The sequence below is a fragment of the Astyanax mexicanus genome, chromosome 22, assembly GCF_023375975.1.
Source record: "Astyanax mexicanus isolate ESR-SI-001 chromosome 22, AstMex3_surface, whole genome shotgun sequence".
Taxonomy (NCBI): domain Eukaryota; kingdom Metazoa; phylum Chordata; class Actinopteri; order Characiformes; family Acestrorhamphidae; genus Astyanax; species Astyanax mexicanus.
In genome coordinates, this window is record NC_064429.1 from 20,205,191 (window position 1) to 20,349,369 (window position 144,179).

Below are 144,179 nucleotides of genomic sequence, written 5' to 3' on the forward strand. Positions count from 1 at the left end.
TATTATTAAAATCTTGATTAAATAAAAGTTACAAAACCTTTTTTCTTAACTTCTAAATATTTTTTTGAGTAAAACAACTAACATAGATAATGCAGCTTATGGAATGCATTTGACTTTTTATTACCACCATACTGTAATGGGTGTCAGAGAAATACAGTACCAGTTAAATGTTTGGACACACTTTAAATTCTGTGTTTTTTCTTAATTTGTGGATTAAGACTGGAGTCATCCAAACTATTAAGAAAAAACACATATGAAGGTAGAGTTGGTATACATGGAATAGGCATATTTGATTTATGTTCTAATCCATATTATGCCAAAAACTACGCAACTAAGTAACTGCTCAACATTTAAGAAATAAATGTCAGTCAATCAGAAAAAAAATTGAGAACTTTAAAAGTATTCTGAAGTGCAGTAGCAAAAAGACTGTTAAAAAACAGAATTATGAAACTGGCATTAATCAGGACCACCCCAGGAAAGAAGACCTAGAGATTCCTCTGTTGAACCGGATAAGTTTATCAGAGTTACCAGCCTCAGAAACCACAAGTTTACAGCTCCCCAGATAAGAGCACCTAAATGCTTCACAAAGTATTTTGGTTTGTTTAACACTTTTAAGTTACTACATAATTCAGTATGTGTTCCTTTGTAGTCAAGATGACTTTAATATTCATTTACAATGTTGGAAAAAAAATTAATTAAATGAAAACGTAAGAAAAAAGAAAGTGACATTTGACTGGAAACAAAAAACCAAACAAAATTCTAGCTATATCCTCTAGGGTCATGGACTGTGTGTGTGTGTGTGTGTGTGTGTGTCAGACTCAGTAAAAGAAAATAAGAAACAGAGAAGGTCAACTTTCTGTCCACCACAGCATATTCCAGTGCAAGGCTAGTTTGTGTTACAGGTGCATTACGCTGCAGCCTGAGTGACAAGGCAACTGGAAAATGTTTTTGCACACGTTCATATGTACACACACACACAAACACACCCCCCCACACACCCACACACATGGTGCACACAGTAAGCAAGGCTGAGAATTACCCAGAGTACACCAGCTGTGCTCATTTAAACACACGTTACGTAATTCCCATGGCCTGTTTTGACTGTCAATAAGTTAACTGGTGCATGTAGAAAACCTGTACATGCCTGAGCCCGTTCCGGTACAGAGTCACATGAGCCAAATTGTCTGCTTTTGCCTATTTTTAGAGAGTTAGGCAGAGTGAGTGAGAAAATAGGCCAGTAAGCTTAAATTTTCGTGCACCTGTAATAATAGGTTCTCAAGTGTTCATAGTTTTCATAGCTCTGCTGATTTAAATAGCTAGAAAATGCAGATAAAAACTTTTGAAAACATTGAAATACTTTTTAAATTATTGCAGACAGAATGAACCGAGAACATTTCAAGTTTTGTCTGGCCAACTTTTCTTTAATTTATTAATAGTCATTCATCAGATTAGTACAACAGACTGGAAGGCCAGTGCAGTACCTGAACCTTTTTCTTCAACAGCCATGTCTTTTAATGTGTGCAGCATGTTGTTTAGCATTGTCTCTTTGAAACATGGGGCACAGCAGTTTGGTGTTATCGCCATCGTATTTGTTGTTACAATATTCTCCACACATTTTCTACTGGGGACAGATCGATACTGCAGGCTGGAAGGCCAGGCCAGTACCTGTACCTACTTCTTCAACAGCCATGTCTTTAATGTTTGCAGCATGTGGTTTAACATGGTCTTGTTAAAACATACCACTAGGCGCACTATCAAAAACGTGTACATTCTGGTCTATTTTTTTTTTTACAAATAAGGCACATTGGATTATGCAACACTAGTAAGGAACAAGGAGACTGTAAAAAAAGATGGACGCTGTGTCGCCGTTCCCATTCATTCAATGAAAATGAAGCCAAAATCTTCCGCCATGTTGCCGATCCTGATATCCGATTCTGCGCAATAGAGACCAGAGGAGGGAGAAAGACTGTGGAGGGACAGCCTACTCATTTAAGTAAACCCGCCCCTGAGAGCTGCCTTGCGGTCACAGGCTGCAGGGCGGAGCGGAGCTGACGGTCTGTTATTGGTCCTGCCCATAACCAGCCCTTTTACAATAACCACACCTTTTTTGAATAGAGCTGAATAACGTTTTTAAAAACTAATTATGTGGGGATATAAAAATATGACAATATAAGCAGAGGTTACACTAGCAGTTGCATTTAAATAAAGGAGGTAGAATTACAGTATATTAGAAACAAACGTGATTTACATTTGTCTGTTTTGCCATTGAAACCTATGGGGATGGGTGGGGTTACACAGCTTTCTGAAACCGAACAGCAGGCAGCGCCCGACCTGTGGTGGCTTCACTTTTGAGAGACGATGCTCTGTCCAGCTATACACAGTCTATGGGTGAGATCTGTAAAGCTAAGCTAAGTTAATTAAACAAAACTGTAATTCTTAAAAAAAAATAAACGAGCGCTGTATGTTATTCTACACACATTTTTCTCCTGAAAACTGTGTATTTGGGTGAGTACAGCTCTTCTGTTTATTTACAATAAACTCAGAATTTCAGATTTCCACTAACCATTTGCTAGTCGGGGTTAGCAGCACGCTACAGGCTGATAATACTCACCTCTGAACAGGTGAAAGAGCTAGCACTTAGTGCAGTTACTGGCTAAAGCTAATGCTGCTCCAGCACATACATAAGATGCACTGATAATTTTTGGAAAAATTAAAGGATTTGAAGTGCGCCTTATTGTGCCAAAAATACGAAACATGGACAAATTTGAAGGCAGGATCTCAATGCTTCTAAATGCACAATTCTACCATAATCCTGTCATCTCAAAAGTGTATGGACACAACTCCACACCATGATAGACCACATCTTTTTAACTTATTGCTGATAACAATCAGAATGGTCCCTTTTTTATATTTGGTCTAAGGAACATGTAATATTTTTCTTCCAAAAAACATTTTTTTTCTCCTGGTGCCTCTGATCCCAGATAAGTTAAAACCACTTCTGGGCACAGATAACATAAAGCTTCTGTTTTGCACAGCATAGATGTAAAAGGCATTTGTGAATATATTGTGAATAAATATATGTTAGACCCAATGGATGGAGAAAAGAAGAATAGCACCTAATTTGAGCACCTAAGTATATTCTGGGCATACTTAAAAGTTCCACTGCAGTTTTCCAAAGTTTTCAGTTTTGTTCTTTTGTATACATCACATAGTTTTCTCGCTTGATTTCATTATGGCTTTAGGCTACTCTTCCCTCATCTATTCCAGTAATTCAAAAGGGCCGTTACAGGATCTGAGAACAGTTTTAGGATGGTTATGGTTAAGCTTTGGCTAACGAAGTCTGTTCCAGGACCAGCATTAATCTGCACAAGCTCAGATATTAATCTCCAGCATGTTTGAAATAAAGACATGAGGCCTCTCATGTGATATGCACCAAAATATATTGACACAAAACTTTGAGATGTTAAACCAGGCCTGAACTTGGCCTACGTAACTCAGCAGGCCCATCTGGTTAGACCTTTGCGATTCATAAACATTCAGCAGGTCAGGGATCCAGGCAAGTGGCCGTTTAGGTTACAAATATTATGAGGCAGTTGATGAAGGAGGAGCAGGTTGATTCCTGGCCTCCAGATCTAAGGAATAGACAGCTGTGTTTGACAGGATTAAGTCAGAAATTGAAACGATTCTTCTGTGTAACTTGAATTGGATGACATTTAAATTTGGATGCTGGTGATCTTCAGGTCCTCAGGCAGCATTGCATTAAAAGCAGGCATCAATGGACTGTAGGACTGTACTAGGAATGGAAATCACTGTATGGGCTCAGGAACACTTACAGAACTCACTTTCGGTGATCACTGTGAACACTTTGCATTGCTGTGCAAACCATGCATGTTAAAAAATGCAAGTTAAAATTGTATCGTGCAAAGAAGAAGCCATAGGTAAACACGATCCAAAAAGCCTCTGAGCCCACAGAAGTTCTGGACATGGTTAGCATAAAGCTTCTGTTCTGCACAGTTAGGTGTTATTCTGTACTGGAAATGACTGCGTGCGCTCAGGATCCTCCAGCAACGCAGTTTTCTGTGCAATTCATAAATGTTCTACAAGTTAACCTCTGTAGACTTTGTATCTTTAGATAAGTACATTACATTTCTGATTCTCTGTTTCATGATACTTAATTTTTTGAACGTTGACCCTTTGGCCTCATATGGAGACGCTGCCTGTACCATCTAGTGGTCACCTGACAACAATACAATGAAAACAATATGGCGAAAATTCCAGTCAAACGTTTCTACAGCCAGTCCAGACAGAAAAAATTGTCCAGGTAAAAATTCTCATTAAATGTTGTTTTTGGACTAATTGGGACCTTCTGATATCAAATGGCAATTACCGTCTGTCATATGACGAAAAATATGACTTCCTCTACAAAGACTAGGTTTAGTTTTTATACTTGTCATACACTTGTCCATCTTATCCCAATTTTTTGAGAGAATTTAAAAATGCACACCAAGCTGTATTTTGTCTGGTGGTCTCAGGAGGTTAAATCCATAGTGTGGAAAGAAAAACCCATATGTCAACATAATGCAGAAACACTGCTGTATTCTCCAGGCCCAAAAATATAGACAGTATTTTTGCTTAATGTACAATCAATACCGAAATAAATCTCAACAAATTTTACAAACAATACTTTGTAGCTGATATTAAATATTTATTCTAATATTCTTACAGCTTTTAGCAATGAGGCATAAAATATATATATGTATACAGGACACCAAAATATTTTGACACAAAACTTTGACACGTTAAACCAGGTCTGAACTTGGCCTACTTAACTCAGCAGGTCTGTCTGATTAAACATTTGCTCTTTATAAACATTCAGCAGGTCACGTAACCAGGCAAGTGGACGTTTAGGTTTCAAATATTATGAGGCAGCTGATATGCGGGTGGAGTCCTGGCCTCCAAATCCGAGGACCAGACAGCTGTGTTTGACAGGATTAAGGCAGAGTGAAATTAGCCTCTTGTGTAACTGGAATTGGCGAATGGTGTGTGCACATGCAGGCGTGAGCAGACTTTTTCATCAGTCTCACCTTGATTCTTTCTCTCCCCCGTCTCTTTCTGACATATACCATGCTTAAGTCTTCCATTTTTAGTAAAGAGGGAAAGCTGGGTCAGGTCACAGCAGTCTCTACCTCACATTCCATCTCCGTCTCTCTCTCTCCCCCGTCAGCAGCGGACCACCACCGCTAACACGCTAATCTTTTATTTCGTGTTGTGAGGTTGCCCTCGCCAGCCTCAGGACCATTTATTCACCTCTTCAGTCTCTCCATGCCAAAGCTTTCAACCTAGTTCATAACCTTCATTCTTCGTGATTTGCTCCATCATGTCTTATAACATCAAGAGGGGTTTTATTCAGAAGAATATTTTAAAACTATTTGAAAATGACTATCACATTTATAATATATTTTTTAGCATATTTCTATCACTTTTTATTTCCAGTCATGCATTTGTCACGACAGGCTGACAGCCTTTGCGAAAATTGGCGTTTGATCAAACATGACTTAGAGTTGCAAACATTTTTTATCATTTTTATTTCTAGCAAGGTCAATTGTCCCACCCACTCAGCTGCTACTCTGTACACTGTATATCCCCCCATCATTGGTGACAACACAAGGAGGGTAGAGACTAGCGCATGCTACCTCTGACACATGTGAACTCAGCCCCTGCCTCTTTTTAAACATTGGCGAGTAGCTTGGAGGAAAGTGCAGCGACTCGGTTCCAATACATCAGCTCACAGACGCCTTGTGCTGATCGACATCACTCTAGGAGTGATGTGGGAAAGAGCACCATCTATTCACCCAGAGAGAGCAGGGCCAATTGTGCAACCTGGATTGTGCAATTGAGCAAGCTGCATGACCGGGTTTCGAACCAACGATTTCCTGATCGTAGTGGCAGCTCTTTAGACTGCTCTGAACTCAGAATTGAACTCTCTTCTGTGGTTGAGTTAATGAGAATTAGCATGCATCAAGTGGTCTGGATGAAAGACCCGGGCTAGAATTTTGTTATCTGTAGAGAGTCTGGTGCTGATCTGTTTCACAATATGGATATGGTTCACATTATGTGGTAAGCATCTTTTTCAGTTAGGCCAGTTCTGTGTCTCACTTTTGACTAACAATTGGCTCTGATCTGGTCTGCTGTCAATACATGCAGCAAGTGGGCCAAATAAAATGGAAAATAAAGTAAATAGAGTGCATTTAAGTGATGTAAACAGTCATGCCTCCTATTGTTGTACACATGATTTCACTAGAACATTATTATGTTATTCAATCTCGCACTCAGATTAAAAATTCAGATTAATTTCAGGCTAATTTCCTGTCTTCATTCTGACATCAGCACGGTGAATGGATGAGCTTCATGTGACGCAAAACCTTTGAATGGGTAAACAGGACAATAGACCGCATTAATAAGGCTACTCCAGTCACTGAGTAGAGAAATATTAGTGCAAATTAAAATTATAATGACACACACAGCTTTCCAAAACGTGTAGAGGCTGGGAAAATCAGTAAGCAGTGCAGTGGAAGGGTGAGTGGGTTGTCGACTTCAAGCTGGGACCACATTGTTCTAAAAGAATGGATAAAGCATCTGAACCAAGGTTCTCCTCAGAATAACATGATGTATACAAAAACAGCTTCCCTGGAAAGTCTGTCTTTGTAGTTCTTGGTCTTGAAGTGGATAAAAGGGCTATTGATCTCTGAGGCCTTTGAGGTTGACTGAGAACTTCTTTTGCGATGTTAATCAAGACTGAAAACATCTATAACCATAGACTGTTGACTGAAAGTGGTCAAGGTATTCATGTAGGTCAAGTTTTTGTACAGGTGCATTTTTCTGTCTATAAGTAAATTAAAAAGACAATAAAATCCACTTTTTTATCATCAGCCCACACAATATATTTTCAAAATCCTGGGATCATCAAGATGTTTTTCGGCAATTGTGAAATGGGCTTTTGTGTTCTTTTTGGTCAGCAGTGGTTTTTGCCCTGGATCTTTTTAATTATTGAGTAATTAACACTGACTTTAACTGAGGCAGGTGTGACTTGCAGTTTTTAGATGTTATTTTGGGTTCTTTTGGGACCTCCTGGATGAGTTGTTCATGCCCTTTTGGAGTAATTTCAGTCGGCCTGTCACTCCTGGTAAGTTTCACCAGTGTTCCATTGTTTCTATATTTGTAAATAATATCTCTCTGTGGTTCTCTGGAGTCCCAAAGCCTTAGAAATGACTTTGTAATCATTACCAGACTGATATATGTCAATGACTTTTCTCAACCCTTTTTGAATTTCTTAAGATCATGGCACAATGTGTTGCTTTTTTAGATATTTTATCCTGCTTCATGTTGTCAGACCGATTCTAGTTAAGTGATTTGTTGATGTAAGTATGACAAAAAAAAGCAATAACAAAAGAAATATGTAAGGAGTTTTTTTTCACAGCACTGTATATGTTAAATATCATAAATGAAAAAAACAGTAAACATATTTAAGATTTACACAGAACTGTTGCTGTTCAAAAAGTCTTTTTATTTTATTTCATTTTAAGGAAAAAAAATATTTTCCTGTTGTGTGACTTTCTTAGGTATGATTCAATAAATTTGACCTTTTATAAAGTAAAAATAAATCCACTTGACTTGAATTCCACAAAAGTCTGCACTCTCTGAAGCTCATGAAATGTCACAAAGTAATTTTTAAATCTACTGCTTCTGTCATTCAGTGTAACATAATAAAACAAATATTTTAGTTCCACTTTCAAGCTTTCCAGGCTGCCCTGTCCTTTATGTTAAATTCCTGCTAATTTACAGGGACTATGATCAGCATAATACCACTTGGAGAGAGGCTGCAGAGATTGGTGTGGTCTCTAGTGGGGTTTTTAATATTAATTTAATTTAATTGGAAAGTTTGCTTTTGTTAGCCTATATGCTGCTCACTAGACAGTGTAATGAAGCTAAATCGAACATTTCTACATATAAATATTCATGTATATTTATTAGGTTATAGGAAATAATAATAACTTGTAAAAAAAAACGTTTAATTGGAAGACGCAGGAAAAGCCTTTATAATGCCCACATGCGACCTGTTGGAGGGGGGCAGTGCAATCATGTGCGTTGACGCGACATTGCATGTTTTGTAAATGCAGCGTAACATTTCCACCTAATCCTCCAGCCTAACTATGGGTTAAATGGGATTGAGACTAAGTTAAAATGTTTGCAGGTGTTGCAGCTGGATTTCAACTTAGCTTTAACAACTGAGATTCATACCAATTTCAAGCAACCACAGTTTTTTGATAGTTTCTCATTTAAATCAAACCTTAAGTTGACTACTAATTTTCCATTACCTCGACTATAAGAACCCACCCATGGGGCCAAATTCTCATTTACAACCACTATGAAGACTGAAGCTAATATGACGGAGATCCTGACTAATTAAAGAAGAACAAACAAATCCGTCAACAACATGCTGTTCACCTCCATTTCGAAGCCCATTATCTCCGTCCCATCAACGACAGACTGCTCAAACAAGGACATACTGCCTGGCAACCCAGTCATTTCACCAGACGACAGAAAGTCAGAGCATGTTTATTTAACGCAAAAAAAAAGCACTTATGGCAAGATGCTTCTTAGCCGCTAATTGACCATACTTAACTAGAAGGTGAGGGTGTGCTTACGCAGGGCTTCAGGGTCTTGCTAAAGGTCTAATTTGTGTGAGAGGAGAACCACGGCATGGACGGGTGTACGTGTGTGTCTGCATGACTGGGTCAGGGTGTTAGCCTTGAAATAAGATAAAGATAAAAACCTCTTATTCAACTAGGCTACAAGATGTCTCATGGTTTAGAAATGTGAAACGAGGAGTGGCCACAAGCCATACTAGTCTGGCCTGCAGAGCATGCTTCCTGATGTTGGCTACCTATACTTTCCAAGTCGTTAATCATTGTAGTTATGGGTATAAGTCATCTGAGTCATCACTCAAGCTATTTTAAGTCTCTTTCAAGTACCGGCGCTTTGATAAACGGGAGATTTTTAATTTACTGCATGAGAAAACACCATTGCTACATCAGGCATTCCCAGTGCAAGACATTGTTCAGGCCTTTTCCTGTTACAAATTTAGATAGACTACTTGAATTAAAGGAAATCAAATGAATGAACATATCAGAAAATATTATGGAAATACTGTAACTGTGTACTGCCAGTTGTTTTCTAATTAATCTGTCCACTCCCTCATATCGTTTCTTTTCTGTAACCTAACACTGCCAATGAATCTTTTCCCTCTCTGCCGGAGGGATTTTGTCCCTTTTTGTCTCTTCTTGGCAGAATTGTTTTATTTCAGCCACATTAGAGGGTTTTCCAGCATGAACTGCCTGTTTAAGATCATGCCACAGAATCTCAATCAGACTTTGACTTGGCCTCTTCAAAACCTTCATTTTGCTTTTTTTTAATCCATTCAGAAGTGGACTTGCTGGTGTGCTTTGGATCATTGTCCTGCTGCAGAACCCAAGTACACTTGAGCTTAAGGTCAAAAAACTAATGGGGTAAAAGCAATATTTATGGTTCCATCAATTACTGCATGTTTTTCAGGTCCCAAAGCAGTAAAGTATCCCCAGATCATCACATTACCACCACCATGTCTGACTTTCGGATGTTTTGTTTTCCTGAAAGATGTATCATCAAGAAATATGAGACGAGCCTTTGTGTCCTTTTTACCTTGGAACTTTCCAATGGATAACATTTTTGCCTTTTTTTCTTTCTTATTATTGAATCATTAACACTGACTTGAACTGAGGGTTCTGAGACCTGCAGTTCTTTAGATGTTGTTCTGGGTTCTTTTGTGACCTCCTGGATGAGTTGTGCATGCCCTTTTGAAGTAATTTCGGTAGGCCGGTCACTTCTGGAAAGGTTCACCAGTGTTCCATGTTTCCTCCATTTGTGAATATTAAATCACAAGATTGTCCTGTGGTATCTGGCACCATGCTTTTAGGAGCATCTCTGAACCTCACCCACATTTAGTAAAGTGGCACCTGTCAAACTGATGTTCATATCAATGCTTAGACTTGTGCCAAAGTCGTAAAGGTCTTCATGCCTGTCTGTTTTTCTCACATCAAACACAAGACTGTTTGCTTATCATCAAATAAACAGTCAGGAACAATTACTCAAACACTTATGGCGTAGACTGAAGATCTTAGTTGATGACTTTGTTCAGTCCTCATCAATTTGACAGTTGTATATGGTGCTACAAACCACGGTGTGGACCAAAGAACCTAAATTTGAAACAAAAATAAGGTGGTTTCAATCTAGATCGATTGTGAAAAAACACTATTTTTGGATGGTTTGGACTTTTGGACCAGTTATAGAACGTTTGAGCAAGCTATCACTACTCATTAAATAATAGAAGAAGAAAATAATGTGCTTAAAATTCAACTTATTGCATGCACTCATGTCACACTGCAGTATTGGCTCAACAGGTGTGTCTGCTAATGATATCTGTAGATACTGTAACTGTAGATTAACCCAACACATGGAAAGGCAACACTCCAAACTGACAACATCCTACAAACCAATTAGTATAAGCAAACATCCATACTTTCAGGTGTGGATCACTCATAGATGTTTTTTTTTTATGTCATTTCACTTATCTTTAAGTGGTTGTAATGTTTTTGTATATCTTGTAATATTCTGCTTGAGTTTAAGGTCAGAAAAAACAATATGCATTGAGGAAACCTGGGTGGCTGTGGGCAAATACAAGTGTTGTGAATTGTGTTCTTTGCTAAGCCACTAACTTATAAGCTCCTGAAATGTATTTTGATGAAGATTTTGACATTTAGCAATGATTTCCTGGGATTTTGGGATTTGTTGAATTTACAAAGACAAAATGTGATCCATTATTATAATAACATATTTGTGAACATTTCTGCAGTTTATAAGCACATATTAAATCTGACATTGACTCTTTGTTTAGACTTTTCCGGACAACATTTAAGACAATCCTTAAGAAGATTTTGCTGAATGAGGTTCATTGTTTTCAAGAGAACACTGAATACAATGCACAGAGTGTGTGAAGAGCACACACACAGGGTGAATCCGCCGAGAGTGTCTCTTGTATGCGCCACGCCAAAACCAGTAATGACCAGTATGTAATCCTCGGGCTAGGTTGGGCTAAGGCTTGGAATAAAAGGAAAAATGAAAACAACCCCTAAACTGTACATCTTGGCCACTGTGTGTCTCATAGGTAAAGAGTGTGAAACTAGGTGCGTCCAAGAGAGAAAGAGTGTGTTTAAGGGAACAACAATAATGCAATAAAATATCTGTACATTCTGTACTGTCTTTCTGTAACATAACAGCAATTGTTTGCAGCTCTATGCATTTATTTATAATTGTCATATGTATTTCGTCGCTGTCCAATGAAAAACACTTATCTCCATTTTTGTCGATTTTTAGTTTACTACATAATCTGTCTCTTACACTGTGCCAAAATTTCTTGATGAACGGACCAATAGAAACTCTTCATAATGACCTGAAATAAACTTATTTTACATTGAATTCCATTAAAAGTTAACAAAGTTTTATCTCTCTCCTGTAAAGTTGCTGTTTCGGAGATAAGTGTTTTCATTGGACAGCGATGATCTGTATACATTGTTGCTATCCAATTAAAACAATCAATTTTTGTTAATTTGAACACAAAAACTTAAACTCTTTTGACAACCCTCTTTCAATTAGGTCATAACTAGCACAATGATTGGCTCTTTTTGTTAAAGGGTGGGAGGATAAACTGACAAGCAGGTCAGTTTTCTCTGCTGAGAAGCATTTAGCAGTCCAGGTAGCTGCGCCCTTAAAATAACAATCCTCAAAAAGTCAAAGCATACCTGGCTCTTAGCGGGAATGTAAAGAGTGTCATGCGGATTGGTGTGTTGCATGTTACGCCCAAAACACAATCATGGTTAATTAAGATAATTAGTAAATGCCTTTTGATAGTTTCGAGCTACGCAAGGCATACTTTTCCCACCTTTACAACAACAAAGACATGCTGACACACCCTAAATCAAGCTGCGTAGTGCATGCTTGAATAAAATGTAGCCCTCAATCTTCCTCATTATTAATGTCATTGGGAAAGCTCCCACTTGCTGTAGAGCTCCAAAGTCTAAACAAACAGGTGTTATCAGTGATTTTACAATGTTTGTAAAACAGTAATTTGACAGTTTTGAGTATTTTAGATATTTCCAATTCATAGAGATCAGAGCCTGGGGCCGCATGTACTAACACTTGCATTGACTTCCTACTAAATTGTTCCGACTTATCAAACTGTGCGTAGGCAGAATCCCACGTATTTTCTCTTAGTACATCGCAATCAACTTGAAATTAAGCGCAAGTACACGAAAACATCACACCTGCCATGGCTCCTCCCTCATTTATAATGAATAATTGATAGTACTCCCTCAAGTATAATGTTATAATAATAATAATATGCTAGAGTATAATATGCTCGTCAAGAAAGTGTTGCAAGGCGCCTAGCGTAGCCGCTGTCTTCTAAATAATTTAATAATCACCCATGTTTTAAATTAATTATTCTAAGATGAATAATAAATGCTTTCATTTAAATTCTTTAAATTAGTTGCTTACCAAGAAGCCACCCATCACGCACTCAGCTTGTACTCTTATCCAAACCATGCTCTTGGAAATCTGAAACGATTTATAAGCCAGTCATTATCATGGGCAAAAAACCATAATGGTCACGGAAAAATGCGCTCTCGACGAATTCAGCTATTAGCAATATTTTTTTTACAATAATGCCAACGATGCCATCTCCAACAACTCCAGCGCAAACTTTTATGCATGTTTATATAATCTAGGCTAAGTGGAAACACGTTGAAGGATGACTTCAGTAAGTCAATGAAATTGTCTGATTAATTTACGGTTTCATTGTCTGATTAATTTACTTTATTTTATCCAATAATGGCTTATTACTACAATGTGTGCGTAAAGGATATCTTAAAAGTTGTAATTTCAATGCATTGCCTCTAAGTATCGCCAAATGACAAAAACGCAATACATACGTACAAAAAACATATGTACGCCTGAAATGAAAGTGCCATGGGGAAACGCACTTTCTCTCGTTTAAGTCACATTTAGTACATCTGACCGTGAGTGTGAAATATGGCGTACGCAATGTTTTTGTGCATATGCACCTTTAATACATGAGGCCCCTGGTGTTGTGTGATTGGAAATAGCTGCACAGTAGCATTGCAAAGGTGGCCACCAAGTTATCACACATTCTTGTAAGAAATTTGTTACCTCCCATCAGAGTCTTTTCAAGGCTTTTGGGATCCCAAACAAAATGGACCACCAACCCAAACCCTTGTTCACACAGTTTGTCATTGCATTCAATTCATAACCAGTGGTTCTCTAGGGGCCCCAGGCCAGCTCGGGGCCCTTAGCAAAGTTATTGATTTGCTTGTCTTGTTGCAATGGGAAAGCCTGCCTCTTTCTTCAAGCACTGTAATACACTATACTCAAATGTGCAAATGTGGGTCAATGAAATGCAGTGACTGATTGTGTGAATATGACATATTGGATCATTCAATAGTCCCTTCAGTGGAGCAGATGGAGCCCTGCTCTCCTTTCTTCTCGCCCACCCCATCTAAGCTTATGATACGGGATATGCACAGCACTCAGAACAGAAGGGGGTGAGTAAGTAACTCTGGGCACTCTAGAGAGGCCCAAAATCTCAAATAAACTGCAAAATAAAATGGACCATGACTCTTTCTCCATCCTCACAGACCCCGATCATTCCCTTCTTCCTGACGCTTTCAGCTTTGGATCTCTTGTTAATGCTGGCCCCTCACGTGCTCTCTCTCTTTATCAATTTCCTTCTGAACTCCCCCAAGTGCCAGACTGCTGAGGCATTAGGCTGCAGATCCACCAGTTTCCAACTCTTCCCAGCAGGCTTAGCTGTAAGGAAGTCTTGAGACAGAAGAATGTAGACAGAACAAGCATCCAGGCTGCTCTGGGTAGTTTGTAGTAAAATTGGACTCGCTGGCTGAGCCACATGTCAAACAGACAATGTATAAATAAAATATCATTAAAGACACATTAGTACTGCAAATATTATTTTATTTATTATTTTATTTTATACAATTCAATTGTATTGTGGTTCATTATAATCATCGTGCATATATTACTGTGGAATTCTACCAACCACAGCTGCCACACTGTAAAATATATGGTACAATACTGGCAGCTGTGGTTTTCTCCAGAATTTCTTTATAAAATAAAATACCAGTTTGGACACGCCTTCTTATTCAATGTTTTCATTGTTTTCAAGTCATCCAGACTATAAAGGAACACATAAGGAATCATTTAGTAACCTAAAAGTGTTAAACAAACCAAAATAATCTGTGAAGCATTTACAGTGGCTTGCAAAAGTATTCATACCCCTTGAACCTTTACACATTTTGTCACCTTACAACCACAAATTTAAATGTATTTTACTGAGATTTTAAGTGACAGACCAACATAAAATAGCACATAATTGTGAAATGGAATGAAAATGAAATGTAAAAAATGTAATCAAATAAAAATCTGAAAAGTGTGACATGCAAAAGTATTAATCCCCTTTATATCAATATTTGTAGAGCCACCTTTTACTGCAATTACAGCTGCACAAGTCTTTTGCACATCTGGAGACTGAGATTGTTGCTCATTATTCTGTATAAAACAGCTCAAGTTCAGCCAGATTGGATGGAGAGTGTCTGTGAACAGCAATTTTCATGTCTTGCCACAGAAGCTCAGTGGTATTTAGTTCAGGACTTCGACTGGGACATTCTAACACATGAATATTCTTTGATTTACAGCTTTTTATTGTAGCTCTGACTGTATGTTTAGGATCATTGTCTTGAAACTCCTTCCCAGTCTCAAATCTTTTGTAGCCTCTATCATTGCACTGCACTCTGCACTGTTTTTACACCCATCCATCTTTTCATCATGTCTGACCAACTTCCCTGTCCCTGCTGAAAACAAACCTTCCCACTGCATGATGCTGCCACCACCATGTTTCACGTTGGGGATGGTGTGTTCAGGATGATGAGCAGTTTTACTTTTCTGCCACATAAACCTCATGAAATATACCTTGTGTAAACATGTATAATGCTCAAAACAGTTATTTTTCTTATTCACATGTTTTTTTCTCTTAACCCAGCAAGGAAAAATGTATGCATTCAAATTAGACACCAAACAAAGCATTACGAAAGCATTACTAAAACTGTAAGTAGCTTTTGTCTTTTAAGGACCAAATCTGAATGTGGATCTGTGCTGGGTCACCAGCTGTGACCAGGGCCAGCATGAGGGAAAAAATCATCAAAAAGCAGGAGGACTCTAATGGTCAGACTTATGAAAAGATCTTGAGATTAATTAATGATTTTTTTATTCACAGGCTTTCAGAGAGAGGGAAAGGCGGCTTCATTTGTGTCTCATTAATAAAAGATGGGAGTGTGTCTGCTGGGTTTTATGAATGGGGTCACTGATGCCCCTCCCATCTGCAAAACACCAAATACACACACTTACTCTCTCTTTCTCACACACGCACATACACACACTCATTCATGCAACTGCACCACAACACACTTTCCAATCATCATAATGAGCCACTTGGGCTTTCTGAGGAGGTAAGGTAACCAATTTAGACAAGGACAAAAGGAAGGGCAAAAAGTGACGCACAATCCTGCTGCATATTAAAATCACAAACAACATGGATAGGCCTAAAGTTCTGACGGCCTAAACTCGGTCTAATAATGCTAAAAACAGTTCTTCAAAACACACCTCAAAACACTCTGAGCCCACTCATGGTACTGGATTTACAATACAATAATTATTATTACATTGCATTGTTTGATAGTTTGTTTGATGCTAAAATTGGAAGGTGGGAAAACAGACGTGTGCTGGAGTGGCATATTTAGGTGTGGGTGACACGAGCAGTCGCCCAGGGCGGTGTCTTGTCAGGGCCGACAATAATTTATTTATTTATTTTTTTTACTAACACTTTAACACACTTTTGGCTGCCGACAATATATATATATATATATATAATTTTTTTTTTTTTTTTTTTTTTTTTTACTAACACTTTAACACACTTTTGGCTAAGTGGCAGGTGCCATTTATTTAAGGCAGTGGTTATTGGCAACCCCCTTTCAGCCAGTTCTAGGGTGTTTTCAGAAGTTTTTAGAATTTTTGTGTTCTCACCATAAAGACGCAAATAAGACGAGGTACGTGCCTTATATAGTCCCCGTTTCCCTACAGCTATTGTGTTATTGTGTCTCCTACTGTCAAACAAGTAGTCTAAAAAATGGATTACCTTCAAGGGAAATATAGGTTTTAAGGTCGTGCAGCCTGTTCAAAGAACATTTACACATTTTTTTTATTTCATTTTACACTTTTACATGCACTTTTGGCAAAGTGGCAGGTGCCATTTATTAGTTGCAGCGGTTATTGGCAACTCCCATTCAGCCATTGGAAGATGACAGTCAGTTAATTGCTATTGTTATTGGCAGCAGCTCATCAGCAAGTGGCGTACGTTAGTGATTAATTTGGAGAGCAAGGCTAGTTTTAAACTTGACCCCTAAGCTTACGACTGTGTGAACTACGATTGAAGACTAAACCTTTCAGCTTGGTGCTGTAGCCTGTGTCGACTGTGTTTAATGGGTGTACACAAAGCACAATCCCTGACCAACACAGTGACATGCTAATACTCTGACATAGGACTGCTCCTATGATGCCTTGCGGTGCCATTTATTTTTATTTGTTTAAAAATTAGGGTTTTAGCTCCACTTTTTGTTTTGCAGATTATAGTTGTGTTAGTTTATGTTCTGAGTGATGTATTTGTGTAGTTCTGTAGAGAAGCAAATTAGAAAGTCTTACATCACCTGTTTCCCAGTTGCAACCATGTTGTTAGTGAAATCTCGTTTAGCTTCTGGTTTTTCAGTTTTGTGCTATTAAAAAAAATTGTCAAATTGTATCGGTCAATTTCAAGAGACATTTGGATTCTAAGGTTGTTTCATTTGTTTTACTTTCTTTTGTTAACGCTTTAACACACCTTTGGAGCACTGACTAGCACAGTGACATGCCTTGCGGTGATTGATTTTCATTTGTTTAAAAATTAGGGATTTAGCTCAATTTTCTGAGACACTCAATGTTCTGAGTGTCGTATTTGTCTAGTTCTGGGATGTTTTCAGGAGTTTTTAGACTTTTTGAGTTCTCACCATAAAGAAACAAATTAGACAGCCTTATACAGCCCCGTGTCCCAATAGGAAGTGTTATTAGTTAATAGTAGTTGGTTTTTGATAATAATTATGTTGTAAGAGTTTGTCAAATGATTTTTTTTTAGGTTTTATTTTACTAGCGCTTTAAACAGTCAGAATGTACATGGCATTAGTGTTATCATGTCACAGTGTGGGTCCATGAATCTTGTTTAAATTGTTGCCTCAATTAGGTCTCTTAGTGAGATGTACAAGATGGAAAGGGTGTGTCTTTAATTTCCTCCACCTTACCATTCTTTATGTAGTGTTCCCGCTACATTCAGGAAAAGGACATGCTTTACACATGCACTAGATGAGAAGCTGAAGTGAAAGTATTGTGTAGAATAACAAGAGCAGCAATGTTCTTTATCCCACTACAGGTCAGAGAACATCAGTATAATTTTGTTCATTAAAAGATGTTAATTGTGGTATAAGTGCTACATATTGCTGCTTTAAACAGAAGCAGTGCTTCTTATAACATTCCATACACTAATCTGCAAAGACACATAAATGGCAATACAGTACAATGTTCTTAATGTCCTGTGAGTAAGTTTCAGAAGAACACTGGGATGGGTTCCTTCTTCCATCAAAGCACCCAATTTATTGCATATGTTTGCTATTATACACAATTACAGCCCTGCACTGAGCTTCCTGAAAAAAGATGATTCCTAAGTAGAAAGCAAGCACCACACTCAACACTTTCTCTACTGGTTAAGATGACTCTAACACTATAAATAAGAGCTATACGTTTCAATATAGCTTTAAATGTGTCATTTTCTGTGGAGACCAAGACTTTTGCACAGTTCTGTAGGTCTAACTAAACTAGAGTGACCAGCTGTGGAACACATTGGCTCAGTATTGAGCGCTATTATATCAGGCTGTGCTTTCTGACAGTCCCCAGCTGCAGTCCCTGAGGCTACAGTCCGCATGGGGGGAAGGACAATATTGAATTTGCTGGATATGTCCGAAACTATGCCCCGTTCACTATGTGGTGCACTATTTTTAGTCTGTTGTTTGTAGTAGTGTTGAAAAACATAGTGGAAAATATCGTACAATTCCCTTAAAGCACAGCTTTGACAGTGTGCAAACTGTGTTAACAAACACGGATCAGCCACAATGTTAAAACCATCTGCCCAATATAATAAACACCCCAAAGTATTCACTTACCATCCCAATTGTTAAATTCAGGTGTTCCAATCACTTACATGGAAACACATGTATAAAATCAAAGAACCTAGGCATGCAGACTGCTTGTACAACAATAGTGAACGAATAGTGAAAGGAGTTCAGTAAATTCTGATGCCACATGTAACAAAAACAAGTCCAGCCATGAAATATTCCACAGTCAACTATCAGTCGTATTATGACAAAGTGGAAGTGCTTGGAAATTACTCCAAACTTCATGTCAACCTTCATATTAGTTCAAGATCACAGTGTAGAGCTTCATGGAATGGCTGAGCAGCTGCATTCAAGCCTTACATAACCAAGCACAATGCAAAGAATTGGATGCAGTGGTGTACAGAATGCCACCACTAGACTCTGGAGTGCAGACTCTGGAGTGAAAAATCATGGTTCTCTGTCTGGCAATCAGATTGATAAGTCTGATTTTGGCGGTCGACAGGAGAAAGGTACTTGTCTAACTGCATTGTGCCAAGGTTTGTAAAGTTTGGTGGAAGGGGAATTATGCTCTGGGGTTATTTTTCAGGAGTTGGACTTAGACCCTCAGTCCCAGTGAAATGATCTACCAATGCTTCAGCATACCAAGAGATTTTGGTGTCCTATTGATTAAGATTTATATGCGTGCAAAGGCAGACAAGCGAATACTTTTGTAAGTATAAGGTATTGTTATTTTTACCTTGTGGCTTGAAAACGGCTTTGACCCACTGACTCCAAAGACTCCACTAGGTCTTTGAAGGTGTCCGGTTGTATATGGTAACAGCAACTTATACTCACTCACTCACTCACTCATCGTCAACCGCTTTATCTGTTAAGGGTCACGGGGAGGCTGGAGCCTATCCCAGCCGGCATCGGGCGGAAGGCAGGTTACACCCTGGGCAGGCTGCCAAGCAGAAAAAAAATATTTTAGAAAATCAAAATCGTACTGTATTTCTAACGCAGATCAAGATCACCATAGCAAACTTTAAGTGTTTGCAACTGTAGGTCAATGTTTTTCGCTAAAATTGTTCACCACATATATGGCAGGAAATTGCGGAAGAGGGAGAGAACGGCGCTCCTCTCTTGTGCATATTCATGAAGCGCATAAAAAACAGGAAGTGTTTTGATTGAGTCAGCCAATCAACTTTTAGTGTGGGCGGGCAGTGTTTTTTTCCCCTCCTGGATGGAATGCGTTTAGGAGCATCATGGGTCCCATCAAAACTCATTTCACCTCTGACTACTCTAAAGTATATCCATGTCTGGTAAAAGTAAAAAAAAACAATGAAAGTGTTGCCCACTGTACAGTTTGTAAAAGTGATTTCAGCATTGCCCACAGGGGACTAAATGACTGAAAAAGGCATGTTGAGGTGTGTTAAAGTGACAATCTACCTGTCCCTATTATATATATATTTTTTTGGACATGGGATTAGGGGGGGTACATCTCTGAAATATTTTTTGTAACTTGGGATGTCTAGAAAACTATGTTATAAAAAACATTAGAAACTGATATTGGATTCTGATAAAGTTTAGCTTGTTTGTTAGTGGTCTTTTATAAGCAACAGCTTTCGATTTTAAAAGCATTCAAAATAAATATTTGTTGAGGATGTTCATGCTTCACTTTCTGGCTTAGGTTCACCACTAGAAACCAACCTACACCCTATTATAATGCACTATGTAGTGAATATAGCTGCTGTCCACAGCCCAGCTATAGAGTTGATTACCTTAACGCACAATAAGCAGTATGATGTTAAAAGCATCCCGCTCGCTCTCCCCCTCTCTCTCACCTCTCTGCTGCTACCAGGCAGCATTACATAACTCCATTAAAGCAGAAGCCATTGGAAGCCATTGAATTTCTCACTCTCTGTACTACTACCACCATCAGTTCCAATAGGCCCCCCTACCCTTCAGATAAGCCGTTCAGTGTTCCTGATGTCCAGTCCCATTCACTCTGTCTCACACACACAAACACACACTTCCAGTGTCAGATAGCACTGGTTGAAGTAAACCAGTCTTACGTAAGTACCGCGGTGTGTTTTTAACATCGGTGCTCAACATCTCCAATCCTGAGGGGCCAATGGACAAAAATATTTGTGGCAAAACAAGGCTAAAGATGGAACAAGTTCAGAACAAAAAAAAAATCCTGTTTTGAATGTACACATGATATTAAAATAGGTTATTTAAGGTTATAGCACTGTCCTCTGAGTCACAACACAGAGATGCAATGTAGCAAAGCCAGTCCAGTCTTAAGTAGTGACATACAGTGCCATGAAAAAGTATTTGGCCCCTTACAGATCACACCCTTAAAAGTGATTGTGTTTTAGTCAGGAGAACTGATATTATCAAGTTGAGTGAACTTAATAGCCAGTACAACTCAATAAAAAATAAAAAAATGCTTATTGAGCCAATGAAAAAAAATTGTTTTAAACCAGCTTTTAGTAAACTACATGTGTCAATGCCCTTTGTACAATGTTTGGCCACACAGCTTTCCCATAGGCTCCTGGCACCATATATTTGCATATTGGGTGTGGCCCTTCCTTTACTTACCATCTTTGTGTTGTCTGTTGCCCAAAGCTACCTTGTCCTAGATATGCGTTAGTGTAATATATACCTTCTGGGCTGCTAGTCTGTAGCACTCCACATGGGCATGGTAGTGGGAGGAAAAGTGGGTCCCGATTATGGAGAGGGCCAATGGAAAATCCTGATTTTTTTTTTCGCTCACATTCCTTGTGTACTGGCATGAATAGAGGTCCACTGACATTGAGCGTGTACAGGGCCTAAAATTTGCTGATATGCCCCTGTATCATAATACCGCATGCCTAGGATAAGGTAGCTTTGGGCAACAGAAAACACAAAGATGGTAAGTAAGGGAGTGGCCACACACAATATGCAAATATATGGTGCCAGGAGCCTTATGGGAAAGCTGTATGAACCAACACTGTAGAAAGAGCATTGACACGTGTAGTATACTAAAATTTTATTCAAATCACTTTTTTTTTTCATTGGCTCAAAACACGTTTTTAAGTTTTCAGGTTAAGGTTCTCTGAACTCATTTTATTGAGTGGTACTGGCCGATAAGTTCAATCAACTTGATAATATTTGTTCTCCTGACTAAAACACAGTGTCTTAACTTAAGTCCAAAGTCAGTGCAGTGTTTTCCTGGAATATCTTACAGTACTTTTTGCTTTCCTCTGCTGACAACTTTTACAGAGATGCAGATTTCATTTTTCAGCAGCTGCCCACACTGCAGAAAGTACCAAAGGCTCTTATATAATATTCTGCTTTTATAAGACACTGATTTTTGGGTTTTCATTGGCTGTAAGCCATAATCATCAACAATAAAAGAAATAAACGCCTAAAATCAATCACTCCATGTGTAATACATTAATGAGTGTCACATTTTGATCTAAATTACTGAAATAAAGTAACTTTTCAATGATATTCAATTTTTTTTAGATGCAGCTGTATACACTCTGCTGCAAAACAGTTCAGTGTCAAGCCAAAGCCTTATTGTAGTAGTTGAGAATGTATGTGGAATCTATTAACCCAACAGCAATCCATACAAAGTCACAATCATTCATGTTACAAAAATAACCCTTCAATGGCATTTGGCAAATTCATATGTAAGTGCTTCTCGTTGTACAGAGGACTGGGACTCCAAATTTCAGTTGTAGTAGCTCCATCTACTGGTGATCCTACAAAAAAGCAACACACACTGTGAAAAAAAATCAGGATGAATGTTTATTGACTTTTATTTATTGACTTATTCTACAATACATTGGCTTCTGAAAATATATAACACTATATAGTGTTGTAACTAATATAACTAATATCATACAGCACCAGAAGTGCTGCATAACGTAAGACAATGAAACTGATTAAGGAAAAATAGACTGTTGCACTCCGACACAGTTACATTCATATTAAATAAATACATTCACGCTGATACAAAGTCAACTTTAGCCTCATAATATTGTATGAAAATATGTATAACTGTCTATTATAACAAAGTAAATCAAAAAAGTACCTAATACTGTATGCTTTAGACATAAAAAAGAACACATACACACACAAACCAAAATCTTATGACCAGCTCAAGCTAATAATATTGATTATTATTTTATAAAAGCAACACATACACTGGCATGCCATGTGTCATGTAACTTCAGGGGATGGCTTGGGAATGCCCACACCTGTATAAGTGAAGTGTTACCATGTGAGCAGACCCTGATGTTGGGTGGCAGATACAGTGCTGTGAAAAAGCATATGCCCCTTGCTGACTGCTTTTGTTTTGTTTTTGGTATACTTACATTTTAGGATTATCAAACAAACTTTAATATGAGACAAAGATAAACTGTACAATCAAGAGCTCTTATTCACAAATGGAGATAACATGGAACACTGGTAATCCAGGTAACCAGGAGTGGCCGGCTTAACTAAATTACTCCAAAAGGGCATGAACAACTCATCCAAGAGGTAGTAAAAGAACCCAGAACAACATGTAAAGAACTACAGAGCTCACTTGCCTCAGTTAAGGTCTGTGTTAATGATTCAATGATAAAAAAAGAGCCTGGGCAAAAATAGCATCCATAGGAAAAAATACTGCTGACCAAAAAACACAAACAGCCCATCTTACATTTGCCAGAAATCATCTCGATGATCACCAGAACTTTGGGGAAAATATTCTGTGGACTGATGAGACAATAGTTTAATTATTTGTCTGATTTTAAATGTTTATTAATCTGAAAAATGTAATATGTTCAAAAGCATAAACAAAAGAAAGGGGCAAATACTTTTTCACAGCACCGTTTATAGGACATTGCATTTCTCAACTTGTAAGAGCATTTAACATACTACTGGGTACTGGGTACTGGGTATACATTATTACAGGAATTACCAAAATTTATATCAGAAAAGAATCCTTAAAACTCTTTTAAGCAAACAAATTTGGCCAACTTATTTGAATGGTAGTAGAAACATGATAATGATGATAATTCACAATCCTCCTTGTACACACAACACATTACAGTACTGCTGATAGACGTGCTCTCTGCACATTTACTGCAATCCAAACACACACCCCAAACTAAAAGCCCTATCATCACATACACACACACACATTGACCTTAAAGTAATGTTGTTCTTAAGTAAAACTCCATCCTAAGCCTGCGTGTAGCGGATGATCTCACTCAAGTCGTAGCCTGTGACCGCAAAAGCATAGCCATCACCATCACAGAACTTAGCTCCGCAGATCTGAGAGTCCGTCACACACTCGTTATACAGGTGCTCGATCTGAACAAAGCAAAAAGAGAAGTTAGATATTAATAATCTGCTTTATTAAAAGAATAAATAGTAAGAATAGGTTTGATTACCTACATACAGACAACATGTAGACTACAAACAATAGTATTTTTCCACATTTTGCCACCTTACAACCACAAACTTAAATGTATTTTATTGAGATTTTAATCATAGACAAACACAAAGTATTGCATAAGTGTGTAGTGAAACAAAAGTGATACATGGTTTGGGTAAAACATTTTAAATATTTTTTCTGTTTTTGGATGATGGATTGATTGTACATTGTGCTCCTTGGGATGCTCAAAGCTTGGGATATGTTTTTATAACCTAACCCTGCTTTAATCTTCTCCACAATTTTATCTCTGACCTGTCTGGTGAGCTCCTTGGTTTTCATGATGTTGTTTGTTCACTAGTGTTTTTTTAACAAACCACTAAGGCCTTCACAAAACTAAGTGACTGCAGACAGTTGATTGCACTAGATTTTATTTAGAGGTGTTAGAGTTTTTTATTTGATAAAAACTTTCAAAACATGTATCATTTTCGTTCCACTTCACAGTTATGAAATACTTTGTGTTGGTCTATGATTTAAAATCCCAATAAATACATTTAAATTTGTGGTGGTAAGGTGACAAAATATGGAAAAGTTCAAAGGGTATGAATACTTTTGCAAGCCACTGTATCCAGACCTATTGACCTCTTACCTCAACATTGTTGGTTTCTGGACTGATAGTTAAATGCCAAACTCGAACCAGGGAGTCCTCAGCAGCAGACAATAGCTTTGAAAAGATAAACACATACTATCACTTTCACATTTTAACAAATTAACAGCATCGCACATGACGAGCGGAATACTGTATGCTTTTCTTACCAGTCCAGTGAAGGGAGCGATGTCCAGTGAGTAGATCCAGCGGGCATGGGCATTGACCTCAGCATGCAGTATCCCAGTGACCCCTTCGTAAAGACGGATCTGTCCTGTGCCGTAGCCAGCGATCACTGTGCCTTTCCACAGCTTCACCGATGAGCAGCTCGTGCTGGGGAAAAGATAATAACGCTGTTTAATATATAAAAACTTTTTTTTGGTTTTCTACCAAGCTGACTCTTCATGTTGAGGCTTTTTTTGTCTAATTCTACTCTTAAATAGGCGCAGCTGTGTTTCCACTTACTCAAATCCTGGGATCTTGTTGAGGAGCTGGAAGTCACCTCCAGACTTCCATACACACAGAGTACCGGAGTCATCAGCGCTCACCAAATCAGCTATACACTCCTGATATAAAGGGAGAAAAAAGGTAAAGGCATAAACACGCTTTATTATATTGAATATATTTTGAATATACAGATACAGTGCTGTGATAAAGTATTTGCCCCATACATATTTCTTTTGTAGTTGCTTTTTTATCATACTTAATTTTTTTAGATGAATAAACAATTTTTAATATCAGACAAAGACAACATAAAATGATAATTTCATTCATTAAGGGAAAAACCGACCTGACCTAATAACTTGCTTTTTCCATCCTGCAATTAAGCGTTTGCAATAACTGGCAATGAGTCTTTCACATCTCTGTGGAGGACTTTTAGCCCCTGCTTCTTTGCAGAATTGTCTTAATTCAGCCAATTGGAGGGTTTTTAAGCCTGAATGACCTTTGACTTGGTCACTCCAAAACCTTCATTTTCTTTTTTTTTTTTAACCATTCAGAAGTCGACCTTCGGATCATTCAGAAGTCTGCTTCGGATCATTGTCTTGCTGCAGAACCCAAGTACGCCTGAGCTTAAGGTCACAAAATGATGGTCTGTTCTGGGTTTTATAGGACCTTCTGGATAAGTTGTCCATACCCTTTTGAAGTAATTTCAGCAGGCTGGTCACTCCTGCGAAGGTTCAGAAGTGTTACATATTATCTCCATTTGTGAATAATAGCTGGAGTCTCAAAGGCCTAGAAATGACTTGCTAAGTTTTTTCAGACTGATAGATGTCAGTGACTTTGTTTTCTCATCTGTTCTTTGATTTCTTCAGATCAGGGCATAATGTGTTGCTGTTTGAGATCTTTTATTCTGCTTCATGTTGTCAGACATGTTCTTTTTAAATGATTCATTTATTCTACAGGTCTGTCAGTAATCAGGCCTGGTTGTGGTTAGTAAAATTGGACTCAGCTTTCCAAATAAATGTGGTTAATCACATTCTTTTTCTATTTACTCAGCAGTTCTGCTGATGCCTATAAGTATGTGAGTACTGATACTTACCATACTCCCAGAGCACTCTGAAGCCATGTCTGTGATTGGCTCTGTATGTTCCTCCAGCACCTCAGACAGTGTGATGTTGCTTCCCTTACTAGGAACATCAAATACCAGCACTGAACCAGAAGATACCCCTAAATGGAACAGAATGGGAACACAGAATGCACTGTTATGAGCTGATAGCACAAACAATGGACATAAACATTTTATTTAGTACTTTAAATAAGAAATATGGGGTGTTGCTTCAGCCACACTTACCTACACATATGTATTTATCCCTCACTGCAGCAATCCCTCGTGCAAAGACTGCTTGAGCTGAGATAGAACAGATGGTTTTAGTATAACATACACATACAGAAGCCCTCAACAAGCACTGAGTATGATCTCACCTGTCGGAGTCTCTGGAGTGTCGAGTGCATGCCAGTACACCATAATAGATCCATCGGACTCGTACATCTATTGCATAAATACAGAACTCAGGTATAAATAAAGTATGGCATGATACTTTTTTTGATGTTAATGTGACTGTATATATGTAGACCCACCTGAATTCCTTTCTGAGACGTGAGAACAAGAAGGTCTCTGGATGGTAGGACACACCATGCAGCCTGCATACAACAGACAATTGGACAGAGACATTTATCTCTTTATTGATGGTACTAGACTGGCCTGGTCAATATAATATAATAAAGGTGGACAATATGACAATGTTTCATTGTTAAATGAAATATAAATTTGCTTAATTTTTTTAGCTTTACAAGGAAAACACCAGGATAGCAATGCTAACAAATACTGGAGTATTAGGCTGTTACAAATCTCATATAATCTGTCTGACTGTGGATTGAGTCTAAACCCTTAAGAAAGTATTTTGTAACATTTTTCAGTCTGATGAGCATCAGTAATTATTTTTCGGAGATCCTCACAAATATGTACCTGCATGATGAGTGAGGAGCTGGTGGCCACGTTGCCCTCTTTGGACTGCAGCTGTCGATGTGAGTAGTTCAGTCCATCCCAGGAGGCGCTGACCATGTTGACCACGTTGGCATGGACCACTGTGAAATAGGTGAGGCAGCGGGGGGCAATTCGCAGGACGCTGAGGTTGTTGTAGAGGGCAGACGCGCTGCTCTTGATCTGAATGCTCTTCTCTTTATGATACATTTTTGCCATTTCTGTGCATACAATTATTATGCTCCTCCACAGTGATGTCTGCAACACACAATTTTGTTATTATGTGTGAAATTCCAGTGTCTCATATACAGTATGCACAGGTTATATTAGAAGTCAGATTCTATGGTCAAATAGTTAACATGTTGGCACACAGAGAGGGCAGCCTTGACATAAAGTTCCATCCCATAGGATCGGCATCCCTGGCTAATGCGCCCTTGAACAAGGCACCCAACCCCAATACTTATAATTTTAATATGTATCTTTTAGAGTTATCTGTGTGTATGTGTCTTTTTTCTAGTTATTATGATGAAAGTGTACATGTGCCGTGTGAAAGTGTGTAAATGCTGCAGTAGAGAATGCAGTAACACCATCTGTTCCAGTACTGCTTTACTACAAATAATATATGACATTTATATGATACTTCCAGTGTTTTTTTACAATATACTTTTTTTGGTTTGTAGTTTTTGGTTCATTTTTTTTGGTTCATTAAAAGAATGCTGTATTCTGTCTGTAATGCACAAAAAAACACTATCTTAATATAAAGTCTATATAAAAATAAATCCAATTTACTAATTTATTTCTTCCTAAACATGATAAAAAGTGTTCTTAATCACAGCATTAGTAAAAAATAGTTTGTATTACTTTGCCTGATTTGTTCTGAAGGGCTGGCATGCCCTAATGTCTAAGTTTCTGATTTTTTTTGGTCCAGTGCAGTGGGAGGGCTAAATTACTGTTTCACTTGGTGCTTTATGATCTTTTCTGATGGACATCAGGTCTCAGATAGTGTTCTGTGCAACAAAACATCTGAAAAAAGAATCAGCATGATGTCCATTGTAATTGACGCAGGGTCTGAAAGGGTTCATTTTGACCAGTGTTGTATATCCTCTTGAGACCCAGTGTGACCCTTTGGCCTCATATGGAGACACTGCCCATACCATTTAGTGGTCACAACATGAAAACATTACACTAAATTGGTTGAAAACCAATTGTTGGGAAGCCCAGTCAAAGGGGTTTACAGCCATTCCAGACAAAAACATGGGCCAGGTAAAAAATGATCCTCCACTTTTATGTTTGAAATTAGTTTATTCTATTTTTGTAGAAAGCTAACATTTAGTTGTTGCACTAATTTTGTCCTCCTGATCGAAAATGGAAAGGGTCTTTTTTTAAATGTTAAAATAAACCACCGTCCCCACATCAGGACACTGTTTTTTTTTTTTGTTCTTTTTTTTTTTTTGCAAAAATGACTTCCTGTACAAGGACAAAGTTTAGTTTTTATACTTCTTAGGTCCTAGTAATCCCAAATACCTAGGAGAAAGTAAAAAATGTCAGGCATATGTCCAAATCTCAGGAGGATATCAAATTATTAAGACATCTTCTCATTAAATGTTTTTCCCCCCAAAACTACAGGTATTAAAACAGTGTATCCTGGTTTTGATAGAGTAGCTGGCTTCAACTAGATTTTGGAGCAAAGCAATGTGAGGGGTTTTGATTGTTGGATGATCACAAACCCTCCTCATCCCCAATTTAAAAATATTCCAGAGACCACTGCTCCATAGCTCAATGCAAGGGGGCTTTATACCCCTTTAAATGACTGGCTTGGGATATAATACCAATGGGTATGTTTATCTGCACAGAGTCCTATTCTATTGGCAGTAGCTCTCTAAAGGAACTATCGGCAGCTTAAAGTGCCTGAATTCATTCATTACAAGCTCACTGATTAACAGCCAACGGTATTAGGTAAGTTAGCTAGTCAGGTTAACTATTTAGCTAGCTTCCTAAAGCTGCTGCTTAAAAAATAATTAGGTTGAAAAACACACTTTAACATTGGCCAGCTAGATAGCTAACTAGCAACAAAGCTAAGCTAACTAGCTAAATATACAGGAGAAAAACGAGCACACAAGCATTTCACAGCTAAACGGCCAGTTTTCCAATAAATGAAATAGCGTTTAATGGCACTAACATATTAGTAATTGCTGTCAGCCGAAAGGTAGCGATAACTGAGGGCCAGAACGACCGATTTACACTCGCTAACAATCGCTAAAGCTCTTACCACCTCGCGTCCTCTGCAGCCATGGTGACGGCAACGGCAACGCAGCGAAGAAGTATCTGCGCTCCAATCTGTAGACTTGTGTACTTACTAGGACCCCTAGCTAGTGCTTAACCAATAAGAGACTAAATATTGATACAAAATCTAAAATTAAATCTGCTAATTCATGTTTTTGTGATAAGAAGAGCACATGACTAAATCAATTAATGAAAAAACATTTTATCAAATTTATTGTTAATGATTATGGCTTACAGACAATGAAAACCCAAAAGTCAGTGCAGGGGCGTAGCATCAAATTCTGGGCCCTGTACACGCTCAATGTCAGTGCGCCCCTGTCCATGCCAGTACACAAGGAACGGGAGCAAAAAAAAATCTGGATTTTTTTTATGGGCCCCTCTTCCTACTCGGTCCCTGGATGCTCAGGTCCACTTTTCCCCCCACTACCACGCCCATGTGGAGTGCTACAGACAAGCAGCTCTCCAGCCCAGAAGGTTGATGAACAAACTTGCAGAACAGTAGATCTCAAAGCAAGATGAAAGAAGAAAAAATAAATACACAGCCCAAGTGGGTTCGAAAACAGGTGGAAAATGAAAACGGCTGGGAAACGGAAACTGGCGGAGAATGAAAACGGGCGGAGAATGAAAACGGGTGGGATATGAAAACGGGCGGAAAAGGAAAACGGTTGGAAAACAAAAACGGGTGGAAAACGAAAACGGGTGGAAAACGAAAACGGGTTGTTTCCCACTAATATATTCAATTACAATTCACTAGTATGTTTGAATGAGCTAGTTTTATACTAGCACTAACCCAGCACTTCTACATACTGTAAATAAGATCAGACGAATAAACACACATGCACACTGTCCTGTGTTCCCCTAATGTAAAAATAATAATAATAAAACCAACGTAACATCTACGAAACTAATTAATAGTATTAGCAAAATGAAAATGTGTCTATTATGAACTTACTTTCACGTTCGTGATTGTTTACTTGACTCCGAAAGGCGAGTGAGTAAAACCGGATGGGGAAGAGTCCGATCTGCTTCAGACCAATGAAAACACGACGTAGGAAGAGTTGGATCAGATCCAGCACCACCCCCTGGACTTGTGGTTCTGCAGCGAGGGGTACTTGGGAAAAAACTCGACTCAAGAGTAAGGGAGGGACAATTAATGTGAGAGAGAAAAGTCAGGTAATTACCCACTCTGGCCTGTAGATGGAACCAATTCACTATTCATTATTTTCTTAAATCCACTGGCTGTTTACGGGTGCTGGAAGTTGATTCCGTGATTTGCACTACCCTACTGGAAATTCACAGCTACTGTATATATCACGTTATATCGTGATATGCATCGTTTCAGTGCTTGCTAATCGATATAATTATATTAACCTAAATCAGAGCGTCATCTGAAGCCTATTTTAAAGCGAATAGGGAAATGGTGTATTGGTCGGGTATTGCGACTGGCAAAAACACCTGAGATTTTTAGTTTCTAGTTAATTATTATGATAATAATTCAGAGATAATTATTTTGAGAAAAAAATCCATGTATCCCTCCCTGTTTAACTGAGTTTACAAGCATATGTAATTAAAATTGTTTAATTATAAAATATTACTAAACATATCTCCCTTCCCTGCTGAACAAAAACAGGTAGTTGCTGTCAACATAAGGTATGGTTTTGTTAAGAGAGTGGACAGGCAGCTTCTCCAAGTGCCCTGTAGGACACACTCTCCAAAATCATCAACGTTTTCAGAATTTAAGTAACTTATTTTACTGCAGAGAAAAAGGCTTTTATATCATCTTACAGCTCAAGGCCTGATAAGAAGATACAATTTAATACATTTAAAATTATTTTTTGCCATTTTAAACTTTACAACTGGGATATAACATTTAATTTAGTAACTAGTAAAGTAAAACTCACCAGAATCGGTGGAAAACAGTCATTAAATAAATATATATTTAGTTACTGTACGGCTCACCGGCTCTGAGCTGGTAGTTTAACCAACAGTTCAACCCCTCTGGCCCTGATTCTACCTCATGGAGGTATAAAATTATTATAATTTTACTAGATATTTAGTTTACTAGATAGTTAGTGCACAGGTAAAGACGGATAATACGCCGATTGGAGCACAACCAGGATTCTCTGAGGCGGGCGAGCGGCCGGGGGGCGTGGCCTGAGAGAAAGAGGCTTGAGTTACCAGGCAACTAACATTTCCTCAAATGTAGTGTAGGCTTCATACAGTTAGACTGACTCAGTTTTACTCAGTTTAATATTTAATTTCAGTAAACTGCACACTTACACCGGATTACAGACACAGAAGAGCACACTCGAGGTAAGTAACTAAGTGAGTAAGTGAGTGAGTTCAGCTAAGTGCTGCTGAATCTGCCGCAGAGCTAACCTGAGCTAACGTTAAAGATCCGCTCATAATATCAGACTCTCTATCCCGGTAAACAAAAATCATAAACATCTGAATTCAACTAAACACACAGAAATCTTACATAATACGCTGTCTGTATTCCGTAAAAAGTGGTTTATCCATTTAACCTACAGAATACTTCAATTTAGGGCTGGGAGGGTACTTGAATTAATGTGATTTGAGTCTGTTTAATGTTTTAATGCGAGATTGTACATCTTTTCATATATAACCTGTGAGAAGGAATCTCAGTAGATAGATATTTGCTTCTGTCAGAAACCTGTAAAGAACTCTTTTATGTACCTGTCATTTTCATATTTTACACTTTTCCGTAAAATATGCCGAAATGCAAGGAGTTTATATTTGCACCATGTAATATTAACGCTGCGCATGTATGGTGGAAGGGGGATGCTTTTTATTGGTAAAAAAAAAAAAAAAGTAGAAGAAGTACAGATAAAAAATGAAGTTGTAATGTAACTAAAATCTAAATTGTAATCAAGCAACGCTCATATATTTAAAGAATATTGAGATTCATTTTAACAATATCAATTTAAAAGCAGTTTTTAATATTCTTGGTAATATGACAAAACATTAAATTATTATTTACTTTTCAAGAGTATAGCACTGCAACAAAATTAATGTAAATGTTATATTTACAAAAACTATAACAGCTTAATAGTCAAAGTCAAAGTGGTTTTTATTGTCATTTCAGCTATATACAGAGTACACAGTGAAACGAAACAACGTTCCTCCAGGGACCATGGTGCACATAAACACAGTGTAGACAGAACAATAGTGCAACAGTACAAAAGTGCAGACAGACAATACAACACAATACAGACAAAGAATAATAAATAACAAGACAGTGTGCAAATTATGCAGTGTGCAAAAAGTGTGCAAAAAAGACCAGTGAGGTAGTAATTACCTCTATTACACAGTGTGCAATAGAGTCCAGTGAGGTAGTAGGGTTTTTAGTGCTTTCCATTTTCTGGGGTAAGTGGGGTAAGAGTGTGTGTGCATGTACAGAAAAACCATCAGTTCAGTCTCTGCAGTTGAGGAGTCTGATGGCTTGGGGGTAGAAGCTGTTGCAGAATCTGGTCGTGCTGGACCGGATGCTGCGGTACCTTCTTCCCGAAGGCAGGAGGGAGAACAGTTTGTGTGAGGGATGGGTGGGGTCATTCACAATGCTGGTTGCTTTGCGGATGCTGCGGGTGGTGTAAATGTCCGTGATGGAGGGGAGAGAGACACCGATGATCCTCTCAGCTGTCCTCACAATACGCTGGAGGGTCTTGCGGTCAGAGACGTTGCAGGTCCCAAACCAGGCAGTGATGCAGCTGCTCAGGATGCTCTAAATGGTCCCTCTATAGAAGAGTGTGAGGATGGGTGGAGGGAGACAGGCCTTTCTCAGCTTCCGGAGGAAGTAGAGACGCTGCTGGGCTTTCTTGGCTGTAGAGCTGGTGTTCAGGGTCCAGGTGAGGTTATCTGCTAAGTGGACACCAAGGAACTTGGTGCTCTTAACAATCTCCACAGAGGACCCGTCGATGTTGAGTGGAGAGTGGGTGTGTTGTGCTCTCCTGAAGTCAACAACCATTTCCTTTTTCCTTTGTAATACATTCAGCAGAAACAAAAACGTAAACCTAAACAGTAGTTTAACTTACCAAGAAAAAGATTTTGTATAAACTTTTGTATAAGTGCAGCAAATTTAGTGCCTACATGTAAACTGAAAACAAACAATTAAAAATCAATACAGTAAATGGCAAAAAAATACAAACTAGACTGCTTTCACAATAATGATATCACAATATTGTGGCAAAAAGTCTGGTGATATAATCGTGTATAATACGATATAGCACACCCTTACCCCTGTCCTGCACATTTAAATATTTTCCATGCTCCCCAAACACCTGATCCATTTAATCATCTAAAAGTTGAAGGTAAACTAGCTAGCTATATGTCCAAATGTTACATGCTACACAACATCCAGATGTGCAAAAGTGTTATCACAAGTCGTGCAGTGTCAAATTAAAATAAATAAAACTTTTTTGCCACTTGAAACAAAAAGAAAATATACACTCTTCTAATTTATTTTACATATAATTTCTACCAAATGCAGGTTTTAACTAATATCATTACAGGGGATATTGTATCAATGATTAAATATGTTGAAGATCTTTGTACTTTTTAATATTGCAATATTCATATCACAATTTTCCAAAATTGTTCAGCTTTAATATAGTGTACACCCCTTTACGGAATGCATTATACTACTTCAAGTTGCATCTACTGCTAATACACATGTAAAAATGCACCTTTTTTATATTTATGCAATATTACATCACATTCTGTGCCACTGTCCTGTGACATCAGTTCAGTGTGCAGTAGCATTAGCTTAATTGTAGCATTATTCTTATAACGACTCTCGATCCCGTGAATCAAAGGATATAGCGATGTTCAGGAAAATAATCTACACAGAATAAAACCTACAGGTTCTAAACCTTTATTTGCCACACAATGTGATAGAGGTGATTTGTTTTGTGCTCTTTGCTATGGTATGTGCGTGTGTATGTGTTTGTGTGTGTCTGTGCGTGCACAAAACCTTCATAACCTGTGTCCTACTTTTTAGAAAAAAGATGTCACGTGCCACATCCAAGAGCCGGAGTGAAAAGGGACGGGTCACATCTGCTCAGCCCCCGCCTCCCCCTCAAACACCAGAAGATGTGGACGTAGTCCCTGGTAAACTCACCCAGACTGAGTGGATGTCCATGATATCTCAGCAAGAAGGAGAGGACATTGTGGCAGAAATTGTGGAAGAGCTTATGAACAGAGTGATGGAGAGGTGTCGTAAGGTGGACATTGATAATCAGGTAATCTCTCAATGGGAGAAGGTTTTTGTTCTGAAGACATCTGTAACAATAATACCTTAATACTAGGGATACAAGAAGAATTTGGCAACCAAAAATCTCAATCTAAACGTGTCATTTAAGCAAAAGTGGCGGCAGGCCCAAATGACACAGACAGTCTTTTGGTAAACAAAGTTGCCTAGCTTGAAAAATTTCAACTTAGCTAGCCACAGTGGCTAGCTACATGTGACTTTAGTAGCACTGCTGTGGTAAATATATGACTAAAATAGCACTGAGATTTAAACAGCATGGCTTGAGTGAATTTATTATTGGAAAGGCACCACTGAGGTAAATTTGTGGTTAGAATAGCCCCATTCTAAATTTGCACTACTTAAGTAAATTTATACCAATATAGCACTGCTGAAGTTAAAAGTGTAACTAAACAGCACTGCTAAATATTTTTTTGATTAGAATAACCCTGTTCAGTTCAGTGGTGAAACAAATGACCATTTAATTCAAACTATAGAAAAAATGCATATTCAGTATTTGGCTTTGTTCAGTTTCAGATTTTCATTGTGGTGCATCCCTACTCAATAGCTTGCACATGTAGTGTGTAGTATATTCCATAAAGACATTGGTGTAAACATTCATTCCAAACTTTCTGCTCTGCCAGCTGGTGCCTTTCACTGTGGCTTGGGCGAAGGATGCCATGCTCCAGGTGGTAAAGTTGCAGTACCTGATGCGCGATGAAGGTGACGGAGAGAACACAGTCGTGGAGGATGAAGAACCTACACCTTCTACAATAGATTCTTGGGCTGAAGGCTGTGTGCCGATTATCAGAAAACCAGCTCAATCACAGGTAAACACTGACTTACACTGTATGTTTAAATGTTTGTGGACACCTTATGTAATGAATGCATTCAGCTTCTTGGTGCTAATTTAAAATGTAATATCCTATTGTGTCCTGATGACAGGGGTCGAGGTTCACTTAAACGGCTTATTCCTTCGTTTGTTCATTCATTTTAAAATGTCTAGTTATGCTGTTTTTTTTTTTGTGAAAAAAGGTGATCCAGTGTTTCTGTATAAGCCTTGCAAATTTCCCCATTATGGGAATAATAAAGTATTATCTTATCTTTATTTCACTGAATTAGTGGTCTCTGAAGAAAGACAGAATTTCGGCTCTGCTCATGAATATTCATTCATGCAAACATATCGCCTCTGATTGGTTAACAGCACTGCAGCAGAGAATGTGACCTGCCTCCCCACACAGTCAATTTTGCAGCTCTAAAACTCAAAGGACAAAATGTTTTCAGAAATACAGTCTTAGTTGTAAAGATATAGCACTGAGTGCTAGGTAAAGTTAAGCATTAAACTTCGCTTAATGTCAGAGAGTGGTGTAGCTCGCATTCCTGGACGAGCGATTCCTGGGTTTAGCTCTGTCTGTGGGCAGTCCCGAACTAAGCTGGCTGAGGCGATGAACTCACGAGTTGACGTAGACACAGTGCTTTTTTTGATTGTCTTGTTTTTCTGATAATTTTATTTTACTAGCTTTTGCAGACAATAGAGGTTGAGGAAGAGTTTCATATGCAGCATAACTCTGACAGAACTGTTGTATTTTACAAAGAACAAGAAAATGGATTTTAGCGGAAGGAGACCTTTGAACCATAGTACGTGTAGGAAAGTCTTTATTTTGGATATGTTTTACTTCATCAGTCGTTCATAGATGGCACTAAAGCCCCATAGTTGAATGTTATTTTCTATGTGTTAGCTTGTGTTTGTCCCTGATGGTCTTTTGAAGTTCCCTCTTGCATTCAGCAGAGCTGAAAGCAGCTGCACTGTTTGTTTTTGTGGCAAATGCTCTATAATCCACAGTTTGCAACTATAACTCTCTAATAAGTCATATTGTGGTAATTTAGAGGGTTTCATATGTTTCTGCTTGGTTAGATGTTTTATCCTTTTTCTCTATGATAAATCCTAGTACTGAACACAAGTAATTAGCAGAGTGAACTGCAGGAGTTAAATTGAATGATATTGTGTGTATGTTAATCCTATGTTGATATTTGGCACTGTTTGACTACCTACGTTTATTGTTAGAGCTTTATGTGAGTAATTTGCACTAACTTTAGTCAATGTAAGAAATGTTTCAGGTGCTGTTTATATGTTTTAGACAGACACAGTATACACATTTTCATATATTTAACTTGTGTTCACAGCCATGACATGACCATACCTGCTACATAAGCAAGCTAATGTAAAGTGCCTTGTACTCAACACCCAATCCAATTTCACCCTACCCATACCCCTCTTTTGCATGTGCACGCCAAGTGGTAGGGCTGTTCCAATTCTTGTTAGGCTGGAGGGGTAGGGGGAAGGGATAGAGCTTGTTAGCCCTTCAAACGTAGTTTTTTCAGATGCACACTTCAAACGAAGGGGTATGATAATCACTGGTAAGATGGCAACACAAAGTGATGCTCAGCACTATTTTACCAGAGTTTAATGTGTAGTTTCAATGTTTTATGGCCACATTCTTCATAACAAGCTTAAAAAAAGATTCCTAGTAGTTTGTCTCAGTAGTTAGCTAGCTAGCTAACTTTCCCATTCCACCTTAAATGATGCAACAGACGGCAGAAGCTTTTAAGGGCGGAAAGGAAAAAATAAATAAAAGCTAATTCCAGCTCCCCATCACAGAGGGATTAAGGACTGGATAATAATGATTAATTTCTACACTTATTATAATTAATTTCCCCCTTTCTGAAGACATACAATGCCCTAAAATTAACTAATTAACCAGCAGCTCGGTTACTGAACTTCTGATGTCGTATTGTGTGCTTGAAGGGTTGTCCCAATTCTTAGAGTGAGGATTTCCCCCCTTCCCCCTGGAACAGACTAAGGTTTACACTCAAAAAGAAGTAATAGGGCCAAGGGGTGAAATGGGATTGGGCCCAAATTGACTATTAAAGATCTGTTGGATGAGCATCTCTCTGAGCCCTGCTTTCTTACAGGAGCCTCCTGTTTCTAAGACCTACCAAGCTAGCACCCCCAGAGTACCCACTCTACTTTAGTACTGCTCTGTTCCATCTGTAAGCTTTTAGAAAACATACAAAATAAATGCAGAGCATGGACAGAGGGGTGCATTCATATCTGTAGCTACATTTAACATTGAAAATAAAAAAGACTTGACTTAATTAAGTTCAGAAAGCTCTTTTTTTAATGCCCTGAAAACAGTAAAGCAGGTGTCCCAAAACTTTTTGGCTATATTGTGTCGAATATGATATGTTGTTCAATGTCACAAAGCATACTTATGTTTCTGCTGTACTAACTTGTGTGTTTCTCAGTCATACCAATGTTATGTTTTGTGTAACACAAGTTTAATTTCTTATTCTTTTAGCTGGGATGTAAGCTGGATGGACAGGATGCTGACATTGTAGATTCCCAACAAAACCAGAGTAGTCTGTCAATGAAGGAAACAAAAACTCGTCAAAAAGAACCCAGAAGAGATAAAAAACAAAGCAGCAGGGCTGTGAAGCTCATCCCTGCAGCTCATGCTAAACTGGAACTGCAAAGAAAACCACATCCACCTGACACATCTTAATAAAACAAGCCTTCAGAACCTTTTAAAGAACCGTGCATATTGAAGGTTAGAGTGTCCTAACTAGAGAACCACACCAAAGTGAGGTTCTTCAAGCCCATGGCCTCAGCACATCCAATCAGCATGGAGAATGATTATTGAGAAAATTGTTTTCGGAGGAATAAGAGCCATACTCTTTTGGAGATGCTGCCTGTTACACAAACTGCATTGTTTATTAGGAAGCTCATAAGAACCATTTTGTTCTTTGTGTGTTTTAACAACATGGATTGTTACTGTAAAAGCATTACTATTAAAACATAAAATGCCAAATGTACAATCTGCTTCTATTATTTATTAAAATGTTCTACAAAGAACCATACACAATTATTTTTAGTGGAAAGATGATTGAAGCAAACATACCAGGCAGAACACTTAACACATAAAAAACTACATAAGCTTCCAAATCATTATCTGAGTCGGAAAGGATCTATATTTTTATATTTTGCTAGAAATGCGTTAAAAATGTATAGAAGTTACAGTGGTGTTTGGAAGCAGATATCAAACGTGTGAAATGCTTCAAGTTCAGAAACAGAAACATACGGTTATAATACCAAAATAATGCCAAAAGTCCTAACTAGGACTGGACAATAATTGAGTACAAATTTATATTGAAAAATGAAATGTTTTAATAATGCTGATATGATTTTTCTGATGTCAATTAATAAATAATTATTAACAGCCTTTGTCACTGACTGAAGTTCATTACAAGGCACGTTACATAAAATGGCAAATTAATAAAATAAGTTCACACAATTGTTCTGGGCATCCTCTGCACTTTTTTTTGTAGCTTTTATTTTATTCATATTAATATCAGAATTATATTGTAGCAACAGAAATTAATAAATATATTGTGATCCACTTTACCAGTCAAACGTTTGGAAACATCTTAAAGCCAGTGTTTTTTTTTTTTTCATTATTTTATTGTATTGCATTGTAGATTAATACTAAAGTCATCCAAACTGAAGAAAAACATGGAACTATTCAGTAAACAAATTCTTTAAGACATGAAGGTCTGTCAATCTAAAAAATTCAAGAACTTTGAACTTGAAGAAGACAATCAAAAGCGTTATGATGGAACTTCATAAGGAAAGGAAGACCAAGAGTTACCAGCCTCAGAAACTGCAAGTTAACAGAACCCCCTAAATACTAGTAATTTGGTTTGTTTAACACTTTTAAATTACTACATGATTCCTTAGTAGTCTAGATGACTTCAGTATTCATTTATAATGTAGGAAAAAAGAAAAATAACATTGAATTCGTTGGGTTGGCCACATTGTGTATATAAGGGAGGAACTTTTGAATGTTGACTGATGCTGTTGTAGTTGTTGTTGAGCATGCTGGCCTGAAGCTGGCGCTGTGTTGCCCCTGTGTTTAGTTTAGTGGCGCAGAACGCACTTCACACATGAGCTAACTGTATTATCTTCGGTTATTCATCATATTAATTCGCTTTTTATGGATCTACACTCCGTCCATTCGAGTTAAACCTTTCTAAACCTTTTAAAGCTCGTGTGTTTGTGTAGACTGCAGTAGCTGAACTACTCTAGCGTGCTGTTCATTTGTATTTACAACCACTTAGTTTTGTTGTGGTAAAAACTGGCATTCCCAAACCAGCCCCTCTCTGTCCTTCACCCCCTCACACACACTGAGGCTACTTTACTGCCCTCCATTATCTCTTCTTAATTAGTATTCTCCACTTACTCGTTCTGCATTTTTGCTTGCCACCAGCTATAAATCGCATAATCTTCCTTTGAGAGGAGTGTTTTGTTGAAGTTAGCTAACTAGCTTGGTTTAGCTGTTGAGGAAATTATTTTTTTCTGGCTACGGGCTGAGGTGAACACTAGCTCTGGTTTTACTACAGCGTTTACTGCAGAAACAGGAGAGGTTATCAGGCGTGGTGGTGATTATTTTGCAGCGAAAACATATCTAACTAGCAGGCTGGGGTTTTGGTCGAGGCTTTGCTTGAAACTTCACGGTGGGTTAAGGGAGAGTTCCCCCAGAGACTCTCCTCAGAGTCGGGCTCAGGCTGACCGCCACCCCGCTGCTGCTGCTGCTGCTGTTATGGAGGGAAGAGGGACGAGCTTCTGCGCTCTAACACTCGCCGCACTTCTGCTTCAAGGTAAACAAAACAGTCTTTACGCGTTAATAAATACATATCTGATACAATACATTAATAAAAAGCTAAATTGAGACAAATAATACAGTGAACTCGCAGTGAATTACCTGTCTTGCTGAGCTCTGCGCGTATTAGTTGTTTAGGCAGTGAAGACTATTGTTACACAGGTGCATCTAAACCAAAAAAATGGAATATCATTGAAAAAAGTTACTTTATTTCAGTAATTCAGTTCGAAATGAGAAACTCATATAGATGTATTACACACAGAATTATCTATTTTAAGCGTTTATTTCTTTGATTTTTGATGATGGCTTACAGCCAATAAAAAAGAAAGAAATCAATGTGTCTCAGAAAAATAGATTATTATAGACGACCAATTGGTACTTTTGGCAGCGTGGGCAGTCCTGCCAGTGTGCCAAGTCCTGCTGGAAAATGAAAACCGCATCTTCATAAAAGTTGGAGACACTGGATAATCATTGTAGCGCATGACTATTATTTTATTTTATTATTTTTTTTTCACATTTATACATTTTAAAATAACATTAAATAAACCAATAGATTTGTTGAAACTAACGAATATTTTTTTTTAAATATTTAATATAAAAGTTGCATGTAAGGTTGAAGGGGGCTGCTTGTGGATGTTGTCATGTTTATGATAAATCCAACCAAAATATGTACCATTTTTTATTGTGCAGGTTATCATTGATGAAATTGTCCCAGCTTAGCGTTGTTAATGATTACTGTTGATAACAATGCATTATTTCGAAGTTTACACAGCCAAACATCATATAAACATGTCCACAGATAGGTGACAAAGTTGGAAAGTACTGTGTGTACAGTTGTTTTAATGATCCACGAATAGATAGAAGTGATAATAAATTGGATAAAGCTGCTGCTTTTACTGTTAATGTGCTATGCTGTCATCTTGGATCCTGGACTTGCATTTGCGAGGCTCTCACAACTTTTTAAGTAAGAAATCTTATTTGTAAATGAGACATTGTGTCAAACATAAGGTATCTCTCTATGCAGATGATCTGTTACTATTTATTTCTAAGCTAACAAACTATATAATGTGTATTTATTGATGTGTCACGCTTGGCTTGATTCAGGTGGGTTTTTTTCGGGGGGGATTTTGATCTAGATTTTTTTCCTTGTAGAAAATCAATAAACAAATGATTGAAAGGAAATCTGACTTGTTGGTAAGTTCTATTTGAAATTTCTGAGTTTAAAGTGAAGGCATTAGTATTACTGTGACCAACAGAGAACCTGAATTAGTGTTAGAATTAAACAAGGCTGCCCTAATTAGCTCAGAGGGTCTGTGATTTTTTCCTTTTTTAGAGGTGGCAGGGTTGAGCTTGAGAAACGAGCAGTCGGGAAAGTGTGTGCAGATACAGGACAGCCAAGATCACGGAACCATCAGCCTGGAGGAGTGCAAACCAGGCTCAGCTCTGCAGGAGTGGCGCTGGAGCTCAGAGAGACAAACCCTCAGAAACCCAAAGACAGGCAAATGCTTGACTGCCGTGCAGATCCAGGAGCAAGAGCTCATCAGGCTGCGGGCCTGCAGACCCGAGGAGGAGGAAGGCCAGGCCTGGAGCTGTTCAAAGAAGGGCCACCTGACCCTCCATGGTAAAGGCTTCCACCTGAGTGCACATCTGGACTCTTCCAGTGTGTTTCTGTCAGCGGAGCGAGGGAGAAGCAGCAAGTGGAGGACGCTAAATAAGCAGATTGTTTGTGAGGAAGAGGAGGCAGAAGCAGAGGGCACACCTGAACCTGAGAAACCAGTCCCCCGAATCATTGCCAAAATTCGCTTTTGGCAGCGTAAGATCATGTTTGGGAGTCTTTTATGCCGTACTAAACCGGACAGTACCTCATGCTTTCTTCTCTTCTAGAAAATAACCTATAATCATTTTGTTCTTGTTCTAGAGTCTTGACAGATCTTAGAATTGTTAATATGGAATAGTAATAATTCACTTGTCACTAACATCATGAACTCATCATCTGTTCACCCATAAATCTGAGCTTCTTAACCTAGTAATAAATGATTTTAAATGATCGTGTTTTCTTCACAAAATGTGCAGAGAATAAAAAAATGTCTTTTCATTGCATTTAAACCACAAAAGCGGTAAAGTGTAGGCGAAAACATGAGGCTTGGTAGATCAGCAAAGCTGCTGTTTTCTGTGTTGAGCAACACATAATTACATTCTGGGGAGGTGCATGTAAGGCTACGGTATAGGCATAGGGCATAGGCGTAGGGTACCCACATAGATTACTCACCTTTGTTTCAGACATGACTGGGTGCCTTCCTGCCACAGAATCCTGCCTCAGTAGGCTGCATGTCTTACATTTCAGACACTGCAACCTTTGCATCAACACTTCTCTGCAAATCAACATTTTTTTGTACTTACACATCTGAAAAACAAAGACAGAGCCTCTCTCACTGTAAAAGATTATTTGCAAGCTATGTATAAAATCTTGAAGTCCTCAGTGCAGGCCCAAGAATCATTATTAATTAACACAAGGTAAAATAGGTTATTGAAGTTTGGAAAACAATTCTCTTGCAAAAAAAGATTTCACCAGATAAAGCGCTGCCACTATGAGCGGGAGGTTGCAGGTTCGAACCCCCGCTCATGCAGTTTGCCATCAAGCTGCCGGCGCTCAGAGGGAGCACAGTTGGCTCTGCTCCCTTCGGGTGGGTAGATGGCGCTCTTTCCCCACATCACTAAAGGGTGATGTCCACAGCACAGGGTGTCTGTGAGCTGATGTACCGGAACCGAGGTGTTGCGCTTTACTCCAAGCGCGCTGTGATGCTACTCAGCAATGCTGCATCAGCAGCAGCTTGAACATGTATCGGAGGAAGCATGTGTTAGTATTCACCCTCCTGATGTGTTGGGGCATTACTAGTGATAGGCTGAGTGGGTTGGGTAAAAAAAAATTAAAAGAAAAAGCAATTTCACCAGCTCTATTCTTGCCAGTTGCACAGTGAAAAAGGTTAAGAACCCCAGTCCTAGAGTGTCTTCATTGGGAATGTTACTGATCACCGTTTGCTGTATTGCTGTCTAGCGTACTATCAATAATATCAGTAAAATACACTTCTTTCACAGCTTTCTGATAACTAACCCTATTATTTGAAAGGTCCCTTTAAATAGAAGTTATTGTTTGTGTTAATCTTACCATATGCTAGCGATGCAGCTAATGAAGATGGGTTGAATTGGTTGAACAACACTGCTGTGCTGTCTGTTTCCTTTTGTTTAGCTCCAGTAAATCACGACCCTCCTCCATTCAAGCCCACCCAGCCAGCTCAAATCTCTTCTGCACCCCCAGAGACAAATAGCAGCATGGACGCCTCCCTGAATCAGTTCAGCTTGGAGTATGGTGGGTGTGCATAACATTCACATACATACATTCTGCATAACAAGGGGCTGTCTGCTTATTTTATTAATCTGTTTACGTGTTTAGCTGTAGGCCCTGCAGGAGTTTACTATTAACTGTAAAATGAAAACAGTGATAACATTGTTGTTCTGTATTTAATTAGAGGGAGGAAAGGAAAGTTGTCAGGTGAGTTGCCAGGTTATGTTCACACGGGGGCAGCAGAGGATAGAAAAGAAGCCTTTGAGGAGACAGCTGCGTCTAAAACACAAGAAATGCTTACTTGATGACTTGATGCCTTGCTTCCCACACTTTTTTACAAAAAGGGTAGTGTAGTGATAAATGCCTCTGTATCTGAACCAAAAGTACGTCTTGAATTTGTCAAGTGTTTTTATTAGCTGTTGTTTTTTTTGCCCAGTAAAATATAAGGGTAGATTACCATTCTTGGATGACTGGGTGACATGACTGGGTGTCTTCCTGCCTCAGAATCCTGAGTACACAACATGTTTAAGATTTAGGCACAAATTACATCAGTGTGTCCACAGATATTTAAAAAGTCTAGATATTAAATTAATTTAGCTGAAAAAAAAATGCTTTAATTGGTCTTAAAATGTCTTAAATCTATCTCCTAACAGTCCTAAAAGTGTGACAGAAAGTAAAAACAAATTCAAGTGTACAGTTACATTTTTGTTGTGCATAACTGTTCATTTATGTTTGTTTAAAATATTGCTTTGTTGGATATTACAGAAATGGCTGTCTGTAAACCTAATATTGGTGGTGTGTGCTTTTGCCATTTTGTTGTTGTGAAAGTGGTCTAATTTTGTTTCTGAGTGATATTAAAAAGTCTTAAGGTAAATATTCCTATACCTGCCTGTATACCTACATGTTTTCCCAGACAGTCAAGACAAGATAATACATTGTAAATTCAGTTGTTCAGCTTTTAAAACATTTTAAGATTACATTTCTATCCATTAGACCAGGATATGGGCAAGTCCAGACGTGTTTAATGGACCTGGTATCTACTTTTAAAGCCAAAATCATTCTAATCTTTTTTGTTCTGTTTTGTTGTAGCAGAGGCACTATTAACAGACATGATTCTCAGCTGCTGTAGTGACAAAGTTTTAGAAGGTAAAATAGAGGTGTAGAGTAGTGTGCACTTTCTTCTGCAGCGTAGCATGACACAGGGCTTTTAAATCTCATACATTGGGCGTGAGACACGCATTTCAGCCAGTTCACACACTCACATGCCATCCCCTTCCACACCCTTGTGCTTTCACTGTTTTATAGCATTGTTACAGACAGCATTATGCAACCCTCCTGTTCTTTGTGCCTGTCTTTAAAAAAACACTGTCGTAGTCAGTATTCATTTGTGACCTTTCGTGGTAAACAAAACAAAAAGGAGCTTATTTTAAACCAGTTATCAAGTGTCAACAAATGCATGTTTAGAGTTATCCAGAAGGGGGTGCTCAAAGCACAATGTTAATTTACAGCAATGACTGCAATTAAGAAATCCAGAGTAATAAATTGGAGTAACTGTTCATGGAAGGATTCTTCTTGAATTTAGAGCACTGTTGTGAGGATTTGATTGGATTCAGTGATAAGAGTGTTAGTTAGTTGTTCAGCTTAATAAAAAAAATATCTCCTGCGTGAAATTCATGTTTGTTCCTACCATAACCTTCATCAGAAACATTCTAGCTTTCTCAGGACCAGTCATGTCATTTAAACATGTACTGTAAATGTAAAGTAATGAGGTTCAGTCCTAACATATTTATGTGTTTTACCAGGGTTAGGATGGAAGGTAACCATGCTGGTTCTAAGCTCACTTGCTCTCCTTCTTGGAACGGTCATCCTCATCCTCAACGTCTACCAAAACAGGTAATCTAAAAAAATTAAGTATTCTCCACATGGCTGTTTGTTTTGAGATGTGCAGATGTGTGTTTTGTTGGCAGTGTGCCTGTTATGATGTAGACCACACAAAGCCTTGAAGCCACACTGGAACCCCAGATGTGAACAGGCTTGTGGTTCCATGCTGGTCTGGGATTTATTCTCATGGAATGGGTTGGGCACACTGGTCCAGCTTAAAAAGTCACTGACCAGAGTCTGCTACGTTTCACCGCTTGCAGCTGCCATTCCTGTACCCACACAATGAAACCCAGGAGCATTATGCACCATGTTATCAGGCCCAAGTTATCCAGAATTGGCTCAAAAAGCTTTCAGCAGAGTACAGAGGAATATTGTGGCCTAAATGTTTGCCTGATTTGAGCCCAATTGAGCATTTATGAGATGTGGTGAAGATAGGTCCATTCCCACCCAAATGTCTGCACCATTCTTCAGTCCACTTGTGTAATTGATGACAGCCTAGACGATCTTACTAAAATAATATCATAATATTTCAGAGTATTTTTACAATAATAACATTTTTGGCGATATGAAGAAAAAAAAAAACAACAGAATAACAGTCATGCATATCCAGTAACAGTAACTTACCAAGACATAATTATCTAAAACTAATATCACATAAGTATTACAATAATATAACAAAATAAATAGTAATAAAATTAATGTAATGTAAAAAAACAATCTGAATTGCAGGATATTTAGTGCATGCATGTAAACAGCCAATATAAATAATTATTGAAAAAAATATCCTTATCACTATTATCATGATATGTATTTTTAAAATCATAATAATACTGTGTTACAATATTTTTTGTATGACGCCATATGGCACACACTTAGGTCTTACACAATAAAAGTTACTGTCCCATGACTTTTGGAATGTCAGTATTCAGCAGTATTAGGCATGTACATCATTAACTTCCTGAGACCCGGACTTTTGCTTGGTGTGCATTTTAAAATTTCTCCCTGCTGTTTAGAAATAGTAGGAACTAACAAAAAGACACAACTTTGTCTTTGTACAGGAAGTCGTTTTTGCAACAACAAAAAAAATATGGGGGCAGTAGTTTAATTTAATAATTGAAAAGGATCCTTGCCATTTGCAATCAGAAGGACACAATTAGTTCAAAAACTGTTGCTTCTAAAGTAGTAGACTGAGCTACAGAACAAGTACACTGTATACTTTTCAGTAAAACCTCAGCTTAGCTTAGCTTAGCTTTCTACACCAAATTAATAAACTAGTTTTAAACATAAATAATTGAATTTTTATCTGGTCCAAGTTTCTGTCTGGGCTGGCTATAGAAACCTTTGACTGGAATTTCAGCCATTAATAATGCTATTTCTGCCTTATTTTCATTTAATGGATTGTAACGTTGTCATGTGACCACTAGATGGTACGGACAGTGTCTGTATATAAGGCAAAGGGTCAAAGTTAAAAAAAAAATAAGTATCATTGTGCAGAGAAGCAGAAATGTAATGTCCCCGTTTGAGGATGCAGGAACTTAAGAGGTCAACTTGCATGTCATTAAATTAAACATTCTGTGTCCAGAGTGGCTGCTATTTTGAGCTGTTGAGTCGACCTCCTTTAGTTTATACATGTCCGAAACCACATAACTGATATCTGATTGACCTAGATATGCAGATTGCATGCTGATAAATGGTTCTTTTATGCTTGAATTACTTTTTAAGTGCTTAATTTTTCTTCTTGCTTTAAGGAGGAGGAAAACTGTGGTGGTTCTAAAGTCATACTCCTCAAAGGAAACCATCAGCCAGCCCGGATCACCGGTTCCAAGTGAGAGAGCACCTCTGACCAAACACCCCATGAGACCACCCAGATCCCCGTCCATTCAGCGCGGTGAGATCCTCGTTGAGTGGAAGGATGGCACAGTCACTCCGCTGTTCGATACTTACCTGACCTCCTAAAACATAACATAACTAACAAAACATTAACTGCTGTGTAACGGTGTAAACGGTGTGTAACGGTATGTTGTAGGCCTGGTTCTGCTGTTTCTCTGAAACCTGATACAGTCTTTCTACTTTCTTTTTGTTTCTCCTGTGTCAGTTTTCTGTTCGGTATGCAGAGCATTTTTATTTGTGCTTTACTTTTTCTACTTTGCACGGGTGGATGCTCAATAGAGAGTGGCTTTGCAAATGATGGCTCCACATGCAGGGGCCACGAAATGCTGTAAACAACCACACAAAGCGCCTGCTTTAAAACGGCTGTGCTCCACACCCTTAAGTAGCACCACATGAACAGCAGTGGTGCCAGTCGAAACCATGGGCTGCTTTCAACACGCTCAAATCGATGTCAGTCAATGTGTGGGTGGGTCCGCAAATGTGTGTATTTCACTCCCAAAGGAGTGGACTGAGCTACAGAACACAGAAGTACACTGTTTACATTTCAGTAAAACCGCAAAAAGCTTAGAGACATAATGCCTAAGTAACAAATGAGAGCACTTACAGAGGACATGCTGTTATTTGTGGTTTAGAAACAAATGGAGTCAGGATATAATAGCACACATTTTCAACAACATCAAAAAAAAAAAAAGGAAACTGTTCAAGTTATTTGTGACCTAAATAAATACTATAAGCCCACCTCTTATCTATTTCAGTGTTTTTAAAAGTCTGTTTTGTTAGCATGTTTGTGCAGACATGTTTGAGCAAGAATCGTAATGTACTAAACCATCCAGGTAAACCAGTCAGAGTTTAATGTATAGAGACATTTGTACCTGTGCTAGTCGCAACCTGCAATAATATTACATTACATAATCACAAACAAGGTGGTGCCGTGTTTGAGGGTGGGGTAGCTGCTCTGTCTAGGAGTGAGCAAGCACATGTATTCACATGAACGCATCTCATCCACTAGACCAAGAAAACCGTGATGAGACAAACACTGTAAATTTTGTTGTGTCTCAATTACCTATTATAAACAACTACCAAGTTACTGTAATATCTCAAATGAGAAAACAGTTGGAACAGAATAGAAAATATAATGAAAAAAAAAATGTTTAATATCTCTTACATTAACTGACAGGATGAAATTTTCAAGATATTTCATGTTTTGTCTGGGTAACTTCTTTCATACCTCCATTCTATGGGGAATGCACCAATATGGGAATTCTTACAACATGCAGACCAATCAGAGTGCTTCATTTTCACCTAACCACCATGCTCTACCCTGCCCTGCCTCACCTAGCTCTTTGATTCCGTGTGTCTGGTTAGCAAGTATAATAATTCAGCAAGCAAATTATCAAGCCATCTGCTACTTTCATCCACGCTTCATTTTCCTCCAAATTGTCAACGCTGCGTCGCTGTGCTAAAGTCTCTCAGGGGCTCACTCTTACTCGCTCACTCTCTTACTTGTTGGGTGTTATTTGTACTCATAAAATTGTTTTAAGGTTGGCAGATCTGCACATGCACATACCCGCTGATTCAAATGCAAATATACACATACAAAACATTAGACATTCAATATAATGTTAAAAAAATAAATAAAAAATAACTTAAATCTACGGATTTTAAACTAGCACATACAGCGTTGGCCAATTATAATAGTGTGGTCAGCGTCACTCAAACACAATAAACACACAATAAATACATAAGTAATAAGTATCGGATTAAAATATAGGCCATATCAGCCAAAGTCAATGATTCTAAAATAAATAAATAATAATTTCAGTATTATTGTGCATCACTTAATACCCGTATTTCAAACCTGCATCACATTTCAGAAAATGTTAAAATATTTCCCTTTTTAATACTGCCATTCCTTCTTACAATACTTAAGAGACATGTGGCACAAAGGATGCCAAGCGCTGAAGTGATGTAGGTCTTTTTTTGTGTAATTCATATGCAAACTTTAGATGTGCACAAGTATGCGTCATTGTTGTCACATAAAAATTCTCAGGTACCCTCTTCTTCTGCAGCCATGCCTTTGTAAAGTGTGCAGCATGTGGTCATGCGTTGTTTCGCAAAAAAAAATTTGCAAAAGTTTTTTTGTCTTGTTTAAATCATTTTCTCATTAATTTGTTACAAACTGGAGATACTTTGATTATCTTTCCTACTCAGAAATGCGTACTGTGGAGTCTGTTTTGGCACTAAATCCTTTAGAATGGATTTATATTTAAAAAATTTAATTAAGCTGACTAGACAAAATGTGAAATATCTTACTGCATGCATTGAAATGAAAGTCAAAGTAAATATAAGAACAGAGAATCCTATATATAGACTTTTTTTCTCTAAAATGCAAACTTTACAGGAAAATGAAAAAAAAAAAAACCCTTCTTAATTTTTCCATAGAAATTGAATTTAATTAAAGTATGGCTGTCAGGTTAAAAATGCGGAACATGGCAAAAATGGGGTGTAACATAGTGTTTCTGTTATTATGCACGCGACCCTGTCAAACTGTATTAAAAACAAATTTAATACTGTTCTTACATTTCAATTGTTAAATTATTTAATCCGTTTAATAGTATTAGAAGTGAAACTGTTGCCAGTGTTCATTGGAATGGGGATGTTGGATATGTGAAAAGTGCCATATGGTTATTAGCCTAGAACACACTAAGAAATGTAAGTACAGATTTGTACTTAAAAGAGTACAAAGCTTGTCGCTGGGGCTGTACCTTATATTGAGGTACAAAAAAGTACCTTTCAGTGAAAGTCCTTTTTTGTACCCATGGTTTTTGTGGCAGTAAAGATTATAAAAATTATAAACATCATCATCAACTAAACATGGCTCAAAAACTTGATGATCCAAAATTGTCTGGCTTTTAAATAAAAAATGTGCAATTAAAATATATATTGTTTATCAGTGCAGTGATACAGAATACTGAATGTACCCTTTGGCTGGTTAAATGGTACAAATCTGTACTTATTGCTGTTAGAAATGACTTTGTACCCTGTAAAGACCAATATTGTTCCTTTGAGGGTACAATTATAAAGAGTGTACCTTTGAGTACAAAAAAGTACTCATATCGTACCTCTGTTTTTTAGAGTGAAGTGAGACCTTCTATCTGGCCACAAATAAGCATAACTGAACTGAGAGCACCTGTATGTATTTAGTTGGAGTGCGTAACATTACATAACGCCACATAACATCACATTACCTCATCACCTACATGCAAATAAACCTGCTTTATCAACCAACATAGCTCCTAAACAAGTATAAGAGCTGTGGTGCAAACTACTATCTCCTTTTTCTCCCTTGTTAAACTTGGTAGACTTAGGTATGATAGGCTGCATTGTACAGTACCTGTATTGAAAGTATATTGAAAGTGGGAACTGGATTGGAACTGGAACAAAATATGTTTAACTTTTTGTATCTTTAGTATTAAGAATAATTTACTTGTATCAAGTGTGAATTAACATGTTAACTTTGTTAAAAACCTATATAAGATGTATGAATATTTTATTAATGTTGTATACATTTAAAACTAGTTCATATCCAGAAATTTAAGCAAAATACGTTTACGTAACAGAGCTCTACCATATTGTCAGAGCATTTTAATAAATAAACTTTGACTAATACACGAAAGGTGTGCTGATATTTTGAGCTGTGTTTTGTTTCTGTCTCCATGCCTTGGTGGATCAGACAGCAGCAAGTTGAAACCTGCCTCTAACCCTTCAGAGCAGAATCCTCTGATTCCCCAGGCTATTACTTGTGTTTCCAGAGAGCATAACAGTGCTACAACAGGAGAGAACCATATAAAGGTAGACACACAGGCTGTACTCGGAGAAAGCTGTGTGTCGTGAAGATGCAAGTCCCGACAAAGCCACAGCTTTCTATGCAGAATCGTTTGCAGGTGTGCGTGAGAGTAGAACGCTGCCGACAGAAACCTGTTTTGCTGCAAAATTCTTCAACCTGGATGATGAGATAACAAAGAAACTCGCAGATAGCTTCATAACTTGCATAATGGAAAATTAAACATTGTAGCATGGAAGGACATACCCGGATAAAAAAAAAAAAAAAAAAAAGTCTATTTTTGAAAATATTGTTGTTCATGCAGGAACTTGCAAGAGCATGCTAACCCTGCATGGGGCAATAGTACACCATGAAAAAGAAAGAAAACGCAATACTCTACACTACAAGTAACAGTTGTTAACCTCACGCCTGCAATGCGTTTGGTGATGTAAGGCTTGTATAAAGATGCTCGGTCATGGAAACCCAATCCACTAAGCTCTTTACTCTCTACTGTTCTTGAAATAATCTAAAGGCTACCTGATGTTTAGAGGTTCCTTAGTGATTGATTTCAGAATGTTGGTGATCTCTGCACACTATGCTCCTCAATATTCGCTGACTCCACTGTTATTTTACATATTTTATTCCCAGTAGCTTCCACTGTGTTATAATATCACTGACAGTTGGCTGTGGAATATTTATTTAGTAGTGAGGAAATGTCTTGACTGCACAGGTGCTGGATCCTCTCACAGTACCTCTCTGGAATTCACTGAGCTCCTGAGAGCGGCGCATTCTTTCACTAATGTTTGTAGAAGCAGTCTGCAGGACTAGATGCTTGGTTTTATACACCTGTGGCTATGAATGTTGTTGAAACACATAAATTCACTGATTTGGATGGGTGAATAAATATTTATATAGCAATATAATGCAAGTTGCAGTCTAAAATAGAATGCTATCTGGATTTTGACACGCACAAAAAGTGACTTCGGTAGTTGAATATATAAGGAGTATAGTATTTGCCCAACCACACAATAACACTGACAACAGAATATTTTAAAATCTCCAACCTTGAGAACATTTTCAAGTTCAGGCTCAGCTTTTCTGTGTGGATCACTTAAAAAATGTACAAAGATGTGTGGCTGGGGCATAAGCCTTCATTCATAGACTTCAATTACACCTGGTCACTTTTTACATGTTGAGTATCAGTATTGGTAAAGAAAGGCTCGGTATATTAGCATCACAGGGTTAGCGTTCCCTGGCATCACTACCACAGTGTTAGCATCGCAACTGTGCTAGTAGAGGTGGGGATCTGTAGGACCATTTGATTCAGAAACAGTGTACTGCAGTCATGGAAATGCACGATCTGGTTATTTTTCTGCTGGACAGGTAATCACTAAGCTTCAGTGAGGTTGCTAATGCAGTAGAGACAAGCCTTTCGGACATTGAAATATATATATTTTCACTGATCAGCTACAGAGTAAGGCTAATTATCGCTTGCCACCGCGTGTCAATCTGGCAACCCATGTGAGCTACGCGCCTGTGTCAGTGTTCGGAAATTGTACTCTTGTAGTCATTTCACTCACTCGCTAACATTTACTATTGCTTGTTCTTTTAAGCTTGAGTCCTTCACCAGTTAGGGTCACATGAAGTTTAAAGGGTTTACATTTTACTGATTAATACATATTAATTTGATCTTGGATTTATTGGTTTAGTAAAGGTGATCCATGGTTAACAAATCTATTTATAGTCTGGAATTATGCTTAATCTAGGTTTCGGCAACTGATTCACCTCATTTGCATGTTGTTGTATTTACAAGTGATGATATGATGAAAATAGTATCATATACCAGTCAATCATAAAGTGACTGTGTTGCGAAACTGTACTGATCCCGCACCATAAATCAATCTGTTGTGGCAGTTGTTGCTTCCCTGAGGAACTTATTTTAATTAATATCATAAAAAAGTACAAACAACATCTCAGACTAATGTCTCCGAGTAACCCCGGGGGAAATGCTGCTAACAGCCAGCTAATCCTTTATCTACTTCTGACTTCGAGAGAACTGAGGGGCACTGAGTGCAGATTGTGATGTACCGACCTAAATGCAGATGTGCTGGCTTACACTATTATCTGTCCAGATAAGAAAACATCTCCACCCAAGGATGTCTCCACCCATGCTCTTGTGCTGCTTGGGCCCTTGTCTTGTTAGTGGCCCTCAGTTCCGGATGTATATCTGCTGTAGTATCCTGCTCTGATTCATAGAATACATCTTCCTGGGAGGTATTAGCACGTTTTGCAGAGGAACTCAGGTTGTGGCCTTCAGGAGCTTTTCTTGGCATGTTAGCTCCTGTAGATAGCCAGAAGGAATGGGAAAAATGCTAATTATGAAAAGAACTTTACTTTCTGTTGCTGATTGGTGGTTTATTTAAACCAGAACAAACATCTGATAACTCTTGCCTTCAATTAGGCCTGTGCTTCAAAATAAGTGCAGCAGGGAGATGTGACCGCAGCCAAAGCCCAAGTGAGGAAATTGTTTGTTTCAAAACAATACTAATTTGAGGATCCGGCACAAGAGGCCAGTAATTGACCAAGCACACGTTTTTTCAGATCTTCAGGGAGCTGAGAGGAAGTGTTTATTATGGAGGAAAACATTTTTGACATTTTAGGGTGTGGAGACACCCTTACACACATTTCATTCTATATTTTGTATCACGCATCCCAGGATACGCAACACACCACAGACCTAAATTTAAAAAACATCATTTAGGGAGCTGAAACTCCTGGAAGGCTTAATGATGCCTAGCACCTCTGCATGCTACTACTTTACCATGCAAGTTTGTAATATGATGTAGAAGAAAAAAACATTAAATAGACAAACTATTATTTGCATATCTGTGGTACAAAATGACTGCAACCTTGCAATATACTATATATGCATTCTATTGAGTGTATATATATATATATATATATATATATATATATATATATATATATATATTATATATATATATATATATATATATATAATATCTATTGAGTATTTACCTATCCAGAAAATTGAATTTACGTGTTCCAATCACTTCCATCATGGCCACAGGTGTATAAAAACAATGAAATATGTATGTAGGCTGCTTCTACAAACATTAGTGAAAGACTGGGTCACTCTGGGTCACACAGGAGTCCAGATGTGAAATTTCCTCACTACTAAATATTCCACAGCCAACTGTCAGTAAAACAACAAAATAGATTGATGATTGGGAACAACAGCAAATCTGCCACAAAGTGGTATGCAACGTAAAATGACAGAGCAGGGTTAGAGGATGCTAAAGCATGTAGTCCACTTATGCCTGGTTCCAGTTTTTCGTTGATCAGAGAGAAAAACTATCAGAGGCAAATCGGGGATTACTTGGCATTCGCTCAGTTGTGTAGCGTGAACTACTAAAAGACGCTCGCTGACCTGTCGCCGACTGATCGCAGATGAGTCGCAGACGCCCAGGAAATATTCAACATGCTAAATATCTGGCTCAGTCGGTGACAGGGAGTCAGGATCAGCGGCTACATACAGCCAATGGGATCACAGAAAGAGAGAACCACGGGTCCAAAACACATCTCCTGCTTTACCAGAGCCGCTTATGCAGAGTCTAACCACTTTCTGTCCCCCCAAAAAAATAATGTAGTGTGAACTTTATTTGGCATTAGGTTAGCAACTTTCTGCAGAGTCAATTACTACAGACCACCAAACTTTATGTGGCCTCCGTTGCACAAGTCTGGATTTGGTGGTTGCCAGGTGAAGAGTACTTGTCTGACTGCATTGTGCCAAGTGTAAAGTTTGGTGGAGGGGGGATTGGCCATTTAGTTAGAGTTGGGCTAGGCCATTTAGTTCCAGTGAAAGGAACTCCTAATGCTTCAGCATACCTTACGAATTCAGACAATTTCATGCTCTCAAATGGGGGATCAGTTTGGGAGTGGCTGCTTTCGTTTCCAACATGTCCCTACCATAAAGACATTTATGAAGCAAGTCCTCAACCCAATAGAGTGGGAGGAATTAGAGCAGTTACTGTCAGCCAGGTCTTCTCAACTGACGTCTTACTTTACAAAAGCACGCCTGGAGGAATGGTCAAAAATCCCTACAAACACATTCCTTATCCTTGTGAACTTCCCAGAAAGAAACTTTGGGATGTGTTGGAGAAGACCAAAGTTAAAAGCAGTCCAACCATATATTAGAGTGTGACCTTTGTATTTTGGCCAGGCAGTGCATTTGTATGTAATTCTATTCTTCTGGCAGCCTTCACACAGTATTGCTGCAAATAAGAACAGAAACAAGCTTTTTTTTGAATTACCATCTGTCCTATCAGGTTTGCATTTGCATGCATGTGCACACTAAGAAAACCTAGAAATGGAAATGAGAGTAAGCATAAATTCATGTGCTAAGAAATCTGATTGCTCAGCTAAAAACAGCTCTCTTTATTAGATTTCTATACCCTAATCGTAAAAATCGAAGAAATTGAATCCTGCTGTTTATTTGACCTTTTGATCAACTCAGATTATAACAAATTATCTTTATTATTGTTATTATTGTGAATGGCGGGGCTGGTTAAAAATGGTTATTATTATCCAGTTCGAACCCCAGCTCATGCAGCTTTGCCATCAAGCTGCCGGCGTTAGAGGGAGCAAAAATTGGCCCTGCTCCCTCTGGGTGGGTAGATGGCGCTCTTTCCCCACATCACTCCTATGGTGATGTCTGCAGCACAGGGCGTCTATGAGCTGATGTACAAGAGCCGAGCTGCTGTGCTTTCCTCCAAGCGCGCTGGCTGCTCGGCAATGCTGCATCGGCAGCAGCTCGAAAAGAAGCGGTGGCTAACTTCACATGTATCGGAGGAAGCATGTGTTAGTCTTCACCATCCTGGTGTGTTGAGGTATCACTAGTGATAGGGGGAGTCCTAATGAGTGGGTTGGGTAACTGGCCGTGTAAATTGGGGAGAAAATGGGAAAAATTAGAAATAAAATTATAAAAAAAAAGGTTATTATTGGTTTTAAATAGTTGCTGTAGAGTTGAATTAAAATTCAAATCTAACACATAAATCACATTTTAAGCTGCACAGTTATGCCACTATTCATCTGCTTCAGCTGAAATTGGACTTTTCTTCTGTGTATCCAGTCTTTTTATTCTTCCGATCCATGCATGTTCAAGCCGGCTGGCTATCTGATAAGGAAATGGCCTCTCTCCACCCAAAACTAGCTCATATTGTTTTGCCTCCACAATTAAAGTAAGACAAACAAACCTTTCAACAGCTCGTCAAGCTTTTTTGGGGATGTTTTGCAAATGAGACCCATGAGAATAGAAAAGACGACTGCAGCAGTGTCCGAGCAGCTGAACGTAAATGTTTAGCTAAAAGATTCTGACAGATCGTAACTTTAGAGGTTACCAACCTCCATCGGAAGGTAATGGAAAAAAATTTGAGAATTTCTGCCAGAAAAAGAAGAGTATCCACCCAGAGACAAAATGATGAAAAGGGTTTTACAGCCTGGCATCCACCGCCTTTGGAAAAGACTCCTAAGACTTTACCTCAGCGCAGATTTCCAGAGTTCTGCTCTTTCACATATGGCCAGCATATGGCTGACCACCTCCCTCTAGGTGAACAGGCCTAGAAAAGCCTTCACATATTAGAGTTTACTACCGGAGGACGAACCACTAAAACACCTTTTATGGAGCAGAGCAGGAAACAGCACAGAACTGATTAAAAGCTGGGTAATCACAAGCTTTAGACGTGTTTTCTGTAGCTCCAGCAGAAAAGCACATCATGACACCTCCTGATGCCAGACAGAGCACATCTGTTTAGGAGTCCAAAAGAATGAGGCTCTGGACCAAGATAACTCGATTCAGCCCAGGCCGTTACGGGAAAGAAATAAAATAGTCATAAATCTAACATTTCGTGACCTATGTACAACCTTGGAGGTAAATATTAGAATTGAATGCAATGCAGACTTTCAATTTGAGCAACTTAAACTGTTAAGACACCGCCAAGCACGAAAAAGAGCAGAGAAAATCAAGACAAGTTGCAAAGCTAGTTGGAGTGGGAAAACAAGGGATGAAAAAATGACAAACAGCTGAGTGCAGGTCACTATGGCTGTGGGCTAGATTTTGATGAAGTGTAATACGTTTAGGACACTGCTATGGCTTGGGCATGTGAGTGGAAATGAATGGGAGGAAAGAGGATAAAAGCTGCAGGTCAGTATGGCTATGTATTAGAGACATGCCTTGATAGCGTATAATGAGTTTAGTGACTGTCAAGACACAGAAACTCTATGACTTGGGCATGTGTGCGAAAATGAATGGAAGTGAATTGGAACAAGGGATTAAAAAAAGGCAAACAGATGAGTGCGGGTCAGTATGGCTGTGAGTTAGATCTTGGGACCTGTCCTGATGAAGTGTAATAAGTTTAGTGACTGTCAGAACACTGAAACTCTATGGCTTGGATGTGTGTGTAAAAATGAATAGGATTGAATGAGAGGAAAGAAGATAAACAAAAGACAAGCAGATGAGTGCAGGTCAGCGCTGGATGTGGATTAAAGATTGAGGACCTGAAGTGTGTTCACGCAAATTTCTGCCATACTGCTATCTTAGCAAAGGAAAAATGACTTAAAAACCTAGACAGATGTCAAGAGTCAGACGTTCATTGCTATCTTGGCAACACAGGTGTGCCGTGTGCACTCAGCATGTGAACATTCCCACTAATTACACAGCAGCACTGTGCAAAACAAACTTTTACATCAACAATAAACAGAATACAGAATAAAGTAACATTGTTAATGATCAGGTCAGTTTCAAAGTCAGAGGGCTCCTGGCTCTTAAGGGAATGTAACACATGCAGAATTATTAATTCATAAACAATTTTTTTTCATGTCTTTGATATCAATTTACAATGTAGAAAATAATAAAATAAAGAAATAAAAAGAAAAACACTGAATAAGGGCGTTTTCACACCTGTAGTTCGTTTCTTTGGTCTGAATCAGTTGATGAGTTAGTTTAGTTGGAGTGTTTTTCTCCATTTGTTTGGTTTGGTTTCACACAGACATAAATGTAAAAGCAGCAAAACATAAACCAAGCGAGCATGCTGTGTCCTCTGATTGGCCAGAGCTGTCTGGCGTGAGAGTAACTATAATTATACGAAAAAAGTAAAAATAGCGAGAAGATTCTGTGTTCCAGCACGAATATCTGTGCTTTAACACTGAACGCTGAAACGCTGCACTTTCAAACACAGTGTTTAGACGTGCAGCACAAATGTACACAGAGTAAACCGAGTCACACGACTGTGAGAAGTGAACGCCGCACAGACTGCACATGCATGGACACAGCGTTTGTTCACAACTGTGGTAACCAGCGTTATCTGGCTAATATATCAGTTTAAACTGCGCCTTATCAGCAGTTTAGCTCAAATAAATTGACCATATTTAATAGCTGGGTCGGATCAAGACCAGATTACGTTCTCACCAAAGCAAACCGCTTAAGGGCGTTTTCACACCTGTAGTTCGTTTCTCTGGTCCGAATCAGTTAATGAGTTCGTTTACTTGGAGCGTTTTCTCGCTCTGTTCGGTCTGGTTTCACATAGGCACAAATGTAAACGCACCAAAATGCGCATCAATAAAGCACGCGAGCAGCCTGTGTCCTCTGATTGGTCAGAGCTGTCTGACATGGGAGTACGTTAAATATAAATATATGAAAAAGGTAAATACAGCGAGAAGATTTTGTGTTCCTGCGCAAATGTCTGTGCTTTAACACTGAACGCTGAAACGCTGCACTTTCAAACACAGCGTTTCTATGTGCAGCGCAGATTTATACATAATAAACAGAGTCACGCGGCTGTGAGCAGTGAATGCAGCGCAGACGGCGCGTGCATGGACACTGTTCGTTCACAGCTGTGGTAATTAGCGTTATCTTGCTAACTGTGCTTGCTTTATCAGCAGTTTAGCTCAAATAAATGGCTTATATTTAATAGCTGGATCCGATCAAGACCGGATCACGTTCTCACCACAAGCGAACCGCTCCGGAGTTCGTTTGGTACCGGACCGAGACCACCTCCTCTTGCTGGTCTCGGTCCGGTTCTTTTGATCCGCACCCGAGTGCGATTACTGTTTTCACACCTGCTTAATCGCACCGCACTAAAGTTACAAACGGACCAGAGTTCATTTTAACCGGACCAAATAGTGCTGGTGTGAAAACGCCCTAAGAAGGTGTGTCCAAACTTTTGACTGGTACCGGTACCTGGTATCTGCTGTCTGACAAAACATCAACATTTCAGCTTTTATTTCCAGGTTTTTACATCTGGATCTGATACACAGTTCAGAAAATAGCACCTTTTATCTTAAACAACCCCTTTTGTGAGAAAAAGTATTGGAACAGCTGAAATTAAAACAGATTGAACTGAATAAGACTTAATATTTAGCTGCAAATCATTTGCTTGCAATAATTGCAATCACTTCTATGACATTCTTATTTTGAGCTGCTTTTCCATGCATATATTTTATTGTATCACATTTTCAATGTTCCTTATCATTGAAAACAACAGGAGGGTTAAAGTAACACTTAACCCAGCCCTGAATTCAAGTGGGTTGTTGGGTAGACCTGCAGACTTAAATGCATCATTAGTATTTCCTTAGCAATGCTACATTCTTGGTAGTTTTGTCATCCAAATTCATTACTGTCCTCGATATTCTCAATATACTTTGCTACACTATTGCGCATGGACCCAATAATTGCAGCTCAATGGTATTGGCAATGGGATTAGCTTTGTTTGCTAAGAAAAAGATGGAAATATAAAATATTTCACTGTCCTGAATCACCACTGTCGGTTGAAAGCTTTAGTTTTAGTGCCAAATCCACAAAGCCTAGCCTGCTATTTTCAGCGTGTGTGTTCTTTATAAGGGTTTTCTGAGCTTTAATAAAAACATTTTTTATTAAGGTGTAATATTACCTACACAACAGCAGAATACTCGCGCACAAACTCCCACAATAACCTGGATTTTCACACCTCATTACAGTCAATTCATCTGGCATTTTCCAAGCCTTACTTAAGATAAAGTTAAGGTGAAACACATGTCCACAGACATCGACACAGCTGGCAAGGCATGGAGATATAGATTGGAGGCTGGATATATTAAAGTCTCTTGAGCAAGTCAGATAACAAAGAGTTTTATTACAGAAGCAGTAATCGTGTGAGGCTCTTCTCCTTATGTCTACTGTAAATGATACATAATCTCTGTGCTGGAAATTCAGAAAATAGAAGATAAAAAGATGTAGCAGCAGTATGAGTCAAGTACCCTGTTAAAAGAAAGCATTGTTAGAATTTTAAGGTTTTAAAAAAGGTTTGTTCCTTAAATCTTAAATCATCTTATGGGATTACGCCAAATTTTTGAATTGAAGAACCCCAAAATGTTCCTCAACATAAACCATTTATAGTATATTGAAGATGCTTGTCATGAAGTTGTTCTGATACTGCAATACTGATAGCTTCTATCTGCCACTTCTATCTGCCGCTGACCATATTTTTTGCACCATAAGGTGCACCGGATTATAAGGTACACTATCAATAAACCTTTAATTTTTGGTCTATTTTCATACATAAGGTGCACAGGATTATAAATTGCATTATGCGACACTGGTAAGGAACAGGTGTGTTGCCATTTCGCCGCTGGGTGGTAAGACCTGTTTATCTACACAGATTTCTCTCCTGAAAGCTGTTTATTTGGGTGAGTAAAGCACTTCTGTTTATGTACAGTAAGCTTAGATTTCCAGATTTCCACTAAGGCTGGGTGCAGCAGCATTAGCAGTAGTAGCTTACTGCTAGCAGTTTTAATTTCACAAAAAGATACCAAACAAACACACTGAGACCCACAAGAGGAGGTCATGGTCAGGTTCCAAACAAATTCTGCAGTGGTTCTTTTATAATCTGACCTTGATTTGACCAGCTATCAAATATACTCCTCATATTTGAGCTGAATGGCTTTTCAGTTGCAGTTTATCCTGGTTTATTGCTCACATAATTACTACAACTACCGTATTTTACAGACTATAAGGTGCACTGTATTATAAGGCGCACTATCAATGAACGTATATATTATTATTTATTATTTATCTATTTTCATACATAAGGTGCCTTTTAGGTGACAATAGTAAGGAACAAGGTTGTCGACATGTTTCCCTTCTAATGGGAAAGCTGGGAAAGCGCCAGCTTCATTAATTAAACAAATCTGTAATTCTTAAAAAAATATGTTCTTTCAAATTCAAATGAGAGCTGGATGTTAAACAAAGATTACTCTCCAGAAAACTGTTTATTTGGGTGAGTAAAGTGCTTCCATTTATTTCCAATATTTTAGCTTGGTTAGCAGCAGCACTAGCTGTAGTTAGCAGTGCTTAGCACAAACAAACAACACCCAACAGCACTACACTGAGGAACCCTGAGTGTTACGGTAAGCGAGAGCGATATCAGCTAGCAGTTCGTCCCACGTAGCTTATTTTAACAGGGTAAACAAGCAGACTCCAGACCGATATACTCACCTCTGAATGGCAAAAGGACCAGTGCTGCGGTTAGCAGCTAATGCTAATACTGCTTCAGCATAGGTGCTGGAAAAACATCACTTTAACTCATTTATAATGCTGAATTTCAGCAGAGTGGATTTACTGCTCCTTATAACCTGACTGGTAAAATTCAGGTTGATTTTTGGCATTTCTGCTGCTGCTCCATCTCCATGCTATGCTGCTTTCACACTTAATGCGGTACGTGCTGTTTTAGTCTCTCCCGAACACAGTTCTGTTTATGGACGTGACTGTGCTTAGCCTTTAAAAAAAAAAAAAAAAAAAACTGAAAGCAGCTTTGCACTGCACAAATATACACACCTATACATGCCATGTCTGAAACACAGGACCTTCTTGCTGCATTTATTTTTGAGCTATGCCCCAAAAAAGCTCTGACAAATAAGTGGTTAACCACGTGCTCACATGGTTTGTTGTGATGCATTTTGTTGCACTTGCAATTTTCCTGGTGTGAAACCGAACCAAACTAAACCAAACCACAGAAGAAACGCTAAAAGTCTACAAACACCCTAAGGTATAAAAACAGTATAAAGACATCATCTGAAAACCATTAGGCACTAGAACATTTACATTTTGAAGATAAAGAAAATTAAAGAAAAAAAAGATAGCGAGCATAATGAATCAAGACACAAATGAATACTTTTTACTGCTTTTATTTTAAACATGATCAAAATAGCATAAAAAAACAACGAATGCAGAAACTGGAGAAACTCAAAAGCTATAATCTTTGGTATTCATCATTTAAACAATCTGTATATGGGTTATAAGTTTTAAACATGTAGAAAGCTAGAAATGTAAAAGACAGTTTAGTGAAATAGGCCATGCAAACATAAATGCTTGTTTATTGTTAAGAATCGTGGCCTTAGCTGCAACAACTGAAATTGGATTATTTGTCAATTCTTAATATAATAATGATAGCAAGTTAAACAATGTCAATTGATTACTGCACAAGCTAAAATCACTTAGAGCAAGAAAAACATCTGAAAAATGAAATATAATGACAAATATATGACTTACTTATAAGAGATGTTTTTTGTTTTTACACAAATTCCACTCACAATTTTCAAATAATGATACAAAACATGATTCAAAAACAAACACAAAAACAATACAAAAAAGTAAAAGGAAGATAAATGTTGAGAAAGCAAACAAGTGCTCCAAAATGTACGGCCCTCCCCAGAACTGCAGATAGTGTCCAAGCTAAATTAGCTCACATTTGATAAAGAAAGCAAAAACGCTATTTACAAAATCTATAATTCTGAGGTTTAACAACCAGAGAGAGAGAGCTTATAGTTCCATCCCTTCCATCCCTTCTGCATGCCAACAAATGTGATCGCTAGCATTCACATTAGATATTAGATATTAGCATTAATCATCACTATCAAGACATTGTGTTACCCAGAATGGACTAGCTAATGATGACTGCCTATACTTGTCTACACATCTAAGTATACGCTATAATATTTATATATATATATATATATATATATATATATATATATATATATATATATATATATATATATGTATATAAAAACAATACTTACAACAGTGAAATTATAGCAATCATATAGACTATATGTGTACATGTGGTTTACCAGCTGTAAGCATAAGTACAAAAGCAATTTCAGAATGTTTACAAAGTACAAAAAGATAAAAAAAAAAATACAAAATACATGATCCTGTAAATACACAATTCAGTATTCACCATAAGCTGTAATTTGACTTTCTGTTCCAATTATTTATTTCTTTACCAGAATTAATATAATTCGTGATGATGAAGAAAGATGGTTTTGTGTGGGTTTTTTTTTTTTCTAATCTTGAAGATGCATATTGAAAATGATGTTTACACAAACAAACAAACAAACAAACCAACCAATCAGACAAGACCGCGTTTACACCTGGTCACTTCATGGAACTAGTATCTGCATTGTATCCTGAGTAGATTATTTATTTACACTTGGTAGGTTAGTAAAATGTGTCTCTTGTTAATCAGACCGAATTTAGCAAATCTGCTCATTGTGTTTCAGTTGTATTGAGAGGAGTTTTAGTTTTACAGGGAAAAGTTTAGGTTGTCCATTTCGTCTCAGACCACCCCCTAAAGTGGTTTGAGTGATCAGATTTGTATCTAAATTAAAAGCAACAGTATATAAGTTTTCGATGAGAATGTGTAATTGCCCCCAGCACACAGAAAAGTACTTTTAAAGCATGCATTGTGGTGCAATATTCTTTCAAATCTTGTTGAACAATATCCAGATGATAACTATGTTTGTCATTTTGATATCTCGAATACTTCCATGTTTGCAGTAGCTTTTGAATCAGCACCATAAGCGTCCCTGTGGTTGCTTAGGTAACCAGCAAAATTAAATTATTAGAAAGACATAGCGTAGTGTGGTCAGAAAAACTCCTAAGAATCTCCTAAGACCTACTGAACCACTCTGTTTTTAGATTGAATATATTCGGCTTTGCAGGGATGGTTGCAAAAGCATGCTGATGCCATTTATTAGATTATTTTTTCTCATCCCCACAGTAATTACCACTTTCAACTAGAAAGAAAAAATCTTAAATACTGCAGCTTTAAATGTATCTTGGGTGATTTTAAACTTGTACATTTTGCACATATGGCTTGTTCTTTGAGATTCACATATCTAAAAAAAGACCAATCCTGATACTCGACATGCATGAAGTGTTCAGGTGTAAATGAGGTTCAAGTTGCCGTGACGTACGTGACGGCACCGCCATGAAATGTAACCAATTTGAAGAGCTGCAGCTTCGTGCTTCATTATTTTGTTTTGTTACTTTGTTTTGTTATTTTGTACCTGATCCATGAAGCTGCATTTGAAGTCAGTTTTGAACTCGTGACAGGGGTGTCCAGTCTTAACTGAAAATGCTCACTGTGGTAGGTTTGCTTCCCTCACTTCTAGTGGTTGATTATTCAGTTGGTTAATGCTTGATCATGTGTGGGAATCAAAACAGTCAACTCCGTTAGCCCTTTGCCAACAAGACTGGACAACTCTTGTCTTACGAGACGGTCATACTGTATATATAAGGCCTGTCTCATTAATTAGAACTTACTGAATCATGAGTAAAGTAGTGGTAGAATTGCACCGTGGTTTGATGAGTGTAGGTTAGGGAGGTTACGCTTCATTCATGTCATTCAGTTTGACATTGTCCTCTGTTGCCCTCTTTTTGTCTCGTACCTCACCCTCCACATGCCAGCCCACCATCAGCTGGTACACGATCACCCCAACAATGGTCCCCAGGAATGGGGCAAAGATGGGCACCAGGAACCAGTAATTGCCATTACTGTTGAAGAGAAAGAACATTTATTAGTGTAACATTTGTAAAACAAACAAATGTAAAATGTATGAGATCTTATAAATCTCATAAAATATGTACATAAATTATTAAAGTGCACCAAATGCATTTGATCATTTTTGTGCAAGATATTTCCAACATATTATGTGTATATTACGATTCATTAGAAGGTTATATCCACTAGTGGTGCTGTTTTTCAGTTGTGCTTAAGTTTAGGTCATGATTAAGGTCAGGGTTTTGATTATGTAAGAGGCATTGTTGATGAGAAGATCATCCACTGGCTGAAATATGAATGGAAGTTCACATAACTCTTAACCCTAGTGGCTGCTTAGAGATAAAATCCAGCCCTTAAACAAAAACAGCCAATCAGCTTGTTGGTTGTGCTGAGAGCAGAGGAAGAGAGGACAAATTTGTGGAAAATTGTGGATTTTTCATCTATAAAGCATTTGACAAATATACTGTAACTGATTTTCTTTCACTTTACATGTATACAAATTCTCTTAATTTGCTTTATGTGATGTACTGATGTTATCTGATTTTCAACGTGATAATTTGTATTACCCATATTAATAGTAAGAGGCTTACTATAATATAAGCCCTTATCAGGTTTTTTTTTTGCCTATTCAAATTTAAAAAGGTACAAGGTCAGCATGCTGGTGGGAATGCATCCCCTTGACGTGGAGATCTGTGCAAGCGAGGAAGCCATACAAAGCCATAAAATCCCGTTTTTGTGCATTATTGAGACAAAGTTTTTTTTTTTCAGTTATTTAAAATATGGTGTTGAAATTTGACAATGCAAAGATGCCTGTCAAGTGACTGACTTATAAAGACTTTGCTCATGGTTAGGGTTAGTACATATGAATCCCTCTTAAGACCAGTCTGCTTATTTGAGTATTTTGGAACATTTCCACAGAAGAACTTTCCACTTTTTGTTATTTCTTTTTTTTGGAAACATGATGCTCTTAGATGCTCTACATCTTAGACCAGAACCTTATTTTTTGCAAGTCTTTTAAAACGGACGGTTGATTGACCACAATAAAGAGAACAAAGGCTGACATAAAGTGACTCACGTGAAGACTCTGGAGCCCCAGCCTGCGATGGAAGTGAAGAGCCGAGGTCCCAGGTCCCTGGCTGGGTTGACAGCGTAGCCAGAGTTGAAGCCCATGGATAAACCAATGACAAGAACAGTGAATCCCACGGTAAACGCCTCAAGTCCTTGTGGGATTGGGTTGTTGAATGGGTCCACGATGGCCAGGATACAAACGATCAGGGCAGCTGTTCCAATCAGCTTTAAAAGAGTTGGCAGAGAAACATTCTCAAAAAAGCAAAATCTAGTCAATTCAGCTCAACTTAAGTCAGCTCAAACTAGAAGACCCCAATATCTGTACATTTTACAGTGAGGTTAAATCATTTTGATTGCAATGGAACACATTTTTGTCCAGAAGATTCATGTTGCAGAACAACTATATTTTTTAAACATGCAGTACATTTTAATCCTATAGTACCTGAAAGAGTTAATTTTATAATTTCTCCCTTAGCTAATCAAGCTTTCCCTAAGTAGGGTACAAGATAGTGGGATTTAATCTAAAGACACAGCGCTATGTGCCAGTGTGTCTGCCAAAACACAGCCAGACGAATTGGCAGGTTTGTACTCTGCAGTCAAAGGCGCTCTTTCCACACAAAACAATAGATGGTTGTAAACATTCCACTCGTTCCCACACAAGATCCAAGACATGCCTCTGCCAAGACAATACTATAAACCCTACAGCTCTCAAGCAGCTGGTGTACCTGAATTGTACACAATTTTACACATAAACTTAAAACAGGTAGGACCGCAAATAGGCCAAAAAAAGCCAAGGCTGTCCAGCAGATGTAATAAAACACCACATTACTTACAAGGACATTTTACATGTAAAGATTAGTGGTGCCAATTGATTAAAAAATGAATCTGATCAATCACAATCATGTGTAAACAGCATGAAGCAGCTGAGGCAGTGTTTGTCCATAGCAGCAGATCTGGCTAATATATCAGATTAAACTGCACATAATCAGCAGTTCAGATCAATAAAAAAGAAGTACATTTAAAAAACGTGTTTGAATCGAGACCAGACCACAGTCTACCATAAAAAACCTGCTCCAGAAAAAGAATCTGCGCATTGGGTGGGAAGTTGGGGTCATATTTAGTGACGTAATTAATTGCATTAAAAATACAACTCTAGTTAAAATGAATTACATACAGTATCAAAATGATCCATTCATGATAGCAACGTAAACGTAAGTCTCAATTATAAGGCATGCATTTCATAGATCAATTTCTTTTTTTTTTCTTTCATTATTCACTATTTGACAAAAGAAGAGACTACATTCTTGCAGTTACTAACCTGGTCAAAAAATCCATTGACAGTACTCAGGTGTTCGCCAGGGTAGGTAGCAAAGATCCCAATTGGTAATTCATTATTCGGTGTTTCTGCTACTTTTCTCTGCAGAGCATCTGAGGGAAAAATATAAAAAAATTTAAAATATTAGTTTATGTGTTTACAACCTGAATTTACATATTTATAGCTTATTTGCAATTTGTCAGTAATATTGATATCATCTGTTGCATTTAACATTACTCTAGACTGCTTATATACATCTTATATCTCCAATTTTGCATTTTAGGGGTAGGGCGTCCCGATTCTTGCTAGACTGGAGGGGTAAGGGGAAGGGCTACATTACCCTTCAAATAGAGGGCTATAACAATCAGTGGCAAGATTGCGGCACAAGCGACCAAAGAAACCCACAAATTTGAGTATTTTCCTTGTTAAAAATTACCATTGTTTGTAGTTAGCTAACTAGCTAACTTTTCCATTCCACCTTAAATGGTGCAACAGACAGCAGAGGCTGCAGCATTTAAGGTGGAATGGAAAATAAATAAAAAATATATAAGCTAACAAAAGCTAATTTTAGCTCCCTATCAAAAACAGGAATTAAGGAATGGACAATAACAAGTAACTGCTGCAACACCTGCTCCCTTTCTGAAGACTTAGGATACAATGCTCTAAAGTTAACTAGTTAACCAGCAGCAGCTAGGTTGCTGAACTTGTGTGCGACACTGCTATAGCCACTGCTTTCAATGTTCCAAATTCTAGGAGGAGAAGTATTTCTCCCCTTTATCCACTTTAAACTCTGTTTCAAGAGGAAGGGTTACACTCAAAAACAAGGGATAGGAATAGGAAGAGGAATACAGAAGAGAAATGGGATTGGACCTAAGTCTTCGTTAGTCTTTGTGTTTCGTGATGCTTACCGAAGTACAAGCCAAAGATGACCCCAGCACCCAAAAAGGCACCAAGTGTCTGGAAGAGGAAGTACACTGGGAATTTCCTCCATTTTTCCCTTCCCAGGAGGCAGAGAGCAAAGGTAACCGCTGGGTTTAGATGACCGCCTGTGAGCAGGGCAGATTGTCAGTTATCATCGTGCGCAATAAAGAATTGCACAAACACTTCAACTCCTTCTTGAGCAGGTTTCTAAGAACACATATGAGCTAAAAAGTATTGCTCCTTTCTTCACGGAGCTCACGGCTTAGGCTGCAATTTTAGCAGGGTTTCAGGTACCTGAGACCTGGCCGCACACGAGGATTCCGAGGGTGGCCGCAAAGCCGAACGCTAAGTTCACAGCGAGGAAGATGCCGTGAGTTCCACCGCTGAGCGTGAACTGGGCCACTGAACCACAGCCAAACATCTGAGAACAGAAACAAGACAATAAAACAACATGAGCTTTATTGCGAGGGACATAGTCCAGATTTGGAAAGGCTATATTTGTCTGCTCGTATACGATGTGGCCTCAGGAGTGGGCAGCATCTTTGCACGGCAACGTCTGGACCCACAGTAATACTGGCCTGTCCTGTCTCACAATTGGATAATGCTAGGTCCGCACAAGTAACCTACTCATAATTGAAGAAAAAGAAGAACGGAAGAGAAAGGCAGCAGGGTGTGGGTCCACACTGCTGATACCATCAACCCCTTTGAGAGTAGTGCTTTCTGCTACTATCATAGCTAAGTTAGTTGCAATTCTTGAATGAAAATATGCAGCCAACAGGGGAAATCAAAGCATTTGCATAATCATAACTGTTTACCCTGCTAACAAAGAACATTAGAAAAACATTTAGCAATGTTTTGTAAAGGTTCCAGCAAGGTTAGCCTGTAACTTTACGGAAATAATGCTCTAGGAATGTTCTGAAAACAAAACGTTTGACATAATAATATAAAGAAATGTTTAAAGCAGCATGCCCAAAACCAAATATTAAAACTTTAACACAAGTGATGTTGCAGCGACCTTACCAAAATGTTTAAAAACATTCAATAAAAAGTTCTAAACATCCAGAAAACTTGACACATTAATGGTAACATTTGAAAAACATTCTACTAACCAAAAACTTAGCAAGGTAGAAGCAGTTTTATGTAATAGACACTGCAAAGAATGAACGCAAGATAAAACATCTATCAAAGTCAAATCAGCATGAATGATACACCAGCTTACAGAGGACGTTCTATGAATGTTCAACAATGTTTTGAAAAGGTTCCAGGAAGATTAGCCTATAAAGTTACAGAAATAATGTTCCAGGAACGTTTTGAAAACATGTGACATTATAATTATTGCATTATTGCAACATTTCTCACATTCATTTCCAAGCGAAGTGAATACTAACATTTTGGAAACATTAAAAGTTCCACATTTCCAAATCTTTGAACACCCAGAGAACGTGATAGATTGAATGTTCTAAGAGCATAAACTGTAATGTTTAGAAAAAATTGACAAACCAAAGTATTTTTTTTTAAACTCAGTTTACTCATTCTTGTGCATATAAACTCCTCCTACCTCTAGCAATACCCCCAACACAAGGAGAGGAAGGTCCAGCACATGCCTCCTCCGATACACGTTACGTTATATATGATGTATCACCACCTCTTTGGGACACCAGAGCACCAGAACATCTGTGCTCACCAACATTACACTAGGAGCGATGAAAGGAGAAAGCACCATCTACCTGCCTTGAGAGAGCAATTTTTAATAATTTATAATTTATAATAATTTTGCTCTCTCAGACTCTGGCTGCTGATGGCAAGCAGCATGATCCAACAAAGATTTGAACTGGTGATTCTCGGACCTTCTTAGTCCACTTGACCACTTAAAACCCCTTGGAAGATACATTTTAAAAACCATAAGAAGATCCCAAGATAATCAGTTTGTATAACAGAAAACTTGTAAACTTGTATAAAAGAAAACTTGTAAACTGGTATAAAAAGGAAACTGCACACACTATTGACTGACTTCTTATTTTACCTGTCACCATTCAACCTTTTTAGTGAGCCACCTGTTTATTAATGCCAATGGGCTTAGAGGCGCCCCAGCTGCTCTGATGCATCAATCAGCCAACAGATGCCCATGCCAGAGCATGACCAATTGTGCTCTCTCTCTCTCTCTTTGACTCCGGCTGCTGATGGCGAAGCAGCATAACCTGGCATTTGGACCAATTTTCATTCATACTGAGTTTGCTGAGCCATTTCCATGTTACCTGAGAGGAGTTGTGAGGTGTTATCTGTGAGGTGTGAGTGAGGCTAAACACGGACAATAGTGCTCATGGTAAAGCAATGTGAATGATCAGTGTTGAGTGAGGCCTGATGGCAGGAGCCAGATGGATAGAACATTCGATTTATGAAGTTGTGGGAATGTATCATTCATCTATATATGTATTGTATCACATGTGCACCAATAAATCATAATATGTCATAATCAACTGATTGCCAACTATTAGGGTTAAGAAAAAAATTACTTCAGAGTTTCAGATGAAGTGAAGATTAGGTTTAGGTGTGAATTTAATAGAACCTAATTACAGTTACAATAGCTCAAAATAGTGTTCCAAAGCCTAGGCTGCAGTCAAAATAGGACAGGCCCTCAGTAGGACTGTGCTATGAAGACTCCTTATCAGTAGCCTAATTGTTACGCATATGGAAAGGTTTAACAAGGCTTTTGTCCCGAGGCTCTAAGCCTTATTTTCAGCCACATTCACTCAAATTATTTTTCTTTTTTTCCTCTTCACATTGAATGTATGCCGTGAAGTGTTTGGAAGGATACATCAGCTGCGTCCACCAATTTGCTTTAAATGTTGGCTTGCATTTCTCGGCCCTATACAGAGGGCCCTTCACTTTGGAACAGCCTTCTATGATGTAGTGGCTGAAAAATGCAGCCCACCAAGAACCCTCCACCACATTTTCTACAATCAACTTCACTTGAAACCCTTGAAGCACTTAAAGTCACCTGTCTCCTGCTAAACTGAGAGGCTATTTACAATTCTGGCAAACAATCTAAAGTTGTTTTCAAGCTTCCAAAAACTCCTGAGGTGGTGTGCCAGCTTTCTCTGTTGGTGTGTTTGAGATCTAAAGCAATACGGGAATAAGGTTGGTACATGGACTCGGTCTGTCTTGAGCCAAGTTTGAGCCCAAGAACAGAATGTTCCCTTTTAAAAAGCAGGTATGGAGTGATTGATCATATGGCGTGGACTGAGCATTCCATCTTTTCAACGTTTCTCTGGATCAAATTTATTTCGCTTCTCAACTCTGCTGAAACACATGTGGCCACCAGCAGAGAAGATACAGTACATATCAGCCACGTTCCACAACAGGAACTGTTGAGCAGCACTGTGTACATTATAGGCTGAACAAATGAGGAAGGAATTTACCACCTGTGACTAAAACTGGCGAACAGGAAGGAGTGGTTCAGGTGGAGGTTGAGAGCTCAGTTGTGAGCTGTGTGTTTTTTTGAACATGCACTCTACATGTTTAGTATTAAGTAGGACTTTGTATTGTATTGGCAAGAACCTGATAACACGATAGATATCACAATACAAGGCTTATGATTCAATAGATATACAGTATATTGGGAAATGTTAGGAAAACAATATTATTTAGAATATTATTTACTATTTACTGAAGTAAATTATTATTCACTTTTTTTTTTGAAGGCCAATTACCCTGCCTACTTATCAGGACTCCCCCTATCAGTAATAAAAGCCCCCAACACTAGGAAGGTGCAAACAGAGGCCTATGAGGAGAGTGAGCCATCTACTTGTACCCACCCAGAAAGAGCATGGACAAATTGATTGTGCTCTCTCTCTCTCTCTCTGACTCCTGCTGCTGATGTCGAGCAGCATGATCCGATATTTGAACTTGCAAATATCTGGTCATACTGCTGAACCCTTCATTTCTGTGCTTATGTTTCCTTGTTACATCAGAGGATGGCTTGGGAACGCTCACACTTGTATAAGTTGTGAGGTGTTATCTTGTGAGTGAGGTTGAATCAAAGTTGCAGCGCTTTAGTCTACTCGACCACTTGGAGACCATTTGGAGCCCTAAGACACCAATCTTCACATTTATTATTATACAACTATTTTTTTTAGAAATCGATTCTCTGTTTGGGAGAATTTATACAGTTTTGCAAAACTTAATATCATGATACTTTGATATATTTTATATGGTTATTACACCATTGGTATTAGCTCACAGCCACACAGGCACTGTTGTTGTTTTGGAAATCTGAACTGAACTGTTTCAGTCGTGTGTATTCAGTGTCACGTCAGAAAGCTTCGTTGTTAAATGATGGATTTAAGTAGTTCGCCTTTCAGTTCCAGACAAATCCTTTAATCGTTTGGGGCTGGGTTTCCCAAAGCATCTTAGCTCCAATATTGTTCTTAACTGGTCGAGCATCATGCTAAATGCCTCTAATTTGCTCTCTCTCTCTCTCTCTCTCTCTCTCTCTCTCTCTCTGTTCAGCAGTTTAAATGTTCTGAACACTAAGATGCTCTTGGGAAACTGGGCCTAGATGATTAGATGCACTTTTTGAGGAATGTTCCAGGAGCCAAGCCCTTTAATTATGCGTATTAGTGACTGCATGGTGCTAAGAACAAAGTTAAGCAGACAAGCTTTTTTCCATTTCATTTATTTTGTCTGTATAATTCTGAACAGTTCATACTTTCAGTAGCTGAAATGAGATTTTGTTTTGATAAGCCACCGGTTTCTGGAAACACTCTGGTAGCCAATCATGGGTGACATCCTAATTATCAAATTAAGTAAAAATTATGTGGGCACCAACATGCTGGCCCTCACAAACACAGCAGAGACTGTTCACTGATCTTAATCTTCTTCTACTATTACTACTACTACTACTGCAGTTCTGTTAACTGTAGGCAGTCAACACATACTGGAGTCTTTCTACAGAAATTGCTTTAGTTTAGAAACTAAACTGGTTTCTTATCTGTTCCAGAATTAACTTACAGTACACATGTGGTGTGCAGTGCACAGCTGGTTCTTCCTGTCTTGCTAATCATATTTTCGTGCTCATCTGTTTTAATTCCTATTTCTTCAGGCTCATCTAGTTCTTTCTCAAGAATCAGTGTACACTTTGAGGACCTTCCAACGGTGCATGATGTTCAGCTGATACACCAGAACAGAACACAGCAACCAGGGCCCCACCAGGGTGCGGTGCAAAGATTTATGACACTTCTAACAATACGCTTACTATGACTCGCTTTAGTACGATGGTTTTCATTATGGTTATGCAGATATTTACAAGAGCCGCATGATCAATTACTGCTCAGTTTATGATTTCCCCGGGTTTTTAATTTTTTCCCCTCAGAATTCCTGTGGGCTTAAATTCTGCGAACCAAATTGCGCAGTTCTGCAAATGTAATTAGTCTCATGCAAGCTGGGAGCACTTATTATTATTTTTTATTATTTACTGAGAAACAGTGAAACTGAAGCAATAGTGAAATTTATATATTGTCGCTGTCTAATAAAGAAGAAGTAACTCCAAAACAGCAGCGTTACAGGAGAGAGAGAGAGATAAACCTTCTAAACTTTCAATGGAAGTCAATGTTAAAAGAGTTTATTTCAGATAATTTTAGAGAATTTCTACTGGTCTATTCATCAAGAAAGTTTGACACAGTGTTTATGTGACAGTTTATGTGTTCAAATTATGTAGTAAACTAAAAAACAGCAAAAAAGAAGATACTCATTTTTCATTGGACAGCAACCTTAAGCACATTTTGAATTGATAATTGTTTATTTAATGAAACAATCACTGAAACAATACTTTAATCACTAGATTAGGTATACTTTTTGAATTAATATAATTAATATAATAATTCTATTCACACTCCTTTGTTATTGGGAATGCACCAAATATAGTGATAAGGCTTTTTAGATTTCTCTGGTGTACATAAATTGTCAATAGACATAATATTGAACTAATAAACAGTCGTTTATGATAATAAAGATATAGAGTTTAAAGAGTTTGGGGCTCCACTGTACTAAATACATTAAGTATTAAATGTAACCGAAATCCGAAAAATGTCAAACTTTTCATTGGTCACTTTTTACAGTTCAATATAAAATTATTTAATTCCAAATCATTCTGGAGCATTTCTATTGGTCAACTTGTCATGAACTTTGGGCACAATGGAAATAAAAAGAGTGATGGAAAACTGCCTGATTCAAATGATAGTCAAAAAATAAAAAAGGTTAAAAAATGTACATTTACATTTTTTGCACATCAGCAAATTGAGGCCTAAAGAGTTATTTTGGATCTAATTAATGGCTAATTCTTTCCAGAAAAATCCCTGTAAATGTCTTATATGACTGTAAAAATATGTGTTAGGTTTAAACAAATCTTCTCGCATTCATGTATGTTCTCCTAGAACCACATTAACCCAATGACCAAGCCAAGAACCATTCAGAACCATTCATTTTTAGGATCCTAAAAAAGGCAATCACCATAAATGTTGACATATTTACAATTCTGTATGTCAAAAGCTTCTATATTTAGCTGTGTAAATTTAGCTGGTTAACAAGTCACAAGACTTAGTTTTGTGAGCTCGTGAAAGGAACCCATCCATCACCAGTATTCCAAGGAGAAACCTTCAGGAATGTTGTGTCAGAGACGCCTCCGGCCTCTGAGTGTCCCGGACGCAGATTAAGCTCTGTCCTGTGTTTGAAAGCACTGTCACTGCAGAGTCATGATTAACTGTGCGCTTTATTCCAGGCCTATGCTTAACCTATGTTCAGAAAATCACCACTTATTGTGTAAGTGGCACTCCCTGTGAGTACACACACACACACACACACACACATGTTGAGGGCTTGGTGTGTGTGTGTGCAAGTCTATTTTCTTGCAGGCTTTCCTTTGATTGATTACGGCTCATTTTTGTACAGTGTAAAAGGACTGAGATTGAGATTGCATGAGCTATAAATGTACATGGTTTGGGTTACGATGCAAGGGCAGCACCAGCTAAGCATTTTTCTTAGTAAAATGTTATCTGAACGTTACAGTAAACATTCTTAGAATGTTTAATCTGTCCAAGTTTTCTGGATGTTCTTAGAGCATTTTTAATTAACCTTTTTATATGTTCTGGTAACGTCGCTTCAATGTCACTTGTGTACGTTTTCATGTTTAGTTTTGGAAATGCTACTTTTAATGTTTTTATAATGTTATTATTTGTCAAGCTGGAAACGTTATGTGAGAAACCATTTTACATCACATGTTTTCAGAACATTTCTAGAACATTCCTTCTGTAACATTACAGGCTAACCTTCCTGGAACCTTCCTGGAAATGATGGTGAACATTCTCAAAACGTTTTCTGTTAGCTGGGAGGTTTCGTGATTTAGTAAAATGTCATTATATTTTTCTAATTCAAAGCAAATCCTGCAGCTTGCAGAGTATCTGCGGGTACGGATTCATTTACTTTTAGTCAAATTAATATCCATTTAAATCAAATTTAGGCCACTTTCTCAATAAAAAAAATCTTAAAACAATTTTTTGCATAAACATTACTTGAACTGTTTGTACACTGAAAAAAAAAGGATGTGGTGCAAAATTATCTTTGAGGTTATCTAACCCTCATGCCTACAGTAGTGCCTCTGCTAGCTAAAAGCCAGCAAAAAAAGCCAGACTGAAATTGCACCCCTTTAAGCCTTAAATAATGCTGAATAGTTCAACTGCTTAGTCTGTTATTAACCTTTTAGTCCTTGTTTGTAAACACACACATTGTCACTCCTATAATCACACTGCTTTTTAACTTAACATCAGTCTCATAGGCCCCAAAATTGGACCCCTTTGGGTTGTTGTTGTAGGGGTTTAAAGCAGTTTTAACTTATTGACATATCAAACTTGGAAATGCATGACCAAAATTTTATTTTTAAGACCATTGTGAGATTCATTTAAAGGTGAAATGGACTTGGGGTGCAATAAAACATGATACCGATTACAAACTTTTGTCAAACAGCTCACCTCCATTTATTCCCAGTATTCTAAAATACAGCATTTTTAATCGATGCTCCCAACAAGCTTACAATGCTGGTGATAGGGGCATAGTGTTGTCCATGCAAATAAATCACTATTTTTACACCTTTAACAAGCTCAAAGCAGCTCCAAGCTATTGGCAGAATTCTGGAGGCCCTGACATCTAATCCTGGGGTGGTCCTGATGAGGGCCAGTTTCATCATTAAGTTTTTGATGGTCTTTGCACCTGCACTTGAGAATTCTTAAAATGTTTTAAAATGATTTGTTTATTTAAGTAGTTTCTTGCAATAATATGAATTAGAACATTACTCAAATAAGGCTATCACTGTATTAAATTTTAAATTAATGAAAAAAACATTGCATTTACTGTATGTCACTATACAGTAAGTATTTATCAGTTATTAAACAAGATCATGACAATCATTATAAGGTATTGTTATGCATGCTACTGTATATAATGCATTATGAACTGCATTTATAGTAGCCTAATGTAAACACTGTTGTTCTTAATCTGCACTCTGTAAGTTTGCATCCACTGCTGGGATCATGAACTCTGAAGTGCACAAAGACGGTTTTGGATTCAGAGCTGCAGACAGCCTGCAGAGAAACCACTCCAACCATAATGATGACCTGATAAACACTGGCCGCCTTTTAAAAGAGCACTCTGCCAAAAGTAAATGACAGTCTGTCAAAGGAACGGTCCGTCTGCTGAACGTTACTTAACTTGACGTGTCGCTTCCCAACACAACGAATAAAAAATGACTTTTAAATACTTTCTGTATGTATATTTATATGTTAAGCATGGCACAAATGTCCAAATATCTTTTGAGCATAGTGTGGACACAATACTGCATAAGCAATAGGAAGTCCACCAATAGGGAACTTCTTTTTCCATTTTTTTCTCATATATATATATATATAATCATGTCATTTTCCTCAGAGAGCCACGAGAGAATGAAATAGAGTTTGGCGCGTGCCGGTAATAAAATTGCTCCACTAAACGATCTGATCTGTGTTTCCGTCTTATCTGCAGCTTTTCAGGCGAAACAGTGAGTGAGTGTAACAGCAGCAGTGAGTGTAAGCATGGGTGTTTTCTGTTTGTTTTTTAAGGGTCGATGCCAAAAGCCTGTTTTTATTCTTCTCAATGAGCTGGACCAGATTCTATCACCGCTTCACTGCAGGGACTGCGGTAAACTGCACTCTGTAAGGTCCATTTATTTAAGTCATAATTCTGGTAATAGTGATAAACGCTCTGGATTTAAACAGGTAAGCCATAGATCAGGTGGACCAGATCTAGATCAGGTGTCCACTGGGGTCTGTTTAACTTAGAACCTTTTTTCTTGACTCATATTTGTAATACACTTTTCAGTTTTACAAGACTAAGTTATTGAAAACCTGCAAAGCTTGTTTCAAAGCTTGTTTCAAGCTTGAAACAAGAACAAATTCAATTGTTTTGACTTATAGTATGGTAAACAAGTCAATGTTTTATAAACATTGCATGTAATATCAACTTAAAAATAAATGGGTCCAATAAGATATTGGCTTAACCATTCACCACTCCACAAGATCTTCTAATAATGCAGTTTTCTTTAGGACGTCAGATGGATGTCAGTTGGATGTTTTACACTTTTTTACTGATTAAAGAAAAAAACTGTACTAACCTCATTAGTGTAAACAAATTAGTTTAAACCCCACCTACTCTCACATTATTAAATTCTAATACAAAAATATATGAAATATAGAGGTTTCTTGTGATTTTGTTAATTTGGATCACTATATTTCTATTTTTTTATTTATTTTAAGTGCCTCCATGAATGAAGGAACATGTAATTCTTAATTAAGAAAGGAGAAGAGAAAGAAGGAATAAATTATAAAGTATCACTTTATTTAGAGGCATCATACATCATAGATGCCTCATACATGCTCACATAACTTTCAACTGACATTCAACTAACCTTAAACTGAATATCTATTAAATGTGACTGAACTCTCAACCCAAACCTTAAATCAATGTTAAAATCCTAACATTTTTCAAACACTAAACCTAACATTAACCTAAGACTTAAATCTAACCCTGAACCTAACTAAACTGATCTAGAGGTTAAGGTTAGGGTACAGGTTTGGGGTTAGGGTTACATTCTATAAAGAATTATTTACCCTCAACTTCAAGTATTCAGTTACATTTAATAGACGTTAAGTTAAACGTTAGTTGAGCATTTACAGTAATGGACCATCTAATTAAAGTGTTACTAAAATGATCTGTATGGCTCAATTCGTTATTTTTTTTACTTTCTTTTTTGATCTTTTTAAAATTGCTTGTGTTTAATAAACCTTTTTGTGCCGATAATCGATTCAAATTAAAGCAGCATTCTTTAAGATTTTTTCTTCCTAAATTTTAAAGTAGTAGTAGTGTTCCTGAGTGGGAAGAGGGGAAAATATTTTTAAAAATGTCATCAATGTACTTTTGCTACCATTCCTGCAAAGCCATATGTACCTTAATTTTAAATTGCATTTTAAAAGGATGTCTGGTAGGTCCTGGAACCTTTCTCTGTCTTTAAAAGATTTTGCTGGTTATCTGACCAGCTGTGACACTGCTAATGGTGCTGATACAAGAGCTACTGCGAACAGGGAGATATCAGACCAGCAAACTCAGTTTTCTTCTGCTCATTTATGCTATGTTAAGCCTTTATGCTGAAACAATACATATGTACTGTCACTTTAAATTAACAAGTAAAGCACCAAAATGAGCTTAGAAATGTCTCTTTGGGCAAGACATTTAAGACTGTCCACATAATGAGAAGACTCTATACCAATCAGTTTTCTATTTTTTCATCAAACCATGCATCTGAAAAAAAAGAAGTACTACTTCAGAAACTATAATGTTGTGTGTATAAGTATTCTCTTTTAGAATATAGGAACTCCCTAATTCAGCAATTCATAATAATGTACCCAGACTACAAAACTAACACATAAAAAAAAGTTTAGACCCAACCAGAACAGGTGGACAGACACTCACCACCAGGATGAGGGTGCCCAAGCACTCAGCAAGTCCTTGCCGCACCAGCAGGTTGCGAATCTGCAACGACTGGGACAACTTGTCCAAGAAAATCTTCTGCTTGCCCATCTTGCAGCTGAGCTGAAGCTCCTCTCCTGTCTGCTACTGAGTGCTGCTCTATACGTTCCTCACAGAAGTGTGCCTAGGGATGCTCTAACATCCTCTATATACACACACACACACACACTGGTAGACCAACCCCCCAGCTTGCTCTCATAGGCCGGCCTCCACACACACATACACACACCCACACCTTCCACCACATGGCCCTGCCCATCCACTCATCCAACGGTTGTATGCTTTCTGTTTCAAGTGCAGACAAGCAATAATTCCCCCACCCTGACTCACCTTAGTTCCTGTGCTGGAACTCTGAGGGAGGGGGTCATTCCTTCCACAAAAAAAAGTTCTAAGAAAAGCTTCAAAGGGTAGGTATAAAAACGTCTGCACACTTTAGTGAGGGAGAGCATGATGACATATGCAGGAGGATTCCAGGTGGTTGGTACAGTGGCTAGTGGGAGTGGACATCCATCTAGGAAGAATAAAAAGAAATCCATAGACCATGTGATAAGGTAGGCTACTCCTACCCATCACCAGTGCATCAGACATTTTTATGTTACATATACAAAGACTCTTAAACACTTCCTATACTTATCTGTGTCCCTTAGGGAGTGGCTGTGCATGGGCCACCCAGCTTTGTAGCCTTGAGTGGGCTTGGGGAAATCTCTGGTACAGGGGGGTTTCAGGTGACCTGTAAAAAAAAAGGAAGAAAACAAATGTTAATATATTGTATTCTCTTGTGTTTATATACTTACCTTTTCTGTGCTAGGAGTGTAATGTTTAAATAACAGGTTATTTAATTAGTTAATTGTATTATATGTTGCTTTTTGTTCTGGTCAGGTTTACCCAGGGGTATATCTCTTTGGTTTAGTCTGGGGAGGCTAAAGGGGTATATAAGGGGGTAAATGGGACATTTGGGGGTTGGCTCAGGGGACGTGAGAGCAGTGTTGTGCGTGAACGAGTTTAAAAGAACGTGTTCATTGAACACGCTCATTTTTTCGTGAACGTTGAACTGAGAGAGAGAGATACAGAGAGAGAGAGAGAGAGAGAGATACAGAGAGATACAGAGAGAGAGAGACCAATGACGGGAGTGAGAGAAAGCGCTGCAATTTAAAAAAAAAATGGAAGTGATGCACAGAGACAGACACCGATTCTCCTTATGAACATTTTCATCACCTGGTAAGAAACCCACAATTGCAGTGTCATGAGCAAATGTCTACAATGAGCAGTTTCAAAGAACGTATAGTGATTTCTAGCTTGCAGTGTGAAAAAAAGTATTTATTTGAATATCTCACGAAAAAAGTAAAATGAACTTAACTTTGAACTAGTTCAGAATTAAAATGGTGAACTTTGAACCTGAACTGTTTACTTTGAGCATGTATAAACTGAACTTGAACTAGTTCAGAAAAGCTGTGAACTGGCACAACACTGCGTGAGAGGCTGGATGAATTTCTACTCTGATCTGTTTACCAAGCTGATGAGCTCGAGGGACTCTGCTATGGACTGCGTATGTTTTACTGTTCTCACTAGCTAGTGGTAGCTCTAGCCACTTTTTTCCAGTCAACCCTGAGCAAAAAAAGTGTAAATATGCCAGTGTACTGTTTATTATTTTTGCAAAGAAAATAAAACTAAACCTATTGAGATCTCACGTCTGTTGCGGAACTCCATCATTCCCACTACAGCCTGCTGTTCAAGCGAGGTTCCTCCAAACCACAAGACTCACACTACCACAGTCCATGTGTCCACCTTCTTCTGCCATGCCCATTTTCGAGTATTTGTTCTCCAGTGAGTGAGTTGAATTGAATTTTTGCTAATTTTATTTTCAGAGTCAATGCATTTTATACAAATATAGACAGAAAGATAAATCAGCTAAGTTCAAACTTGAGAACCGATAAGATCATATGCGGGAGTTAAGTATTACAGTATCTCTGTGCAAGGCTCACGGTAGGGGCTCCTTGGTAACAGAAAGCTGCAGTTAGGAAACTTGTTCAACTTCTAGATGGAACTAGAGTGCCTGAATACAGACAGTCAGTTCCAGCTCTGTCTGGCTTAAACTCATGAAGCTGTAGAATGTATAAGACTAAAGCACCATGTGGAGGAAAGAGAATAAAAGGCTTTTAACATCATTAACCAGATACCCCTCTTGAGAGTGCATCTTTCAGCACAAACCATGAGTATCTTTTACAACAGCGACAAAATAGTGTTAGTGTTAACCAGTGCCACTATCCACATCAACAACAAATAGTGAAGAGCACAATTAAAAAACACCGGAAGTATGGTAGTCAGAAAGATAAAGCAAACACATTCCTAATAACAGAGTTTTTGCGAAAGACAAGCAGCCCCTTTTCGCTGTTTTCCCACTCTGAGCTCCACAGTGTGGTTCTGCTACCTCACAGGAATTCACAGATATCTCAGCTGGTGCTTGGAGTACAGCCGGACTGGTTGGAGCTGGCAGAAAGGCTACAGTAACTCAGATAACAACTCTGTACAATAGTGTTGAGTAGAAGCCAAGACCAGAAAGCTGAGGCTGCAGTGGGCACAAGTTCAACAAAAAACACAGATTGTTCAGACGCCACAGAGGCGCACATATGGTTGGGTCAGAATTTGGCATTAGATGAATGAATCCATGGACTCAACTTCAAGTCCATACTTGTGGAAAAGGTGTAGTAGTGTGGGTAAGGTTTCAGAAGAACAATTTGGCCAGTCATCGCTTGAATGCCACAGCCTATTCTGAGAACGGTTGCTGACCTTGAGCATCCATTAATGGCCACATATACCATCCATATGTGTGTGACCCACATTTATGACCCACATATATGACCCAGGTGTGTGATCCAGCGACGTCAACAGGGAAAAGAACCTCAATGGCATTTTTCAACATTTTGTGGAATCCATACCATGGGTAACTGAAGTTGTTTTGAGGGCAAAAGCAGACACTGTCTAATGTTAGTATAGAAGTAACACTGTAAGCCTGGATAAGTTGAACTTACTTAAAAAATTTAAGGAAACCGGATGCCTTAAAAATGTTAAGTAATGGGTAATGAAAATTGAAGTTGGCATAACTTAGAACTTTAAGTTATTACAACTAAAGGGGAAGTTGATTTAACTTTTTTATTTTTGTTATATTGTAAGACTAGATAAGTTGAGTTTACTTAACCTTATTAAGACAGCCTGTTTGCTCAATTTTTTTAAGTAATGGGGAATAAAACTTGAGTTAGCATAACTTAAAACAAGTTATTGATTAATTATTTCTAAGGCAGCCCAGGAGGAATCACTACACACTGATGGTGAGTGTTAGTCAGAAACTGTTGGACACACCCAGTATGCAAATAGATTGTGACAGAAGCCAATGGAAAAGAAGCTGCTAATGGCAAGAGACTAAACTCAGCTACTATAAGTTGGTTCAACTCTAAGATCTCAGTTTGAATGTTTATATGTCCACAAAAGTTCAACTAACTCAAAATAGTTGAGTATTGTTTAGAAATATACAATTTTATGTAAAACAGACTTAAATCATTTAAGTTTAAACAAAGTATGGGTTTACAGTGTACTATTAAACTGTTTAGCAATGTTCTTCGATTTAAAAATAATAAAAATATATATATTTTGCATAGTGAACTTTTGTTTAGTATCTTATTGCAATAATTTTATTGCACATAAAATTACTTCACTAAACTTAAGTGCAACATTGCAAATGATACAATTTTAACATGGATTTCAGAATATAAGTAATGGTATCCGTTCCTCTTTGCTTTAATGCCAGTGTCCACTTAAACTGGTCTGGACTCCACAGGTTTGTCTAAAAGCCTTTGGTGTGTTAATCAATTCCACATGAGAATCACATAAACACAGTCTTCAGTGGAAAACAAGACAAGACTACTATAAATCAGACCATGTTGTACAAAGACTTTATTGTACGTTGGCAATTTCATTAAACTGAATAATGTCCTGGAAACAAAACAGAAGCCTGACTATTTCTTCTTTTATTTTTTTTCTCTTCAATGCAACAACTTCCTATTTGCGAGTCGGGATCATGCCATCAGCATGAGATAATGATGAAATTATATGGGAGGAGAGAAGAAGAGAACATTAAGAACTTGGTGTGGAATTCAGGCAGCTACTGCTTTGAGGTAGAAGGCCATATCCCCCTCAGATCATTAGAGCTAGAACCAAGAGGTATGCCCAAGCTAAAAGGTGGAGATGGGATGGTGGTGGGTAGCAGAAAGTTTGTTATGGGACACGTAAGTAGAGATGGAACCATATTCAGCTTATTTTCCATGGCGATAAGATGATGCCATCTTTGATGCACCAGTTCACCAGTGAATCTGATTATATAGATTACAATCACAAGAATAAATGCACTAATAATGCAATAATGAGTAGAAGAATAATGCTTACATATGCTTACAGATGTCATGATAATTGAAATTCGTTCAAACAATAGTGTAATGAACACAGCAATAAAAGTTTATATGTGTTTATAAACACCATATAACTTACATCCCCACACCTTTCAAAGAAAAAAAAGCAACTATGGCTGAAGGAGCTCAAGCTTCTGCTGTTCAAACTTCTGCTTTTATCATTCAGTGGAGGGAAAACCAACACTGCAACATCCTTACCCATAGAAATGCCTTTGCTAAGTGATGAAACTTTGGTGAAATGAATGCAATGGCTGCCTGTGACGCTATTATGTTACATCTTAGGCTAAGGTCTTACTTTAGCTTAACAATACCTTACAATATGGCTAAAGTAAACCAGCACCTGATATGTCTGCTTTACCAAAGCATCACAACCTTCTTTGTAAGAGCAGACATATGACATTTAAGTGAATGTTTTAAAGTTAGCAGTTTCAACCACAGATGCAGCTTCTCTTTTTTTGCAGGTGGTGAATAATGATTAGCTTCATGTTGTCTCATAATACTAAACTGTTTTTGTGTTGAGCTGGAATGCTGAGGGTGGCCCAAGTTTTGTCCATGGGTTCCATGTTTGCCCCACATATGATTGTCAGGATCAGGATAAATATGGGCTTCATCTGGATTAAACACTGAATATGGGTGTCTAGATGGAATCCATTAAGGTAAGATTAAGCTTAACTGAGTCACAATTGAACACATTTACGTACAATCCCACTCAGAGCCCAAGCTTCGCACCTGAAACCCACCTAGCACACGTTCCACCAATGCGAGCACCATATGAGAATGCTGGCTGGAATGGGGGTTGCAATGTAGGCAATCACAATGTTATCACAACAATGCAGTGATAGGAGAACTCTTAAAGTGACAGTCGTCAATATTTGCTAAATGTACTATTAAAACATGCATTCTCCTTTAAGAGTGGATGAATCTGATGATTTTAGTCTCTGTTAGCTTGCCAGCTTTAGTTTACATTCTGCGCTTGTCTGGTTTAATGATGCATGAATGAACAGTAAAGACTAAGTTTGCAGTTCTGATATCTTCATGTTCACACTTTTTTATTAGCAAAAAGGGCCAGAAAATATGTGGATATATGTGGATTTGCAGGAATAGTAGCAAAAGCACAATGATGCCATGTATTGATTTATACAACAGTTAGTTCTGACCTCACAATCTGATTGGTTAAGAAGTGTTTTAACCGTGCTGATATTTCTGATAACAGCACGGCATTCTCACACTACATCTGTATCACTCCGTGGAAGTGTTGCAGAGTAACTGCATATACCAGGGGTGTCCAAACTACGGCCCGTGGGGCATTTGCGGCCCGTTTTCTTTTTTGAAATGATCCGCAAGGTATTTTAGAAATAAAATGAAAGTCGTCCCGCAGGTTTTTATAATGTGAGATTCAAAGTTTAAACGCTAGCTGTCAGAAAACGGTCCATAGAGTATAAAAGCTGTGAGAGTGCGCAGTTGTAGTGCAGGAAAACGGGCCAATGACTCTAAAAGCGGCGAGAGTGATCAGTTGTAGCGGGGAAAACGGGCCAAAGAGTCTATATGCGGCGAGATTGATCAATTGTGGCGCAGAAATTCGGCCAAAGTGTCTAAAAGCGGTGAGAGTGCTCAGTTGTAGCGCGGAAAACGGGCCAAAGAGTCTAACAATTCCAAAGAAATTAAAAATGGACAGCAAATGCAGAAAATTTCAGGCATGTTGGGAAAATTACTATTTTTTAACTGAGTTCAGAGGGAAGTGTGTATGTTTAATTTGTCAGGAATCAGTTGCCTAATTAGGAGTATAAGAGTATAATATTAAGAGACATTATGAAACAACGAAACAACAATTTGGAAATCTTTTAAACAACACTGTCAAAGATAGAAAAAGATAGTAACTCAAGTAAAATGGTGTGTAAATGATAGTAATCAAGAACATTTATTATTATAAGTAGTATGTTTCATTATTTGTTTTATTATAGAGTCTGTGGCCCGTGACTGACATATACACACAAAACATTTTAGTAACATCGCCTCCCCCAGCAGCAGCATTAGCTTAGCACAGGCTAGCGCCCAGCCAAGGCATGCTTACCAACAGCCCGCAGCGCTGGCTTGTCTGTTGTGGAAAAAAGAGAAGGAAAATCCATCAGTCACCTCGGCCGCAGTCTGATAGCCAGAATGGCATTTAGCCGAACTAGGCTAAGCTAAGCTAATGTTAAACGAAAGCAAGCTACCAAGCTACACTAACCTAACCACAGTCCAGAAGGCACAGCTAGCTAACCAACACCACCCAGCAAACAGGCAGAAATTCTCGCAAATGTGCAGCATTTACATGAAGACGACTCTGTAGAGCAGGAGAGGAGAGTTTCAGCGCTATTTCACCGTCCTAACATTTACTAACCCCTGTAATCCCCAATTTTGATTGCAAGGTAACATATAAACCATACGCCATTTTGCAGTTACACTTCTGTTACAGTTCACTTGTTGTGAAACTACTTTTTGGCAGAATGCACAGTCTGTATTAAAGCATATTCGTTATCAATTTTTTGAGAGTCTTTTATCTCTCCCTCTCATGTTCTATTGTTTGAATATATGTTCCTCACGCAGGAAACCTAAACTACTACTTTCCAATTAAAAGACAAAACCTAAAGGACTGTTGCGTAAATTATGCCTAAAGCAATAAATAACAAAATAGAAGAGTAGTGAGCATAAAAATGATAAATGATTGTCACTTAACCTTAACAAAGGACATTTATGAGACAATTCTAAGATTTCTATTTAAAATACATGTCTTAAATCATTTCTTGACGTGACCTTACCTTGTACAGTACTTTAAGAGTGCTGTTACATAATGTGATAATAATAACTTCAGCTCATTAAACTCCTATAGTTCCCTGCTTCCTCTTCCCTGCAGCTGTTTGCATTTTGGACATTCTGTCAGGCGTCTCTCGATGAATGCCATGGCTGCAACATGTGTCTAAGTGTGTGAGGAACCTCATGGACTGAAGACTCTTTTTTTTCAAATAGCACCCCAGGCCTTCTCTTTTTTATAGACTAATTATGTCAGGGAATAAATGACTAGATAGATGGATCTCCGTTTTTCATGTGTGAACATGAATCAGGGGGAGTCTGGAAAGCTCTGGGCGAGATGATGAGCAGGAACTTGTTTTATGGTTGTCTGTGTGAGGAGCTTCGAGTGGAAAGTGGTGTCATGATTAGCCTCAATCTCATGCTTCAAAAATTTAAGATCATAAAAATAATCACGCTGTTTGATGTTACATGTGTTTAAATTTTAGGGTAGATGGAGTAAGAATGAGTGATTTAACAATGTGCTACTATATTGTGCTACTAACATCTGGCCAGTTTTTAGTAGGCAATCACATGGCACATGGTGTGTTCTTTGCCAAGCAACCCTCTTGGCATTGTGCTGACATGAAGATATAGCCCTCGGATCTTTAAGGTATGTGAATGCAACTGCAGGTAATCTAGAGTTTCATTGAGTGCTACATCAATAAATAAAGTTTCACAGCATATCTTTGGCTGTTTGGTTCTTCAAGAAGATCGAATGAAATTAGATCAGACTGTTAGAATTTAAGCTGCCATTTGGCGATCATAAATTCTGTGAGTTCAAACAGAGAACCTATTAATGAGGAGACTGTATAAATAGAATTTCCATAACGCTAATCATGGTGCACCTTTAAGGATAAAGTCCAGCCTTTCTACAAAAAGAGCCAATGAAATTAGGTCAGGATCATTGCTAGCCCTTTATTAGGGGGGCTCAACCACCCCTAAAACGAGTCTTGGCACCCCTAAAAGTGAAATATATAGTTTTGTTTTAACTTTGTCTTGTCTCTGATAAGCTGAAAAATCTTATAAAGCCGAGCATTAAACAGGTTTTTAAGAATGAAAATACAGCCGTGTGTACTGCTCCCCTCACCAAGCAATAGGTACGCATGCGCAAAAATCAAACAGCACTCTTTATGCTGCTATTATCTGATTTTTTAATTTTCATTTATTTAGTAAGCTAATGCTGCAGGCTGCTGCCACTGTCCACTGTTTAAACTATAGTGAGAGAGAATCTAGCTGTGATTGTCACACCTAGCCACCGTTCCACTGTCCTGAGATCAGCCTCTCCGGATTACTGAGACTCCGCCCTCACTCAGCTGATGCATATTGGCTAATTACAGTTGTAAGTGTATATATACTGGGACTCTAGCTCTGTTTCTCTGCGAGATATTGCCACTCTGTGACTTTATTGAGCGTTATTTATCCTGTGTTTTGGTTTTCTGGATTTTTGACTATTTGCCTGTTTTTTCGACTTGTGATTTTTGGTCATTAAAGCTTCTCTGCATTTGCATCCTATTACCTGGTCTGCGTGTTACAGTGATGCTGTTGGTCAGTTTGTGTGTTTATTATATTAAAGGTGAGGTGCTAGACTAGTACTGTCTTAATGTGTATCAGTTTATTCATGTTACAGAATAATAGAAGACATGATGAAGATAAAAGTGATGCCCGACTCCTGATTCGTCCTGAGGACGTAAATAAATAAAATAAATGATGTAAATAAATGATGACCAGAGTAGGTTAATCAAATGCACTGAAAAATCCATAAAGAGTTTTGCGTAGCTTCCCACTTTTGGCTTTTTAAAATTAGACCAAATAATGGAGAATGCAGCTGTGGGAGTAAAATATAAAAGTTAAATATGTACAATAGTTACAATAGTGTGTGTCTGTATTTTTAATCTAAATGAATCTCACAGACTTCACCATGCTCCTATATGTAATCTGAAAAACAACCAAGTCACAGGAAACCCATGCTTCTAATATAAGCATTTAATATAAGCTCATGACAAACCACATGATTCTCTAGACATACTCACTGACTGCTGGAAGCAATCTCTCATTGAGCATGAAGATGCCAAGATTTAGTGACAATTTGCGAACAACAAAGCAACTAACTCAGTTGAGATTAGCACAACTGTATTTAAACGATTGGCTGAACAAATTCTTCTGACCGATCCTAGACATGGCAGTCTGCAGTCCCAAACTTCAGCTTTCTGAACTTTTGGATCCTCCTGCACTTTTTTTATTCTCAGCAGTGTAGTCCTAAAAGAGAGGCTGGTGGAGGGCTTGATACTGATAAATATGGTTGGGATTTAGGTGGGCACAAGACCTCAACTACAATTTTGACTCCAATTTCAGTGTGCTATGTGAGTGAAGACATAGTGTCCATTCTTTTTTTTTTTACAGTCTATAGGTTCCAGAACTCTTTCCTTTCATGGTTTTCCATAATATGGGAAAAGAATATTGTTCAATTTATGTAAAATTATGAAAATGTGATCAACCTTATTTAAAAACCTGTTTAATTTCTGTTTTAATGGCTTAAAGCTCCACTAGGTAGGATTGAGATTTTGTGCTCGTGTGCTCCCCCTACAGTTGCAGAGTGTAATAAATGTTTTATTAGAACTAAAGGTCGGAAAGCAGGTCGCAGTTCTCGCGAGCTTTGGTCGCGGCCGCCTCGGAAAACTTACAGAGTCTGGTTTGAGCTCAGAGGAGCTCCGGCACAGACACGAGAGCACCGCTATTCCTCCTATTACACCTCAATGCAGCGCTGCAGTGAGTTTCAAGCTGTAATTATACTTCTTTAAAAATATCAAAAATCAAGGAAATCTTACCTAGTGCTGCTTTATTATGACAGCTGATTTACAAACTGTTTTGGCAAAGAAACTAAATTAATGCATCAGTCTTATTGTAAAGCAAATGGTCAAATTATTTAGCTGTCTCTTAAGATTATACTAATAAAATGTTAATTGATCAGACACTCACTGCAACTGGAATTGTACCTGCACCAAAAGTGCAGATTTGATTTTACATTTCATCGCTATCCAATGTAAAAAAAAAAAAAACATCTCTCTATTTTTTTTGTCAAAATGTTATCTAAAAAATATATTTTTACATTGACTTTCATTGAAAGCTAAAAAGGTTTCATCTCGCTTCTGTAAAGCTTTTGTTTTGGAGATACATATTTTTCATTGGACAGCAATGGCGTGCAGTTGTTGATTTTAAAGCTACAAGAGAGAAACTGAAATAAAGGAGGCATTGTAACTTGAGGCCAAGTAAAAAAACTTGACAGACGTTATATATGCCACAAAGATGATCTAGATAGATAGCGTTTTTATGAGCGTTCTTGGAAAAAACGGTACATACCTTGCAAAACAAGAACTGCAGAAAAAACCCTAAAGGTGCCAAAAGTGTTTTGGAATAATGCCAGAGAAGACATTATTGGTTTTCAAGAAAACCTGTAAATGGATGTTCCTTTAAAGGAGCACGAGGACGGAAAAACCCAAAACCACTGATGTGTCTTCCTTTAAAAGCAAAACCCACATAAAGTCAGTAGAACAGGCCAATTCCAAACCCCCAAACTGTGGCATCACTCATATCATTTGCGGTTCCAAAGTTTACATACAGTCAGCCCACTAGAGAAATAATTATTTGAGGCTAAATGCAATTGCTTTGGGAGAAAGTGGAATCACGGGTTAAATGAGCAAAGCTAACACTACACTGAGAAGAGAAGGGAGTAAGTAGGTACCAGGCAAGTGGGTACTGAGCTTAGGGAACTCAGCCCCCATTCATACCTGACATTAACATGCATCTTGGATGATCTGTTCATAAGTGGGCAGCACATGGGGAGGTCGCAGGTTCGAACCCCCACCCGTGCAGCTTTGCCATCAAGCTGCCGGCACTCAGAGGGAGCTCCCTCATGGTGGGTAGATGGCGCTCTCTCCCCACATCCGAGCCGAGTGGCTGCGCTTCCTCCAAGCGCGCTGTGATGCTGCTCGGCAATGCTTCATCAGCAGCAGCTCGAAAAGAAGCGTTGTCTGACTTCACATGTATCGGAGGAAGCATGTGTTAGTCTACACCCTCCTGGTGTGTTGGGGCATTACTAGTGATTGGGGGAGTCCTAATGTGTGGGTTGGGTAATTGACTGAGCAAAATTGGGGAGAAAATGGGAAAAAATTGAAATAATAAATAAATAAATAAGTGGGCAGCACAGATAATAGGTTACTAGACCACATTGTCCATGGCCGGCAGGAGTTGTAAAGGATAAGTACTGCTAATTAAGTTTTCTTCCTTGCACCCGCGCTCACTGAGAGTTCTGCAATGTACGTTCACGTTTTTATCTGATTCTCTGTTCTGTAAAGCTGCTTTGTAACATTTTTTTACACCTGTTTCTTTGTCTACTTGTTTTTTAATCCATTTCATTTTAATAAATAATATTTTAATAATAAAGCGCTTGTTTACAGCTTTTTGATACATCCAGGAGAACTTGGACAGAAAGTGTCCAAAAAAAACTAAAGTAACTAAAAACTGCCCCATAGGAAAGCAATGAAAAGTGTCTTTGGAAACTTTTCCTAGCAGATCTAGCGACCATATTTTTTGAGATATAAAGACTTAATTTGGCATGCTTATAGAACTCATCGAGTACTTTCAGAATTTATGCTACAGAATTTTTAAACCGATACAATGTATGATAAAATTGTAAAATTGTCATACGAATCTTCCCAATGGGAATGAAAGGCGGAATGGTGCAAAAGAGGTAAACATTCCATCCCTCACAACAGCAGAGTCTGCGCATGAAACCCCTTCTCTCTGCAGTGCCCTTCAGTACTGTGCTTGGAGGAGCATGGATACCACAACACCCACAGTAACACCTTATTAAGCAGCTAGCAACACCACAGCAGCCACCACAGACACTATAGCAACATCTTAGCAGCCACCTAGCTTTTAAACAAAAATGTTTCTGTCACACCACGAATCAGCACTGCAATCACGCTCCCAGCTGCTGCAGGAAATTTAAATCTAGCTGTAGCGTATTACTGTAACCAAGTAATCACTGTGCATCCAGTTAGGAGCCTTTATTGTAAAGAGTGACTATGTGTTTGGGGTGGTGATTAATGCTGAACTGACATCAGAATGAGTGTTATGGGAATATTATTGTATCAGAATACAGTACTAAGTACTAAGTAAACCAAAGGTCCATACAAGCTTCTGAAACTAAAATATACTGCCAGGAATAAGGTGTTATGTAAAGTAAGTGAAACCGCTACATGTGAATGACAGTAACTCCAGCTATTGCTAATACAGAATCCCAGGCTGACGGAAGATATGCTGCAACACGTTCCCTTATAATACAGACAAATACTGCAGTCAAATCTCATAATGTAGTCTAATCTGTTTATAACACTATGGACTAAAGGGGGTAAAGGGTGATTTGTGGGGATATTTTATTTTATGTTGTAGAAGGTAGAATGATAAAATGCAAAAATCAATATAATAATTGTGTTATTCTGTCTTGAAAGCAGTGTATTTTGTATTTGTTTTGCTATTTACTGTAAAAGGTTATGGTTTGCATTTTGTGCATGTTTGTGGTTTACAGGGGTTAGACAATGAAACAGAAACACCTTGTTTTTGGACCACAATAACTTTTTTTGTCCCAATGGACAGTTCTGGTGGAAACAGGAGAGTTGAGGTGCACGTTGTGGTTTCATGTTTTTTTGGATACAATCCGTGTTAGCACCCGAACATCCCTTTCAGACAGCTTCCTCTTGCATCCACAGTTAATCCTGTTGGATGTGGTTGATACTTCTTGGTGGTATGCTGACATTACCCTGAATACCGTGGCTCTTGATACATCAAAAAGACTTGCTCTCTTGGTCACAGATGCGCCAGCAAGATGTGCACCAACAATTTCTCCTCTTTTAAACTTAAATGAGGGTACTAGAGGTTAGCCAAATATTATTATGAAATTTTTAATTCAGCAACATAGTGATTATTGTGAATTTTAAAATTACTTTAGGGTAGTATCGTGCACTCCTACACCCTGCTTTATTTTGCTGCTGCCAGTGCTGTTCCTCTCCTCCGCACAAAACGCCTTTTTGTTGTTCCTACCCATTCCATTCCTTTGTGTCCTGGTCTTTTGTCCTGTGTCTGTAACTTAATCATCTGCTATTATTTGTCTGGAGTCACAAATGAAAAGCGATGGCCGGCACCTTGCGTCAAAATCTTGTGTGAAATCTTCGGCAGGTATGAGGAGCGGCTAATGACACAGGTGGAATTCACACAAGGAGCACACTGCCTCTCTGAGTGAGTTCAGGGTGACACAGAATGTTCAGGAAGATGGGTTTAGAAGATTAGAGGCTTTCTTTTTTACTCACAACGTGCTGTTCCTGCTGCAGTGACAATCAGGACTAAGCAATATAACTAAAAATTATATATAATATATTCTAGTAAAATGATGATATACAATATAACACAATATGACATTTATGATTTGAGTTTAATTGGATTAAACACAATCACATTTAGCGATAAAAGGCTCTATTTTAGAAATCTATATGCGAGCTGTCAACTTTGCAGCGCACAGATTTAGGGTGTGCCAGTGTGTCTTTGCTATCGTAATGACATGAAAAGTACAGCTTGTGCGACTCAAACTGCACAAAAGACATGTACTAATTCTCTTAATTAATCATGGGTGTGTTTTGGGCGTAATGTGAAATAAACCTTTGTGTCACTTGTCCTTAGTTTTAAGAGCCGGGTGCGGGTTCGCAGCACTTCTGCACTTCTCAGTAGAGAAAACTGACCTGCGTGTGTGTTTGTGTGTAAACAAGCAGGGGCACATTTTGCACATGCGATGCAGCTGCAATGCCAATATAGCAGTCAAGGCTACAATTGTCAAGGTTTTAATCAGTCAGTGGTGCACCTGTGTTTTCCATTGCCAAGATATCACAAGAATACACCAGAAATGAACCTAAACTCCAGATCACCACACCCATCAGCTTAGATATAAAATAAGATAGGGCCCATAATCTTACTTGTTTTTAATAGTCAATATTAAAATGTAGATAAAATATTAAATGTTAAATTAGCTAAATGAAATCCTATGTTCGTTTGTCAGGAACAGCAATGGTTGCTAATTGCTAATTATTATATCAATATGTAGTGCAATGGTGTTCCTTACCTCTAACAGGTAATGGTTCAATTAGGATAGTTCACTCATTTTTCATTGAAAAATACATGTTCAAATTTGTTTTTAATGTTTCACTACTTTATTACTTTTAAAAGACCAACATATAACAACAGTTTTACATAATATTGAAACATAACATTCCAATTTTGTTTTAGTTTTTATTTTTTGCAGGGGGTGGTTGCAAATATGTGAGATAAACAATTTTCATATTATGTGTTGATTACACTAATTGAGGCAAGCGGAAAAAGTTTAATACTGTTTAAACTATTTTTCCTATAACTTCCAACTTTAAAACGGGTGAAATTGATCCGGAACATAACAGGAGGGTTAAATTGCTTAAACAATGTAAATTGGTACTTCTCTGTATTTCACAAATTAGTCTTGATGCTTTTTTAATTTCTAAGTGTTAGTTATGAGATTAAATCCATATTTCAGAACAAATATATAATTTTTTACCTTCTGAACTCGAACAGAATGTTGTTTACTGTCACTAAATAAAACTGGTAATACATTGCTAGGCTCTGTAAAAAGAGTGAAGGAAATAGCTTGGGCTGAACTTGGTAAATCGTTTAAGTTAAAAAGTTAAAGTTTTCAGTTTAATTGTGAGCGTTAATGCTTAATGGTAATATTGTCAGTACTAGTTAAAATATAATTATTTATTTGTAACACCATATATAAAGCAGTATATCCATTAGTACATTTTAAATAGCTAGGTAAGTATTTATCAGCAAATTTAACTCTCCAAACTACACTGGATTTTGTGGTTATGTGGATCATGTGATATTTCCACACAATCCCAGTGTATATTCTTTTTTATGTGGGGGGGACACTAATCAGACACTAATCTGTATAACAGGTGCAATATTACAACTTTGTAATTTTTTTTTATGGTGACCTTAGAATATATCAATATTGTCAATATATTGCCCAGCCGTAGTTTCAAAATGATTTTTTACTATGAATGACAAGTTGTAAAAGCCCCGTCCATGACTAACAGTACTGCCACAAAGTAAAGTGTCAAAAATGATGAGAAGAAGGAAATGGAGATTCTTAGTATGACACATTCTACAGAAACTCAGGAAGAGATATACTGTAAGGCTAGTGTGGCCCAATACTCCAACTGTCCCTCCAGCTTACCCCCTTAAATGACAAGAAATGTACTTTTTTTAGTCCTTCTTTCATAACAGCTCTGTTACAAGTCGAGAGGCCAGAAGAGGAGAAGGAATGCAATATCCATATTCCTCACACTTCTTCTCTTAACTAGCCAACGGGAACGTTTAAAGGCATTTGGGGGCCCCAAGCAAAATGACATGTAATGTCTTATCATTAAATATGATGAATCTGGAACAGATCTGCCTTTTCCTTATCCTGGTAACATAGCATATTAGAGTGTGTAGCCATATTATACACTCTAAAAAACATAGGTACGATATGAGTATTTTATATTTAAATATATATTTAAATTGTTTTTTTTTATTTAAAAGCCAGACAAATTTGGATCATCAATTTTTTGATCCATATTTAGTTGATGATAATGTTTATAATTTTTGAAATCTTTACTGGCACAAAAACCATGGGTACAAAAAAGGACTTTCACTGAAAGGTACTTTTTTGTACCTCAATATAAGGTACAGCCCCAGCAACAAGCTTTGTACTCTTTTAAGTACAAATCTGTACTAACTTTTCTTAGTGTGTAAGCACGTTCGAAAAAAGCTGAACTAACTGTTCTAGTTTGTTACTAGCATTGACTGCCAAGCAGGTAGCTAACATAAACATTGCCCTTATAATCTGCTATCTGCTGCTTAATTATGTCCAATGTTAATGATCTATCACCACTGCCTTTTCTACCTCTTACTTTTTCTTCTTTCTTTCTGGCTTTATGATTGCTGGAGGTTCATATTTTGCCGGCTGCAGGAATCACGAACCTGACTATCTGGCTACTGTCAGCAACTAGTGGGAGAGAGGCTGCCTTGTGGGGAATTTTGATATCAGTGTCTTTGTACTTTTTTTGCATCGACCGTCACAAAACTTAAAGAGGCACTCACACAATTTACTGTTGCATTCAATTCATACCCAATTTATATATATTTTTTTATGATTTTATTTCTAATTTTTCCCATTTTCTCACCAATTTACATGGCCAATTACCCAACACACTCACAACAGGACTCCCCCTATCACTAGTAATGCTCCAACACACCAGGAGGGTGAAGACTAACACATGCTTCCTTCAAAACATGTGAAGCCAGCCACCGCTTCTTTTTGAGCTGCTGCCGATGCAGTATTGCCGAGCAGCATCACAGCGCGCTTGGAGGAAAGCGCAGCGACTCGGTTCCGATACATCAGCTCACAGACGCCCTGTGCTGTGGACATCACACCAGGAGTGATGTGGGGAGAGAGCGCCATCTACCCACCCAGAGGGAGCAGGGCCAATTTTTGCTCCCTCTGAGTGCCAGCAGCTTGATGGCAAGGCTGCATGAGCGGTGGTTCATACCCAATTCATAACCAATTGGTTTAATAATAATAAATGGTAAATTATAATATAATAAGATAATAATGCAAATAGACTCTTTTAAAGAGCAATTAACTTCTGATTTTTAAGAATAGTTAGACATTAGAATTGGAATTTAAATATTTACAAATATTTGCAAGCAGGGGTTCTTAACCTCAGGAAAATGATGCTAATTAAGTGTTAGCCACAAAATGTGCAGAGAATTAGATCTGGACATTATCCAGAGATATAAGTTCACTGAATCAGACTGACTCATTCACTGTTCTACTCTCTCTACGCTCTTTGATTCAGGTTTACTCATGCTTGTCTACACATTCAGGTGTTTCTTAATTCCACCTTAAACAATGTTATAGCTACAGTCTGGCTCATATACTGTTGCACTATTTAAGGTGGAATGGAAATAATAAGAACTTCTAAGTTCGCACGTAACTTAGTCTGTCTGTACCGATCAAACTGACCCTGTTTTCTCAACTTCTTCAAAAGATAACTGTCTGTTTTCTCTTGTTTTTCAGGCAAGTAGGGGGTTTGTTTTGGGGTTTGTTCAGTTTGGTTTGCAGTGATGATGATATGAAGCAGATCACTAAAATGTAACGTAACTTCTATAAAGCTTTTGCCGGAAATGTTTAAAAATACTGTATTCCTTCTTTGTTTTACAAATTGCATTGCAGTGCTAACATCATTACTTCCTACCCATTATTTGTACAGTATGTCCCCTATCAGACAATGCCACCCACGCTAGGAAGGTAAAGGCAAGCACGCACTTCCTCCAAGACTCAAGAAATGAAACAATGATCATCTTTTTAAACTGCTGCTTGGCAGAGAATGCTAACTGTCTAGTTCTATTGTAAACACACACCCACATTGGTAGTGATGAGGAAGAGGAAGGATGATGTCTTTTACAGTCTGAAACCCAGCAAAATGCTCCAGATATGGCTTTACAGGGATGGTAATGACAACATTGTCACCACTGAGACAGTTACACCACCCAAAAGCACACAAAATGCATTTGTTAATTCTGATACTGTGGTAGAAAAAAAGTACCTGCAGGGCATAGTATGGGTAAAATGGTACACAAAATATATATTGTTTGTTTGCTACACTCTTTTAGCATTATCAACATTACACATGGATAGTTAAATGGCACGGTATACCTATAATGCGTGGGGTTGTGGGTTTTATCCACACTCTGGTCTCTGTTTGTAGACTTTGGCGAAGTTTATACAAAATCTTTGCGTCCAATCAAAAAGCCGTATACAAGCCCACATCAAACAATCAGATTGAACAATGGTGCTGAAAATTGTGGGATTCCGACCAAAAATTTAAGAAAATTGAAGAAAAATAATAATATAAATTTATATAATTAGCAGTGCTGGCAGCATTAATGCATTAACACACGTGATATATCTGATATATCTTTTTTTACTAACATTTATAGTTGTATCAAATTTGTCCCCTACTTCATGTTGTAATTCACACATATTACAGTCTATTGACGAATTAAGAAGGTACATTACTTTTTAATCATATCGAAATATGGATGAAATCTCCCAGTGTCTGACACCAACCTACATCCTTCCCCCCCCTCTCACACACACACAAACACATCATTGGTATTTCTGCAAGGCATCATTTTTACATGTTTCCTCTCTTACCTGCTCATTCTGCATGTTGGCCTGTCACAATAATCGCAATATTGATTTATCGTACAATAAATGAACATGACCTCAATCAATTTTGATAATCATGATATCGTCTATTGTATTAATTTGTATGTTTGTTTGTTCACACATATAACTGTGAACGGTATTTAAGCCATTCATGCTTCAATATCTGTGACTCTATACACACAGGGTGGACTAAAGTAGGTGAAGAAACAAGTATATAATTCCAAACTAATTATAATAAATAATGATTATTTAAATTTTTGCTGTCTTTAAAAAGTGTATAATTACTTTTTATGCTATTCTGTTATTATTATGTCAGTGGCATTTAATAGTCTTAAAATTATAATAAAAATCGTGTATCGCAATCATTTCTGGGACAATATATCTTCCACAAAACATTCTTATCGTGACAAATTGATAAAAATGATAAATATTTTGTTTAATCGACAGACAGCTCTAATAAATAGCATTATAGACAATGAAATCCTACACATAAAAATATTCAGATTGATTTATTAGTATTTCACCAATAACTCAATAAAAGCTTCAATCTTTAGAGATCTTATGGTGGTTCTTTTCTGCGGTGGCTCCTGGCACATATAACACTGCACTATTTAAGGTGGAATGGAAATAATAAGAAGCCTCCTGTCTGTACAGACCATGCTGACCCTGTTTTTTTTTTTTTTTTTGGTGGTGCTAATGAGGGTAGCAATGAGCTGTTGTGCTTTCATGTTTACTCTGTGTTTCCTAGGCGAAGTAAGGCACATGTTTTGGGGGTTGTTTAGTTTGGTTCATTAGCACATTTAGCTCTTCAGTAAGATCTTTAGAGAACTTATGGTGGTTCTTTTTTCTCCAAAGACTCTTTTGGGCTCCTGTAGTGTAGATTTATGAGGGTAACTAAAGTAGTTCCACTCCACCATGTGCACAAACTGTACATCTACTGTAGCATGTAGAAGAGCCCCTGTAAAAATCATTTTGAGGTTAAGCAAAGGTAACTTTAAGGTAAAAAAAAAAAAAACAGGTGAACTGTTTCAGTAGTATTACGCCTCCCCTGCCATGCTAAGCTAATAGATATGTTTTTGAAACCCCCTAGGGCAATCATGACCCACAAATCTGGCTTCAGGGTACAACAGGATGACAGGTTCAGCACATTCCATCTGTAAACTGTTCATTCAGTGCTGGCTTGTGCTAACTTGACAGGAACAGAAAAAAAAACACGAAGATGCAGCTAATCTAGGTCACACAAAACACCTTGCCAAAAAAGGCAGTCATAACAGCAAAAGGGCAAAAACAAAAAGCAGGTTGTAACAAAAGCAGGAAATGCGAGAGTGGAACTCATAACCGCAGGAATCTCTGAACCTGTTCACAGATTTCTTACATTTGAATGAAAGACATCAATAACAAAACGTGCTACCTGGAACTCTTTGAACTAGCTTATTAGCTAAAACAGGAGTAAAAACACTGTGGTGGGAGGAGCTGAGAGATGAAAAATAAGCAGTATAAGGCAGTTTTGACCAGATAGGACAGGTCTGGCCCTACCTGCATTAAAAAGAGCACAGAGTATCCCTCAGGCGGAGGAGGACACAGGTGAGGTAAAGAGAAGATGGATACACTCTTCGAGTATTACCACACACTCAGTCAATCTCACTGCTTGGGTGTTTCCTCTGTACACAAACTAGCGGTTCTCACCTGACAATTCATCACTCATTTGCTGAGTTTGGGAAATATGTGTTGAATGAATTTTCGCTTAATATTATTCAGTTGAGTAATTTACACCAAAAATGATTTATTTTAGGTCATATTGCAGAAACAACGCAAAAGCAGTGGCCTATTTCAAGACAAAAAAAAACAGTAAAAAAAAAATAATCAGCGTTAGCTAAAAACTGTGTAAAACTGTGAGCTAGCATTGTAGCTAAACCACTTTTGCCCAGCCAAGACCTGCAGAATTAACTTACATTCATACTTTAACCCGGCTGTTGCCAACTGTTGCCAAAACCGTTCTAGCACAGACCACACCTACCAGACTGCCGTGTCCTCCTCAGGGTTTTGAAATTGCGTGGACCACCACTGCAAAATATGTCCAGTTTGCTGGTATGTTAGACCAGCAAACCAGAGTCTGTTCTTGCAATAAAAATGTAAGCTTTGTAAGACAAAAAAATCTATTTTACGTTTTTTAGTTTTTTGCATTGATGAAAATTTTTTTTCATTTTGTTCAGTTTCTTTTTCAACAAAAATGTTCACTTCAGTGCATCAGTAGTTGTAACAATGTAAAATACAGAGTGATATACACTATATGGACAATATAGATATATGTACAACACCCCATCTCATCATTCCCAACTCTGTCAAAGTATTGGATGGAGCACCAACCATCATCCCAGAGAACACAGTTAAACTGTTCCTGAGCTTAATCCTGGAGGGGTCTATACCATTCAGCCCTTATACCTGGTGCCAACAGGCAGACATGATGGGAACAAAATACAGAAATTCCAGTATTTTAAAGGACCTTTTGGCTGGGACTCCAGTGTCCATTGCACACCTGCTTTTACATTGAAATTTTACAGTGCAGCACCATGCAGTCAATATTTATATACCACTGGAAATAAATGATGTTAAGAATAGGGTTCTTAAGTCTTAAAGCCCAGGTTTAAAGCTCAAATTTATGACTTAGGTTGACCACTCAAGTACACAAGCCTGCCAACAGATTCATGTTTATCTGCTCCAAAGAGTCTTATTCCATTGGTAAAACCTCTCTATATGAATTCTCTATCCTAGATGGTGGCCAATTTGTCTAAACGACCATCTTCATCAACTTTCGGTCCAATCTGTTAACTGGGCTTTTTTTTTTTTTTTTGCAGCCTAGGGGCATGTCAATGGTCTCTCACCAATAGGTGCACTACTTAAAAGTGACCTCTAATAGCCTTTCTAAATGGGCAGTGGTGGAAATACTTTGAGTGTATATTGTAAGGTTTGAGTGAAGATTGATATTCCATAATTCCTTAATGGCTGTAATGTTACAGAAGAAATCGTATTCTAATTATTCGTACTATCAGATCATGAATCAGCCCAAATCCAGCTACTTACCTCTGTATTTTTTGCTGCAGAACCGGTTCAGCCATTAGTTATCTAGTTTCTCGATCATTCTTATTTCATTGGAAAAGTAAGGGGGTGGCAGAGGACATCATAGTGACATTCACATGTTTTCTTCCTTTTCTTGTCAGGCTGACACATTGTTCTATTGAACCTGTCTGTGTAGTTTTGATTTTACATGTAATCCTTGTCAGTATTAATGGAAAAACCCTCTTCTAATCAACTACTTTTGAAGTTATGAATGTTACGTCACATAAAACACAGATAGTAGTAATGCCCTCATTGCTAGGAGGGTGAAGACTAGCACATGTCTCCTCCTTCAACATATGTAAAGTCAGACTCCTCTTTTCAAACTGTAGCTGATGCAGCATCATTGGGTATCCAGCACAGTCAGAGGAAAGCACAGCAACCCAGCTCTGATACTGAGTCTGCAGCATCTTAGCCCTGCCTATAAGCGATTCTTGATTATGATTTCGAAAAACAATTCAGTTTTTTATTTGCAGACAATGTGTAAATATTACATTACATTACATTTGGCAGACGCTTTTGTCCAAAGCGACTTACAATAGTCAAGTACAATGTAAAATAAGTTTAAAGGTAAAAACAACTTTGGATAGGGATAAAAGGAGGTCAAAGGGGAATAATAGGATAGAGGAGTGAAGGAGGGGAAGCAGGAAATGAGGTTAGAAGTAGTTAGTGTGTTAGAGGTGTTAAGAGAGTAAGTGCTCTTTGAAGAGTTGTGTCTTCAATAGTAACAAACAGCACCTCAAGGGAGTTCAAACCATGCAGACACAGGAGTTTGTTTACTTGGAGAGTTTTCTCCCTCTGTTTGGTTTGGTTTCACACAGGCATTAACCTAAACGCACCAAAATGCGCACCAATAAACCAAACGAGCACATTGTACCTTCTGATTGGTCAGAGTTGTCTGCCGCAGGAGCAAGAAAGTAAATATAGCGAGAACACAGTGTTTTCAATGGGACATGCAGCGCAGATCCACATAGTAAACGGAGTAACGATGCACATACTGTGCGTGTAAACAGCATTGAGTAGCAGAAACAGCAATTGTTCATAGCAGTTTATATTATGTGGCTAATATATTAGATTAAACTGCACCTTATCAGCAGTTTAGCGTAAATAAAAATGAGTTTATTTGATAGCTGGATCGGATCGAGACCAGATCACGTTTTTACTACAAAGGGAACCGCTCGAAAAAAAAAAAGTCTGTGCATTGGGCGGGGGCGGGGCAGACTATGGAGGAAGTTGAGGTCAAATTTGGTGGTGTAATTAACTTGCATTAAAAAAATAATAACGCGTTAGCGTGTTCTAACACTAACTATAATGATATTAGGACCTAGTGGTATGTCAGTGTCATTTGAAAACAGACCAAAAGCCTGTTAAGCCCTATAGCTACACCCTGCTTTAAAGTATACTGGTACCTGTGGGCAAACTGGATAACGTTCTTTTAAGTGCGAAGAGTGTTTCTCAGTCTAAAGCCAGAATTCCCCAAAAAAACTTTTTTACACTATTGGCCAACTGTAGCTTTGTCAATATTCCTAGAAGTTCTGATGACACAGTTGGCACACAGAAGGTAAAGATTTTGTTTCAGCTAGGTAAGGTAAGCCAGGAATGAGTAGGTGTAAAGGAAAACGATCAGAAAGAAAAGAATGACACTTCTTGAAATGTTCCTCCAAGACAGCTGAGAGGAAGGAAAATATAATAAAAAAACATCAAAAACAGGCCATTTCAACGCGGATGCAGCACTCACTAGGAAGAGGAGGCCTTTAACGTGACCTCCTCCAGTGAAGGTTTCACAAATTCCAAAGGTCAAGCCTGGAATGAATTACCTGTCAGAGCAGCACAAAGCTCCTCAGGTCAGCACTCAGGATCTTCACAAACCCTGCGTACCCCTGGCCACCTGGGAGCGATTAGAATCAAAGAGCAGCTTACTGCCATCACCCTTGGTGCGTAGACTTGGCCTGGGTCACTGCCTGGACTCTAAAATGCTGTAAAATGCTCACTGCAGGAGAAATTAAACCTTCAAAAGTTGGTCGGTATGCAGATACCTTTTTTAATGTGCAACGCATACAAACAGCTGGTACAGTCTCTGAGCGAAGTATTGCCTAATGCCAGGGCCAGGCATGGGTAGTGGGGTATAATAACCCATAACCCCCAAGGAATGAGCTGTGGATCAGTAAAAGGAACTCTGTTCTCTGGAATACTGGTGAGTTGTGGATAAGGTGGGGTGGGGTGGTGATCATCATATAGTACAACATTCTAACCTTACTAATGATGCTGTTGTTGCTAAAGGCAATCAAATACTCAAAGCAATGCAAGTTACTTCAACAAAAGCAGGATAAACACTTTAATGTATTTTTCCGAAGTAGCTTTAAAGACATATCACCACCCATTCGGGGGGCTTTAAATGAGTCACCGGTATATTTATATATTTATACTTCTAAGCAATTAAAACACTATTTCACTCCATGGTTGATGCACATCTATGACACTTCATCACTGTACATGACTAGTTCTATGACTAGATTACAAGTAGACTGCAGTCATCAACACTTACCCAACTAGACAGTTCAAAGAATGGATGACACAGCAACATCACAGACAACTTTTTACTGATAACAGTCTGGATGGTCCTGGATGGTCATTAGCACACAATGTCCATTAAAAATGAAGTTAGTTTTAAAGAGGTTTCTCACTAAAAACCTGAGAAATCACCAGAGGAACCAGCATTATGAAAGGAATGATGTGCTGGACAAACAAGCTGGCAAACCCATTCTGTATCATATAGTAAAACAATTATTAGTGATAAAATAAAGTGTTGAGAGTAAATGCGTAAAAATCCCTTCCAATTTATTTTTAATTGTTTCAATAATTTTCATTATTCAAGTCAAAGTAAATGAAAGAAACTCTTATTTTGAGTTGTAGGTTTTTCTAACTTTTTCTTACAGCAACAGTAACATGAAATGTCTGAAAAAACACTGATTTCAGAGACTAAAGTGGTTTAATTAATTAAAAATGAGGGATGTTTCTCTCTAAAAAGCAGAGAATTCACCAGGGGAACCAGCAATTGCAGAAGCAATGATGTGCTGGGAACTCAAATGGACAAACGAGCTGGCAAACCCATTCTGTATCATATGGGAAAAACAATAATTGGTGCTAAAATATTTTTTAAGTGTTGAGAGTGAATCTGTGGAGGAAACAATTCAAGAAGAAAATCCCCATCAGATACGCAAATGGCAAGCATTGTTTTTTTGTTGAATTCACTGGAAAATTTTAGTGCATTCTAGCATATCAACACTTGGACGTGAACAGTACCTCCGCATTCAATTCTACAACACTTGGATGACAAGTTTTACAGGAAAGCTTCTTCTGTGAGCTACTTTAAACCAGGTAACTGAGTTAGGAGGAAATTCATGCATTTGGCTTCTGTAAAAAAAAGAAAGTATTTTTCTACATGCAATAAATTGTCACCCTTCTATTATTATTATTCCTGTAAGAGCTGTACACAATACACTAAAATACTATAGAGTCATGTCCACTTTTCGGAATGACCTGCTGGCCTAACTGTGACCACACTGAATGCTAATTAATGTTATATTAACCAAATAAAGTGTCAAGTGTGGGCCTACAGTATCTGTTTTATTGCACTACAGTCCATTTGATAAAGTCCTGAGCAGTGGCTTTAATGAAAATTAACCCTAACAGTAATTAGAGTAAACCATCCTGCTTTCAAAGTGACTCCCTAGCAGCCATTATTTACATGGTTCCCTAAATACATTTTCAATGTATGGGCACTGTGTGTGACTAATTTTAATTATACAACTAGTATACAATTATTATAAAAACTTCATATCAGAGAAAGCACATTTAAAAAGTGATGCATTGTTTCTTATATTTGCTTATATTGTGACTGTTATTTGATTGCCCACAGTATGATAAGATATTTCATACTTTGTCTATTCAGCAATCTAAGCAGAAATTAAGCTGAGCAAAATCTATGAAAGCCTGAGACTCTAAGGAGCAAAGATGGGCAGAAAAGCTTCTCAACAAAGGCCTGAGAAATCTATTAAATTTTCCTCAGAAAAAGACTGGAAAGAATCTAATAGTGGAAACCTGTATTACAGGCAGATTAATTCCATCCTTGTGTTGTGAGGAGTGACAATGTCACAAAACTGTAAATTGTTTTACCATCCAATTTTTTTTGGAATGTGTTTCAGGCTTTAAATACAGGAATGGATGTAAAGTGAAACCCTCCACAATCTAACCAAGAAGAAGATTATGGACCATAAATCTAAGCTGAACTGCTTGAATTTTTGCTCCAGCAGTGACATACGGTCACCTAAAAACAGTATGTAAGACTGATGGAGAGCATACCAAGATGCATAAAAGCTATGATTTAAAATTAGACTTATTCAACCAAATATTGATTTTTGAGCTTCTCCCGTATTAAAACATTAATATTGTTAGTATAGTAGTGTTTCTGAATGAGGGTGAACTTGTATGCTTTGCATTATTTGAGATCTGAAAGCACTGCATCTTTTTCTTAGAAAATTCTCAGTTTCTGCAAATTAATGCTCTAAACGACAATATTTTCTAAGGTAATTTGGGAGAAATGTTGTCAGTAATTCAGTTCATTTTACTAAAACAAATAAATATAGTACTATAAAGAGTAAAATCAGATCTATCATACACCCTGCGCAAGGCAGGTCAGGATCACATGTACACCCACGCTCGTTAAACAGCCGCAATTGACTGGTGTGCTATAGATCCCCCTAAGGACCCATACTCTGTGAAGAAATGTAAAATGTAAGAAACTCTGCATTTTTATTTGTACTGGACCAGTATGAAAAATGGTTATAGATTAAAAGTTCAGAATTTAAATGACCTCATGCTTTTGTTCTCACTGCTGATAATATTAACATCTAAGGCTTTAGTTATGAAAAGGACCTAACCATCCCACCTTTATCTTAGTGTAGGTCAATATTAACATTGACCCTTAACACACTGCCACTCAGAACAGCTGTTTAGGTCTGAAGTCACCCTGCTGACGGAATTGTCATTTAAAGCCTATTGTCCGTAAGCTCCTATCAGTTTGACAGGTCTCCACCTTACTGATACCTAGGCTCACATATTGCGTGACTTTAGTTGCAGCTTGGACCGGTTAGAACTGGTGAATTCAGGCTTTAATCTGAAGACTGTAGGATGTATGGTGATTAAGCAATATTCACAGAAACTGTACGTTAGATGGTAATCTATGTGATTAATGTCATCATAGTACTATTCACGACTTGCACCACAGTCTTGTTTACTAGCAAATGAAGAGAAGCGAGTTGGTCGGAACCAGTTTGTCGTGTTCAGAAGCATAGATTTATCATAGGCTAGGACAAAGAGACAGGTGAGGTGCACGATATTAAGAGAAGATGTACATATTCCATTACCTCATCATTAAAATAATGGAGAATATCACTGGTTATTGTTACACTTTTTTTCTAAGACTAGATCTTAGTTCTATATGTACTTTTCAAGGATTCAAGGAGATTTTATTGTCATTCGCATCATGTGGTACATGAGGTGGAACGAAATTGTGCTCATTGGTGGATGGAATAACAAAGTCTAAAAAGGTTACACAATCTTTAACAAGATGTATGACTTATTATTAAATGCAACTAGACTGATTATAGGATTATAGGATTTTTAGTGACATTTTTAGTGTAGTCTGAGACGCCGTCTGGAAAACCTGCTGATCAAGATCCACAACAAACAAGAAACTCAACATATGACACAATATCACATGAATAACTATGTGTATTCCAAGGAAAACAACTACTGTTGATTCACACGTCGACAGAACAAACAAAGACATATTTAACTTTTATACCTTTACTCCAAATTTTTGATTTGGGTACACTCAGAGTACGATAGTTAGATTGTTAGAAAAGTTACCCTTATGGCTTTAGTGCTAAACCAAAGAAACAAATTTCAAACACCAAATATGTCTTTGCTGACTGACTGCAAATGGAATTGAAAGGGTTAATTAAATTCATTACTGTATCTCAGCGAATCCCACATGTTCATTTAAAGCAACATTTTATAGTAATTTTGCCTCAAAATAACACTTTCTAAATCATTTTGATGCTTAACTGACTCCATAAGGGAGAAGGGTAACATTATGGTACCACTGCCATATACAGTGGTGTGAAAGACTATTGGTCGCCTTACAGATGTATTTTGTTTTTGCATTTTTTCAGATTATCAAACTAATTTTAATATCGGACAATGATAACCTGAGTAAATATAAAAAGCACTTTTAAATTATTATTTCATTTATAAAGTGAAAAAAATGATTCAAATCAATCTAGTCCTTTAGTCCCCATAAATGGAAAGCTGAGTTTAATTTTACTACTTACCACAACCAGATCTGATTAGTGCCAGACCTGTAGAATCAAGAAATCACTTAAATAAAAGATCTCTAAAAGCAACATTATGCTGAAAAGAATTTGAAAACAAATCACTGATCTAAGGCTTTGGGACACGGAGAGCTGTTATTTACAAATGGAGAAAACATGGAACCCTGGCCAACCTTCCCAGGAGTGGCCAGCCGACCAAATTATTCCAAAAAGGGCATGGACAACTCATTCAGAAGGTCACAACAGAATCCAGAACAACATTTAAAGAACTGCACATCTCACTTTCATCTTTTAAGGATAGTGTTAATAATTACATAATAAGATGGGTCACAAATGATATCCATGGCAAACATCTGCCCACTATGCGCCTCAACATCATGTTCTCAATCTCTTTCACTTTCCAAAGTCAACTATGGAATATTTAGTAGTGATGAAATTTCAGGACTGGACTTGTTGCACAGGTGGTGTCCTAACACAGTACCACTCTGGGATTCACTGAGTGCCTGAGAGCGACCCATTCATTCACTAGTATTTGTAGAAGATTTTTTTAATTGTTCCAACACTGTTCCAAGGGGATTACGCTTGAAAACATGGGGTTAGATGTTACCTATTTACCACAGGATAAATTCATTAGACATACCAGCCTCAGAAACTAAAAGTTAACAGCACCCCAGATAAGAGCACCTAAATGCTTCACAGAGTATTTTGGTTTATTAAAAACATTAAGTTTACTACAAAAGTTGATTCCTTATGTGTTCCAAAACCCTGACACTGGCCTACAAAGCCAAAAATTGACCAGCTCCTTTCTACTTGATGGCACTGATGGTCAAAGCCAGATCTGTACCAAGAGCTCTTAGAGCTTTCAGTACAGCTTGGCTCGAACCACCATCCCTCAAAACCAACAGAAAACAAAAATCCAGACTCTTCTCTGTGCTAGAGGACCAAGGGGTTGGAATGAACTTCCACTGTGTGTCAGAACAGCAGAGTCACTCACAATCTTCAAACACAGACATCTTTTTAAAGAGTTCCTAAACTAATCTTGATCCTAGTCTCTACACAGAGCATTTTGGTTGGTTAAACACTTTAGCCGTTCTCAATACAGAGTACACAAGTTTTGACTCCTGTACTTGGAAAGACTCAGTAAGTTCGGCTAGCGAGTGCATACTCCCGAGGACGGGAGGGCGCGTGGCTTTTATACTGTAATTGGAACAGCTGCGTACTTGATTACCTCACTTTCTCAGGGCACGGAAAGTGTAGTTCCGAAAACGTAGATATACATTTTCCCATAGTCACTTTTTTAATAAATAAACTACATATCTGAAGTCTAAATCACTACATTCTCGCCTGAAATTAACTTCAAACTTTATTTTATCACACAGCAGTACTGTTTTCAAAACATATAACTCCTCTACCGATACTGCTGCAAAGTGCATTCTGGGATATTGGGCTATAAGAAGTCCACACAAGTCATCTTCCATGCATCCTCGAGAATGAGGGAGGAGCAAGAATGCATCCGGGTGTTTGTTGTGTACTTGGCCAACTGTGATCTTCTAATTGGAACAGTACTTGGGCTGCGACTGATGGCGCCCCTTGTGAAAAAGAAGTATACTTAAATTATGCTGAAATAGGTCTGTACTTAAGTTATGTTATTTTGGAACCAATCATTTGTACTTAAATACTACTTATTTGTAATTAAAATGATATAAATTTGCACTAAATTCATATTGAGTATACTAGTCGTATGTTATTTTCGCCACTATTTAAGTATATTTGTGTGAGCTGTCCGACAGAACATTAAAAATCTATTAAAAATGTAATTAAAATATAAATTTAACATCACATTCATTTTGAGGGGTGTATAAACACTGGGGAAAACAAAAGCAATATATCTCATTGCTACAATTTTTTTAAAAGTTCTTTTACTGACACTAAAATAACTAAAGTAAACTTTTTAGGTATAAATTTAACACATAAAAGTTCATTATCACAGCTTTAATTTGTCAACACAAAATTATTGATTTGTAGCAAATTTGAATGAAGTAGAGTTTTATTGCAGAAATATCTCCTTTAGACTTTGAAAAACAGCCTTTAAGTTTACTACAAATGTTGATTCCTTATGTGTTCCTTCGTAGTCTGGAAGACTTCAGTATTCATTTATAATGTAGAGAAAAAATACAAAACATAATACCTGAGTGACAGTATGAAAATGTAGCAATTAATAATTTGCAAAGCAACATTTTGGTCAACACCTTCTTCCAATGTTTGAAAATGAAAGTGAAGCTCCAACTTTTTAATTTAAATATGGAAAAGGATTGAAATATGCAAAAATATTTGATGTGTACTACGTGACAGTCGTACAGACCAGCTGTATACTTTTCTTCTTTGGAAGAAGGATGTTGGTGCTCTAAACATACAGAGGGGCGCCTGTCGAGAGCCATCATGGAATAAGATATCATGCAAACTAAAAAAAGGGGGAATTGAACAGTGTGTTATCAAGTGTTGTACTTGAGCAATGTTTACCTTTTTACTGAGGAGTAGACAGACAGGTCTTTATACACACAGGACACGGTGGCTATAAATTGTGTCATGTATGACACTGGCCTTGCCTAATGCTAACAGTAGGACTGTGTTTCCTCAAATTAACTCATTATTAAGTCTTTCATGAGGTTTTAATCATGGAAAACTTTAAGATTTGTGGAGCTGATGTGGTCTAGAACAAACACTGGGAACACTACACTATGCAATGAACAATTGTTACCGTGACCATGTCATGGAAAAACATATTGTTTTCTGCTTTACAATCACAATCACATGCAAACACTTGGACAGCCATGGCCAAATGTTTTTTGAGAGATACAGAACAAGTCATGTGAAGTAAAAGAATCATGTGGACTAATGCATAAAAATAAATAAATACTACAGTATTTTACACAAATATGACTTGCAGTGTAATGCAGTAAAGTGTTTTTCATAACATCACCAGCTACAAGTTGAGAATGGTTGAGTAGTGTAGATACAATGCAGAGGAAATGTTCTTAAATTTGAATATAAGTTAAAGGGCACATATTATGCAAAACTCTTTTTGCATGCTTTTGTATTTACACTTGGGTTGGAACTGATGCTATTAATACTCCAAGCATTAAAAAAAGTCTGAAAGGGACTGAAACTGTCAAAAATAGAGTTGGTGAGATTCCTTTATATCAGAGTGATTTTTACATTACATTACATTACATTTGGCAGATGCTTTTGCCCAAAGTGGCTCACAATAGTGAAGTACAAAAGTAATAGAGGTAAAAACATCTTTAGATAGGGCCTAAAGGAGAGCAAAGGGAAATAATGGGATAGAAGAGTAGAGAAGGGGAAGAAGGACATGAAGTTACAAAGTGTTAAGAAAGTGCCCTTTGAAGAGCTCTGTCTTCAGGAGTTTATTAAAGATAGCGAGAGATTTTGTGCAAAGACCCTCATCAACATGTTTTTTTTTTTATTTATTTTTTTACAGCCAATAGACCTATTCTAACCTGTGTAAGAACAGATATAATATGTACTCTTTAGTGTAAAATATAAGGATTCCCAAGTAAATGTATAGCATTACTAATGGCCTATTTAAGCTAAACTATTTACCCAATATAGAGAACAGCTAAGCTCTGGAAAAAGCTAAGAGCTCACTTCAACATTGTTATTTTATTCTATGGACAACATTTTTCAGAAATTACAAATAAAAATATTGTAATTTAGAGCATTTATTTGCAGAAAATGAGAAATGGCTGAAATAACAAAAAACATGCTGAGCTTTCAGACTTCAAATAAAGTAAAGAAAACAAGATCATATTCATAAATTTTAAGAGTTCAGAAATCAATATTTGGTGGAATAATCTTGGTTTTTAATCACAGTTTTAATGCATCTTGGCATGTTCTCCTCCACCAGTCTTACACACTGCTTTTGGATAACTTTATGCCTTTACTCCTGGTGCAAAAATTCAAGCAGTTCAGCTTGGTTTGATGGCTTGTGATCATCCATCTCCCTCTTGATTATTATTTCAGAGTTTTCACTTTGGTAAAATCAAAAAAACTCATAATCTTTAACTGGTCTCTAGTTTTTTTTCCCCAGAGCTGTATATGGTGAAAACTAAACATGTACAAAAAAGGAGATACCTGTTTTTCATTGGATAGCAGCATTTTGCACAATCCTGTTCCACACGTTTTCTTGGTCTTTCAGATTACATGTTGACCTCCACAGTTCTCTTGAACTGTCACTTCTTAATAACTCTCAGCACAGTAGAAACCGCAAGAAAAACATGACTGTCTTCTTATAGCTTTCTTTGCCTCCTGGGCATCTTTTATTTTCATCTTCAGATTTTCAGCTGCTTAGAAAAGTTCATGCTTGATGATGTGTTGGCACAAGGTTTGAAGTTTGAAGTCAGAGAGTTTATAAAGCTTGAAAATTTGATTCAGTTGACAGCTCCTAATTACAGTGGTGGCATGCCTCAGGCCTGATTTGCTAATTCAGGTCTGAGTTTGAAATTTGAGTCTTTCCATAGGTTATGTTTTTTATGTGTTTGAAGTGTCAATGTGATGGAAATCAGAGTAACTGTGAATTTAGCTCACAGACCTTTGCATAAGGCTGTATGTAACAAGTTTTTAAATCTAATGTTCACTCCCCAGGCTGTATATGGAAAACCACTCATTCAGCACATTCTAGCTCATCACTATTGAATTTAAAGGGAGAGTTTAAGCCTGGAGTGCTGCAATACAATACAAGGCAATGCAGCGAACAATTTTTGGTTGGTGGAGTATTTTTTGAATGTTACAGTTAACATTCTTAAAAGGTTAATTCTGTCGAGTTTTCTGGATGTTCTTATAATGTTTTTATGTCACATATTTAACTGTTATGGTAATGTTGCTGCAACATCACTTGTGTCAATGTTTTTATTTTTAGTTTTGGGAATGTTATTTTTTTAACATTTCCATTATGTTGGTATTTGTCTACCTGAGAATGTTATGTGAGTAACGTTAATAACGTTGTGACACAAGCCACTATTATGACAAGTTTTCAGAACATTATTTTTGTAATATTACAGGCTTATCTTCATGGCAGAAAGCACATACAAATCCATCCATTCATTTTCTGTGAATCAGCTGGAAGAGTTTGGTGTTAGGAAATATTTGCCACTATGAGCCTACGTTTGAATGGCTCGTTTATGGTGATGTCACAATAAGAAAACCTGCATAGAACCACCCTGGCACCACCCCTTACTTGTCCACCCCCACTAAAAAAACTCAGACAGTACAGAGCAAGATCAATAAGCAGATTTCATCTGAAGAAGGGATCTGTACCTACTGTCCATGGCAGGTCAGCAGATAAGGGAGATAGAAGAAGTACTTCCAAACAATGAGTTTTGTGTTTCTGTCGCAGTTAAGCATGAACTAGCTTGCTTGTGTTTTGCCATTTAGCACAAGCTAACACAAATGTGTGGTAAATGCTCGACATATACATGAGGCGTAACCAGCAACAGATTATTTGCATAAAAGCTCTCAATTGGCTCATTCTGAAAGAAACTGAAACTGGCCAGATCTAGTTCGATTTCTTTATGTAAGATTTATTTTGTGTAAAAAACTTTATTAACCGAGGCTGGGTAGCCCTGCTAACCAGGGCTGGGTAGCGCTGCTAACCGAGGCTGGGTAGCGCTGCTAAACAAGGCTGGGAATTGGTATTAACCCCGGCTGGCTAGCACTGCTAACTGGGGCTGGGTAGCGCTGCTAACTGGGGCTGGGTAGCTCTGCTAACCGGGGCTGGGTAGCGCTGCTAACCCGGGCTGGGTAGCTCTGCTAACTGGAGATGGCTAGTACTGCTAACCGCGACTGGGTAGCACTGCTAACCCGGGCTGGGAATCGCTGTTAACCCGGGCTGGCTAGGAGTGCTAACCGGGGCTTGGAATCGCTTTTAACCACTGCTAGCGCTCACCCTTGGACAAATTACTGGAAATCTAAGCTTAAATGGAAGTGCTTTACTTACCCAAATAAACAGTTGTCAGGAGATAAATCTGTATAGATTAACATCCAGTGCTTGTTTGACTGTAAAAGAAAATGTTTTTTTTTTTACTTAGGCGCTTCCTCCAGCTTCCCCATTAGAAGGGAAACATGGCAACACACATGCTCACTTCAATGTAGACATCCTTACTCATGTCAATTAATTCACTTTATAATCCGGTGCACTTTATGTATGGAAAAAGAGAAGAAAATAGACGTTTATTGATAGTGCTCTTTATAGTCTGAAAAATATGGTACATCCACACAAAGATCCTATCTGAAACAGAAGAAAAATTAAAGAGGAAGGGTAAATGTATCAAACTTATAAAGGAAATTATAGATAATATATCTCAGTTCTCTTAAGTGCAGTTTCTTAGACAGGGATTGAGAAACGTAATGAAAGCTAAATTAATTTATTAATTCATTAATTTATTAAGTATACTGACACCAGTTCATTTATTGTTTCTTTTTAAATAAATGGCATTAAAAGAGATTTTATCATGTTTTTGTTGAAGTAACTGGTCTTCTTTGAGTTTACTAGTAGTAGAGTCTACTGGTCTACTAGATGTTTGTGGTTGTCATTGTTGTAAAGACTTGATTGCATTCAGCTACAAGAGTGTTAGTGAGGTTAGGATAATGTATGATCACTACCCCACCTCACCCACCTCATCCATCATTCCAGAGAACACAGTTCCACTGCTCCACAGCTCAATGCTATATAGCTTTATACCTCTCTAGCCAACACTTGGCATAGGGGATGGTGCCAATAGTATTTTGGTGTCTATACCAGTACGTTCTGTATCTATAGGGACTAGAAAAGCTCTGTGCCTCTGAAGATGCAACCTAAAGTAGCTGAATGCATTCATGCATTCCGAAGGCCTGTCGCCAAACATTTGGACCTACAGTATAAAGTATAATAAAAACCTCTCAATCCTGGAAAGTTTTGCCTTCTTCTAAGACCAAGAAAGTCCAGCAGGACTGTATGATGTGGGACAGAGGTTTCTTAACCACACCATACTACACAGAAGTCCAATCAGGAAGAGAGAAAAGCTGTGTGTTTGAACTAGGTCCTTCAGTCGATACATGACCTTAAAAAAGCTGAATTGAAAACTGAGGCCCCAACAACTACAGAGTCTATGGAGTTACACAGACGGTTACTTACTGCTTTTGATGGTTTTGTGGTCAGAGTTGGCATTAAGACTACTCTCATGTGGTCCAATTTCACATGAGAAAACAGACAGAGAGAGAGTTTTTAGAAGTCAATAAAACACACACTTTCAATTCCAGTTGGCAACATGTTAAAGGCAATTTAGAGAAAAGCATGAACCTAATATGTCAAAACATGCAAAATGTTTAAATGCTTTAAAGTTAAGACTTTGGGCCCTATCCAACACCCTGTGCAAGGAATGTCGCGATGCTCATTGCTACCTTACACCCGTCAACAGTCTATTTTCAGGCCTTGCACCCGCACAGTTAAAGTAGTGTCAGAATTTAGGAATATATCCTAAATTCTAAATAGAAAACTGCACAGTGTGCGTATGACTGCCTGCCTATAGCAGCTAAAATCAGACCGTTAAAGGTACTACACACCAGACATCTCAAGTTGAAAAATTTATTTCAGAGAGGTACCCCTGACCCTCCTTATAATCCCCTGCACAAAGTCTTGCATTCACATACCAAAAAGGATACTAAGAAAAGAAACACTTAAGTTTCTAAATTAGTTTATCTGATTTTGCTATTTATAGGTTTATGTTTGAGTACAATGAACATTGTTGTTTTATTCTATAAACTACAGACAAAATTTCTCCCAAATTCCAAATAAACATATTGTCATTTAGAGCATTTATTTGCAGAAAATGAAACAAAAAAGATACCTCAAATAATGCAAACATTTCTCTCCCTCTCTTTTACACACGCAATTGGTAAAAAAAAAAAAAAAGTCTGTGTCGCCTGCAGGCATGTTTGTGTTTACTCTTGGGCTACTCATTCTAGATTACCGGAGATTTTATCTGACTTGCAGGCATCAGGGAGCCGTTATTGATATGCAGTAGAGGGAGACTTGGGAAGTCTGCTACACATCAATACTCTTGTATATCAGCCCTATTTTTTCCTTTTGTTTTTTCTTTTCAATCTGACATCAATCTGATAATTTTTTATTTTTGCGAGGGTGGGTTAAGTAATTAACGGGAGCTGTTGTATAAAATCTTTGCATGCATTGAATTTCTGCTCTGTGATCTATGTCCATTTTGCTCACCCAATAAACAGAATTGTATTTGTAAGAATAAACAAACATTGACAGCATTCATATTTTCACACTAGGAAGGTGCACGACTGTTTGTGCAACCTCCCTAACAAATCAGTGGAGCTAACAAACGTTTCTCACATACAAAAAGTGAAAAGCACAGAGACTAAGCGCTCTTAACCCCAGAACTCTTGTCTAAACATCAAGCTGGATTTGAACAGCTGGCCTGAAGCAGCTCCGCTAATAACTGCTTACGACCTGCGGTCTTCCCCAACTGGGTTATGTAAGGGGAAGAGATTACAGCAACACAGTATCCACTATAAAGCAAATAATCACACTCACACACACACACACACACATGTGCGTACAATACAGTACGTGCATCAGCAGAAGGTGCAAGCACATACAATGCTCACTAAGGGTGGAGATCAGGTTCACACCATTAAGTAGTCAGATAAAATTATGAGTCACTGTTTGATAATTATTGTGCACTTGATTCTGCTTAAGCTTACAGCTTTTTACAACACACGAAACCAAGCTTTAGAAAGATAGATATCTGCTGCTTTAACCTGATAAACACGAACCATCTTCTTCTGACTCTTCTGGCTTCTTCAGATTCTACTATCAGAGTTTATCAGGAGAGTGACTGAGCTGATCTGTGGGCACAAGATTAAAGAAACAGATAGAGAGAGAGAGAGAGAGAGAGAGAGAGAGAGAGAGAGGAGGGGAGGAGTCATAACTACTGTGAATCAAAGAGATTTAAAAGCTAAAGTCAAACCATAGCAACACAACAAACCAGATGTGCCATATAAATAAATCACTTGGCCACATAGCATTCTATATGAGGACAATGGCTCCACCTAAAGGTGTGTTCAGATAGTCGAACCAGCTTATCATTTCTTAACCCTCCTGTTATGTTCAGCTGTAAAGAACAGCAGGAATTTTCCCAGGTCAAACTGACCTGTGTTTAACTTTTTTTTTTTGCTCTAATCAATATTAGAGCACAACTTTTCCCTCTTAAACATCACATTTAACTTTACTAAAGTAGATTTAAAAAAAGCAAAATCATTTGTAATTTGTAGACACTTGAATCAAGACTTTTTTTATTTAATTAAATCTTTTTTTAATCTTTATATTTTATTTCTAATTTTATCCCATTATCTCCCTAATTTACAGGGTCAATTACCCAACCCACTCATTAAGACTCCCCTATCACTAGTGATGCCCCAACACCAGGAGGGTAAGGACTAGCACATGCCTCCTCTGATAGTGTTCAGTCAGCCACAGCCTCTTTTCAAACTGCTGCTGATATAAGCATTAGCGAGTAGCATCACAGCGCGCTCGGAGGAAAGCAAAGCGACTCGGTTCCGATACATCAGCTCACAGACCCCTTGTTCCGAATTACATCACTCTTTGGAGTGAAGCTCCAAAAGGTGAAGCCCAAAGAGAGCAAGGCCACTTGTGCCCCCTCAGGACCAAGAAACAAGACTTTATGTGGAAATTCAGATGGTCCCTAAATAGCTGAATCAATAAGACTGAGTAAAAGATGTCTAATTTCTTTATGAATTTTGAGGTCATGTCACAGGAAAAAAGTTACCACACCAAGCACAAACCACCTGAAAGCAGCCTATTCTATACAGCAAATAAAAGAAACTACAGCTAGTTATGTACTTATGCTTTTAAGATGTGTGACGGCATTAGTTGTCAAAGTTGTAAAAGATCAATAGCATCTTATGTACACTCCCATAAATGTTTCTTAGAAAAGACCAAACAATAGACTATTAGCTTCTTGTCTTTTTTTTTTTTTACTTTTGATGTGAGTTGAATCCAACAAACTTTAAAAATTAATGGAGCAATTGAAATGCTCCAAAATTACTTAAAATCACATGATTACCATTTTTGTGGACTAAAGTAAGTCACCAAAATGTTCCTTTAAATATGAATGTAGGTTTTACCTTGGTGCACGGTAAAATAGACTTGCCTGAGGCCACTGAGGGAACATGAGTGAAAATGAAACTCCACAAATGATACTGATCTAGAGATTTGTAAAGTTTATAAACAAGTACGCATGTTTTAAGTTTATAATCTTTAAGATTGCTTTCGTTGATTAAGGAGGAATTCTCAGTAACTCTTGAAAACTAAGGATGAAAAAAAAATCTCAATACTTCTTTTAGCCTGAAAAACAATGTTGTGTGATTTGTTGTAGTGTGTGCTGGTACATGTGAATCAGAAACAGCAGTGCTGCTGAAGATTTTGAACACTGTGTTATCTCTATTATTAGACACTTCTACCTGGATTGTCTACTATACAACACTAATGGCTAAATTTTTCTAATTCACAGATAATAAAATATGCAGAGTAATAGGAGGATTACAATGTGTAAGTGTAGATGATAAGATGTACAAAGAGTGTAGAATTGAGGTGGACACAATATTTTGACTGGACTATGTGTTTTTACATATAATAAAACTACCTCTATTGGGATTTCAGTAAAAATTCTCTTAAAATTAAACTCCATCTGTTTTAACCAAACTTTATAAACCAACCAGTTCAAAGCATCTGCCAGTAGGCTTCTGTTATATCAGTTTGTTTTACCAGGTAACAAAAGAGATAACTCATTAAAACTAGCCATTAATATGCTGTATTATAATAATAAACAGAATTGTATGTAACACATATTTCATGCTAGAGTCACACTAACACAAAAACCTCATGGGCCTTTATGTAATACATGTGTTTCATGCTGTCCTCAGGAACTTTCTAGGAAGTGTTCTGCTGTGCCTGCATATGATCATGAAGTTATTGAAACTAAGTGTTCAAAACAGAGCTGGTACACCACATAGTTACCACAAATGAGAGAATAGAACAATAAGTACTGGTGGAGTGAAAATTAGAGGATGCTTTGATCACTTTGTATATATTTTACTGGAGGGCTTTCTCATATTTCTTAATATTTCTATTACTTCTGTGCATGGGTGAAAACAGACACTGGTACTGGAGATGAGTGAGCAGCATTTAACGCAGCAGTTATGATTATATCAGCAGTTGATTCTGTTAATTAGTGCTTAATGGTGTTAAATTAGGCATTCTGGAGAAATCTGGAACTAGGCTTTACTAAGCTTAAAAAACTGCTGCATGAATTTTTTTACATGATTTACATGACTTTTATTTAAACCAGATTATTGGCTTGTTGCAAAGCAAAAATCTGATTACTGACCTAATCATGTAAATTTCCTGAGTTTTCCCATTATCTGATTACCCAGGTTCATGTAATTGCAATTATGAGGTTACTGACAAACTCAGTAATTGCAGTGATCGCACTATGAATTGCATGTAAATTCATGTAAATTGTCAATCTGCAGGCTAAGGTGCGTTAAGTTCTTAGATAGAACAAAAATGAGCATTGGCTGAAGGTCCCTGAGGACTATGTTGGGAACATGTGATCTGGCTACATCTTTTCTTCTTCTGTGACATCTCCCAAGGCTCAGGCGATGAAAAGGGTCACACCCAGAGAGCACAATCTTCCCTGATATAATGATATGTGGAATTGGACCAGTTTTTGACATGTAAAACTCATGCCTTGTATTGCTGAAGATCACAAGAATGACAAAAATAGCATTGTGGATTTCCTCATGAGGTAAATTACACTTTATTAAATTACTTTAGCTTTCACTATTAAAAACAACCTATAGAATCTAACCATATCGAAATTTTGAAGCAATAATTTGCACTCACTTTATCTGGGTAAAGTTTATCCATTATTGTGAATAATTATATGATCAATATTACTGAACAACTAGGACACTCTAAAGGAGCAGGAAACAATAACATTTTTCAACCCTAGTGGACAAGACTACACACTGATGGTGAGTGAGGGTTGGTATTGCTATTTAACTTGGTACTGTAATTAACAAACTCTCACACGAGGGCACTGTAGATATCTGCTCAGTGGAGCTGAAGAAAAACATGGATATTGTAGGAACAATAATGTTAGGCTTGATCAGTGTATATTAATATTCATATTTTGTGTCTGAAATTCTCGTTTGTTTTTTAGATTTTGTCCATTCCGTCTTTTTTTATAATATCCTATTGTTTAATGGGAGCAGGCAGATATCAAAGCATTTCACTGATAGTTGTACTGTGTATCACTATTTACATGACATAAACTTAATTAAAATGTGTGATTGGGCTTGTATTGCTTAACACACATCCAGATAAAGTGACAGCATCTGATCATAAGGCCTGTAGAGACTGACTACCCTAAGGCTGTCTTAAAAAAACACACTTAATAGTCTTTAAAATGCAGTAAGAGCACCCCCTATTGGAGATTATTTGTACAGTTCAGAGTTTACAAACCCAAAACACATGATTTAGCTTTACAACAAGGAAAGCAGATATAAGTGCAAAACAACAGCGCACAACATGTAGGTAATACAAGCAGTAATAATATGCTCATAATGGTTCTAAAATATACTGGTTTAAATTCTCTGGTTTGGCAGTGTTTTCTTCTCCTAAGCATTTGTTTTTTTAAATCAATATTTAAAGTTGTCCTTCCGCTAAAATCCACTTTTTCTTGTTGTTTTTTTGTGGAACACAATAAAAAACGACATTTTGATTGTGTAAGGATGTTAAAATGTAGTGGTCGGTGCTCCTGTTACTCTGTAAAAAAAATCATCTTAAGGCCAATGTATACTTTTGTGCTCTAGATTATTTGAAAAAATGTTTTGAAATTTTTTTTCCTCAGCTCGATGGCGCTTGTTTTAAATCGGTAAACAGTTTTTGGTAGGATAACAAACAATATGTGGTGTTTATGTAGTAAATATAGCTCAGTGATCGCTAGTAAAATAAAACACTCACTGTGAACGATTATTTAACCAAGCTGAAGTTCAACAGCATCATATGGCTAAATGAACAAAAAAGAGCTTTTAGACCTCAAATAATGCAAAGAAAACTTAAGAAAAAAAAATGTTCAAAAATCAATATTTGATGGAAAACCCTGGTTTTTAATCACAGTTTTCTTGAATCTTGGCATATATATAAGACGAAAAGCCACTTTATAATGAGTCCCGTGGTTGTTCGACACTAGAGGGCGCTCCTGAGTTAGTCTTAAACTCTAGCTAGCTCAGCTCAGGGTAGCAGAAATGCTAGCGCCATGGTTCACCAAAACGTGTTTTTTTGTAGAAAAACGGAAATATAAAAGTAAGCTTCCTCAGCTGTTTTGGAAAACACTTAATTCTAAAGTCTTTAGTTCAAAGATTTTCCAGATAATTAGTTAAACATTACTTAAATTTGAGGTTTTAGCCGTTTAGCTCCATTAACCCCCATGCGTTGAGGATTCTCTCGAGGGCGCCCTCTAGCGTTTGCAGTCATTTTCTGATATGAACGGGGTAAATAAGTTAGGAGGCTCTCCATGCACTGGATCTGCCACAACCTTACTCTACTGTCACCCACCTAACTTTCTGTTTCAAACCTAGGAGACCCCTAAAGTATCATGATAGAAGAATTATATTGTAAATTAATTAACCCACTTTGGCATAAATTGTATTAATCTCATTTCAATAATATGCTTTTTGATTAAATTAGATTAATAAAAAATATAGGGAGAAGCTGTGATAATGATTTGAAGTTATATTGCCCAGAACTAGTTCTAAGCCAAATAAGAACCCAGTGATCAAGAACTTACAGGACGTTCTGTGTCTTCTCCTTGAAAACTCCTCCTTCGCTATTCCAAGGAAGCGGGGAATCACGGTTGAAGTGGAACAGTAATCCTCAGAAATGCTTGATTGATCTTTAAAAAATAAACAGACATGCAATTGTAAATGTGGTGTGAAATCTCATTTTGACAGTTCTGATCATAAATTGGTCTGGCTCATTATCTTGGGTTCTGTTTAACAGGTCACAACTGGCCTATTACCATTGGTTAGAAAGGTTATTTACTTCATCCACTGTGATCAAATGCAGGCCATTTCTCCTCCAACTCTTCCATTCTTAACTGCTTTTCTGAGACTTTCTACCGGATACAATGGTGGCGTCCATAATGTTGATGTTCAAGCTTCAAATTTTAGGGAGTTCAGATCTTCACAAAACAGAAGTACCACAGTCTTTGTATTTCCATATTCACTAAAAACTAGAATAAATAAATAAAGAAAAAATAAATCAGCTAACCTATTTGCTGCTTAGGACAATTAGAAAATGCAGCATGGGACATATCCATTTATTTTATAAATCTTAGGTTTGCTGTCAGTCAGTTTCAGTGGGGTGATGAATATAACTTAATTTTTGGAGACTGATCCATGCCCCTTTACTCCTCCCAGTCATCCCTATATAAACCCATCTCCCTCCTTTTATTCTGTGTCTCTTCTTGTGGGGGGACTTTAGTTTCACGCTTCTGCCCAAAACTTCTGAGTTCACACAACCACCCCCAATCCAGCTTCAAGGGTGTGGGAAATACTAGCAAAACATCAGGTAATTAAAGTTACAAAAAAGATTATTCAGATCTTGCCAGACTTACAGAGCAATTAAAGTAAACATGTGCTTTATCTGAATGCTGCTGCTTCTCCTACAACCATGTTATTAAAATAAAAAGAATCAAATGGCAGTTTGGTTTAAAAGCAAACCATGTCATTTTTGTTCAAATCAAAAATACAAAGTACTGAAAACTAGCAAGTGTCCACCTAGTACTGGGGTGTTAAACCTGTTTTTCAGAATCAAAACCTGCAGCCACATTGGCCCTTCGCAGAAACGGGTTGACGTGACTTCTAAAAATATTACTTTAAATAAAGCTAAAATTAAAATAGCCATTTCACCATGTTTTCTTCTTCTTCTGGACATAAAAGCAACAAATAGTTAATATCGGAATACAGACGTTACTAAAGCAAAATTTACATACTACATTGTTAGTAAATATCAGTGATAGTTTAAAGCTATTCTGCTGCAATTCTTTTTTGGTTTGTCTCTATTTAAACATGCATGCAACAAATGTTTTCAGTCTAGAGCAGAAAAAAGCGATGGGTCTCGTTGTTCCAGTTCTTTGGACTGGAGACATATGTTTGACTTCTTGGTTTCAGTCTTTAAACAACTGATTTGGTATAAAAAGGTAGTTGCAAATTTTCATATTCTTTTATATGTGGATTTCATGCATCTGTTTGCCAGTATGCAGCGAGTGCTGTCATTATCAGCCAGTAAAAAAGTTTCGACCCACCGAAACTCTGAGCTCGTGCTCTTATCTGTGCATCTTTAAACTAATTTAAGTAACTTTTCTTCTCTTAACTTACATTCTGCTGCTCATCCAAGCTGTGCTAGAAGCTGTGTTTATTAGTTTGGCCCTGCATCCACTCCAGCCCCGCCCGCCACCGGCTCAGCGGTGACTTTTGGAAGAAACCAAAGTCAACAGAAAAGAGGGGGATGTATCAGATTTTGAGGCATGATCTTTAAAATAGGTCTAATTATATTTTCGACTGTTCATGTTACTTTTCTATAATACTTTATAATATATATACAATAATAATATTAAAAATACATGAATCAAAACCCTTTCATGCAACACAACTCCCACACACGGTGTTGAATGGGCATGGCGACTGAATCAGAAGAAACAAGAAGGTCACAGTTGCCAGGTTTGCGATTTTACCGCCAAATGGGTCTTGTTCAAAAATCACAATGTAACCAGAAATCACAAGTCGATAAACAAAAAATGTTAAAGAGCAGAGAAGAGAGTTCAGGAGGGGCAAGAACAGAAAAGAGTAAGTAAAAGTCAGTTTTTTTTTGTTCACTAATTATGTTACCATTAAATGTTCTTGACTGGGATATAAAACTGTTATAAAGGAAATAATAAAACATTAATGTTACAATATTAATAATGACTTTAAGATAAATAGCAATACCGATAATAAATCCCTTATAAATTAAATACTAAGTCGTACACTCATAATTGTCTTGTCATTTGCTTCAAACGTGTGACAGACATAATTTGGGCTAGTTGAAGATTTAGACTGACTTCTGGCAACTCTGAAACCGGTCCTCCTTTGCTCCGGGATCTCGTCTGCAGCAGTTTAACCCACGCTGTGATTTATAGCGAACAGCCATCAATGTTGGAGTCAAATAATCCGGTATTTTTATACTCTAGTCCTGAAGGTCCGCTGCTCTGTACTGTGTTTTCATTAACAGTCCCTCAGTGAGTCTTAAAACAGCGACACTAAAACACGCTGAGCGGTGGGCTTGCAGGAGCGATAACCCTGCCGGATTACAGTAGAGTAGCGCGGGGGGAGGAGCTCTTTCAGTACCGGTGAGTAATTTAGCTAGCTGGCTGTTTAAGCTCTCGGTCATTAATATTAATAAACTACAGCGTGTTAATGGCGAATAACGCTGTAACCTAGGTAACGCTTGTTCGCTAAACTACCGTAGAGGATGGCTAGTTAGCTACAGTTAGCCTGATGGCCTGCAGCAGCTGCTCGTCCGGGAAAAAAAAATCCCTCTGGTGTTTAAGAGCTGAATAACGAGCTACTCTCCCAGCACAGGGACTGTTTTTCTCGACAAGCAGCTGCTTTTGTGCTGTAATTTTCAGCCGTTACCACGCTGTAGTTTAGTACTAGAGGGACCGCACTTCACCTAGAGCTGAAATGGCCAGTTTAGTGCATGATTATTAACTAAGCTGTTTAGGTTCTATTGGCCCCAAACGCGTCATAAGCTCGAGCCACAATTCATAGAGTCTTTACTGCATTTTACCTACTATTATCCAAGGTGTAACGTTAATACACCTTTTTTACACCAGGTGCAAATTCACTTTACTTGCAAGTTAGTCTTAGTATATCCAGAACGAACGAGTAATTAAAACACAGGAGAACAACCCTGAATGTTTCTGCCAGGAAACCCTGAGGAGATTGTATAAGCTGGTAGCTGAATATGAACAGAGATTGCCGTCTATAAATTTACACCGCCAGCTAATTATCGACTTCAGATACCAGATAAACCAGCTGTTACTGGACTGGATGAGTTATTAAAAGGCTTCTGAAAGCCAGTAATGTTAGCTCTACTCAAAAGTTCATCTCGAGACAAGCTGATCATCAGCTGTTAAAGAGCTGATTAACAAATTAGCCTCCCAGTATAGGGTATTATTTAGTCACTGTCTTTTGTAGGTCAGTTGTTTTAAAACTATAATTTAATAATTATAATAATTTAAATGTAACTTAAATGTAATTTTAAAAGCATAAACATTAGCTATAAATAATCTCAAAATAATAACACACATCTAAAATAGTAAAACCCTAAAAAAGCATTATGCATACTGGTTATTTGACTAAAACAAATCGACTTGTTTGTTTTTGTCCACGAAAAGTAATGACTAAAATGTGATTTATAACTAATATACATGAGTTAAAAGACTAAAGCTGTTCAGACTGCTCACTATCACTCATTACCTATAACTTGTATATTATATAAACTACTATATATACTATATATAGTATACTATATATATATATACTATTATATTATACTACTTATATATGTATATTAATTACTTTCTTTCTATGTTCCTTGCTATGATATTGCCAATAATGTATTTGTTTTTTGTTCCTTTTTCTAACATTAAATGTAGTTTTAAAATACATATTTAACACGCGTTCATTAAGGTGGTATATGTATCCTGCAGTAAAATGATTTCAAACTAACTTATTTGCTAGGTTACTTTTCGTGACATTTCTAGTCAAGTACCTGAATTCAAAATACAGATAGTGTATAATATGCATTTGGAGGTGCTGAATCAGGGGGTTCACCCAGTATCCCATATACGGTAAAACGAGTGTTTTGAAATGTATGAAATTTGGAGATCTGTAGGTGTACTTTATAAGATAACCTGTTACAGCACGAAAGTAATTGTGTAAAAGCAGATGTACAGATATTTATGTAAATTCAGGCTCAGTCCCTTAGGACACAGCATCCTCAGTGTCAAAGAACTCCAGCAGCAGCCCTCGCCACTCCACCTCCCCGAAGTTGAAGGTCCTAGGACGTTAATAGGAGGAATAGAGGTATGTATTGTATTGTATATATTGTTTTAATATATTCATTTTTAAAACCTTGCATTTCTTACTGAATTCAATTCTTTATTATTCATTTTTATTTATCATAGTGTTGAAATTATTCCATTTTTATGCTTTTTATTTTTTATCATAATGCTTAATTACATTTATTGTTTTAATGTTTGGTGCCTTTTGTATTTAAATCAATTTTAAGATTTTTTATTTATATTTCTCATTATTTATTCAGTAAGCTTACCCTACCTTACTTTTAGCTAAAAAAAATGCATATTTTTAAAATGTATCTGTCTGGTTCCTTTTCTTTGTAAGGAAGTTTTTCTTTGCCACTGTTGCACCTGACTTCTTAATAAATAAATATTGTTTTCCATTATTATTGCTTGTTGCAGTGTGTTTATTGGCTTACACCATCATTGAGTGTTTTAAAAGGTTCTTCATTTTGAGGGCCTTTTTGAGGGCATTTGAGGGCCTGATTCTAGTGTCTCTTTTCTATTAATTTCACTGCCTCTCCTTCCAACATCTCTTCCCTTTATTTTCCTAAGACCTCAGAGCCTAACACATTTTAATAGTTAGATGTGCTACAAATCTGGTGTTGAACACGTGACCCTAAAGCAACAATGCCCTCTATTGGAAACTGAAAATAGTGGTGTTGCAATATAATGATGGAGAAAGTTGTGAAAGACAGTGAATGTTGGTGTTCTCAAAATGATTTCTTGAGCCCATGCAGTGATTCAGTACAGACTTGTGCTCATGTTTTTAAATGCACCTCAAATAAATAACCATTTTGATACAAATTCACAAAGTTGTATTTATCTGTTTTTATATATTGAATAAATGTTCTCATATTTATTCATGAGTTTAACTGTTAATCCATAATGATTTTCTTTCTTTAAATGGCCATATATACAGGTGCATCTAAAAAAATAGAATATCATTGAAAAGTGACTAATTTAGTTCAAAATGTGAAACTCGTATATTATATAGGTGTGTTTATTTTTTTTATTGTTGATTATGACTAATAAAAACCCAGTCAGTATCTAAAAAAATGTGAATATTATATAAGACTATTTATTTTAACCTATTTCATTTATTTTTATACTCCTCACATTTTTTCTTTGTTTATTTCCGCTTCTGGTCCTTCATACTACATACAGCATGCATGCAAATGAAAATATTAAATGGAAACTTTGAAATTAATGTGAAACCAAATTAGCTAGCTATAACTATTAGCTTTCTTTATTAGGTATTATTTTTATTATTATGGGAAAATAATATGGTATGGCATGGAAGGGTAAAATAACCAAAAGATGGTTTGGTTATTTCATATAATGCCATAGAGGGTTAATTTAAAACATGAAAAGATTCAGAGGATTTCATGGGTAAACTGGTGGAGCTGTATGCGTGTTGTTTTCTGCTCCTCTACAGCAGGAGGCATGACGGAGCTCCACCTCTCTTTATTACCTCGAAGAAGTTTGAAAATGGCGGCGGATGAAACTCAGCTGTCAAAATATCTCTGTTCTTCTCCCTGAGGTAAATGTAACATATATCTTTATCTCCTGCGCTATGTGTCCGCGGTGTTTTAACAGTCAGGGTTTTAGAATGAGCGGTTTCAGTGGATTAGCTAGGTTAGTTAGTTGGCAGTTCGTTGCTAGGATAAGTTAAATTAGCTTTAGCGTTAGCATTACTATCACTGCTAACTAACCGGTATAAACACAACACTCCTGAGTATCTGGTCTCAGTTTTATCAGATTTAACACGGAACTGGGCTGTTTCGTGTTATTTATTTTACTGAATTAAGAACAGAGAAATAAGAAATCAAAGAAAGAGTTAACAGTCTTCTAGCTAAAGTTCTTAGTTGTTTTTACTCATGTTAAGAAATGACTAACGTTAACTAGCTAACGTTATACCCTACTGAAAAATATTGACTTAAGTTAGTTATACTGACCAACTTGGTAGACCAGCTTAGGGAAACTAACTAACGCTAGCTATGTTATATTTTTGCTAGAGTTTGATGATGTATCTGGCTGGTCTACAGGAATTATCAAATTTATCAAGCTGAACAACCAGTGTGACCAAGATTGACAAGCAGTAGCAAGCTGATGGACTAAAACTACAAAATTTAATTTAACATACAGCTCTGGAAAAAAAGAGACCACCTAAAAATTATGAGTTTCCTTGATTTTACCAAATTAAAAACCTCTGGAATATAATCGAGAGGAAGATGGATGATCACAAACCATCAAACCAAGCTGGTTGACCAGTGGTAGGATGGTCCCCCCTTTAATGTGAGTCTTGGTCCTCCCAAGGTTTCTTCCTCCTCCTGCAGCTCTGAGGGAGTTTTTCCTTGCCTCCGCGCTCACTGGGGGTTCTGTATTATGTATTTTCTATGTTTAATCTTTTGCCTGACTCTTTGTCCTGTAATCATGTTTCTGTAAAGCTGCTTTGTGCCAACACCAGTTGTAAAAAGCGCTATAAAAATAAATTTGATTTGATTTGATTTGAATTGGTACTTTTGGTAGTGTGGTCAGTGTTCCAAGTGCTGCTGGAAAATGAAACGTCCACTGTGTTATATTAAGTCTAAAGTCAGTGCAGTGTTTTTCCTGGAAAATCTTACAGCACTTCATGCCTCCCTATGGAGGAGAATAGTCATTGTGAATTGTGAGTAGACTAATATATGATAAACAGTATTCTAGGAAGAAGTTGTAAGTGCAGAGAATACTGTAGAGCATGAGTGGCACAGACACTCGAGTTGGCTTTCTACTTGGTTTTTCTTTCTTGGAGTTTGTTCATGTTTCTTAGGTCTGTAGATGTTATTTTTGTGTGTAATCCTCAGGTTAGATGAGTGACCAGCTCCAGCTGTATCATCAACTGCTGTTGGAAAGATGGAGCCCAATGCAAGCAATGCAGGATCGGTCAGCGCCGACCAGAGTGTCCTGCTCTCCAGAATGGCACTTAATGACAACAAGGCTGGTATGGAGGGCCTGGACAGAGACAAAATCAACAAGATCATCCTTGAGACGTCCAAGGTTTGCTGATTATTTGAATTGTTTGTGGTTAAATGGCTCAGTTTGCTGCTGTTTTGTAAAATAATTTTGCATTATAAGATCCTAAACCTTACGGTATAGAGTGGCCTTGGAATGTTAGTGAAATTTGCTAAATTCTATTTTTTGCTGACACGTTTTTTTTTTAGGGTTAGGTTTTTTTTTTTTTAATGTAGCTTTATGTGGAAAGTGTGCACCAGTGAAAATATTTCCAAAATGAATTCTCTGAGACATATAGCCCCAGGATTAACATAAACAGTCTGAGGGATAAGATATTAGTTTCCCAGTCTAAAAAGATAATCATAGGCTGCGTTCAGAAACCCCAGAATTTTTTTTCTTCTATTGATCCTCTTCTCCTCTGTGACGCGGAAACTGATTTTGTACAGGAGGAGACGAAAGAAGCCACTTAAAATTCCCCCTGAAGCGAAAATGTTTGGGATTCTGGAGTCACATCACTGTGGTCAAACCCACAGAATAAACAAGCAAACTTTCTTAAAGAATGTAATTATTTATTAATTAATTTTTCAAATTGTGTATGTGTAGAAATAATAAAACTTCACTAAAACAGTTACATGACTGTATAACATATATCGTCACTACTTATAAACAAGTAAAACTAAATAAATAAATAAAATGAAATAATTCAATATCCACAATTAACACAGTTATATCAGTTTATCTGTCTTTAGGTTTTGTAGCAGCTGTGATTGGCTGGGCAGTGTAGGGGGAGCTGAAAGCGACTGCTGTGATTGACTCAGACCATCAGTAGACCACATCAAATTAAAGGGGAGGGGTAGTAGCAAAAATTTCTGGACGCAGCCATAGACTATATTTTCCTTTAAAAAAAAATGTAGTTCAGAATGATGTGTAGTCCAAGACTAGGCTTAATCTCTATCCAGGAAACTTCCCATAACAAGTTTACAGAAAATCTAATCTTGTATCTGTATTGCAGGGCTCCAGATTCTATGAGAACGAGTTGAAAAAGGAGCAGCAGGTAAACCAGTGTATTGAAAAGATATTGCAGCAGAAAACTAAGCTCACTGAGCAGCAGATTCAGAATGCTCAAATTGAGGTAATTCAGTTTTTAATCCTATGTTCTGTGATTTGTTTTTTTGTTTACTTTGTTGCTCAGAGATCCGTTAATGTAGATTTAAAAATGTGTCTGTTTGACAGGTAGAGAAGCTGAGTGCGGAACTGGAAAGGGGTCGGAACCTGAGTCGGGTGATTGTGCACGTGGACATGGATGCATTTTATGCTGCTGTGGAGATGAGAGACTGTCCAGAACTGAAAGACAAGCCCATGGCTGTGGGATCCATGAGCATGCTGGTAAGGACACTTTTAGGTCCAATTAATAGCATACTTGTTTGTCCTTTACATATAAGCTTTACTGCCATTTGACTTTAAACTAGAACTGGGCAGTATGGTAAAATATTATATAATAATATTTAAAGACATTTTTATGATACAGTATATTGAAATGTGACAGATTCTTAAAACTGCTTTTAATACAGTTCAATATGCTGTGCTATTTAAACTGTTTCATGCATAGTCCAGTGATTTATTACATCCTCTGTAATGAAATGTAAATTTGGGCCAGTGTTCTTTAAATGGGCATTAAACCCCCTGATTTTAGCTGACTCCACCCTTAGCTTAAATTAAAAAATGCAAAAAAAAAAATGCGTGGAGTAGTTTGGGAAGGGGCACTGGATGATGTATGGGTTTAGAGTTGGGGCAGGAGGGAGAGCTAATTGGCTGAGCTGCAGCAGCAGTGTGCCTCTGGTAGCAGTAAGATGCAGATTGTTGGGCATCACTAGGGAGCAGTATTATTGATTGATTGATTGATTGATTGATTGATTGACACATCATTCTCGCCTATAGCACAGATGAAACTTAGAGGCCGCTGCAGAGGCGGAAATACACAATAAAGGTTAGGAAACGTTTATAAAAATTGAAGCAGGGCTGGTTTGTTTCATAACTTTAAAGGAACACATTTCAGCTGTTAATAAAAAATATATATAGTTTAGGGTTTAGTGGCTCTTAGTGGCTCTCTGATGATGTCCTCAATATACTGAAATAACAAAAATGTCAAAGTCAGTTTCCTTCTTAAAATGAAAATGAATGGCTTATTCTGTAATAGTATGTTATCTGGAATTATTAGCACCGTTAAGTTAAGATGTGCGAAAACACTTTAAAAATATTAGATAATTACGTATATAAGCATTTTGCCTGTCTATTACAGTATATATTTATTTTCTTTTCATCCGGAATGTGCAAATTTTCTATTAAAAGACTGAAGCTGAAAAGTGTATGGAAAATAGACAAACTGAGCTTTTGGAATGGCCTTCACACTATAAACAGATAAGGAATTGCCTTCCCAGACCGAGAATATAGCCCTCAACGATTTGTTCCTTTTAGTGAAAAATGTACATTTTCCAAAGCATATTGTCAAAACGATAAGAAAATAATTGACTATATGATAAAATATTGTCATATTGCACAACACTTCTTTAAAATAATTGAAGCTGCATGTGTGCTGTGTCACTATATCAAGATTGTATCTGATGGACATGTATCTGTAACATGTCTTACTATTTCAGTCCACGTCCAACTACTACGCCAGGAGGTACGGTGTCCGTGCGGCCATGCCAGGCTTCATTGCCAAGAAACTGTGCCCAAATTTGGTCATTGTTCCACTCAACTTTGCCAAATACAGAGCAGTGAGTGAACAGGTAACTGGTAACATGTTTCTATTCTGCCACAGTCTTTTCTATTTTACTGTGAATTCTTGCACAATCTTACATAGTGCTTTTTATGTGTTTTGTTGTTTGTTAGGTGCGGGAGGTTTTTGCCGATTATGATCCTCACTTTCTGCCTATGAGTTTAGATGAAGCCTATCTGGACATCACTGACCATCTGGAGCAGAGACAGCACTGGCCTGAGTCTATGAGAACATACCCTATCAATGAAGGAAATTCTGAAGGAGGTGCTGCTATGAATGAAAATTCATGTGTAGAAGACACTGTAGTGTTTACACAGCTGCTTTTTCTTTAAACACTTTAGAACATAAAACTTATGTTCAATAACTATTGTTATTTTCTTCATATTTATTGTCTTGTTACACAATTTTTAAGATAACATTTTCCAGCTTTAGGTTTTTCGGTCTAATTGTATGAATTGTGTTTACACCTTTTGCGTTTTGATTGGACACATTTTTCTATAAACTACACTAACATCTAAATTTTATTTCCATTAAGAATTAATGGAGTGCAACTGTGCACAGCCAACTACTGTAGATTCAGCTTGACACACCATTTAAGATGGTGTGTCAGAGAACAAATTCACTGTTGTTTTGTCCCATGCTTGTCTTTTTGTTGTTTCTATTTTTTTAATCCATCATTTCTCATCATTGCTTCACTTCCATTCATTTTCACACATGCCCAAATCATAGAGTTTGTGTGTCCCAATAGAGACACCCAAATTCAAGTCAGGGCAGGTAAAACAAACTCTAATCCATATCCAAGCAGACCTGCACTTGTCTATTTGTAGTTTTTTTTTTCTCTCCTTCATTCCTAGTTGTTCATTTTTTTCCATGGCAGGGGCCTTCATGAACTACCTCATTGCAGCTCTCTAAGCTTTAATCTACAGTCATACTGACCTGCATTCATTTGTTTGTTGTGTTCTTATACTTCATTTTACCTATTCAGCTGTGCAGTTATTTTGTTTTCCTTCAGGAAATGCACTTTTTTAGTTATTGAAGAGTTTTACGTGCTGCATTGAATAGAAGCCTTGTGGAAATGTAAAATATTTTAGGACCAAAATGACAACCTGGTTTCATGTATTTTTCTTCCCTTATTTCTACAAAACATTCAGATAAACCCAGCACAGAGACTGAGGCAGAAACAGATACTCTCTCCCCAGTCCTGTTTGAAGACAGTCCAACTGCTTCTCCTACATTTCCAGTTCCTGGTGGAAAAGGGGAGGTTTTTGGGACAAGTCCTGAAGAGGCTGTGAGGGAGATGCGCTTCAGAATTGAACAAAAAACTTCATTGACTGCAAGCGCAGGTGATGCTTTTATTCATAATCTCCATAACTATTGGTGTGAGTGCAGCATTCTGGCTCTCTAGCCTTAAAGTTATTTTACATGTTACATGTATTAGAAAATATATATATATATTTCTGTTTGTAAGTTCACTAATACCATAGATAATATCATAGAAAACAAAAGCTGAATTCCTGACTTTTAAATAACAGGTAAATAATGTATGTAATGTAATTGTCAAAAGACTCCTAGGCTCCTAGGCTCAAGGCTACTTGCCATCAGTGGCCGGAGTCTGAGAGAGCTCAGATACCCTTGCTCAATCTTGGGGATGGTAGATGGCGCTCTCTCCCCAGGTCACTCCTAATGTAATGTTGATCAGCACAGGCCTCTGTTGGCTGGTGTATCAGAGCTGGCTTTTCAGTATTGCTGCTTTAGAGGCAGTTTGAAAACAGTGGGTGGTTGACTTGACATGTAGTCTTCACTCTCCTACAGTTGGGGGTATTATTAGTGATTACTAAGGGGAGTTCATATAAAAAATTGGATGGCGTTTCATATTAGGGAGAAAACAGGTAAAATTAGCAATAAATACAATGAGCATTATATTTTTTTACAAACGTTTATGGTGACATTGTCATTTATTTCTGCAGGTATCGCTCCAAATATGATGCTTGCAAAAGTATGCAGTGACAAGAACAAGCCCAATGGACAGTACAGGATTCCCCCTGAGAGACAGGCTGTGATGGACTTTATCCAAGACCTGCCTGTTCGGAAGGTTGACGCCCACTTTTATTTAGTTCTTCTAATAATGATAGTAATAATTACTGACTCTCAGTAAGTCAGTAGGTCTGAACACAGCTTTGGTATTTCAGGTTTCTGGGATCGGGAAAGTGACGGAAAAGATGCTGGCTGCTCTGGGAATTGTGAGCTGTGCCCAACTTGCCCAGCAGATGGCAATGCTCTCCCTGCTCTTCTCTGACACATCCTGGCACCATTTCATCCAAATCTCACTTGGGCTCGGCTCTACTCACATAGAGAGGTGTGTAGGTCTGGCTTGCTCTGTCTGTATATCTTATTAATAATGAGAAAATACTTCCAGAAAAAAAAACTGCTACTAATATTTATTTGCAAAAAATATATATGTTTTGCTTTGTTCTTTGTTTTATTAGTACAAATGAATTCGGTGAGAATTAATATTTATGAAGGTAACAAATACATGCAGTTCAAAATCAGTCAATCAAATATTTGGACACAGCTCTTTTCATTAAGTGTATTTTCTTTCATTTTATAATTTTCTACATTGAAAATTTTATAATGAAGTTATTAAATCTATACCGAAACACATGCAGAATTATTTTTGTTTTATACATTAAATTATTCTAAGTTGGCACATCTCATTTGGGTTTAGGTTAGGGGGATTGTGGAGTTCAAACATTTTTCTTTGTTTGTTTACTATGTAATTCCTTATGTCTTGATTGCTTCCATGACTTTAAAAAATAGTCTACAATTTAAAAAATTAATTTAATAAAGAATATTAAATAGGAGTGTGTCCAAACCTTTAACTGGTACCGTATCTCATATCTACAATTGTGTAGTATTTTAGTCGAACTAACTTGAAAAAAATAACAAGTTATTGAAAAAGCTGTCGTCATTATGTTTACTGTTATTATATTTAATTCTTATACTAAACAGAATTTATGGAACAAAATTATGTTTGTTCATTTTTATATTCCAGAGATTCGGAGAGGAAAAGCATGAGCACAGAAAGGTAACATCTATAGCTGATGATCCATTTCTAATAATAAAGTGTGATTTACCGGTTTATACTCCAAACAGCTTGTTCTTTGAGTTTTTTGAAGTTTTGAAAGTTTTAAATAATTGAAAATCGATTGATTATTTTTGTGTAAAAAATAGAAGATTATGTTTTTAGGCCATAATTGGCCAGCACTAGTTTTGACCTAGGATGACCCATGATTTATTTATTTCTTTATTTATTTTATTTTTTTAAGGACATTTGCAGAGATGAGCGACGCTGAGGAGCAGTATTCTCTATGCCGGGATCTCTGTCAAGACTTAGCAAAGGACCTGCAGAAGGAGGGCCTTAAGGTACAGCTTTTGAGTATAGAAAGCAGGTATATTATTTATAATAAGGTTGCAATGATTAGTCAGCATAGTCAACAAGATTAGTTATAAATTAGGGGCATTAGTGTGATTAGAACAGGTAAGGGCTGATTGCACTTACACTGTGTCTCTGTGTCAAAAATACCTGGGCACAACATATTACTGAGCATGTTTACTTATAAAATATCAGTACATTGCAAATGTAAATGTCTCCTCTGATTGTAGTTATGATGTCACTGACACAGATATCGGTTTACAGACTAAAAAGGAAAAAGAACGACAGGACATGCTCCTCTTTTTGTTAATGTGATGTTCAAATTTCAGAATAAATGTCCGGAGACCAAATGATACTGATCATTATATAAACAGCAAACAAATAATAAAAGACATTCAGTTTATTTTTATTTTATTTAAACTGCTGTTATGTTTTAGAAAGTACTTATTTATAATTATTATAGGTTAATATTTTAGCTTAGCTTCTTGTTTTTTTGTCAGAATTTAGAATTAATACATTGTCATCGTGCAATCTCTCATATAGGGCAAAACCGTCACCTTAAAATTGAAGAATGTGAAGTTTGAGGTGAAGACCAAAGCGTTCACTTTGCAGTGCGCTGTCTGCACTGAAGAGGAAATTTTCACTGCTGCCAAAGATCTTCTAAAGGCCGAGATTGATAACGTCAGCCCACAGCCACTGAGGCTGAGACTAATGGGTATCTAGCTTTGTTTTTCTATTTTCTTGTTTTGTTTCTTTGGCTATGTTCATACAGCTGAAAAAAGTGCCCTAAATCCAATTTGTCATTGTCATCTCTTTTGTTTTTTTTTTAATTTGATTTAATAATTAATTTCACATTTATGTCATATATTTAATATATTAAATATAAAATGTATGTGTATATTTATATATTTTAAATATATAAAGTAGGTTACAAATATTTAGATACTTTTGAAACTTTTGAGTGAAATAACTCTTTATCTGAGAGGTGAGTGTTTATTTACTCAGTAAAACACTATTACAGTAAATTAGAATCATACAAAAAGCAGCCATTTTACATCACTGTGTTCATTAAAACATCTCCAAGGCTCTCTTCATGAGACTCTTCATGAGAATTATTGTTATTGTTGTTTTATCATATTACAAACAGGTTTGGTAAATCAGTTCTTATTTCTGAGTGTTAAATCGGGGGGGATAGAATTGAATACATCTAGCAGAAATCTGGAACAAGGCATTTTTCTTTAAACTAGCTCTATTTAGTACTTCTGCTTTGCTTTGTACTGTATCTATGTTTACGTCCATGTATTCTGATGTCTTCTGGTAGTATTTGTGAGATAAATCATTCTAAATAATGTTTAGGTGCCTAAAGCATCTGCACTGTACTGCGTATTAAACTTCATTGAGGTTTATTACCTAGTTATTCTGCCACTGAAACCTTACTGCTGCTGTCCATTTTCAATCTGGCTTTTCAGACTGATTCGGATTAACACGAATCAGATATGTATTAGATTTTATTAACACATTTTTTGCTATTTGCACTCGATATAATGATGTATGAATTATTTCAATTGTATCAATACATGGTGTCAAATATTGATATTTTATTGAAACATATTTTATCATTCACATGAATTGGCTAAACTATTGTTGTCAAATTCTGTGAAACTGACACCAATAAATCCATAATTACTGGTATTTGCTTATTTAGCAGTATTTTATCCTCATTAGTAACAGTCTTGCAATATATTGTATCGCAAAATCACTGTATCATAATTTGATTGTTATTGTGGGCAATGTTTTGTAATATTGTATCATGAGATGCCCTGGGATTCCCACCTCTTGTTGTTCAGACAGGTTTGGGCCACTTTTAACTGTTATGTAAAGGTGTATCCTTTAATTTGAAATATGTTAATATTTTATGAACCTGCTGAGTTCTCAATGGATTCTCAGTGTCAATTCCATGGTTTCGTGATTTTCCTTCTTATATTTACTCATCTAGATGTATAATTTGTCGTAGTACACTCATTAAAAGCTCTTCACAGCTCATGTAGCTCCATCAGATTTACCACAGTAGTTTGCCGGAGTCTTTTTGCTGGCAGAATTGATTTTTTCCTGTCATTAGGCTCAGTAATAACTCCAGTGATTAACTTCAGTGAGATGGTTATTAGCACAATCATGAAAGGCGCTTTTCTGCATCAGTAGACAATCCTGATAACTCTATTAGTCACTGTGAAAAAGTGCTTTATTGAGGGTCGAGCTGTGACAACCCGAGATCTGGAAATGTTCCTGTTCTTCTGAAATTTTTAAGGATTTTTCTGTTGTTTTTTTTGTTTGTTTGTTTTTTGATAGGTGTTCGTGTCTCGAGCTTCGTCAGTGCTGATGACAAACAGCCCCAGCAGAAGAGCATAGTGGGATTTCTAAAGATGGGGTCAGATACCAGCAGATCAACACCAGCTCCCAGAGTTTTAGGAATTTTACAATCTGAAGTGAGTGGTGTGTCAGAATCTAGCGTCAGTGCTCTAAAGCAACAATCTGCAGACACCAGAGGTCCTTCGGTGGTGGTAGAGACCTCTAGACCTTTCAGTAAGTGGGGAAACGAATCTGAAGGTGCCAGAGAACCTCAGCAACAGACCTTTTTCCAAAGGGCGCTTACGAAGAGGTTGCAGCAGCAACAGCAGCACCAGTCTGAGCAAGAACATCATTCTGTGTCTATGGATGAACCATGTTCTACCACAGAACCCCATACTTCTGGATTTATGAGACCAGCAAATGCAGAATCATTGCAGACTTGTGGAGAATCTTCATCTAAAACAAATACAGCATCACGTGCAAATGAGTCTACACACATGGACACACAATCATCAACCAAAACAAATATGGAGCAGTGCTTCACATGCCCTGTTTGCTTCAAAGAAATAAAAACCACAGACCTCACAGCGTTCAACCAACACTTAGACGAGTGCCTTAAAGGCAGCAGTGCACTGAATGATAATAGAACTTCCACAGATATAGATCAGGATCTGGATGTCCACGGAAAATACTTACACATCCCGGATCCAATGGAACAATTGGATCAGCCAGGGTCTTCTCATTCCACAGCCACCACAAATCCAAGCTCAGAAAGCAGCAGCAGTAGTGCTGCACTAAAAACTTTGAGTAATGGCATGTTAAAAAAAACAAATGGCATGCCAACAAAGTTTGAGTTTGAAAATAATAAGAATGCCAGTTTAACACCATTTTTAAAATGCTCTAAAGACTCTAAAGATGAAAGTCGTTCACTCCCGCCCAATGAGCCTCATGTTCTCCTGAAAGACTCTGGATCCAACGCCTTACCACAGAATTCTACTCATTCTGATGAAGTTGGAATAAAGACAGTGAATGCGAAAAAAGTCTCCACTTTGACGTGTCCAGTGTGCAACCAGGCTCAGGATACAGACGACCTCACTCTCTTCAACCATCATGTGGACATGTGCCTTAACCAGGAGGTTTTGCTGGAGCTCAGAGAATCTGTTCCTCCAGTATCGCTAGGGAAGGCCAGAGGTGAGTGTTTTTCAAAAAATAAAGTAAAATAAATTCTGATTTTGGGTTTCAGATTTCAGATTTGCAATAATCAATACTATCATTACTTATCATTTTAAGACCATTAAAAGTTAATGATAAACTTAATGATAATAGAATAACAAGCATAACAAAGCAATTTTAAAAGACCACAACACTTGTGATTAATAATACTTTGGGAAACATAGCTATATATTTTTCTTTACCTACTGCAGTTCATACTGTGTGTATGAAGTCACAGTCATTGAAGCATTGGTCAGTTGAAGCATGACTGGCTAATATACTGTTCACTGTTATATACAGCTCTGGAAAAAAATAAGAGACTACTTCAGTTTCTGAATCAGTTTCTCTGATTTTGGTATTTATAGGTATAAACTTGTGTAAATTGAACATTGTTTTTTCTATAAACTACGGACAAGATTTCTCCCAAATTCCAAATAAAAATATTGTAATTTAGAGCATTTATATGCAGAAAATGAGAAATGGTTGAAAAAAGATGCAGAGCTTTCAGACCTCAAATAATGCAAAGAAAACAAATTTATATTCACAAAGTTTCAGAAATCAATATTTGGTGGAATAACCCTGGTTTTTAATCACAGTTTTCATGCATCTTGGCATCATGTTCTCCTCCACCAGTCTTACACACTGCTTTTAAATAACTTGCCTTTACGCCTGGTGCAAAAATTCAAGCAGTTCAGTTTGGTTTGATGTCTTGTGATCATCCATCTTCCTCTTGATTATATTCCAGAGGTTTTCAATTTGGTAAAAATCAAAGAAACTTATCAATTTTAAGTGGTCTCTTTTTTTTTTTACAGAGCTGTATATTTTGTTCCAGAAACAATTGCGATAATCAATATTGTCACTTTAAGACCAATTAATGGCAATGGCATAGCATAACAAAGCATTTATACCCTTTTAAAGACCACAACATTTGTAATTAATAATAGTTTAAAAAAAGCTATGTTTTTTTTCTTCATCTACTGCAGTCCACACTATGCACGTATGGAATCACAGTTATTGAAGCTATTGACTGGCTAAAATACTGTTCACTGTTATATATGTAAAAAAAAAACAATACAAATACAAATAAACACAACAGGCAATATCATGATTATCAAATATTATTGAGGTCATGTTCATTTATTGTACGATAAGTCAATAAGCTAGCTCTATTTGTATTGGATCAGGTTCTCCGTAAAAAAATGGTTTGAGGTCTGTGCCAATATTGGACTTGTGGGCCAGTAGCAGTAGCAGTATTTTCTTTAGCCTGTCTGTTAATACATAAACCTTTTATAAAAAGATTCATAGAATGTCAGTTCCATTTTGCAAACTCTTATTTTTCCCATCATGCAGTTAGAATTTTGTCTGTATGGGGTTTTTGTAAAAAAAAAAAAAATAATAATAATAATAATAATAATTTTTTCAAAATGCCATTTGGCTTTTATTATTTATTATTTATTTATTATTTATTTATTATTATATTAAACTCTATATTGTATTATTATATAATATAATTCTATTCCAAAATTGTGCCTGTTAGTGGCAGTAAAATATATCCAAATTAAATCAGTTACCGTGTTTTGTTTTAATGACACTTATGTTGATACAGAATAATAATTAATTCATATTAATTACCTTTACAAATTATATTTGTGTTATCACCAATACACACTCTTTCATGTGACTAACAGCTGCTTACATTTTTACAATTTACTACTAATAACATTTGACATGTCTGTGTAAATTCTCTGCAATTTCTTGGTTTAACTCTTTTTGTGTGTATTTTGCAGATAGTGAAAAGGCTCTGAGTGCAAGAGGAAAAAGCAAAAGGTTAGATTCTTTTAACACACATTCTGTATGTGAGGACTATATTTGAGCTACTGTATTTAGACAGATCATTTAAGAACAACTCCAGAATTGTTTTATAGACACTTAAATGTATTTGTTTTGTGACCTGTGCAGTGTAGTACTACAAGGTGTGTGTGCGCGTGTTCCTCTTTCCCTGCAGGCGAGGATCATCTCCCAATCCTCCTTCAAAGAAGAGCAAAGCCATTAGCTCGAGACACACCATTGACAAATTCTTCAAGGGAAACAGCAGCCAGAAGTTTTAAAAGGATTCAAGTCCAGCACAACTGTCTGTTAAATATATTGGAGAATATTTAAATGTATAATTCATGTCGTTAAATTTATTCTTATAAGTGAAAGGATTTTAGTGTGTAAATGTTTGTTGTGGAATAATGAAGAGAAGCCATATGAAAACTGTTTCTAATTATAAATATGATTGTGTATTTATTGAAGCAAGGATTGCAGTCAGCACTTTTGCGTCATATATTTACTATGAATGAGTGAGAGGTGAGAAAACTGTGTGCTATAAAGAAGCAAATTATTTTTCTTAATTATTTACTACTTTTTAAAATAATGCTGTTTTTTTATGTATGTTTGTGTTGCTGAGATTATAGGCACACAAAGCACTTTACAGTTCTTACGCAGTATCATCTAAACCCTAATGAGAAATAAATATTCAATTTATTGCTGTTCACAGACCAGTAGCCTTAGAAAAGACTTTCACTTTGTTTTGCTTGGCTGGTTCCATCTGGCTTTCCCCCAGTAATAAGCAATACGTTTCTCCAGACGCTGTTAAAGCAGATCAGTCGCAGTGTTCTGGTAAGAGGCATCTACACAGATGGAAATACAGAATATGCAAACATAAAGGAAAATAAAGAAAGAAAAGGAGAGATCAAGCTACTATTTTAAGCCTATCAGATCAGTTATACCTGATATAGACATAGCATTAAACCGCAGTAAATAAAAGGAAGTTGTTTTAAGGTTTGAAGGCTTCGAGTGTGGTACTTTCTTTTCTTTCTCTGACTGGGTTACAGAAGATGTTGCTATATCAGTTCCTTGCTAAGCTTAACAATAAAAGGGTTCAAAAAGTATTGGGACACCTGTTTATCCACTGTTTTTTATGCTCCAACTGGTGTTTTTCAGCGGGATAATGCTCTCCCACACACACAGCATAGGTTTACCCATGTTTCTGCCAGAATCAAGGATTACTATTAAAAAAAGAAGTTTATTTTGCTTTTAATGTAGTAGGGAATCATTTCGATTAGATTTCTGATTACAATATTAAAGTGAATAGTTCATTATTGTTGAGGAAAACTTATACTATTGAAAACAAGAAGGGTCTTGTACCCCTTTCTGTCGTCTCAAGCGTGGGTATAATAAGATCAGATATAGTTGAGCATTGAGATTGGATATACGGATTAGACCTTAGATCGAGCCCAAAAAATCCAGATCGACCCAGTCTGAGCCTGTGCACGTTCTGCCTGAGCCCAACCTGACCTGCTCTATAAACTGTTATTATGAGCCTAATTTAAACCTGACATTTTTTTAGTAAGTAGAGCGTTAAAACTGAGCTTTTTAAAAACGTTTTCAGGCTGTTTAAATAAGCAAAATCTGTTCAGAATGATGTTAATTAACATTGCAACACAGAAGAAGCATAGACCTTATTATTTAAGAATTTTTTTTTTTCTTAGAACAGCTACACACAGTGCTGCAAGTCAAATGCGGACAAGTGGAGGAGCTCACGTGTGCGTGAACCACAGAGCTGCGTGATTATAACATTCTAACTTGTGCAACTTTTATTTAAAAAACAAATAAAATTTGATTTGTTACATTGCTATATTGTAATGATCATGCCATAGCTTTATATAAAATAAATATAGCATTAAAAAAACAGACGCCTATTTTTAAGCCCAGACCAACCCAAAACTGATATGGCTCCAGTTTGTAGAAGTCCAGGTTTCGTGTTCACAACACCACTGCAAATGAATGTGATGATGTCTGGCTAACAGATAGTTTAGGTAGCAGGAACTTTGTCAAAGCAATCATTTAGCTTCTCTTATATCAGTGATGTTCCCCCTCTCCAATTCTGTCAACTACGCAAAATGTTTTGCATCATAGGCATTTCTAGTGGTCAATGGTCATCGATATCTCACCAAGAGGTGCACTACTCAAAAGCGAGGACATTTTCTGCCTACAGCTGTTCGGCGACAAACGGCATGTTGTTGTTTTGTCTCAAATGACATATTCGATACACACACAACACTGGATGTCCTCTTATCTGTTGTTTTATTATATAAGTTGTGATATCTATAATTCCCTGATCACCCAATTACCCTACTTTTCTTTTCTTTTTACCCTACTTTCTAGCGCAATACTTCAGAGCGTGCTGTCATTCCGTCTCTCAAGCCTGCCAGTACAATCAGTTCTTGTAGAAACTGAAGTGTGCTTTGAGTAAGAGTAAGTTTAAGTAAGTTTCCTTAGGGTGTCGCCTTCCAAAGCAAACAAACGTAACTACTTCACAAAGCCCTTTCTGAGTCAGAGCAGCAAGCTTCACCAGAACTCAGCTCACGATGGGGGAGAAGGTTCTAGCTCTGAAAGACAGGATCATGAAGCATCCCATGCTGAAAAAAGAAAATCTCAACCCCAAAACATGGATGAAGTCAGAACACGTCAAAGGCTTCACAGATTTCATCCTCCAGAAAGAGCCGGAGGTGGACGACAGTTTTGATAATGAAGAGATGTGTGAGTACAAACTGTGACAGAGTAGAAGCTTTACTCGTTGTTTTCTTACTTTGTTAAAGACGTGTTAATTTTGTTCATTTTGAAGGGACAGTTCATAAGTTTTGATGATTTAAATATCTCCATGGTGAGAAAGTGTAATAGTACAAGTCTGAGAAATAGAATTATGAAATCGTGAACTGTGTTGTCCAATGCCTGTCATGCAAGGACTGTCATGCTTTTTTAGCTAGTGGGACCATTCTGCTTTTAGAATGAGTATACAGCGCTGAAAAAAATAATAATAAGAGACAACTTAAAAATGATGAGTTTCTTTGATTTTACCAAATTGAAAACCTCTGGAATATCAAGAGGAAGATGGATGATCACAAGCCATCAAACCAAGCTGAACTGCTTGATTTTTTGCACCAGGAGTGGAATAAAGTTATCCAAAAGCAGTGTGTAAGACTGGTGGAGGAGAACATGCCAAGATGCATGAAAACTGTAAACCAGGGTTATTTAACCAAATATTGAATTCTGAATATGAACTTGTTTTCTTTGCATTCTTTGAGGTCCGAAAGCTTTGCATTTTTTATTTTATTTCAGCCATTTCTTATTTTCTGCAAATAAATAAATGCTCTAAATGACAATATTTTTATTTGGAATTTGGGAGGAATTTTGTCTGTAGTTTCTAGAATAAAACAACAATGTTAATTTTACACAAAAATATACCTATAAATAGCAAAATCAGAGAAACTGAACAGAAATTCATTATTGTGATTATTATAATAGTATCTTTCCTTTCTCACTCAGAAATACTACTGCATTCAATTTAAAAGAAAAAAATCTTAAGGACTGCTGCTTTAATTTCTGAAAGCCATTCCTGTCTACTGACTACATTAGGTTTCAGTGTCTATATTGAATTATTCAGTATCAACTATGGATTATTCATATAGTTACA

General features: G+C 37.4%; 6 protein-coding genes and 1 long non-coding RNA gene across 9 annotated transcripts in view; 4 read left to right on the forward strand and 3 right to left on the reverse strand.

The window, feature by feature from the left end:
- Window positions 1–22,043: 22,043 nt before the first annotated feature.
- Window positions 22,044–29,283, reverse strand: wdr54 (WD repeat domain 54). Of its 2 annotated transcripts, XM_022667555.2 has the most exons (11): window positions 29,218–29,283; window positions 26,934–27,206; window positions 26,546–26,608; window positions 26,390–26,456; window positions 26,259–26,315; window positions 26,007–26,134; window positions 24,932–25,032; window positions 24,637–24,799; window positions 24,470–24,544; window positions 23,593–23,759; window positions 22,044–22,162 (listed from the first exon to the last, which is right to left on the reverse strand). In XM_022667555.2, exons 2-10 carry the CDS (start codon window positions 27,165–27,167, stop codon window positions 23,628–23,630), a joined length of 1,020 nt encoding a protein of 339 aa, XP_022523276.1. In that variant the 5' UTR covers window positions 27,168–27,206; window positions 29,218–29,283; the 3' UTR covers window positions 22,044–22,162; window positions 23,593–23,627. The 2 variants fall into 2 exon arrangements, with proteins under 2 accessions (XP_022523276.1, XP_007258375.1); XM_007258313.4 differs by lacking the exon at window positions 22,044–22,162 and having other exon boundaries at window positions 22,196–23,759.
- A 2,103-nt stretch (window positions 29,284–31,386) lies between these two features.
- Window positions 31,387–38,370, forward strand: LOC103021460 (uncharacterized protein C2orf81 homolog). The gene is made up of 4 exons (XM_007258314.4): window positions 31,387–31,544; window positions 34,249–34,489; window positions 35,139–35,324; window positions 37,854–38,370. The coding sequence occupies exons 2-4, from the start codon at window positions 34,256–34,258 to the stop codon at window positions 38,055–38,057; spliced, it is 624 nt and encodes a 207-aa protein (XP_007258376.3). The 5' UTR covers window positions 31,387–31,544; window positions 34,249–34,255; the 3' UTR covers window positions 38,058–38,370.
- A 1,135-nt stretch (window positions 38,371–39,505) lies between these two features.
- On the forward strand, window positions 39,506–49,668 carry si:dkey-245n4.2 (uncharacterized). Its single transcript, XM_007258312.4, has 5 exons — window positions 39,506–40,209; window positions 41,545–42,024; window positions 43,459–43,578; window positions 45,357–45,447; window positions 47,184–49,668. Exons 1-5 carry the CDS (start codon window positions 40,152–40,154, stop codon window positions 47,389–47,391), a joined length of 957 nt encoding a protein of 318 aa, XP_007258374.3. The 5' UTR covers window positions 39,506–40,151; the 3' UTR covers window positions 47,392–49,668.
- A 12,702-nt stretch (window positions 49,669–62,370) lies between these two features.
- On the reverse strand, window positions 62,371–79,583 carry aqp3a (aquaporin 3a). Its single transcript, XM_007258311.4, has 6 exons — window positions 79,400–79,583; window positions 68,645–68,771; window positions 68,338–68,475; window positions 67,433–67,542; window positions 66,122–66,339; window positions 62,371–65,039 (listed from the first exon to the last, which is right to left on the reverse strand). The coding sequence occupies exons 1-6, from the start codon at window positions 79,505–79,507 to the stop codon at window positions 64,871–64,873; spliced, it is 870 nt and encodes a 289-aa protein (XP_007258373.2). The 5' UTR covers window positions 79,508–79,583; the 3' UTR covers window positions 62,371–64,870.
- A 35,652-nt stretch (window positions 79,584–115,235) lies between these two features.
- LOC111191727 (uncharacterized) lies at window positions 115,236–124,501 on the reverse strand. The gene is made up of 4 exons (XR_002649619.2): window positions 123,876–124,501; window positions 123,154–123,246; window positions 121,563–121,667; window positions 115,236–116,535 (listed from the first exon to the last, which is right to left on the reverse strand). It is a non-coding gene; the product is annotated as an uncharacterized LOC111191727 (long non-coding RNA).
- Window positions 124,502–127,286: 2,785 nt separating this feature from the next.
- Window positions 127,287–141,487, forward strand: polk (polymerase (DNA directed) kappa). The gene is made up of 15 exons (XM_007258310.4): window positions 127,287–127,440; window positions 128,744–128,936; window positions 129,904–130,023; window positions 130,125–130,277; window positions 131,549–131,680; window positions 131,784–131,934; window positions 132,822–133,013; window positions 133,638–133,762; window positions 133,860–134,026; window positions 134,723–134,755; window positions 134,997–135,093; window positions 135,647–135,818; window positions 137,450–138,640; window positions 140,449–140,488; window positions 140,667–141,487. Exons 2-15 carry the CDS (start codon window positions 128,793–128,795, stop codon window positions 140,767–140,769), a joined length of 2,820 nt encoding a protein of 939 aa, XP_007258372.3. The 5' UTR covers window positions 127,287–127,440; window positions 128,744–128,792; the 3' UTR covers window positions 140,770–141,487.
- A 1,461-nt stretch (window positions 141,488–142,948) lies between these two features.
- ankdd1b (ankyrin repeat and death domain containing 1B) overlaps window positions 142,949–144,179 on the forward strand; it is a 13,088-nt gene continuing 11,857 nt past the window's right edge. Inside the window, exon 1 of one of the 2 annotated variants that reach the window (XM_022667646.2) lies at window positions 142,949–143,245. In XM_022667646.2, the coding sequence (XP_022523367.2) occupies window positions 143,074–143,245 (172 nt within the window). In that variant the 5' untranslated portion in view covers window positions 142,949–143,073. The remainder of the gene's footprint in view (window positions 143,246–144,179) is intronic. The other variant, XM_007258309.4, reaches the window with a different exon arrangement.

Coding starts and splice junctions, on each gene's coding strand:
- wdr54 (XM_022667555.2), bottom strand. CDS start 27,167: ATGGCAAAAATGTATCATAAAGAGAAGAGCATTCAGATCAAGAGCAGC. Junction 26,457..26,545: donor CGTCTCAGAAAGGAATTCAG/GTGGGTCTACAT, acceptor TTTATGCAATAG/ATGTACGAGTCCGATGGATC. Junction 24,800..24,931: donor AACAAGATCCCAGGATTTGA/GTAAGTGGAAAC, acceptor TCTTTTCCCCAG/CACGAGCTGCTCATCGGTGA.
- LOC103021460 (XM_007258314.4), top strand. CDS start 34,256: ATGTCACGTGCCACATCCAAGAGCCGGAGTGAAAAGGGACGGGTCACA. Junction 34,490..35,138: donor AGGTGGACATTGATAATCAG/GTAATCTCTCAA, acceptor CTGCTCTGCCAG/CTGGTGCCTTTCACTGTGGC. Junction 35,325..37,853: donor GAAAACCAGCTCAATCACAG/GTAAACACTGAC, acceptor TTATTCTTTTAG/CTGGGATGTAAGCTGGATGG.
- si:dkey-245n4.2 (XM_007258312.4), top strand. CDS start 40,152: ATGGAGGGAAGAGGGACGAGCTTCTGCGCTCTAACACTCGCCGCACTT. Junction 40,210..41,544: donor CGCCGCACTTCTGCTTCAAG/GTAAACAAAACA, acceptor TTCCTTTTTTAG/AGGTGGCAGGGTTGAGCTTG. Junction 43,579..45,356: donor TCAGTTCAGCTTGGAGTATG/GTGGGTGTGCAT, acceptor GTGTTTTACCAG/GGTTAGGATGGAAGGTAACC.
- aqp3a (XM_007258311.4), bottom strand. CDS start 79,507: ATGGGCAAGCAGAAGATTTTCTTGGACAAGTTGTCCCAGTCGTTGCAG. Junction 68,772..79,399: donor TGGGCACCCTCATCCTGGTG/GTGAGTGTCTGT, acceptor TTCTGTTCTCAG/ATGTTTGGCTGTGGTTCAGT. Junction 67,543..68,337: donor CATCTTTGGCTTGTACTTCG/GTAAGCATCACG, acceptor TTTTTCCCTCAG/ATGCTCTGCAGAGAAAAGTA.
- polk (XM_007258310.4), top strand. CDS start 128,793: ATGGAGCCCAATGCAAGCAATGCAGGATCGGTCAGCGCCGACCAGAGT. Junction 135,819..137,449: donor ACTGAGGCTGAGACTAATGG/GTATCTAGCTTT, acceptor GTTTTTTGATAG/GTGTTCGTGTCTCGAGCTTC. Junction 140,489..140,666: donor GCAAGAGGAAAAAGCAAAAG/GTTAGATTCTTT, acceptor CTTTCCCTGCAG/GCGAGGATCATCTCCCAATC.